The following is a 144,179-nucleotide window of genomic DNA, read 5'->3' on the forward strand; positions in this document are numbered from 1 at the left end:
ACAACTCCACTCCTTGTAGTTATGGCTTGACATTCCTCTTTAGGATTGATTACTGTATTGCTTGGAAATCTTCCTTCATCCCTACTGGATAGTTGTTCAGCTAATCGTCCAATCTGTGTCTCTAGTTTCTTCATGGAAGCTTCTTGGTTTTTGAAGCTTGTTTGAGTCACCTTCATGAATTACAGCATAGTTTCTTCCATCTCAGTCAACCTTTCATTCATAGGTCTGGAAAATTTCTGATTTCCTTGAGGTTGAGTGGATGAATTCCTCTGAAAATAAGGTTGTTGTGTTGTTGGACCTGCATTAGAAAAAGGCAAATTTGAGTTAGAATTCTTTGCAGCAGAATATTCATTATTCCAATTAGAATACTGCTGAGTTCTATTATTTGAAAATTGAAATCCAGGGGGATATGATGGCTGTTGTCTCTGAAAATTATTCATATAATTCACTTGCTCTTGTGGTTCACTTGTGGATGCCTCACATGAACCATTTGCATGGTTTCCTCCAAAAAAATGACAACTTAGCTGACTGGTAGGCATACTCCCTGTTTACATATTGTTGATTTGTTGTGTTAAGGCAGCTAATTGTTCTGAAAACATTTGATTTTGTAGCTGATTTTGTGCAAGAAAAGTTTCCAGAACCTTAGCTTCATGACCAGAGTTTCTTCCTTGATTCCTTGAGTTTGAATTCTGATACATTGAAGATGCCATCATGTCAATAACCCTCTGAGCTTCTTCCAAGGACTTTGTATTTAATGAACCTCCAGCAGCAGCATCAACCATTGTTCTTGTTACTGCATTCATCCTATTATAAAAAGTCTCCAATTACATCCAATCTGGAATACAATGATGTGGACACCTTCTTAGTAATTCTTTGTATCTTTCCCTAACTTCATACAATGATTCTCCATCTTGCTGAACAAAGGATGTAATTTCTCCTCTCAGCTTAGCAGCTTTGGATGGAGGGAAGTACTTGGTTAGAAACCTATTCACAAGTTCTGTCCAAGTTGTAATGCTTCCTTGTGGTTGAGCTTGTAACCAGCATTTTGCTCTATCTCTCAAGGAAAAAAGGAAATAGTCTCAAGTCTGATGGCTTCTTCACTAACCCCATTTATTCTTATGGTGTCACATAGCTGTAGAAAATTTGAAATATGTAGGTTAGGATCATCAGAATTTCCACCAGAAAACTGATCTTGTTGGACTAAGTGTAATAAGGCAGGTTTAATCTCAAAATGGTTGGCTTGAATAGTTGGCCTGATTATAGAAGAGTTAAAACCTTGCATGTTAGGAATTGCATAGTCCTCTAATGTTCTAATTCTATTTTGTTCTGCCATCTCTATTTCTGAATTTAGTTGTCTCAAAGATGTAGGTGTTCTTTTCACTCTAGGATTGTTCTGAAATTCTGGAGAATGGACAGCTTCTAATTCACTATCACTCCCTATGACTTTTTCTGCTCTAGACTCTTTTCTCAATCTCCTTAAGGTTATGTCTATGTCAGGATCAAAGACTAGAGTTTATTTGTTTTTGTTTTTGCCACACATACAAATCAAAATGAAGCAAAAGTAAACTACAAGTTAGTATTCAGAACTGCACCACGAAAATTATGCAGCAAATATCAGTAAAAGTAATTGAAACACAAGTTTAAAAACTACAGAATTATGCAGAATGGACAAAATGTCTAACTATAGACTAATACTACAGAAATTCAGAGAAACAAAATACTCAATCTAGCTATTCTTATGTTACTAATGATATTGAAACTCAAATTCCCCGGCAACGGCGCCAAAACCTTGTTGTTTGCAATCTAAACACTAGCAAGTGCACTAGGATTGCAGCAAGTAATGAGTAAATTTAAGATCTGATTATCGTCTCCACAGGGAATTAGGAACTCAATTATCACTTCACAGAAAAATAACCATTTGAGCCATACGAATTTGGGAAGAGAGTTGTATCATATAAAAGCAATAATCAGAGCAATCAAAAGTAAAGAACTTGCAGAAAAACAGAGTATAAGATTTATGATGAAATGAAACAGCAATGAAGGATAGTTAGGAATTTACTTCACAACAATATCAATATCAATCCAATTAAATCCTCTGAACATTCAAGCAATTGAATAATTGACAATCAGTTTCACATATACCTAGCCAAAGGTTAATTCCTTAACTCATTGACCCTAACAATCCACTAAACCTCCCTAATCCCTTAGGTGAGATTCAATTTCAGGTTGCATTAAGAATTAGAACTATAAGATTGCAGAATTAGGTCTCATTATCCCTAAGAAATCCCTAAACTCTGGTTGCCAATTCAGATCGGAGCAAACAATCCAATTCCCATTGGTAAAGATTCCTCTTGATTAATCAAATGAATTTCCATTCAAAGATTGCATGAAAAGCAGAATTAACAACTCAATTAATCCAAGAACTTAAAGTTCAGAAGATAAAGTCGAATCAATACATCAATTCGAGTTCCATAAACCCCTAACTATGGGAAATTAAGCACACATTGCAACAAAAACAGAGAAAGAAGAAGAAGAAGATGAAGAAGAATGCAGAGCAGCCATGGCCACGAGCTCCAATCCGATCCCTCTTCTTGGAGCTTCAAGCTTCAACCCCAATCTTCTCTCCACTCTCTCTCAACGAGAATCTAACTAACAAAATAGAAAATGAGCAAAAGACCCCAGTTTTCGCGCTTCAATCATGTATATATAGAAACCCCAGTTCTGCGCGTTGTCACTTTTCTTCACAAGAGTAACCACGCAGAAGCTTTATGTAGTGCGCGTGTTCACTTCCAAGAGCAAGAGTAACCACGCGCAACTTGTAGAGTTGAAGGCTTCTCTGGAACATTCACTTTTATTCATAAGAGTGGCAACGCAGGAGGTTAAGGGCTGCGCGTGATCACTTTTGTGAGTAATAGTAACCACGCGCAAGCTGTCCTGATACAAGTGCCTCTGGAACGCTCACTTTCGTTGGCGAAAGTGAAAACGCACACTGGCAACGCTCACTCTTGTAAATAAAAGTGATTACGCACAGGCTCCTCTTCTCATTTAGGCTCTGGAATGATCACTTTCACTAACAATAGTGATCACGCCCAGCCTGGATCCCATAATTCTTGTATTTTGGAGTCTAACATTGCCATTCTTCCTCTTCCTTTCCATTGATAATCCATTTCCATGACTTTTGCTCAGATTATTCCTTCAAAAACAAGATAAATTCCTTAAGAACTAAGCATAAATTCTACAAATGCGAAAATTACTACAAATTGAAATAAAACTTTCAATGCTAAAATATCAGTAAATATATGGATTCATCATAACCCCAAAAGCAAGGAAAAATATAGTAATTTTGTGTACAAAATGGTGAAAGGCGTGCACGGTTCCAATAGCATGAAAAAGAAAGGGATTTGTTCCAAAAGTGACACAAAAACTCAAGTGAAATAGTAACTTAGGGTCTTAAAATCCTTGAAACTACTCACACGGTTCTTAGCATTCAAAAGCAAGGAGAAATGTGTTGATTTTGTGTACAACATAGTAAAAATCATGCACGGATTTTGATAGGAAGTAAGTTTGCATGAAATATGATTGGCCGTAATAAATGCGACGAGACTCGGTGCAATTTTTGGAAAAGATAAAATTTATGATGGCGGCTTCTCGAAAAACACCAAAGGAGGTTCAAAATTCAAGGCGTCCTCGAATCGGGAAATGAGGATACTTGCATGAAATGTAATTGGCTGGAACTAGATTTTGGAAGATTAGGGTAATCACGATGTTCTTGCTTTAGGGAACAAAATCGGGTGCATGAATTTTGATTGGTCGGCACTAAATCCGAGGAGGTCTAATGCATTAATTGCGACGGCTAAGTAATGATTAAAGTAAAAAAGTGTAATAATTGCGGCAGCTAAGCAATCATTACTAAATCTAGGAAATGATTAATGAATCTCACGTCTTTTTAGGCAAAAAGTGACTTTTCAGAAAAGTAAAAAGTAAAGATACTTTTTGGCACAGTTTTCGAGGCACTTTTTTGAAATTCACAACGGAACAAGATTAGGGATTTTTGGACGATGTTGGGACCGAGTATCATGCATGCAGTCATTCTAAAATGCAGGGCTCTCTACGAATTGAGACGACCGATTCGAGTCTAATATCTAACTATCTATTCTGACAGTGGCAGGTCGGAACTACGAGAAATTCATGACTCTATTAGATAACAGTTAGGCTACGAAAATCGGGGCGTTACAATACTCCCCTACTTAGAAAAATTTCATCCTCGAAATTTCTAACCTAGTTCGAACAAATGTGGATAAGCTTCTCTCATGTCTATTTCTCTTTCCCACGTAGCATCTCCTTCGTCAGCAGCATTCCAGTGTACTTTCACCAATGGAATCTCTTTATTCCTAAGCTTCTTGATCTTCCGCTCACTAATTTGGTACGGTGCTACCTCGAAAGTCAGGTTCTCTTTCAAAGGAATTTGGTCAGGCACCACCATGTGCGAAGGGTCCGGAATGTACTTGCGTAGTTGTGATACGTGAAACGCATCGTGAAGGTTGGATAGCTCTAAAGGCAGCGCGACTTGATAAGCTGAATTCCCAATCTTCTTCAAGATTTGATAGGGACCAATGAATTTTGGATGAAGTTTACGAGACTTTAGAGCTCTTTGATCAATTTTTAACTTTTGATTCTAATTAGTTATTCTATAAATCAAACCCCCTCTAAAAATTTTATAATCGTATAACGTTATCATCGTTGGGAGACGACTCAGATTGCACCTCTTACTACATAATTTTTATGCAATTTGATTTTATTAATTTGTCCGAAAGCGACACTCGCGATCAAATTGTGGCGCCGTTGCCGGGGATGATGATGTTATTTCATTATGTAATTCTGTGTTAGTGTGATTGTATTGCATATTCTTTGTTGCATTTTACATCTAATTAGGATTATGCATAATTAGCATTTTTCATCAAATTAGGATTCTGCATAATTAGTGTTTTTCATCGAATTAGGATTCTGCATAATTAGTATTTTTCATTTAGCATAAATGTGTCTATGCATTCTATTTTAGTAGCCATTGAATAGCATAGTAGGTAGTCATCTATCCTTGCTTAGTATTATATCATTCAGTTCTCTACATTTTGTGTTGTGTTTCTTCATTTTTGCATTCTGCATTCATCGAAAAAGTACACAACCGTATATCTGAACGTGTAGATCTCTGTCCAAACTTAAAAGTGACATAACTTTTTGCATACAACTCTTATTTCTTGTTGTAATATATGCATTTCATATAGCTCGACGAGATCTACGCAATGGAAATAGGTCAGAGGCTAGTTGGTGGTTTCTGAAAAACACAATTTATTTCTTTTCATTCTTATTTAGATATTATGGCTCAGAGAATTTTTTTATATGGTTGATCATAGAAGACTAGAGAACAAGCTAGATGATTTAGCTTCTTTGATCGAGCAGTTGACATTGTCACAAATGGCTACAATGTTGTGTGAAATTTGTAATTCACTTCAACATCATATTGATTTCTATCCTACATTGTATGAGCCTGCAGGTTGGATGAGTCATCCAAACTTGGGATGGGAGAATTTTACGCAGCAACAATATCAACCCCCATCACAAAATGTTGCACCTTCCAAGAATGAGCCTTCCTTGGAAGAGTTGATAAGGGAGATGACAATTAACGATCTGAATTTCCAATTAAGAACAGAAGCATCCATTCAAAACTTGAAAAATCAGATTGGTCAGTTAGCAACAGTAGTAAACGAGCTGAAGTCTCAAGGTCCTGGTAATCTTTCTGCACAACCAGTTGTTGAACCAGAGAATGTTACTTTAAGTTTAAGAAAGACCATTCAAGACTCACAAGAGTAGCAACCAATAGATGAAGATCTTAATGCTACTGGTCCAGCAATTGATTGCAGCCCAACAAGTGTAGAATTTGCTCCTACTGCTCATGCCACTTCTACCAATGCAGCAGAAAATTTTGAGCAACTTGTTCCTCTTCCATTTCATTTGGTTTTACATGATAATTTGTTGAATGATGTAGTCGATTATAATTTGGCTGAGTTTTCTGAATTTTCAAATTGTATTAATTATCCTAACTTAGGCAATTATCCTAATTCTTTTACTTGCGATGCATGTAATAATTCTGCAAAATGTAGCATCTGTGTTGAGATTGATACATATGTTTATGGTAATTTTGATGCAACTATTGCAGATTCTGAAAAAGTAAATCATGATGCATCCACGGTAGATCCAGCTCTAATATTTACACTGCCTCCTTTTCTAAAACTGCCTCCTGCATCTGAGTTGAAGCCATTTCCTAAGCAGTTGAAGTATGGATACTACATCACTATATGTCCAAGAGTGCAGCAGCCAACATATAGCAAGAGTACACAATATTCTGCACATAAAAGCAATCAAGAACATGGAAAGAAGCTCATTGAGTTTATCAAACAGCTGGAAGGCTATCCACAATTATTTCTTCCATGTTCCCAATTAAATGAAGTGCTGCAAATTTATGAGAAAAAGGAGGAATATCTAGGGATACAATTGAAACTGCTGCCATCAAAAGTATCTCCTAGAATTAAAGATCATAAGGCGTCAAGCTAATGACGTTAAAAGAGCGCTGTGTGCGAGGCAACTCACAGTTATTTTTTTTTTAGAAGTTTTTAATTTATTTTCTGCATTCAATAATGGTCTTGCATTTGAGTTGTGATAATTCATGAAGTTGCTACACATCTTTGATGCATAAACACTTCATGTTGCACATTACCTTATTATTTGACACGCGTTTCTGCATAATTCTAAAATTTTGTAGTGGGAGAATACAAATTTTGGAGACCATTGAGGACATACCCTTGGAGACCATTAAGGAGGTCCGCTTACTAGCGGCCACTTATGCTTAATTAGGGAGTTCCCCTCTTCCTTTCCTTACTATATTTTACTTACATTTCTATTATACATTACATTGAAGACAATGTAAAATTGAAGTGTGGGAGGGAGAATGATAGGTTATTGATAATAAATAAATAAATAAATATTTTTATTTTATTTAGCGTTGTTTTTGTTTTGTTTTGTTTTCCTTTGTTGAATTAGAAGTTGTTGAGTTAAGGCATTAGTTATTAAGGAGGATAGAGTTCCTACATGATTTTATTATTACTTCTTCCTCTTGATATATGTGAATTGGGTGATTGATTTTGATTTGTATGATTAAGTATGTTAGACTTTACCTTTGTGAGCTTTTGAGCCTTATTTTTGGATGGTTGAAGTTCATGCCATTCTTTTCTTTCTTGTGTGCTTTCCCTCTTAGATTTTGTCATTCTAGAACTTGTTTTGATTCTTATTTGAGGCTACAATTTTCATATGCAATTATGAATATGATAGAGGCATTTCTTTCAAATTTTTATCCAATTGGCCATATAGCTTACCTTGCATTTTGCCTTTTGTTTAGCCTCCTTTGAGCCTTATTGACCATTCTTTGGCTTCTAGCACATTATAAGCTTTAAGTGGAAAACCATGTTATACCTAACCTTAGGGAAAAAGGAGTGCATTGGTTTTATTAATGTTATTGCATTTCAAGTGTGGGGGTTCAAAAAGAATGCAAGAAGGAAAAAAAAAAAGGAAAAGAAGGGAAAAAAAAGAAGAAAAAATAATAACAATAATAAAAATTTACAAAGAAAATGGGAATTTTTGATGAAGGGAAAATGAAGTCCAAGGAGAATAAATGTATGTTATGACTTGATTTGTCTAAGGACCAATGTTATTCCTATTCTCTTTGGTTGTATCTTGTCACATATCCTCATATTTCTCTACCCTTACCTTAGCCCCATTACAACAATTGAATAAAGTCCTCTTGATTTGTGTTTGCATATGATTGTAAGTAGTGGAGAAGTAGAAGATTAACAAGCTTATGGTAATGCATTGTCTTTTGAGGTGACTTGAGTGAAACACTTTGAACCATACACTTGAGAGTTGAGTTGTATACACCATCTTGTGAGATCTTTCATGCTTGATCTTTACACTTTGAATGATTTTGCTTGGCTTGCATTTTTGAGAGGTTGGGAGTTGGATGTTTGATTGTTGTAGAACTCTTGATGCTTTATTTGATCTTGTGTCCCTAGTTCAGCACTTCTAAGGATTCATAGGAGAATTTGTTTATTTATTTTGATTATTCTATGATTTTTTAGGTTACATGTTTTTATTTGCTTAATTGTGTCTTACATGAGGACATGCAAGAGCTAAGTGTGGGGGAATTTGATCAATTGGATTTTTGTAACATTAATTCCTCTAATTCCTAGCTCATTAATCCTCTTTTGTGCCTAATTGGTTGAATTGGATCATTTTATGATGTTTGGATTTTTTTTGGGCTTTATTTAATTTTTCCAGTATTTGGCAAATTCTGATACTGTTTTGGTTTCTGGACCATATCTTGAGTTGTAGAACTCCTTTAATTGTGATTCTTGATTTGTAGGAAAGCTAAGAGAAAGGTGCACAATTCCTATGAAGAGGTAAGAAACCAATTCTGATGATAAGAAGCTGAAACTAGGCCTGGAAAAAGTCAGAACGCTGCAGTCGCAGATCCTGAGCAAGGTGCAGTATTTGGGCCATATCTTAGTCCATAGATGTCCGATTAAGCCCATTCCAGTGGCGTTTTGAAGCTAACATCCAAGGCTACAATTGTACTTCAGAACACGAACCAAAAAGAGGCCGTCTTCATAGCCTAAAAAAGGGAACAAAGTGACGAACAGAATTTTGAATTTTGAATTTTGAATTTTAAGTTGTTTTTTTTGGCTCCTCTCCTCTCTTCTTCCTCTCTCTTCTCTCTCGTTTTTTTTTTTCTCCGTTTTTACTTTTCATTTTCCTCCATTAATGGAGGCTTAGACTTTCATCTAGTCCAAGGATTGAAAAAGGATTGAGACACTCTTGAGGATCAGTTTCGCAATTTATTCAACAACAAATTCGGTTTCATCTCTTCCTTCTTTTTCCTTTTGCTAATTATGATTTCGAATTGAAGTTCTTCGTTTGGATTGATAATTGTGCAGTTGTTTGATTATATATTATTCGGTTGATGTATGTAATTAATTCTTGAAGGAGTTTGAATTAGATTTTCAGGTTTGAGATCTAAGATTAATGGCATTGGTGAATTAAATTAACACAAATCGATTAGGTTCTAGAGGTTTCTGAACTTTGAGCGAATTGTGTGTTAATCGAATGCATGAGGGTTCTCATGTGAATGCTTAATTTGAATTGAGGTTTCATTCGAATTTAATGTTAATCACTAATTTGTTGGTTGATGCATCTTCTTGGAATCCGATGATAGAGTGGTCGTAGTTCTTCTAAATTCTTGGATTAGAGTTTTTTTAATTATTTTTAACTTTTGATTCTAATTAGTTATTCTATAAATCAAACCCCCTCTAAAATTTTTTTAATCGTATAACGTTATCATCGTTGGGAGACGACTCAGATTGCACCTCTTACTACATAATTTTTATGCAATTTGATTTTTATTAATTTGTCCGAGAGCGACACTCGCGATCAAATTTTCTTCCAATGCCAGTAGTCGGACTTACTTTCAAAAATACATGGTCTCCTTCTTCAAATACCAGAGGTTTCCTCCTTTTATCATGGTAGCTCTTTTGCTGATCTTGAGCCATCTTCATCCTTTCTTGAATTTCCTTAATTTTCTTGGAGGTTTCTTGAATCATATGGGGTCCAATGAGCAAGTTATCACCAGTTTCATACCAGCACAAGGGCGTTCTACATCGTCGTCCATACAGTGCTTCATATGGTGCCATGCCGATGCTCGAGTGATAACTATTATTGTATGTGAACTCGATCAACGGGAGGTGTTAATCCCACTGTCCGCCTTGTTCAAGCATACAAGCACGCAAAAGGTCTTCCAAAGTCTGGATGGTTCTCTCCGCTTGTCCGTCGGTCTGCGGGTGATAAGCTGAACTAAGCTTCAATTTCGTTCCTAATGCTTGATGAAGACTCTGCCAGAACCTTGAAGTAAAACGAGGATCCCTATCTGATACGATACTTTCTGGCACACCATGGAGTCTCACCACCTCTTTGATGTAGATTTGAGTCAATCGTTCAAGAGAGTACTTCAAATTCACCGGAAGAAAATGAGCTGACTTGGTGAGTCGGTCCACTATTACCCACACAGCGTCGCATCCAGCCTTAGTCTTTGGAAATCTAGAGACAAAATCCATCGCAATGTCGCTCCACTTCCACTCGGGAATGTTCAATGGTTGCAATTGTCCAGCTGGTCGTTGATGTTCTATCTTCACTTTCTGACACGTCAGGCATGCAGCCACAAACTCTGCTACAGCCTTCTTCATTCCAGGCCACCAAAAGCTCTTTTTCAGATCTTGGTACATCTTGGTAGGTCCAGGATGGATACTAAGGGCACTTTTATGAGCCTCTTCTAGGATTACTTTCCTCAAATCGTCCTTTTCAGGAACACAGATCCGCTCCTTGTACTTAATGATTCCAGCTTCATCTTGATAGATGTAAGGTTCTTTTCCTTTCGCCTTCGCTTCGAGCCTTCCTAACAGGTATTCATCATCCTTTTAAGCCAGTTTCACTTGCTCCAAGAACTCATTAGTGATTCTGAGGTTTCCCAACACCACACTTGTAGGCGTAAAGCGAGTTGCTAAGTTGAGATCCCTGAACGATTCTATCATCTCTAACTCCTTGATCATCAACATCGACACATGAAGTAATTTACGACTTAGCGCATCCGCTACAACATTTGCCTTGCCAGGGTGATAGTGTAGCTCAAAATCGTAGTCTTTGAGAATTTCCATCCATCGTCGTTGACGCATATTCAACTCCTTTTGGTCAAAGAGATATTTCAAACTTTTATGGTCACTGAATACCTCGAATCTTGCTCCATAGAGATGATGTCGCCACATCTTGAGTGCAAAGACCACAGCTGCAAGTTCAAGATCATGAGTTGGGTAGTTCCTTTCATGTTGACGCAACTGACGAGATGCATAAGCCACCACTTTTCTATTTTGCATCAGTACACATCTAAGTCCATTGTGTGAAGCGTCACAATATACCTGAAACTTCTCATGAGGGTCAGGAAGAATCAGGATTGGCGCAGAGGTCAATCGCGTCTTCAGATTCTGAAAAGCATCTTCACACTTCTGGCTCCACTCAAAAGGTTGATCCTTACGAGTCAAACGGGTTAAAGGCGTGGCTATCTTTGAGAAACCTTCAATGAAACGTCGATAATAGCCAGCAAGTCCTAAGAAACTCTTAACTTCAGTAACAGTTTTAGGCGGTTCCCATTTTAAAACAGCTTCAACCTTAGAAGGATCTACAGCAATACCCTCCTTAGAGATCACATGTCCCAAAAATTGTACTTCCTCCAACCAAAATTCACACTTCGAGAGTTTGGCGTACAATTGCTTCTCACGCAAGATCCCCAAAACAATCCTCAAATGCTCAGAGTGCTCCTCTAAATTACGAGAATAAATAAGAATATCGTCAATAAAAACCACAACAAATTGATCCAAGTAGGGGTGAAACACACGGTTCATATAATCCATAAACACCGCAGGTGCATTCGTTACCCCAAAAGGCATAACTTGGTACTCATAGTGTCCATACTGAGTCCTAAAAGCAGTCTTTGGTATGTCTTCCTCTTTAACTCTGATTTGGTGATAGCCTGATCTCAAATCTATCTTGGAAAATACAGTTGCTCCTCTCAATTGATCCATCAAATAATCAATCCTTGGTAGTGGGTACTTGTTCTTGATGGTAACTTTGTTCAATTGCCGGTAATCAACACACAGTCTCATGCTTCCATCTTTCTTTTTAACCAACAGAACGGGGGCTCCCCAGGGTGAAACACTAGGTCTCACTAACTGCTTAGCCAGAAGCTCCTCTAACTGCACTTTCAACTCAGATAACTCTACAGGTGCCATCCTATAGGGCACTATAGAGATCGGACCTGCTCCAGGCACTAGATCTATAGAAAACTCAATCTCCCTAGGTGGAGGTAAACCAAGAATATCATTTGGAAACACTTTAGGGAATTCGCAAACAACAGGAAGGTCATCTAGCCTAACGTTCTCTTCAGCATCTAATGAGGCCAAAAGGACAAAAGCTTGCACCTCAGTAGAGGACAGACCACTAGCTAGAGAGGTTGAGACAATCAATTTCTCAACTCCACTACCACTTGAGCTAATCAAATCAGGGCAATTGAAAGACAAGGTCTTACTCTGACAGTCTAGCAAGACATAGTTGGCCGAAAGCCAATCCATTCCAAGAATGACATCTAACTCAGATAAAGGCAGGCAGATCAGATTAACAAAAAAATTTCTGCCTTCAATTTGAAATGAGCAATTTAAACAAATATGAGATGCTATCACAGGATTATTTGCAGGCGTAGAAACAGTCACATCACATTTCATCACAAGAGTAGGCAATTTCAATCGCATCACACAGGATTCAGAAATAAACGAGTGTGTGGCGCCAGAATCAAATAACACATTTAGCGAAGTCCCATTTAGAAAGCATGTACCTTGGATTAGGTTCTCAGCTTTAGAAGCTTCAGCACCACTCATAGTAAATACTCTCCCTCTAGTATTAGGTCTCCCAATGGAAGCTCGGGAAACACCACTAGAATTCTGGTTTCTCACTCCACTCTGACTACTCCCATTACGGGGTCCTTGATTCTGGTTCAGATTGGGACAATTATCCCTAACAAAATTCCTGTTGGGTTGCTTGCAGAAGCGACCAAGACGTCCCATCTTGTGACACTTAGGACACTGGACAGGAGGTTGAGGACAAGTTGACCTAAAGTGAGGACTTCTACAGTTGTAGCACACCAGAGGAGGTCGACTTACACTTCCACTACTAGACCTCTGACTTCTAGTAGGTTCGCTCCGTAGCTACGTGCTGGATTAAAATAAGGCTTGTGCCTCTCTTGGATTCCCTTTCCCTTAGAACCCAAACTGCTTGCAGGACGCTGAGGACCAGAACTTTTCCAAAGCGCTTGGCGATTCTTCGTATCATCCTCATAGATACGACACCTATCCACCAGAGTTGGAAAGTGTTGTACATGCTGACAGCTGATGGCCTGCTTAATGTCGAGACGCAGTCCACTTTCAAACTTAGAGCAATGAGCTCTGTCATCAGCTTGTGCGAAGTAAGGGCAATACTTTGACAACTCTTCAAACTTTGCCGCATATTCATCGATACTCATCTGTCGCTGTTTCAGAGTAAGGAACTCCTGCTCTCTCCTTCTCCTTATGACTTCAGGGAAGTACTTCTCAAGGAAACGGCGACAAAACGTCGGCCAATCAACCATTCATCCTTCATTATCCAACTGTTGGCGAGCCATCCGCCACCAATGTTCAGCTTCTCCCACTAGCATAAAGGCAGCATAGGTGACCTTTTCTTCTTCAGTACAGTTCATTGCCTCGTAGATATTTTCCAGCTCATCTATCCACACCTGAGCACCGTCAGGATCAAACTCACCACGAAACTGGGAAGGTTTGTTCTTGCGGAACTCAGACAGACCACGACTAGGAGTTGGTTCATTCTGTCTCTCCAGAATGTCCACAACTCTCCCTAACAAATGCTCCATAGCATCATCCCTATTTCTTCTAGTCATAGCAGCTCTGAAATACAGGCAAGCACATCAATTAAAAAAAAAATCACAATAAGATACCATAAATCACAACAGTCTACTACACAAGCCTTAAGGGCATCCAAACAATTCAGAGATAACACAGAAGTAGGGCAGTAACGCCATGCCCAAGGCCAATTAGACCGAACTGCTCTGATACCAACTTTGTAACGACCCAAATCCACACATTGCAGAAACATATCTCTAATATCGCACATACAGAAAACACCAAAATCTGAGACCATTTTTTTTTTTTTTTACATGGTAAAAGTTCTTTTGCAAGGTGAGAGAGTTAACGTGCACAACGTCATTTCAACCAACACATTCTTTCCTCATTAGAGGTTCGCTACTTTAGATCATAGTAATTGAGTTAAAGAGAAATCATGCCAACATATCTCTAGTATTAAGCTACTTCCCCAGTAAATAGAAGCGAAATGATTCAACAAAGTTAGTCATAGAACTTAAAGCATAGCAGGAAGTAAATAGCAGAATCTGAAATTTCAAAACATAACATAGTCGACTCCCTAAGAGCAGTTCCTTAACAATAACAGATAAACTATCCCAAATCAATCGAGAGGGGAATAATCCTCTATAGGATCACACTCCTCGGACGAGGTAGGTGAAGCAGACACAGCAGCAGCAATAGCAGGTTCTCCATCACTCTTCTCAATCCAACCGGCAGTGCTAGGAGGCGAGCGAGAGAAAACAAAAGGGGAATGGGGCGATCAGTAGGTGGGTGACATGTAAGATGGTCTAGCTCCACACCTCACTGAGGATTCCACCACATGGACATCCTTCTCAGCAGGTTCAGGTGGGGAGTCAGTGTGGAAAGGAGGGAATGGTACAGGCTGGGGAGTAGGTCCAGGGGTAGGAGAATGGTCGACAGACATAGGTGAGGGGGTAGTATTCAAAGCGGGATAGGGTAACTGTGTATCACCAGAGGGTATAGAGAAAACAATCTCAATAGGAGTATCGGCTACAAGATGGGTCAACCAAGAGCCTTCACTTTCTTGTCCATAGCTGAGGCGAGCGAAGCCACGAAATATACTCTACTGGGCCGTGGCGTCATACACCCACATGTCTTCCTCAGAGGGAATGATCAGCATCTGTGCACTGTTCCTGGCCATCTAAACATATAGAAAGAAGACAGACAACAACGAACCAAGGGGTGAGTTCTCCAAATACAAACAACAAGTAATTGCCATGCCCCAAGGAAGGCGGCATCTCAGACATAATCAATTTCAGTCACCACAGCAAGTACTATTTCTAGGATATTCAAGACATGACCACATACGATGTGCATGAAACAACATAGATTTATTTCGAAGTCTCAATCACGATCATTCACAATCAATTCATTTTCTAAAGGTAATGTAAATGATGCATGATGCAAGTTTCAGCCTCACAGAGGTTGCCTCTTATGTTTCAATCATATGCACATGGAATGCATGGGGATCCCATCCTCTATGACTGGCGACTCTCCCAGTTGTACCATAAAGTTAGACAATTCAAGTCGAAAAGGCGATCGGAGGACTCCATTCCCTGCATCGTTCTGCACAACAGTATAAAATTTATACATATATCGGATGCGCTCAGCATCAAAGAACACCAATGGTGTTTGGCCCCTCAGTGGGTCTCTTCGGGAATGGACCTCGACGACCATAGAATGCGCGGTCCTTGTCGGGTTTGGCTAAGGTCTGCAGGTGGATCATGACTCGGCTGCAGGCGCGCCTCTTACGTGTTACCACTTGAGTCTCTAGATCCCCTTTCACCACTCCTAGTAGGTCAACCATGGGACCGAACCTACCACACCTTCAAGTTGTGCGTTTGTAATTGCCTTCGAGTCGTTTCACACAATGACATGATGCATGAAGTGACATCCTCAATTTTATTCAATAGTTTTCTCATTTCAAAAGAATTAAGCACAACAACCCAGCATCGTATGGAAAGAATATAACGATGCAAGTTTCCAGTCAAACGACTTAGAGACATGGATAGATTCCATGGTTTCAAACATCCTTGTGGATAGGTTCCACTTCTCACAATTCTTAGGGTAGGGCATTATTAAGTATATCAAGACTCAGTGGCTTATTACATTCACCATTCCTTTGTTAAATCCACATCCTCTCTCTCTCTTCTATATTTTAGTTCAAGTGTTCTTGTTGCCCGCTACTTTTCCCATCTTGACTTTCTCATTAAGTTAACCTCTAATTTCTTTTTAAATTATTAACTCACTTTTATTGAATCACACTTTCACTTAGGTTTCTCTTCTTGGTTTTGCTCTCTTTAGTTAGGGAACCTCTATTTTATTTTATTTTTTTTTCTTTTTGCCTAGCTCCCACCTAATCTTTTGTTTTAAGTATGTTTCCTCACATGAATACAAACTACCTATTCTCTCGGCTTCCCATTTTAATTTTGAAGTTTGGACATAACTTAGTTACTTCTAATCCTTCACACGTTCTAAACCTTCTTACCACACACTCCTAGTATTCTCTCTTGGTTTTCTTTCTTTTCTTACAAGTTATTCACACCATTTACCTCCTTACACTCTCGGTTCCTTACTTGCCACAAGCCATCCATTTACTAAGCCACAAGTTCATTTTGGATTACAAAATCCCAAGAGTAACTTAACTTATCAACATCATAAATCTAGAGTCAAAGGTTGCACCATATTTATTTCATCAGATTCTTGTCTTATTAGAAAACCATGATGCATGAACACTCCAAATTGATTAACACATCACCAATCCATCACAAGGGCATATCATTCATCAATTTCCAGCCACATATATTTTCATGTTTTGGGTCTTTCATGCGTTCATGCTTCACGTTTGTCCATTCAAAATCACACACACAAGTAGTGACGCACATTACACACCATTCACACCTTTTTTAGCACCTAGATCATAGGCAATTCAACATTTTCACACACCTATTCACGGCTAAACTCATGAGCATATAACCAACATTCACATGGGGCTACCCTTAGAGTTATAAGCACTTCCACATATTCATTCACACATTCCAGCGCCATTTTTCTTAAGGTAAAAATAAATTGAAACCTTTTCTTTTTAACAAAAAGTCTTAATTTGAACTAAGGCGTATCAAGGCAATTTTACCAAACCTTAGGGGTTACTTTAACAAGTTTTTAAAGGTAAAACTAATGCTGTCCAAATAATTTTCAGCAAGGAATTTCACCACATTTTTACTCTTTGTTTAAAACGATTTTTCCTACCATTTCTTTTTTATGGAACTTTGTTCTTGAACACTTTTCCAATTCTGTCCAGCGCCTTATCTCAATGATTTCCAAAGTTCTCAACACATGTACTTTTGAAAACAACAAGCAACACTTTCCCTTAAACTCACATAATATTTCCCCAATGTCACCACATCAAATTTCACAAAGGGAACACTCTTTTTATGTCAAAGTCCCAAACTGTCCAGCCCCTAAACTCATCTAATTTCCTTTAATTTTCTACCCTTACGGCCTCTTAAAATGTACATGCAATCGCTTCCTAACATCGTCCAAGTGTCAAGGGTCACACAAGCTGAAATTCTTAGAGAAACCACAAACATTCAACACGTTAAGGTAGAAATGCCTTTGTACAAGATTTTGGACTTTTAACTAGCAAAAACCGAGGCCAAACACAAGGAAATTTCACATGCAATGGTCAAAATAAGTACTTTCAAGGAGGTCGATGCATGCAAGGCCAAAGATCAAAGCTTTTAGACTAACAAATCAACATGCAAGAGTGGATTTTTTTGTACACACACTCACGGCTCAACATTTCAAGAAAAAAGGAATTTAAATACATTTTTCAGCAAAAGGTTGAACAAAACTGAGGCAGCATACAAGTTAAAATTGACATGCAAGCTTAAAAATGGAAACTTTTAAGATGGTTGACGTATACAAAGTTAAAGATTGAAATTTTAAAACCATAAACAACATGCAAGGGATAAATCTTGGTGCACACACTCACGGTCCATCACTTTAACACAAGAGGAACAATTTAAATAGAAGTCCAGCAAGGGACAATTGAAAACCAAGGCAAGTGATAAGGCCAAATAAACATGTAATGCTTAAAAATGAGAACTTTGAAGGGGTAACACACATGCAAGAACAGAAGTTAAGGTTTCAAGCAAGAAAGGTCTCAAAATCAACATGCATGGAACTCATTCACAATACAAAGAGATTTTCAAGGAGCAAAACATTTATTTTTCATAGAGAAATCACGAAAACAGCCAAGGGTGAGCAAATAGACAAGAAAAGAGTGAGAACTCCCCCTTGCCTTAAGTGTAGCACAAAAATGAAGAGAGGAAGGTAGCTTGAGCTTGAACTCTCCAAACGCAAGGTTGGATTCGAGAAGGAGTTGTTCCAAGAGCTTCAAAATCTTCCACTAAAATATTGATGAATGCATATTTTTACTGATATTTTAGCATAATTCTAGCTCATTTAATAAGGAAAATATATGAAGAAAGCAGAAAAACTCAGAAAAAGAGAATGATTGAAAGTTTTAATTCAAGAGTGAGCGTTATCACTTTCGCCAGCGAAAGTGAACGTTCCAGAGAAGACTCTATTCCTGAGGAGCTGCGCGTTGTCACTCTCGCCAGCGAAAGTGAGCGTTCCAGAGGCACTTGTATCAGGACAGCTTGCGCGTGGTTACTATTACTCACGAAAGTGATCACGCGCAGCCCTTGACCTCCTGCGTTGCCACTATTCTGAATAAAAGTGAATGTTCCAGAGAAGCCTTCAACTCTGCAAGTTGCGCGTGGTTACTCTTGCTCTTGAAAGTGAACACGCGCACTACATAAAGCTTCTGCGTGGTTACTCTTGTGAAGAAAAGTGACAACACGCAAAAGTGGGGTTTCTATATATACATGATTGAAGCGCGAAAACCGGGATCGGTTGCTCATTTTCTGTTTTGTTAGTTAGAGTCTCGTTGAGAGAGAGTGGAGAGAAGACTGGGGTCGAAGCTTGAAGCTCCAAGAAGAAGGATCGGATTGGAGCTCGTGGCCATGGCTGCTTTGCATTCTTCTTCATCTTCTTCTTCTTCTTTCTCTGTTTTTGTTGCAATGTGTGCTTAATTTCCCATAGTTAGGGGTTTATGGAACTCGAATTGATGTATTGATTCGACTTTATCTTCTGAACTTTAAGTTCTTGGATTAATTGAGTTGTTAATTCTGCTTTTCATGCAATCTCTGAATGGAAATTCATTTGATTAATCAAGAGGAATCTTTACTAATGAGAATTGGATTGTTTGCTTCGATCTGAATTGGCAACCAGAGTTTAGGGATTTCTTAGGGATAAGGAGACCTAATTCTGCAATCTTATAGTTCTAATTCTTAATGCAACCTGAAATTGAATCTCACCTAAGGGATTAGGGAGGTTTAGTGGATTGTTAGGGCAATGAGTTAAGGAATTAACCTTTGGCTAGATATATGTGAAACTGATTGTCAATTATTCAATTGCTTGAATGTTCAGAGGATTTAATTGGATTGATATTGATATTCTTGTGAAGTAAATTCCTAACTATCCTTCATTGCTATTTCATTTCATCACAAATCTTATACTCTGTTTCTCTGCAAGTTCTTTGCTTTAATTGCTTTGGTTTATTGCTGTTATATGTTACAAATCTCCTTCAAAAATTTGTATGGCTCAAATGGTTATAATTCTGTGAAGTGGTACTTGAAACCTAAATTCCCTGTGGAGACGATATTCTGATCTTAAATTTACTCACCACTTGCTGCAATCCTAGTGCACTTGCTAGTGTTAGATTGCGAACAACAAGTTTTTGGCGCCGTTGCCGGGGAAATTAGAGTTTCAATATCATTAGTAACATAAGAATAGCTAGATTGAGTATTTTGTTCTCTGAATTTCTATAGTAGTAGTCTGTAGTTAGACATTTTGTCTATTCTGCATAATTTTGCAACTTTTTAACTTGTGTTTCAATTACTTTTACTGATAATTACTGCATAATTTTCGTGGTGCAGTTCTGAATACTAACTTGTAGTTTACTTTTGCTTCATTTTGAATTGTATATGCGTGGCAAAAACAAAAACAAATCAACTCTAGTCTTTGATCCTGACATAGACATAACCTTAAGAAGATTGAGAAAAGAGTCTAGAGCAGAAAAAGCCATAGGGAGTGATAGTGAGTTAGAAGCTGTACATTCTCCAGAATTTCAGAGTAATCCTAGAGTGAAAAGAACACCTACATCTTTGAGACAACTAAATTCAGAAATAGAGATGGCAGAATAGAACAGATTTAGAACATTAAGGGACTATGCTATTCCTAACATGCAAGGTTTTAACTCTTCTATAATCAGGCCAACTATTCAAGCCAACCATTTTGAGATTAAACCTGCTTTATTACACTTAGTCCAACAAGATCAGTTTTCTGGTGGAAATTCTGATGATCCTAACTTACATATTTCAAATTTTCTACAGCTATGTGACACCATAAGAATAAATGGGGTTAGTGAAGAAGCAATCAGACTGAGACTATTTCCTTTTTCCTTGAGAGATAGAGCAAAATGCTGGTTACAAGCTCAACCACAAGGAAGCATCACAACCTGGACAGAACTTGTGAATAAGTTTTTAACCAAGTACTTCCCTCCATCCAAAGCTGCTAAGTTGAGAGGAGAAATTACATCCTTTGTGCAGCAAGAAGGAGAATCATTATATGAAGCTTGGGAAAGATACAAAGAACTGCTTAGAAGGTGTCCACATCATTGTATTCCAGATTGGATGCAATTGGAAACTTTTTATAATGGGATGAATGCAGTAACAAGAACAATGGTTGATGCTGCTGCTGGAGGTTCATTAAATACAAAGTCCTTGGAAGAAGCTCAAAGGATTATTGACATGATGGCATCTTCAATGTATCAGAATTCAAACTCAAGGAATCAAGGAAGAAACTCTGGTCATGAAGCTAAAGTTCTGGAAACTTTTCTTGCACAAAATCAGCTACAAAATCAAATGTTTTCAGAACAATTAGCTGCCTTAACACAACAAATCAACAATCTGCAAACAGGGAGTATGCCTACCAGTCAGCTAAGTTGTGATTTTTGTGGAGGAAACCATGCAAATGGTGCATGTGAGGCATCCACAAGTGAACCACAAGAACAAGTGAATTATATGAATAATTTTCAGAGACAACAACCATCATATCCCCCTGGATTTCAATTTTCGAATAATAGAACTCAGCAGTATTCTAATTGGAATAATCAATATTCTGCTGTAAAGAATTCTAATTCAAATTTGCCTTTTTCTAATGCAGGTCCAACAACACAACAGCCTTATTTTCAGAGGAATTCATCCACTCAACCTCAAGGAAATCAGAAATTTTCCAGACCTATGAATGAGAGGTTGACTGAGATGGAAGAAACTATGCTGCAATTCATGAAGGTAACTCAAACAAGCTTCAAAAACCAAGAAGCTTCCATGAAGAAACTAGAGACACAGATTGGACAATTAGCTGAACAATTATCCAGCAGGGATGAAGGAAGATTTCCAAGCAATACAGTAATCAATCCTAAAGAGCAATGTCAAGCCATAACTACAAGGAGTGGAGCTGTAGTTGCAAGCCCTAAACCAGCAGAAAAGAAAGTGAATGATGTAGTAGAAAGAAACATTGAACAAGATCTGCAACAAGGAAATTTTAAACTATTGAAGAAAGACCATTCAGAAGAAAAAGAAAAAGTTCCCATGAATTCTGAAAGGAAAACCAAAAAGCAACTCTTTGAGGAAGCTTGTAAGCCAATAGACCCAGAAAAATACAAGAGGCTACCCTATCCTCAAAGAGTCCAAAATCCTAAACAAGAGGAACAATTTGAAAGGTTTATGAATGTCTTTAAGAAATTACAAATTAACATTCCTTTTGCAGAAGCTTTGGAGCAAATGCCTTCATATGCAAAGTTCATGAAAGAACTACTTTCCAGAAAAAGGAAGCTAGAGCATGACAAAACAGTACCTTTGACAGAGGAGTGCAGTGCCATTCTCAAGAGAAAGCTTCCTCAAAAGTTGAAAGATCCTGGATCATTTAGCATTCCTTGTGAAATAGGAAACTGCACTGTGGGAAGAGCATTGTGTGACTTGGGAGCAAGCATAAATCTGATGCCATTAGCTGTTCTGCAGAAACTTGGAATAGAGGAAGTGAAGCCTACCAACATTACACTGCAGCTAGCTGATAGATCATACACTTATCCATATGGAGTTGTTGAAGATTTATTAGTTAAAGTTGATAAGTTCATTTTTCCTGCAGATTTTGTAATTCTGGACATGGAGGTGGATTCTAACATTCCTTTGATCCTAGGGAGGCCATTTCTTGCAACTGGAAGAGCTTTAATAGATGTGCAAAAAGGTGAACTTATGCTTCGAGTTCAAGATGAGAAGGTAATATTTAATGTGTTTGAAGCTTTAAAATATCCAGTTGAAGATAATACATGTATGAAGATAGATATACAGGATACTTTCATTACACAACATTATATGAAAGAATTTGATGAAATTGCTGTGTTAGAAGAGATAATATCTGCAGGGAATGACAAATCTGAAACTCTGAATGAAGAAGATATCATGGAAGTGCAGCAGCAACTAGAAGCTCTGCCAATTCAAAAACCTGCAGAAAATATAGTGAAAGAAGAGCTGAAAAAGGATGCTAAAAAAGAAGAAAAGCAAAGGCTAGAACTGAAACAACTCCCTTCACACTTGCGGTATGCATTTTTGGATAAGAATCATGAAAATCCAGTCATCATCAATAATGAACTTAAGGAAGAACAAGAGGAAAAATTGCTCAGAATTTTGAGAGAACACAAATCTGCAATTGGCTGGAGTATTGCAGACCTGAAAGGTATAAATCCTTCATTTTGTAAGCACAGAATTTTATTTGAAGAGAATTTCAAACCTGTTGTGCAGCCACAAAGGAGGTTAAACCCAGCCATGAAAGAGGTAGTTAAAAAAGAGGTCATAAAGCTGTTAGATGCAGGAATAATATACTCAATTTCTGACAACAATTGGGTAAGTCCAGTCCAAGTTGTTCCAAAGAAAGGTGGTATGACAGTGGTACCTAATGAAAAGAATGAACTTGTCCCTACTAGGACTATGACTGGATGGAGAATGTGCATAGACTATAGAAAATTAAATGATGCAACTAGAAAAGACCATTTTCCACTACCATTTGCAGATCAAATGTTAGAAAGACTTGCTGGACATTCATTTTATTGTTTTCTTGATGGGTATTCAGGATATAATCAAATAGCTGTAGATCCTTTAGATCAAGAGAAAACTGCATTTACATGTCCATTTGGAGTCTTTGCATATAGGAGAATGCCATTTGGTTTGTGTAATGCCCCTGCCACTTTCCAAAGATGCATGCTTTCTATTTTTTCTGATATGGTAGAAAACATCATAGAAGTGTTCATGGACGATTTCTCTGTTTTTGGTGATTCTTTTGATGATTGTTTAGCTAATCTATCCACTGTTTTGCAGGGATGTCAAGATACTAACCTTGTGTTAAATTGGGAGAAGTGTCATTTCATGGTACAAGAAGGCATTGTCCTTGGTCATAAAATTTCAGAGAAAGGAATGGAGGTGGACCAAGCTAAAATAGAAGTCATTAGTAAATTGCCTCCACCTGTCAATGTTAAGGGAGTTAGAAGTTTTTTAGGACATGCTAGTTTTTATAGAAGATTCATAAAAGATTTTTCCAAGATTGCTAAACCCTTGAGTAATTTACTTGCAAAAGATGCAGATTTCATATTTGATGATAATTGTTTGCATGCATTTTCTGTTTTAAAAGAGAAACTGATTTCTGCACCTATTCTTGCAAAACCAGATTGGAAATTACCTTTTGAACTCATGTGTGATGCAAGTGATAGTGCAGTGGGTGCTGTTTTAGGACAGAGGAAAGATAGGAAATTACATGCTATCTATTATTCAAGCAAAGTGTTAAATCCTGCACAAGTGAATTACACAACAACAGAAAAAGAACTTTTAGCTGTTGTACATGCTTTTGATAAGTTCAGATCATATTTAATGGGTTCAAAAGTGATTGTATACACTGATCATGCTGCTCTTAAATATCTTTTGACAAAACAGGATGCAAAGCCCAGATTATTAAGATGGATTCTACTCCTCCAAGAATTTGAGCTAGAAATCAAAGACAAGAAAGGGAAAGAAAACAGTGTTGCTGACCACTTGTCCAGACTTCCTTTGGAGAGTTTAACCACTGAATCATTGGAAATAAATGAAGAATTTCCAGATGAAAAGCTGTTTGCAGTGGAAAACATGCCTTGGTTTGCTGACATTGTAAATTTTAAAGCCACTCAATTCATTCCAAAGAGGTTTACTTGGCAGCAAAAGAAGAAGTTCTTACATGACAGCAAATTCTATGTGTGGGAAGACCCATACCTGTTCAAAATTGGAATAGATGGGTTAATTAGAAGATGCATTCCACAAAGTGAGCAAGCTGAGATACTATGGCATTGTCACAATTCAGAATATGGAGGCCACCATGCAAGTTCAAGGACTGCTGCAAAAGTTTTGCAAGCAGGTTTCTTTTGGCCTACACTCTTCAAAGATGCCAAGAAGTATGTGGAAAACTGTGATAAATGCCAAAGAAATGGAAATATTTCAAGAAGATATGAGCTGCCATTAACCAACATCCTAGAAGTGGAACCATTTGATGTATGGGGGATTGATTTCATGGGACCATTTCCCCCATCATTCTCACACGAATACATTCTAGTTGCAGTGGATTATGTATCTAAATGGGTAGAAGCAATTCCCACCAGATCAAATGATGCAAAGGTAGTGATTTCTTTTATAAGAAAGAACATTTTTTCAAGATTTGGTGTGCCTAGAGTGCTGATAAGTGATGGAGGTACTCACTTCTGCAATAAGTATCTTGAAGCTGTATTAATGAAATATGGTGTGAAGCATAAGGTTGCTACTCCATACCATCCACAAACAAGTGGACAAGTGGAGGTTTCAAATAGAGAGATCAAGCAAATTCTAGAGAAAGTAGTGAACAGTTCAAGGAAGGATTGGTCAAAGAAACTGGATGACTCACTGTGGGCATATAGAACTGCTTTTAAAACTCCAATTGGTATGTCTCCATATCAGCTAGTATTTGGAAAGGCCTGTCACTTACCTCTAGAGCTGGAGCATAGAGCATATTGGACTACCAAGTGGCTTAACTTTGATTTATCAAGTGCTGGAAAGAAGAGAGTTTTACAGTTGCATGAATTGGAAGAATTTAGACAACAAGCTTATGAAAATGCAAAGTTGTACAAAGAAAGAACCAAGAGGATCCATGACAAATTTATTCTGCAAAAAGATTTCAGACCTGGCCAGCAAGTACTATTATTCAATTCAAGATTAAAATTGTTTCCAGGGAAACTGAAATCTAGATGGTCTGGACCATTTTTAATCAAGGAAACTTCTCCCTTTGGAGCAATTCTTATAGAAGATCTAAAAACAGGGAGAGAATTCAAGGTCAATGGCCAAAGATTGAAGATCTATCATGGAGAGGAGTTTACAAGGAACATGTCATGCATGAAACTGGTTTCTCTTGAGTGAGAAACATTTAATGTCAAGCTAGTGACATTAAAGAAGCGCTTTGTGAGAGGCAACTCACATTTCTAACCCAATTTAACTTTTCTGCATTAATTTTGAATTAATAGTATTCATAAAAGTCAAAATCTGAACTTTTCATCTTAGTTACCTTGCTGAATTTGATGTTTGGAATAAATCTAGTGGCTGAAACAAGAATGCAGATTGGAATTAATTAGAATGCTTAAAGTTCTTGTACAATCTGAATAATAGTTATCAAATTCTGCAAATTCTCTGAAAAATACAAAGTTCTGCATCATACTCATCATATTCTGTAAATTTGATGCAAAAGGTAAATTTTGAAGCATGTTAAATCTATCATTTGTAGTGAATCTGATAAATGTAATTGGACTTCATGCTATAATGTGTTATGGAAAAGTTAGAATTGCATTGTGAATATGTTAAACAGAAATTCTACAGAATTCAGCCTTGGATGAATGTTGCATATGTAATTAAAGGTGAACATGATGAGAGAAATAGGTATTTTATATGGTGAGTGTGTATTGGAATGATTATGATTTGTTAAGTGAGCCAATTAAAGTTTGGAGAACTTGGATTGATGAAAGGAATCACTCTTTTGCAGAAACTGACTGGGAAACACAGCTCTCTGGAACAATCACTCTCGCAGATGAGAGTGATAACGCAGAGGCAGATGAGAAAAACACACTCTCTGGATCACTTCCTTTCCTTGTCAAGAGTGATCACGCGCAGGTAAGTATAGAATATTTCATAGCACGTTACTCCTTTTACTGATAAAAGTACCTACGCTCAAGCAAAAAGCTTGCCCGTTATCACTTTGCCCAGCAATAGTGATAACGCGCATTGCATTCAAAATTTTCAAGTTCTCTGGAACACTCACTCTGTTCGACAAGAGTGACAACGCAGAATTTTATTCACAAGGGAACGTTCACTTCTCACTTAAAAAGTGGGCACGTGCACACGCGTGACCCCAAATTCCATATAAAGGAACCACGCTCACATCCATTTAAACCTAAATCCCATTTCCCTCTGAATTTCTCTGACTTTCAATCTTTCGTGAAGCAACCAGCAAGCAATTTCTTCCTCTTTTTCATTGTCATTCACATTTTTGAAGCTCCAGGTACGCTCTCTGCATTCTCTGAAATTGTATTTAGGGTTTTTCTTTGCTGCAACTCTGGAAAAATGTCAAAAATGGCAAATGGAGAAATATCTTGAGCGTAATTGATATAAGTAACTTTAAATACTGTGAATAGGGTTTCAAAGTCATTCAATCTCCTCTATTAACATATGCACATCTGCATTATGCGAAAAAATCTGAAAATGACTTTGAAAGAAATAGAAATATTCCAGTTGCCATCAGCGAAAATACTCCTTGCATGCAATATTTGAATGTTGATGTCTGAACTGAGTTGTATGGAATGAGTTACTGTTGTATATTGCACTGCATGATTGTACAGATACCATACTGATAGTCCTGCATTAAACTAATCTTTAGTCTTTGATGATAATGAATGAGTGCACTGTCCTAATTGTATGTGATTCAAAGAAACAATAGGCAATATTCTGGATGAATTTTACTGACAGAAGAAAATTTCTTTTAGGAACCATTAGTAGTTGAAATTTGGTTGAAAATTGTGATTCTTTTTCTGCATTCTTGGTGAAATTGTGAACTTTGAGTTTACAAATTATGAAGGCCAGTTTAAAATCCCCTGAATATGGTTTGATTAATTTTGTACCTAAGTTCTGGTATATCTGAAAAGTTAAGAGAGCATGTAAAAAAAAATATGTTGATGACCTATAATAGCATCTCTGTGTTAACCTGATGTGCTTTGAGAGTGTGCACTCTAAACTACAAATTTAAAGGTTTAACCAATTTTGACTGTGATTGCTTAGTAATTTGCAATAGTGCTTATGTGTTGATATGAGTTACTATTGCTTAGTAATTTGCCTGGGCGTTACCACAAGTAACTCTTCCTATTAGTCCTAGTAGTCACTTACAAGGTGTTTCGGTGGCCCGAGATAAGTTTTGTTGCGCGTTCCTTAGGGACTAAGCAAAAGAGGACCCAAGCGATACCTAAATTGGAATTGGGGACTAGAGGCGCTAGGAGGCGAGAGAGAGATAGGGAACTCTTCCTATTAGTCCTAGCAGTCATTTCCAAGGTGTTTCAATGGCCCGAGATGAGTTTTGCACGCGTTCCTTAGCGACTAAGCAAAAAAGGACCCAGGCGAGACCCAAATTGGAATTTGGGCCAAGAGGTGCCAGGAGGCGAGAGAGAGATAGGTAACTCTTCCTATTAGTCCTAGCAGTCACTTCCAAGGTGTTTTAGTGCCCTGAGATGAGTTTTGTGCGCATTCCTTAGAGACTAAGCAAAAGAGGACCGGGCGACACACAAATTGGAATATGGGCCCAGAGGCGCTAGGAGGCGAGAGAGAGACAGGGAACCCTTCCCATTAGTCCTAACAGTCACTTTCAAAGTGTTTCAGTGCCGCGAGATGAGTTTTGTGCGCATTCCTTAGGGACTAAGCAAAAGACGACCCAGGGGACACCCAAATTTGAATTAGGGACCATAGGCGCCAAGAGGCGAGAGAGAGAAAGGGAACTCTTCCTACTACTCCTAGCAGTCACTTCCAAGGTGTTTCAGTGGCCCGAGATGAGTTTTGCACGCGTTCCTTACCGACTAAGCAAAAGAGGACGCAGACGAGACACAATTGGAATTAGGGACCAGAGGAGCCAGGAGGCGAGAAAGAGACAGGGAACTCTTCCTGTTAGTCCTAGCAGTCACTTCTAAGGTGTTTCAGTGGCCCGAGATGATTTTTGCACACGTTCCATAGCGAGTTAGCAAAAGAGGACCCAGGCGAGACCCAGAATAGAATTTGGGCCCAAAGGCGCCAGGAGGTGAGAGAGAGATAGGGAACTCATCCTATTAGCCGTAGCAGTCACTTACAAGGTGTTTCAGTGCCCTTAGATGAGTTTCGCACGCGTTTCTTAGCGACTAAGAAAAAGAGGACCCAGGTGAGACCCAAATAGGAATTTTGGGTCAAAGGCGCCAAGAGGCGAGAGAGAGACAGGGAACTCTAAGCACAAGAGGACCCAGGTGAGACCCAAATTGGAATTTGGGCCCAAAGGGGCAAGGAGGCGAGAGAGAGATAGCGAACTCTTCCTATTTGTCCTAGTAGTCACTTGAAAGGTGCTTCAGTGGCCCGAGATGAGTTTTCGATGTGTTCCTTAGCGACTAAGCAAAGGAGGACCCAGGCGACACCCAAATTGGAATTTGGGCCCAAAGGCGCCAGGAGGCGAGAGAGAGACCGGGAACTCTTCCGATTAGTCCTAGCAGTCACTTCTAAGGTGTTTCAGTAGCCCGAGATGAATTTTGCACGCATTCCTTAGCACCTAAGCAATAGAGGACCGAGGTGAGACCCAAATTGGAATTTTGGCCCAAAGGCGCCAAGAGGAGAGAGAGAGAGACAGGGAACTCTAAGCAAAAGAGGACACAGGCGACTGAAATTGGAATTTGAAGGCGCCCGGAGGCGAGAGAGAGATAGGGAACTCTTCCCACTAGTCCTAGAAGTCACTTCCAAGGTGTTTCAGTGCCTTGAAATGAGTTTTTGCGCATTCAATAGCGACTAAGAAAAAGAGGACTTAGGCAAGACTGAAATTGGAATTTGGGCCCAGAGGCGCCAGGAGGAAAGAGAGAGAGAGGGAACTCTTCCTATTAGTCCTAGTAGTCACTTCCAAGGTGTTTCAGTGGCCCGAGATGAGTTTTGTTGCGCGTTCCCTAGGGACTAAGCAAAAGAGGACCCAAGCAAGACCTAAATTGGAATTGGGGACTAGAGGCGCTAGTAGGTGAGAGAGAGATAGGGAACTCTTCCTATTAATCCTAGCAGTCATTTCCAAGGTGTTTCAATGGCCCGAGATAAGTTTTGCCCGTGTTCCTTAGCGACTAAGCAAAAGAGGACCCAGGCGAGACCCAAATTGGAATTTGGGCCCAGAGGTGCCAGGAGGCAAGAGAGAGATAGGTAACTCTTCCTATTAGTCCTAGCAGTCACTTCCAAGGTGTTTTAGTGCCCCGAGATGAGTTTTCTACGCATTCCTTAGGGACTAAGCAAAAGAGGACCCAGGCGACACCCAAATTGGAACATGAGCCCAAAGGCGCTAGGAGGCGAGAGAGAGACAGGGAACTCTTCCCATTAGTCCTAGCAGTCATTTCCAAGGTGTTTTAGTGCCCCGAGATGACTTTTGTGAGCATTCCTTAGGGACTAAGCAAAAGACGACCCAAGCGATACCCAAATTGGAATGGGGGACCAAAGGCGCTTGGAGGCGATAGAGAGACAGGGAACTCTTTCTATTAGTCCTAGCAGTTACTTCCAAGGTCTATCAGTGCCCCGAGATGAGTTTTGTGCGCATTCCTTAGGGACTAAGCAAAAGAGGACCCAGGCGAGACCCAAATTGGAATTAGGGCCCAAAGGCGCCAGGAGGAGAGAGAGAGACAGGGAACTCTTCCTATTAATCCTAGCAGTCATTTGCAACGTGTTTGAGAGGCCCGAGATGGGTTTTATGTGCGTTCCTTAGCGACTGAGCAAAAAAGGACCAAGGCAAGACCGAAATTGGAATTTGGGCCCAGAGGCGCCAGAAGGCGATAGGGAGACCGGTTCCTATTAGTCCTAGCAGTTACTTCCAAGGTGTTTCAGTGCCCCGAGATTAGTTTTGTGTGCATTCCTTAGGCACTAAGCAAAAGAGGACCCAGGGAAGAGCGATATTGGAATTTGGGCCCAGAGGCGCCAGGAGCCAAGAAAGAGACCGGGAACTCTTCCTATTAGTCGTAGTAGTCACTTCCAAGCTGTTTTAGTGGCCCGAGATTAGTTTTGTTGCGCGTTCCTTAGCGACTAAGCAAAAGAGGACCCAGGAGAGACCCAAATTGGAATTGGGGACTTGGGGCGCCAGGAGGCGAGAGAGAGACAGGGAACTCTTCCTATTAGTCCTAGCACTGATTTCCATGGTTATTCAATAGCCCGAGATGAGTTTTGCAGGCGTTCCTTAGCGACTAAGCAAAAGAGGACCCAGACGAGACCCAAATTGGAATTTAGGGCCAGAGGCACCAGGAGGCGAGAGCACAGAACTCTTCCTATTAGTCCTAGCAGTCACTTCCAAGGTGTTTCAGTGCCTTGAAATGATTTTTGTACGCGTTCCTTAGCCACTAACCAAAAGAGGACCCAGACAAGACCCAAATTGGAATTTGGGCAAAAAGGCGCCAGGAGGCGTGAGAGAGACAGGGAACTCTTCCTATTAGTCCTGGCAGTTTCTTCCAAGGTGTTTCAGTGGCTCGAGATGAGTTTTGCACGCATTCCTTAGCGACTAAGCAAAAGAGGACCCAGGCGAGAATGAAATTGGAATTTGGGCCAAAAGGCGCCAGGAGGCGAGAGAGAAACAGGGAACTCTTCCTATTAGTCCTAGAAGTCACTTCCAAGGTGTGTCAGTGCCCCAAGATGATTTTTGCACGCGTTCCTTGGCAACTAAGCAAAAGAGGACCCAGACGAGACCCAAATTGGAATTTAGGGCCAGAGGCACCAGGAGGCGAGAGCACAGAACTCTTCCTATTAGTCCTAGCAGTCACTTCCAAGGTGTTTCAGTGCCTTGAAATGATTTTTGTACGCGTTCCTTAGCCACTAGGAGGCATGAGAGAGATAGAGAACTCTTCCTATTAGTCCTAGCAGTCATTTCCAATGTATTTCAATGGCCCGAGATGAGTTTTGTGTACGTTCCTTAGTGACTAAGCAAAAGAGGACCCAAGCGAGACCCAAATTGGAATTTGGGCCCAAATGGGGCAGGAGGCAAGAGAGAGACAGGGAACTCTTCCAATTGGTCTTAGCAGTCACTTTTAAGGTGTTTCGGTGCCCCGAGATGAGTTTTGTGCGCATTCTTTAGGGGCTAAGCAAAAGAGGACCCAGGCGACATCCAAATTGGAATTTGGGCCCAGAGACGCCGAAAGGCAAGAGAGAGACAGGGAACTCTTCCTATTAGTCCTTGCAGTCACTTCCAAGGTGTGTCAGTGCCCCAAGATGATTTTTGCACGCGTTCGTTAGCAACTAAGCAAAAGAGGACCCAGACGAGACCCAAATTGGTATTTAGGCCCAAAGGCGCTAGGAGGCGAGAGAGACATAGAAAACTCTTCCGATTAGTCCTAGTAGTCATTTCCAATGTGTTTCAGTGGCCCGAGATGAGTTTTGTGTGCGTTCCTTAGTGACTAAGCAAGAAACTACACAGGCAAGACCCAAATTTGAAGTTGGGCCCAAAGGCACCAAGAGGCGAGAGAGAGATAGGGAACTCTTCCTATTAGTCCTACCAGTCACTTCCAAGGTGTTTCAGTGGCCCGAGATGAGTTTTGCACGCGTTCCTTAGCGACTAAGCAAAAGAGGACCCAAGCAAGACCCAAATTGGAATTTGTGCCCAGAGGCGCCAGGAGGCGAGAGAGAGACAGGGAACTCTTCCTATTAGTCCTAGCAGTCACTTCCAAGGTGTTTCATTGCCCCGAGAAGAGTTTTGTGCGTATTCTTTAGAGAATAAGGAAAAGAGGACCCAGGCGACACCCAAATTGGAATTTGGGCCCAGAGGCACCAGGAGGCGAGAGAGAGACAGGTAAGTCTTCCTATTATTCCTAGCAGTCACTTCCAAGGTGTTTCAGTGCCTTAAAATGAGTTTTGTGCGCGTTCCTTAGCCACTAACCAAAAGAGGACCCAGGCAAGACACAAATTGGAATTTGGACCCAAAGGCGCTAGGAGGCGAGAGAGAGATAAAGAACTCTTCCTATTAGTCCTATTATTCCTAGTAGTCATTTCCAAGGTGTTTTAGTGGCCCGAGATGAGTTTTGTGTGCGTTGCTTAGCGACTAAGCAAAAGAGGACCCAGGCGAAACCCAAATTGGAATTTGGCCCCAACGGAGCCAGGAGGTGAGAGAAAGATAGGGAACTCTTCCTATTAGTCTAAGTAGTCACTTTGAAGGAGGTAAAGTGGCCCGAGATGAGTTTTGTTGCGCGTTCCTTAGTGACTAAGCAAAAGAGGACCCAGGCGAGACCTAAATTGGAATTGGGGACCAGAGGCGCCAGGAGGCGAGAGAGAGATAGGGAACTCTTCCTATTAGTCCTAGTAGTCAATTTCAAGGTGTTTCAATGGCCCGAGAGGAGTTTTGCATGCGTTCCTTAGCGACTAAGCAAAAGAGGACCCAGGCGAAACCCAAATTGGAATTTGGGCCCAAAGGCACCAGGAGGCGAGAGACAGACAGGGAACTCATCCTATTAGTCCTTCATAGTCATATTTTAATACATCTTTCTCTCTATGTTTCCGATTTAATTGAGTCTTTTTAGTATATTATTTTGATGTGTTAGTTTAGATTTGTGTTGGTAAGTCATTTAGGATTTAAATTTAAATCTTTCTTAATTCCCGTCATAAATTCTTGTTTTGACACAGTTTCTTGAAAAGACCATATCTGGAGCTATACTACTTGGAATTGGACAAAATTGGTGTCCCTGGAAAGATAAGAGAGAGATCTACAACTTCTCTGTTGCGAGAAAAGCCCAGTTTGAACATCTTTAGGCCCAAAACGGCGTCACAATGTTGCGGTCCTGCAATGAATTTTTCAGAATTTGGTTTTATTGTTGACATTACTTAATTAGGGTTTTAGGAACCTCGTTAGGAAGCTGGGCCTTAATTAAGCCCAATTATTTTGTCTTTAAATAGGGTTTATGATTTCACGTGGGGATCTTCTTCCCTCTTTTTTTCCTTAATTTTCAGAATTTTAAATAAAAGCTTTCGTAAGGATTCCTCTCGTCTCCCTCTCTTTTATTTTCAGAAACTTCATCCCCTTCTCTAATTGGTCGAGCAACATGATTATGAAGCAAGGCTAATTCATCAACCGGTTCAAGGTTTCAAAAACTACATTGCATTCGAGTTTCAAAATAGGTTTTATCAAATTCCTCCTTTCCTTCCTCTTTTCTAATTAGGTTAATTACGTTTTTCATGATATGGAATTTTCGTTGCATCCTAAATAGAAAGAATAGGTTAATTTCAGATTTGAATTAATTGGATTCACCTAATTTAATCAATCAATTGTTCTAAATTTTGTTAAAGCATTGGGTTTGCGATTGCGGTTCTTGTTTTGATGGAATTCATAATCTAGATTTAAGGGTTGTTGATGCGCATTGAATTAGTGTGATTGGAAATTCATTGGGATTATATTTGTGTGAACGACGAGAATTGCATTGTAGGGATTGAGATCTTGAATTGGTTGAATTTCATAATCCTTAATTTTCGTTTTTGTTATTTTGTCGTTTAAATTCAAAACAAATCCTCCCCCAATCTAATTTGAAATTGCATGATGGAACTAAAAATAAAATGCATTTTATGTCCTTGAGAGATGACCTAGGTTTGCTTCTTGTATTGCACAAATTTTTGATAAAATCTAGCTTGTTTGATACCATTGCGACGTGGTTATCAAAATGGCGCCGTTGCCGGGGACATAAGTCATTTTGTTTTTATTTCATCATTCTGTGATTGTGTGTTTTTGTGATTCACTCTTCTGCGTTTGCGTTTCGTGTGCATTTTTGTTTGTGTTTTCGTGTGCATTTTCTTGGGCGTTTTCGTTTTCGTCGTAGGGATTCTATTTGTCTATTTTTTTTTTTTGTTTATTACATTTAGTTTTGCAGATTTAATTCGTGTTTTTAGTGTTTAGTTGTGTGATTGGTGCCATTGTGGTCAATTGTGTGTGGCTGGATGCGAAAAAAAGAGGACTAGTAGGAATAGAAAACATAGATGCTGCATAATTGCTATCAGATTTCACTGTTCATCGTGCACTGTTCACGTACTGTTCACACATTATTCATGCACTATTCATCCGATTTTGAAAAATTCCAAAAAAAAATAGCTAGAGATTGAATTTTGATCTGAATTTTTGTGTCCACATTTCTTTTAGTGGCCGAGAAAATTTTTGCGAAACTTCAAAGTGGCATAACTTTTGCTAGAAAACTCAGAATTGAGCTTATTGCATATGCATTTGGGGTAGAAAAAATTTTCCTATTCAATGCAACCACTCCGCCGGTTGAGGCTGCCTAGAATTTCAAAAATTGCTTGTTTTCTAAAAGTTTTTTATTTTTCAGTATTTATTGACCTATTTTTCTTGACTTTAGGCTTCTAGTTCCCATAGCAATTCAATTCAAAAAAAAATCTGAAAATTTTTGTGGTGTTTTCCCATACCAAAAAGAGATTTATCATGGTCCCCCTTCATTCATATCTTGCATTTTGATGGTACTTGCTTTGTAAACTGACTTTGTGCATTCATTGAGTATTTTCTGTTCTTGTTGGTTCTAACCTTGAATGACCAGGGCCAACCCTGTTATATTGCATGAACCTGACCCTGAAATAGAAAGAACACTTCGAAGGATAAGATCTAGCAAAAATAGTGGTAGTGGTAGTGGTAGCTTACTTGGTGATTCTGAAACTATTACTGTTATTCCTGTTGTTAGGGAGAACATGGCTGATAATCCTGAGCTAACTTTGAAGGAATTGGCCACACCTAATGTTGTGTATCAATCATGGTGTGTCCAATATCCAGAGGATGAAACAACCTCTTATGAGCTTAAATCTGGACTTATCCATTTGTTGCCAAAGTTTCATGGACTTGCAGGTGAAGATCCTCACAAGCATTTAAAAGAGTTCCATGTGGTGTGTTCCACCATGAGACCACAAGGAGTGCCTGAAGACCATGTCAAGATGAAGGCATTCCCCTTCTCCCTGGATGGTGTTGCGAAGGATTGGCTCTACTTCCTACCTTCAACAATCACCACATGGAATCAAATGAAGAGGTTATTTCTGGAGAAATTCTTCCCTGCCTCCAGAACCGCTGCAATAAGAAAAGAGATTTGTGGTATAAGGCAGCTGAATGGAGAGACCTTGTATGACTACTGGGAGAGATTCAACAAGCTGTGTGCTACCTGCCCTCACCATCAGATAAGTGAGCAATTACTAATTCAATATTTTTATGAAGGGCTAACTTTGATGGACAGGAGCATGATAGATGCAGCAAGTGGAGGAGCATTGATGGACAAGACACCACAGACTGCGAGACAGCTTATTACAAACATGGCAGCCAACACTCAACAATTCGGATTCAGAGGAGCCACTAAGGGAGTGAATGAGATAGCACTTGGTGCTGGTACTGGTGCTGTTCATGGTGTGGAAAATCAAAGGCTGGAAAACAAAATCAATGAGCTGACCACCATGGTGAGGCATTTGGCAATTGGCCAACAACAAGTGAATCCAGTAAGTGAGCAGCTAGCAAGAGTCTGTGGGATATGTACTTCCACTGAGCATCCTACAGATTCATGCCCTACCCTGCAAGAGACGGATGCGAATGTTTCTGGAATCTACATCAACCAACAGCAGCATTATAGATCTCCACACCAACAGCAGAATTATAACCTCTACTCCCAGACATATAACTCGGGCTGGAGAGATCATCCAAACCTGAAATGGGGGCAGCAGCAACAAGGTCAACAATCTTCATTTCAACTTGCTGCAAGCAAATATCAGCCTCCATTCAGGCAACAGCCACCTCCACCTTCAACACCTCCTCCTGCACAAAGGAGCAAGCCATCATTCCAAGAGATGATGCAACAGATGGCTGCAAACAACCTGCAGTTTCAACAGAAAATGCAAGCAACCGTCCAGGATTTGAAGATTCAGGTTGGACAGCTAGCCACTCAAGTGAGTCAGATTCAGTCTCAAGGCTCCAGTAATTTGCCTTCTCAAACAGTTATGAATCCAAAGGGCAATGTGAGTGCTATTACCCTGCGAAGTGGAAAAGAGTTACCAGCAGTTGTAGCTGCAGCACCAGATTCTGAAAATGAGAGTAGTGCCACTGAAAAACATGTTCTATTGCCTTTCTCGAGCAGACCAGCAGCAGCAAAAAAAAACCAGAGTCAGACAATGAGTTGCTGGACATGTTCAGCAGAATAGAAGTAAATATTCCCCTCCTTGACGCCATCCGACAAGTTCCAAAATATGCAAAGTTCCTAAAGGAATTGTGTACCAACAAGAGGAAGCTAAAGGGAAATGAGAGAGTGAGCATGGAAAGAAATGGCTCTGCACTCCTCCAGAATAAAAATGTGTCTGCAATCATTCCACAAAACTTGCTCCCTGAGTTGCCACAGAAGTGCAAGGATCCAGGAACTTTCACCATCCCTTGCACTATTGGAGAGGAAGTTTTTACAAAAGCTATGCTGGATTTAGGTGCTTCAATTAATGTTATCCCTGCATCTGTTTTTAGATCCTTGCAGATTGGAGATTTGATTCCTACAGGAATTGTAGTCCAGCTAGCAAACAAGAGCACTGTGCAGCCACTTGGTGTCGTAGAAGATGTTCTTGTCAAAGTTGAGGACCTCCTTTTCCCTGCTGATTTTTATATTCTAGAGATGGAGGATGACCTACCCAGCCATACTACATTGATCCTTGGGAGACCATTCTTGAGGACGGCGCGAACAAAGATAGATGTGCATGCAGGGACCCTTTCTATGGAGTTTGGTGACAATTTGGTGCAGTTCAACATTTTTGAGGCAATGAGATACCCAACAGAAAACCATTCTATTTTCAGTTTGGATGTTATTGATTTACTTGTTGATGATTGTACAAATTTAGATGATTTGTTTGCTGATTCCTCAGACCTTGCTGACCCATCATGTGCTTGTGATGATTCTTCTATGTGTGCTGTTTGTAGTGTTGATGTTGCAGGTGCAGTAGATATGGTTACACCAGTAGATGATTCACTACCAGCAGTTGATCTAGCTCCATCTCCATCAATAGAGCTTAAGCCTTTACCTGCACATCTGAAGTATGCTTACCCAGAGGACAACTAGCGACTTCCTGTCATTATAGCTCGGGATCTCAAATCTGATCAAGAGGAGAGATTACTGCAGGTCTTGAGAGATCATAGGAAGGCCATTGGTTGGACCCTTGCTGATCTTCCTGGAATTAGTCCTGCCATTTGTATGCACCGAATTTTATTGGAGGATGAGTTTCGACCTGTGAGACAGCCACAGAGGTGACTCAACCCTACTATTCTAGATGTTGTGAAGAAGGAGGTCACAAAGCTACTGGCAGCAGGTATTATTTATCCTATTTCTGACAGTAAGTGGGTTAGTCCTGTGCAGGTGGTCCCAAAGAAGACTGGGATGACTGTGGTGAAGAACCAGGATGATGAGTTGGTTCCAACTAGAGTTCAAAATAGTTGGCGAGTTTGCGTAGATTACAGGAGACTTAACCAGGCAACTCGCAAGGATCATTTCCCTCTTCCATTCATCGATTAGGTGTTGGAAAGGCTAGCAGGTAAATCCCATTACTGCTTTTTAGATGGATTTTCTGGGTACATGCAGGTTCATATTGCACCGGAGGACCAGCACAAGACCACATTCACCTGCCCATTTGGCACATTTGCTTACACTAGGATGCCATTTGGCTTGTGCAACGCTCCGGGCACCTTTCAGAGGTGTATGGTTAGTATATTTTCTGACCTTTTGGAGAGTTGCATGGAGGTGTTTATGGATGATTTTACTGTCTATGGTTCTTCATTTGATGCATACCTAGAGAATTTATCTAAGGTGTTACATAGGTGCATCCAAACTAACCTTGTGTTAAATTTTGAAAAGTGTCATTTTTTGGTCACACAGGGTATAGTCTTGGGTCACTTAGTCTCCAGTCAGGGTATTCAGGTTGATAAGCCTAAAATTGATATCATTGCTTCTCTACCTTACCCCACTTCTGTGAGAGAAGTGCGTTCCTTTCTTGGACATGCAGGTTTTTACAGGAGGTTTATACAGGACTTCAGCAAGATTGCAATACCATTGTCCAAGCTGCTACAGAAGGAAGTAGAGTTTGTTTTTGATGAGCCCTGTCAGCTAGCTTTTCAGGAGCTGAAGAGGCGGCTGACCACCACACCCATTGTTCAGCCACCTGATTGGGAGCTTCCTTTTGAGCTCATGTGCGACGCATCTAACTTTGCACTTGGAGCTGTTTTAGCTCAGCGGGTTGGGAGACTTTCTCATGTTATAGCCTATGCTTCTCGCACATTGGATGCAGCTCAAGTTAATTACACCACTACTGAGAAAGAGCTTCTAGCTATTGTATTTGCCTTAGATAAATTTCGTTCATATTTGCTAGGCTCTAGGATTATTGTGTTTTCTGACCATGCAGCTTTGAAATTCTTGTTGAAGAAGCCCAATGCTAAACCTAGATTGATCAGGTGGATGCTTCTCCTTCAGGAGTTTGATGTTGAGATCAGAGATAGGAGTGGTGCAGAGAACTTGGTAGCAAACCACTTGAGTAGGATTGAGGGAGGGAATGTTGATCCCTTTCCTATTAGAGAAGATTTTCCTAAGGAGCAGTTGATGCAGTTGCATGATATTACTCCTTGGTTTACTGATATTGTGAATTACTTGGTTGCAGGTGTCTTTCCTTCAGATGCATCTAGAGCACAGATAGCCAAACTGAAAAGTGAGGCTAAATATTATGTTTGGGATGACCCTTATTTGTGGAGATTTTGCAGTGACCAGGTAATCCGCAGGTGCATTCCAGATCAGGAGATCCATTCTGTGCTTCAGTTTTGTCATAGTTCACCTGTGGGAAGGCATTATGGATCATACAGGACAGCTAGGAAGGTGTTGGAGAGTGGGTTTTACTGGCCTACCATTTTCAGAGATGCACATAAGATCTCTAGCACCTGTGAGCAGTGTGAAAGAGCAGGGACGGCCATTACACACAGGCATGAGATGCCCCAGCAACCGATCATTTTCTGTGAGGTTTTTGATGTTTGGGGTATTGATTTTATGGGTCCATTCCCTGCATCTTTTGGTTACACATTCATTTTACTAGCTGTTGATTATGTTTCTAAATGGGTGGAGGCTAAGGCCACCAAAACTAATGATTCCAAAGTTGTTGTGGATTTTGTTAGATCAAACATTTTTTGCAGATTCGGTGTGCCTAAAGCCATTATCAGTGACAGGGGAAGCCACTTCTGCAATAGGAGCATGCAGGCTTTGCTTCATAAGTATGGGGTTGTGCATAGAGTGTCTACAGCTTATCATCCCCAAACTAATGGGTAGGCTGAGGTTTTTAACAGGGAAATCAAGCAGATTTTGCAGAAGATAGTCCACCCCAATAGAAAGGATTGGAGCAAATTTTTGGAGGATGCTCTTTGGGCCCATAGGACGGCTTACCGGACACCGATTGGGATGTCCCCTTACAGGATTGTGTTTGGTAAAGCATGTCATCTGCCCGTTGAGATCGAGCATAGAGCATATTGAGCGGTTAGACATTGTAACTTAGAGTTTGAACAAGCAGGTATGGAAAGGAAGCTTCAATTACACTAACTTGAGGAGCTTCGCTTGGAGGCCTATGAGAGCTCGAAGATCTATAAAGAAAAAGTCAAACGTTTTCATGATAGAAATATTTTGAGAAAGGAGTTCAAAGTGGGCCAACAAGTGCTTTTGTTCAATTCCCGCCTAAAACTTATAGCCGGTAAACTTAGATCTAGATGAGATGGTCCTTTTGTTATTACTAATGTGTTTTCCCATGGTGCAGTTGAAATTAAGAATGAAGTTACCGGTAGCATTTTCAAGGTCAATGGACATCAACTCAAGGAATTTCATCAAAGTCCAAAGTTGGAGGAGAAAAATGTAGAAAGCATAGCCTTGGAAGCACCAACCCTTGGACCTTGAGGGAGTTCTTTCCCCATTCTGTATTCTTTGAAATTGTCTTTGTTGTGTTGCTGCATTGAGGGCAATGTGATTTTTAGTGTGGGGGGAGTTGCATGCATATTGTGTTGCTATTTTCTGTTTTCGTTTTTCTGGTTTGCTGTTTTTGTTTCTGTTCTACTGTTTCTGTTTTCATTTTTCATTTTCTGCTGTTTCTGTTTTGCTGTTTTCTATTTTCATTTTTCTGCTGTGCTGATTTCTACAGATTCCGTTTTCTGTTCTGCAGTTTTCTGCTGCAGTTTTCATTTTCTGTTGCAGATTTCATTTTTCTGCTGCTATTTATAATTCTATTTTCTGTTTTTCTGCTGTTTTGGAGTACGAATTCTGCATGTTTTTGTGCCTCTACTTTTCTGTTTTGATGATGTTTTGTTGGAGTAGTTACACAAATTTTCATTCTTTCCTTTTAATTTCTAGATGTAGGAATTGTGAAAGTTGTTACACCATTTTTAGTTGATAGGTTGCAATACTTGATATGAGTCATTTTTACATTTTTAGTTGAGCAAGTTACTTGAAAAAGGATGAGTTTGATTCATTAATGATAGAATATGAACCTTGTGAGAATTTTGAGCATATTTTACTTCTTTCTTGTGTGATTTCACTCATGTTGCTAGATTACCTTTGGTTTTGCCTTGTATCTTTTTGAAGCTTCTTGTCACATGCATTATTGATATGATTTAGGCCTTCTTTCAAAATGTAGCCACTTTGCCAAATTGACTTACCTCGCATTAATTCCACTTGTTTACCCCCTTTGAGCCTTTATAACCCTTCCTTGACTTTAGCTCATTATGAACTATAAAAAAAAATAATAAAAAAAAAAAAATTAAATAACCATGATGTTCCATAACCTTAGGGATTAAAGGAGCTTTGGAATTGTTTTGGGAATGGGTCTTTAATAAGTGTGGGGGTACTTCTAGGGAATGCTTATTCTAAATTGTGGATATTGATGTTGAGTTGTTTGGTATTAAGTAAAAAAAAATTAAAAAAAAAAAAAAATAAAAAAAAAAAATAAATGTGTTGCAAGACATAAGATTTAGGAGATGTTTCAAGGGGTAATCCTTTGCTTATTTGAACTTATTCCCCATTGCTCCTCTTTTCTCTTTGGTTGTTTAGCCTTAATATCTTTCTCACCTAACCTTTACCTTGGCCACATTACAAGCTAAATAAAAGTCCTTTTGATCTTTAATTGCATGTGTTTCAAGTTGTGGAAATTAGAAGCTTGTCAAAACTTAAGTGTGCTAGTTTTCATGTTGTGATTGAGTGTAAACACTAGCCGAAATTTTTTTTTAGAGTTAAGAGCTATATACTACCTTGTGAGGTTCTATCATTGTTGAATCTTTCTTTATTTTGACTTGTCTTCTTGCTTACTCTTAATGTCATTTGTGTCTCATAGATTGTTTGTTGCCTTGATTTAGAAGTGTTTGTTCTCTTTCTTTATTCTTTGCATTGGAAATTCATTAGAAAGTTTTGAGAATTTTTGTAAGTTTTGCCCCGGAGTGCAAAGGATTAAGTGTGGGGGTATTTGATAGTCATATTTTAATACATCTTTCTCTCTATGTTTTCGATTTAATTGAGTCTTTTTAGTATATTATTTTGATGTGTTAGTTTAGATTTGTGTTGGTAAGTCATTTAGGATTTAAATTTAAATCTTTCTTAATTCCCGCCATAAATTCTTGTTTTGACACAGTTTCTTGAAAAGACCATATCTGGAGCTACACTACTCAAAATTGGACAAAATTGGTGTCCCTGGAAAGATAAGAGAGAGATCTACAACTTCTCTGTTGTGAGAAAAGCCCAGTTCGAACATCTTCAGGCCCAAAACTGCGTCACAATGTTGCGGTCCTGCAATGAATTTTTCAGAATTTGGTTTTATTGTTGACATTACTTAATTAGGGTTTTAGGAACCTCGTTAGGAAGCTGGGCCTTAATTAAGCCCAATTATTTTGTCTTTAAATAGGGTTTATGATTTTGCGTGGGGATCTTCTTCCCTCTTTTTTAGCCTTAATTTTCAGAATTTTAAATAAAAGCTTTCGTAAGGATTCCTCTCGTCTCCCTCTCTTTTATTTTCGGAAACTTCATCCCCTTCTCTAATTGGTCGAGCAACATGATTATGAAGCAAGGCTAATTCATCAACCGGTTCAAGGTTTCAAAAACTACATTGTATTCGAGTTTCAAAATAGGTTTTGTCGAATTCCTCCTTTCCTTCCTCTTTTCTAATTAGGTTAATTATGTTTTTCATGATATGGAATTTTCGTTGCATCCTAAATAGAAAGAATAGGTTAATTTCAGATTTGAATTAATTGGACTCACCTAATTTAATCAATCAATTGTTCTAAATTTTGTTAAAGCATTGGGTTTGCGATTGCAGTTCTTGTTTTGATGGAATTCATAATCTAGATTTAGATTTTAGGGTTGTTGATGCGCATTGAATTAGTGTGATTAGAAATTCGTTGGGATTATATTTGTGTGAACGACGAGAATTGCATTGTAGGGATTGAGATCTTGAATTGGTTGAATTTCATAATCCTTAATTTTTGTTTTTGTTATTTTTTCGTTTAAATTCAAAACAAATCCTCCCCCAATCTAATTTGAAATTGCATGATGGAACTAAAAATAAAATGCATTTTATGTCCTTGAGAGATGACCTAGGTTTGCTTCTTGTATTGCACAAATTTTTGAGAAAATCTAGCTTGTTTGATACCATTGCGACGTGGTTATCAGCTAACCAACGACTATTTACCTAATTGAGTACGACCTCAAGAAATGTTGGAAGCACCGATATCTGTGATCACAGTTCACTGAGAGTGCGTATTGAAATAAGAGGATGAATAGTAGATAATAAATTATGAATGATGTGTGTTTGAATATGTTTGCTATGTGAAATTAGTGTAAATATGGATATGTTGCATTTATTCTATAAATTATAATTTTGTAATATAATGTTTAAAAAAGGATAGAATAGACGCTCATCTTTACTAATATTTTCAGGAAACTAGGATGACGGAACCTCAGGAAAGAATTAGACTAGTAGATAGTTCAGTACACTATAGATTAAATATGTATTTAATGAATATTAGAGAGTATGTTATTTTAAATTTGTTGTACTTGTAGAAGATAAACCTGGAGTTTTTGTTATGATAGAAATAAATTTTTCTTGTAGTATTCTATTTGATTTTCCTAGGAATAAAATACACCAGACTTTATGTGTATATATGTATAGAGGTACGGTTAGAACTCCAACAGCCCTCACTTATCTTTTCACTTATCACAACCACCTCGATGGACCTTCGAGCACTTTATTGGCATAGAGGTCAGAGCAGATTCAGAAGATCGTTATTTGGGTTCAGATGATGATCTTGATTTAGAAGATTTGGTTGAGATAGAGAGCTGGCACAGAGTGGATGAATAGGATCAGTCTTCAATATATGGTTATGGGAAAGACTACTCTAGGAATTGTATTCATTTATGTGATGTAAATATTTTGGTGATGTAATTATTTTTTTAAGTCCCATATATTTTGACAAATAATTTGTAAATTATTATACTTGATATATGGAATGCATGTATAGTCTCTTAACTTAAAAATTTTGATTATATTTAATACAGCATTTAAAATTTTTGTCGTACCATTTATATTAAACTGAATGGAAATATTTGTACAAACTACTATATCGAGAAGAAGATTTTAGTAATTAGTTATAATAAAGTACTTTATACACAAACTTCGTATTTTACATCAAATTCTAAAGGATAAAATATATATTGTGCGAATTTTGAGATTAGGATGTTACATTTGACACATCATTTTCACAATCTTACTCTTGGTCTTTGACACATTCTTAGCAAAACTTAGAGATTTAAACGATCATACTTAAATACCAGACACTCTTCTCATCCTCAATTCTTGAAAATAATCTAGTTTGCTATTTCTTTTTAACTATGATTTTGTTTATGATTGTTTTAGTTCTTTTATCTAGAGTAAGTAACTAAGTTCATAGTTAGAGTTATGAGAACTCTTGTTCATAAATTTATGTGATTTTGATGTTTAAATCTAAGTTTGATTTCTATCCGTGATTAGTATTTGTCCTATTGCACATAATTGTATGTTGTGAATTGGTCATCCGTAACATAACTCTAATTAAATACATCGTAGGCGACCATACCATGATTAGTTAATAGATCTTTAATATAAAACAAGGCAAAAGATTATGTGGACTAAACCAATTTTTCTCTTCCAATATTAAATTAACAAGTTCATAGATGATTTACGCTTTCTTTGATTGATATCTTGCATGACTATTGTAGATATTAATTTAGAGAAAAGAATATTAATATTATATGACCAGTGAGTATTGATAGTATTTGTATGAACTATTGGTAACCACGAGAAAATCGAATTTAGAGTTAAACAAAATAATAACATAAAAGATTGAATGAATAAACTCACATGCCCTAGGTTCATTTCCAATAAGTTCAGCCAAGAAGTATGTTGTGTTACTTGCTTTAAATTTTATTAATAATTTATTTATTTTTAACACACTAAATATTGATTTTGTTATTCAAACAATTAAATTAAGAAATTCCTAATAATTGAAAATAATTCTTGTGAAACAATATTTCAAAAACTTATTATTGAATCCTTTATTATTTTTCAATGGTACACTTGCCTACAAACAATTTGTCAATATAAAGATAGAGTAATCAAAAAGATGAAGTTATTTCCTAGTATAATAAAATTAGATATTATGACGTAATATGATTTTTTTGAGAGAAAAGGCACATTCATTAGATAGAGTTAACCCTAAGGAAGCTATGAGAAGAATATTTCCAACAAGGTGGTGTTAGCTTATACCTTTATTTTTTTCATGTATGATCACAATAGAATTAAAATTCTTTTATTTATAATTTTTTGATAAATTGTTATTATCTTTCTTAACTATACATAATTTATTATGATAATTTTGAATTTAAGAAAAACAAATATTGTAAAACTACATAACTTTCTTTATTTTTTAGTTATGATCTTTCTCTTTAAAATATAATTAGATAAATTCATACATATTAAATAACATGGCATTTTCATGTTTTATAGTTGCAAATCATTAGTGTATTAATTATTTCTCTTTCTTATTCATTATGATTAGTATGTCTTTACAAAGTAGTTTGCATCTAGTATAAGGAGTTATTGTTATCCTAGTATACTGCATTCTAAATTTATCTCAGTTTACCCTAGTAATAAGAAGCAAATAATAATATTATTACTACATAATTATGATAATATAATGCAATTAAGAAAGAATGATTAGTAATTGAGTAAGAAATAATTCACAATAAATAACTTATTAACTTTTGATTAGTTTTAATATAATTATAGATTCAATAGATCAAATGCCTGATGAAATATTTTTTTTTTTGAGACATTACTAAGAATTTAAATACTTTAATTTTACTACTATTGACAAATATAATTGCTCAAAGATAAAAATTTATAATAATACACTTTACACTCTCACACCAATATTAAGATACATTCTTATTTAGTATAATAAGCTTTTTACAATGACTTACTAAGGTTTTATTGTGTAGGTCTAAGCTAACACAACATACTTTCTAACATGCCTTTTAATCATTTAAAAAACAAGCTACAACTTTTAGTATTTTTTTTTTAATATGTAAGAAAAAACTATGTATTCTTATGCTTTTTTTTCTTCAAATATTACTAATAACTTTATAATGTGAACTTTAAGATTATCTTTTTTTACCAACTTTTGATGCTTAATTTCTTGAATCACTTCTTTCATAACTTGAAATCCATCAAAACATAATATAATTTTTTAAATGAATTTAATGTATATTTTATTTGTAAATATTTTAACTTTGAAAGGTAATTATTTAGTTTTGTCAAACTTTTTTTCAATAATAGCTTGAGATAAAATCTTTATAATCATTACCTTCTGACTTCATATTATATCCAAATTTTAAAATTGGTTAAAACATGTAAATTATGAGTTGTAGAAATGTTCAAGAAAGTGTATATGTTTTTTGAGAAAAGAATTGTTATCCTTTATAACATGAACCAAGGTAAGCACATCTTTTGACTTGGGCATAAAGAAACATATGAAAAGTCATTTCTTTTTGTCCCTCTACTTTTACTATATATGCTAGTAAAAGAAGAAAAGTCCATACTCATTGTGAAAACCAATTTTTGTCTCCTACAAATTGCCTCCAAATTTTTTAAAAATATATATAAAATAAAATAATAAAATTGTTTTATAGAAAAATGGAAAACTTTGAAAAAAGGTTTATTGGTTTTTGGAAACGAAAATCGTGCACTATGCAAGTTTATATCCAATACCAAAAAGTAACTTTATACATGAAAAGAGAAAACTCGGATTTGACATTTTGTTAAACTCTAACAGCAAAAAAAAAAGACGACTAGTCTACATAAATGAGGAATATGAGAGAAAATATTTGGAGGGCAGGAAAATTTTAAAAAAAAATTGAGAGATCTAAAAAAAGAAGAACACGTTTTTTTTTAGAGCAAGAAAGAGGCAACAAGTTTTTAAAGGGGGAGGTTTTCTAGACAGAGCAAAATATTTTTAGAAGTAGATATGAGATTAAGAAAGGGAAAGCAAAAATCATAGAAAAAAAAGAACAAAACATTTAGCCGAGATGAAGGAGAAAGAAAAAGCTGTCATCCTTAGCAACAATTGAAACATCAATAAGATAGCACTTTTGAAACCAAAAAAGCTACCCACTGCGACTCCATTCCGTTATCTCCCTTAAATTCTTTCGCAGCAATAAACTCTTTTAGGTAAATAAGTATTTTTTTTACTCTTAGCTCTGTTGAACATTGGTGGTATATAAACTTGAATTAATATAATTTTTTTTTTGTTTCTGTCAAAAAACTCACTGAGGGCACGTGAATGAAATTGCATATATTAATGTTTACGGCTATGTCTAATCATTTCTTTTTAAAAAAAATATAAAAGGTGAAAAAATTGGTACGTAATTTGATATTTTATCTGAACATTCCCATCTTCACACACTTTTTATTTCTACTTGTACATGTTTTACATTTATTCATTTATGTTAATGCCTTTGGTTACCTTTTTACTTTTCAATATTCAATCTGAGCATTTCTTTACTTTGTTATCCTGTTTATGCGATTTGGTGTTTCAAGTGTTTCATTTTTTGAAAATATAAATTTATTATTTATTTACGTATTTAAGTATGATGGTTAAAATAGATTTTTTTTGTTGTTGTTAACTTTATATCTAAGTTTGTTTTATTTATTCTAGTGTTTTATTTGAACATTTATTTTATTTTATTATAAATTTAGATATTTTTTATTATGTATATAATAATAAAATAATAAACTTTTTAATGTATCATCTCATATTTTTTTTTATCTAGTAATTAAATTTTAATGTTTAATTCTTTGAGTTGTTATTATTATTATTATATGAGATAGATATAAATGAATTTAAGAACCAATTTATATATATATATATATATGGGCATAATTTTTTTATACTGGTGTAAGTCTAAAAACTATTACATCAAATCTAAATCTTTCATTTAACTTACATCTAACAGATTATAATTTATTACTTCATTGATCATTAGATATAAGTTAAATAAAAAGTTTAGATTAGGTGTAAGAGTTTATAGACTTACACTGGTATAATAAGATCCTTTTATATATATCATCATTAATATTATTATCTTCATTTATTTTATATGTATATCGATATAATTTCTTGTAAATTTATGTGTTATTATTTTCTATTATCATTCTAAATTATAAAATAAAATAATCTAAAATCAAGCAAGTAAGTAATATAATATTTGCATTGATTTATAACATTAACATGTAGCTACTCTATTGCTATTCTACCGTCAAGTTAAAATAATTTTCAAAATATTTTTTTCTTTTTAAGATACCAATTGAAATTTTAATAAATAATTTGTCTTCTTTTAAAATAAAAATAACAATAATTATTGTTTAGGGATTAAATAAATAATTTTAAAATTAAAACAAATTTGCACAATTAATTAAAGATAACTGTTTTTTAAACTGACGTTATAAGATACTAATACATTTTCTACATGTAAAAGACTCATGAACTCATTTTTTGTTTCAAATATTATTTTTCAAAAAATTTTCAAAATTTTCTTTAATAAACTTTAGTAGCAATTCATCTAATTTTTTAAAAAATATTTTTTTTAATATTAAAGATATTTTTCTTAATATTTTTTTGTCATACCGTTACGCATCTTTTGACTTAAGCATAGAAGCATATGAAAATGTCATTTCTTTTCATTTTTCAATTTTACTATGCTAATAAAAGAAGAAAAGTTCATACTCACTAAGGCACATAAGATAAAAAGTTAAAATAGAACAAAGTTAAAATTTGTTAAACAAAATATATTTATAAAATTAAAAAGGGATGAAGTTCTTATGAGCACTAGAACATTAGATGTAGTAGCTATAAGGGTTTCTTGACTAACAAAATGTGTTCCTCTTTTGCTTATAATAAACTTTCTCAACTATTTTATAAATTACACATCATTGGATGACAATGTTTCTTTAAGAGATAAGTAATATTTTTTAATAAAGAAGTGGTGTTCAATTATTAAGATAAAAAAAATTAAATAACTATTGTCAATTAAATGGTATTTGAATTTATCTTCTTTAGATCATTTATAGAGTATAAATAGATACAAGTAGGAGGAATTTTAGGATTCTATTGTAGCTTATACTATGATACATTGATATGTGTTGCTAAAAATGAGGTTATTCCTTGATTTAAGGGATTTGACGACTAGTATTTGCAATTAACATTTTTGTTTTCTCGTAATTTTAATGCTTTATACCAATACTTCCCATTAAGTTGGAGCATAAATGTCTTTAATGCCCAACTTGTTAAGAGAGTCATAGAAATTTTTATTAGAAATTGCCTTTGTAACAATATCTATCTCCACATGCTTTGCTTCGTCATGTTGGACATGATTTTTGAGATATCAATTGCAGCTTTATTGTCACAAAATAAGTTCACCTCCATGCTGTCCAAAGCCAGTCTTCATTAATAATCTTCTAAGCCATAATAGTTCATGCAGGCCTTTTTTGTTATGATCCTAAACTCAACTTCAATATTACACAAAGTCACTATGTTTTGCTTTTTACTTTTCTATGTAACTAAATTTCCTCCCACAAAAGTGAAATAGCTAGATGTAGATTTTCTGTCTAAAACATTCCCTTCCTTATGATTTTTTGAACCTTAATTTAGTATACATTTTTTAGGAATAGCTAGTTAAATCTAACGGTCAATAATATCATAGAAATTGACAACTTATATTTGATAGCCCCTTCATAAATAGAATAGTTTTCATGCATTAACATGTCATAAAATCTCTAGTATTTTGAATTAAGCGACTCTCTCATTTTGAGTATCATTTTTTATTTTTATAGTGACAATGACATATTAACTAGTAGCATTTTGATAAAATTAATTTAGATCAATATTAATTAGGAATAACTTAGGTGCAATGCTAAAGGTATTTTTTGTAATATTTTTCAACTTAGATTAGAATTTTAGCTCAATAATATGCAATAACATTAAACTTTTGTCTTCATGCTGAATCTAGGTACAATACCAATTTGTACAAATATGTTTAACTTCGCTTGGAGTTAGCAATTTCATACACTGATACTTTAGACAATGACATTTATTTCTTGAACAAAAAGAAAAGGTGTTTCATATCACTTTAACAAACTCGTCTTTCAACTTTTCTCTATTATCGTTAATTAAACCTATCATACATCTAACGTATAATTCATTTTATGTATTTTAACATCTATCTATATATACAAAATACTATGAGTACAATACAAGTTTAGAGCAACTTTAGTAACATAACTTAAAAATTATAAATATTGAAAAAAATATATGTATAATATGCACTTTATTCAACTTTGATCTTCACTAACAATTAACAAAATAAATATTTAAAACACATGAATAATTGGAAAAGAAATTATAACATACCACAAACATCTTGCATCTCATATAAAATCGTATCCTATTAACTTTATTCTCCGCTTATAATTAACACATTAATTTGTAGAAGACATGCATAATTTGTGAAAAACTTACAGCACACAATCAATATTAACCATCTCAAATTGAATCAAATTTTATAAAGCTCTCCACTAACAAAGCATGCATAACATTATAAATACTTTTTTATCACACATTCAATCATCTTGCATTTTAAACGGGACTACACACTTATTTTGCTCTCTACTAATAATTAAGACATTAATGTAAAACACATGCAATTAAAAGCTCTTACCATTAAAAAAAACATAAAAACAATTAAAACATTATGTACGCACTTTTAAGTTCAACTTCTATTATAAGCTTCAATTACAAAGATTAAGAATCATTAAGTTTTTTACTTTCTAAAATATTTAAATTACTTTTAATTAATTTTTTTCTAAATTTCTATTTAATTTAGTTCAAAATTAAGCATTCAAAGTTTTATATAAAAAATAATTACTTTTATTTAAATTGACTGTAAAAATCCAAAAATTAAGATATTCAACTAAAATAATATTATTAAATAAAAAAATAATTATAGTAAAATATCAAAAAATCATTAATATCTAAATTTAAATTTTATTCAATCCCAATTTTTACTCATATTTACTGTTGAATCCTAAATCTAAATTAATTTTGAATGTTCAATATATCATATATTCTATCATAGTCTCCAATACGACGAGATCACGAGTACTTTAAAAATATTATTTAAAATATTTTCTAAAATTATAGGAGTTGTTACCAAAATTTATAAATATATATATATATTTTTTTAAAATAATTTCATTTTTTTAAAACTAAATATGAGTTTGAGAATCATTTAAGTATAAGATGATATTAGTACTATAAAATATTCATTTGAATAATAATCACTTTAAATTATAAAGTGAGAGTACAAATTTATTATAATTTTAAAATAATTTATTTAATTTTAAAATAATTTTTATTATTTTATTTCTGAAAAAGGAGAATTTACTTCTAAAAAATATGTTAATATTTTTTTAAAAATATTTTAAAAAATATTTTAATTTAATAAGTCCAATTATCTCAATAATTGTCAGATGAAATAGAAAAAACAAAATTTCATAATTATATCATAAAGATAATTTAAATTTTATAAAATTTTAAAAGGAGAAATTTTCTTTAAGGTAAATTTTATTTTAAAAATATATTTGTAATGCATAGAATACAATATACATAAATTGTACATATTATCTTACAATAAATAATATTAAATGGCATAAAAAATTATACATCCATATGATAAATTATTGCAAAGTTTAAAAGAAAATAATAATTAAAGTAATTTGATTTATAAGAAATATTTAAATAAATATTTTAATAAAAATCTTTACACCCTATAAAATTTAAGATAACGTAAGTTATACACAAATTTATACGACTTATACATCAATAAAAGACAAAATAAATTTCAACACATTAGTATCATAAAATATTGCATCAATAAAAATTGATTAGTTTATTAATTAAATAACAAACATAATTTCAATCAATAACTTTATATCGCCTAAAACAAAGCTACACATATTTTGCTAATTTATAATGTATAAAATTATAAAAACTATATTTATATAGGTCTTTTCATACTAATTTAAGTCTAAAAATTTTTATACTTAATTTAACCCTTTTATTTAACTTACATCTAACGGGTTATAATTTATTACTTCATTGATCATTAGATGTAAATTAAATAAAAAATTCAGATTGAATGTAAAAAATTTTAAAGTTACACTAGTGTGAGAATATTCTGCTCCTATTTATATTATAAATTATTTTGTTAATAATTTTAACTTAATTAATAAATTGATTATTTGATAATTAAAAAATATAATTAATTAATAAATTAATTATTCAAATTAATAACGTGGGTGTTCAGGTCTTAGTGGTGGAAGTGTGTGGTTGTTTGGGCAAGCTTACTCGCTATGGGTGGGAGAAAGTACAGTGGTTTTGGGGTTTGGTCAAGCTGGGACATGTGTCAAAGTCGAGAATGGAGATTGATGTTTCAATGGGAGTATAGTGATTGGGATAAATGGTGTTTGACTGTAAAAGGATGAGATTCTCTTTTTCTTCTTTGTTCTTTTCTTATCTTCCTCTTTCTTTTTCTTCAATTTTTATTCCTCCCTCTTGCAATTTGTTTTCTTAATTTATAGGTCCAAAAATTTGAAGCTTCTTCTAACCTCCGGTTATCTTTTCATTTTCGTGTAGAAATATTTCATACTTGCTGCAAGAGTAGTGTTATTTTTCCATTTTCTGAAGCAAAATTTGACTTTTTGCTTGTTATGATGTTTCTGTCAAGACTAGTGTTTGCTCTCTTTCTTTCAAAATTATTTCCATTCCTTCTTTGCAAAACATAATAGATTTGGACTAGGACATGACATTCTTCTTCTAACCAAAGGTTGATCACTTTTCTGATGTTCATAGAAAATTAAAGCTAAGGTTAGCATCGGTCAAACTGATGCTAACAACTGGCAAATCAATCAATCACTATATGTTTTTGTGTTATGTGTAACAATGTTAACGGTGCTACTTTATTTTTGCTAAATACATTATTTCTTGTAGCAGAACAAACTATGATTTAAAAGAAAAGTATATTTAAAGAAGCATAATTCTATTTTATATATTTCCTTTGTAATCACAACGAAAATCAGGATATTTTTTTTGTTTAGAAAAACGAAAAGTGAATTTTAGAATTTTTTTTAATTAGCATGGGAAATAATGTTCATTTGAATATCATGGTATAATAACAACGATGTAGACGAGTCAAAAGTCTCAAACCTGTGCAAAAGGTTTGAGCAGATGTTAGGGAATTTCCAGGCTTGACATTCTCCAATCTCTATTCTCTACCACATCTTATAATTACATCTTTGGAACCTCGTCAAATTCAAGCCAGTATAAGAAAGTTGTACATGCGTATGTGTAAAGGGAAAATAAAAATGAGGAGTCTAAGCTGGTTGAGGATAGCAAATCAGGTATTGCACTCAAGAACAGATGAACTACTATGACCCTATGCGTGTAGCCTCAACAATATTACCCGAGGACAAAGGAAATGTTCCTTGCTTGCTTTTTTCATCCAACAATTTTAACTCTTATAAATTGATGATGGGGTCCTATATTAATGATTTTGTTTGTGTAGGCCTAGTCTATGACTATAATCGAAGGTGGCAGAAGCATGGGCATACTCCAAAAATGAAAATAATGAAGTGGAGGGTACATGGTAAATTAAACTAAATTTCACCCAGGTGAGTACAAAATAAAATTTAATTATTTCAAGTCTCTAGATTGTTATGTAGTATTCATACTAAGATTTAATGTTTTGCTAACCTTGAATACATTATAAGAGTGTAATAAATATTTAATTTTTAATTAAATCTTATTATTTTTAATAATTTCAGATATAAAAATATTAGCCATTCATGCTCACTTAGAATAAAGGGTGCTTGTAAGTGTGAAAATGCTTTATACGTACAAACTTTTGCTATAGTTTTGAATAATATTCCCCCCTCCCACTTATCAAGAACATGTTATGGTTCCACCATCCACTACTGCATTAAGATATAAAGAACTAAACATTGAGTTCAAAGACCTTCGTTGTATGGTTAAGGTGATGATAATTTATAGAAAAAGAAATAGATTAACTATGTGTACACGTCTGGTTCTGCTATTATATTAACGATTTACACAAATATTAATCGCTAGCTAGATGACTTTTTAGAATGATAAGGGATTAATTAATTTATACGTTTATTTAATAATCTTTTAAAATAATAATTTGTGACATAAATTTAATAATAAAATTGTTGAAATAAATTAATTTATAGCATGTGCATATAAAATGCAGAGTGTATAAATATGGATTGGAGAGATAGAGCTGGATTTTGTGATGAAGAGGATGAATTTAAGTCTTTTATTAAGAGGTGGTATGGAATAAATTTTATTAAAATATTAAGAGTAAAAAGAGGGGAAAATATCATTTGAAAAAAATATAAATTAGTGAGATAGATTTATTTTTAAATATATTTTTGATAAATATAAATTAAAATTTTAATTGAAGTGACTAGTAATTGAAGGTGTGTTTTTATATACATGTTGGGATTTATAAATAAGTATCCTTTCAATGATGTGTACTCTTCACCAATAATAATAATAGTAATAATAAGGTTAAAATAATTTGTAGGTTCATGAACCACGTCATTTTTTAACTAATTTTTTATATTTTAAAAGTTTTTAAGTAGTTATCTAAACTTTTAAATTATTTTTATATGATCTTCTAACCACATTTTTTATAACATTTCATTAAATGTAGAGATATAATTTAAGAATTTATTGAATAATTAAATCAGTGCTCTAGTACTTGAATAATTTGAAAAAAAATTAATTAAATACCGATATTTAACAAAGCTTTAATAAAAATGTGATAAAAAAATCAATTAAAAATGTTTTAAATATTCAGGAACCTATAAATTAATTTAGCATCATCATAAATGGACGCATTATCTTATTTTATAAGATTGCTCTTCTCTACAGCATAAGAAGCTTCTTAGACGAGTATAATTCAACGGTTAATCAAACTTTTTTTTTTCTCTTTTGTATATAAAAGAACAAATGTATGTTTGTTATTAATTTTTGAATCGTGAATGAGTAACCAATTTCTATGGATTAGGATAAATTAATTTATTTCGATTAATCAAATGAGATTTGGTCTAAATTATGAACTCCCAAATATTCAATTATGACCTTCAACCTTGTGATTGTAAATAGGACCTATAAGGTGCTATCAATTTTGTTTGAAGATATTATTTAAAATAATGTATTTCTTAAAAATTCTCTTAAGTTGTTAAAAACTTTTTCTTTAATTAAAAAAATTAATTTATATATATTTATGTGGGTAGGAATAATTTACTGGAAAATAACTTTTATTAATATTACTCTATTTAATAACTCTTTATAAACATTAATTTTTATAAATTTAAACATCAAATTAAAAACTCTTATTGAGTATATTAAATTTATAAAAATTTATATAAGTAAAAAATCAATTTACACCTCTTGTATAATATATATTTTAAAATTATAAATAAACATTAAATTTTAATATTTATTTATAACTTTGATTTCTCTAAAACTTGATCTCAATGATTAATAGGTTAATATTAAATGTTGAAATTATAAAATTTAGTGTTTATAAAGAGCTATTAAATATAATTAGAAATTTTCAATATTAAATGAGGTGATTTTACAACTATATCATGTGAGTGTATTTTAAAAATTATTTTTAAAAAAGTATCTTTAAGAATTTTTTTATTATGATGTGTCTATTTTTTCATTAAACATTTAATTTTTATTTTAAATTTAAATTTTTATAATTTATTTCTTGATTTTAAAATTACATTTTTTTTAATTCAGTCTTATTTGTATATAAAAATTTATTATTGATAATAAAATATTTACTTTTTAAATTTTAAAAATTAATTATACAATCAATATCTATATAATAAATTAGAGAAATTTATATTGGAAGTGAAATAGAGTTGCTTTTTTTTTCAATTTGTTACGTATATTTTTTTAAAATAAAATTGTTTAAGAATGATGTTGAATTGTATTTTCTTTAGTTGTAATGATTTTATTATTTTTATTTTTTATTAATTTTATTTTAATTTGTAAAAAAAAAAGTTGTTACTTAACTTCATTGTTTTATTTTATATAAATTTTTAAATTCTAAGTGAATACCTATTTTTTTTTTTTAGAGGAAAGCAAAGAAACAAACAAAAGAGGAAAAAAAGAAATTAAAATTTTGAATAAAGGACTTTTCTTGTATCAGCTTAAAAAAGTAATCTTAAATATATAGGAAGTGAGATTTAATATTCAAAACCACATGAAAAAACTCTCAATTTAACTAAAAAATCTGCACAGTATCGTTTTTACGCATAGTATGTTTTATAGTGATTTGTCACTTTTTTCTTTATCACTCCTTTATATCCTAGATAAGATTAGCATACTTGTGAAAATGTAAAATAATTTTCATTACAAGGTTTATGACCTCCATTGCGTCATAGTAACATAAGAGATATTTGATATTTTGATTTCACGTCATTTTCAACTTCTGAAGCATAGTTATAAGTTCAGCATAAATATTGTAAAAAATGTCAATGAACGCAAAAGTTTCTTTAAGTCAATTTTCATTCTTATTTCTAATAAGAGCACAAAAACCAGCTCTTCTTGGATTCTCCTAAGTACTCCATCAATATTAAGAACGAATTCAAAATTTTAATCAGCCTCCCAATGTACCTAACGCTCTAGGCAAACTTAAGATTGATACAACAAAACTTACTCATTACCAAATCAAAAAGTAAATCTATCACTCATAATATTTTTAGCCTTTTTGATTGCTTGCCAAGAGTGAAACCCTTCATCTTTATTATGATCTAACAAATTATCTTTCTTTACATATTTTTCTACAAGCAATTGGATTCAAAATTTATCTTTTTTGTTCATCATATCTCAAACTCTTTTACCCAATAAAACCACATTAGCTTCCCTAATTATTCTCAAACCAAGCCCACCATCTTGGGTTCTACGAGTGACTGTGTCCCTGTTCACCAAGTTAATTTTCTTTCCCTCATTATTCTTGCAAAGGAAATCACGCACACACTTATCAATTGAGTGATAAATAAATTTAGATAACTAATACAATTATAGGTAATATGTTGAGATTGTTGTAATAGTTGACTTAACTAAAGTTAAACGCATTGTTTTATTGAGGAAACTAGACTTGCAATTAGTAAGCCTATGCTAAATTTTCTCTACAATAAAGTCAAAGTGTCTCCTTTTCACTCTATCTTAGATAATTGGAAAGTTCATATACTTATCAAGGAAAAAAGTAAAACGAATACTTGAGATAGAGGTTAACTTGATTTGATTCTAACCATTGATATGAGTTGAACCATAAGCCCAAAATATTATCAAGTTAACATTTAGATCACATTCAACATTAAACTGATCAAGAATTTCTTTTATAATTCTGATTTGGGAGCTTTTAATTTTGGTAACTTTAATTGATTGCCACTTATTATTCCTTACAAATCTTTTATAATAAGAGCCAACATTTTCATATACAGAAGTAAGAGATATAAAGAAGGTATATTACTTTGGTAGAAACTACAATTTGAAAAATGAAGAAAAATTATTCTCATTTCATAAAATGCTTATGAATGTGATAGTAAGATAGTGCATAATAAGAGTCACTATTTTGTTTGATAATCAAAAGTTTACGAGAATACACCTTAAAAATCTCCAATCAATGTCATGAGCATTTTTTAGGTCTAACTTAAAGGCAACATTCCTTCTTTTTTTTCTTTTTAAATTTATGCATCATATAAATGATTTCATGCAAAATAACTACGTTGTTCATAAATACCTTTGTTTATATTTATAAATTTTTTTATTACTTTGTATACATTTTTTACAACTATTTTTGTTTATATAAAATTGATAATACATAATATATTATTTTAAAATGAGTTTGTTAAATTAATTCCAAAAGTTTGTTAAATTATCTCTAATAAGGACATTATCTAATAATAAAAGAAGAGATTCTAAAATTTTAAAGCTGAATTCAATCTTAAACTCATCTTAGTGGTTTACAATAATATTGACAAATTTATAAATATGTTTTAAGTTAACTACTCTGCACCTTTAAATAAAGTCTTAATTTTTTGTCCAATTTTTATATATTAAAAAATTTGCAAAACAAAAAATTTTAAATTTAACAACTGAACTATGTCAAGTAAGTTATATTTATAAAAAAGAAAAAAAAATTATCAACACATGTATTTTTATCCAACATAATTTTATTTGTGTCGAGTAAAATTACTTTAGATGACAAAACTTTTCTTTAAAATTTTAATACAACTGCATTCACCAAAATTTCAACTTGAATTCTTAAGTTAAATTGAAACAACTCCTATTAAATTTAAACTTATTTAAAACTATTGTTTAAAATTATTTTCTTAAAAATAGTTTTTACATTAATTTTTCTTGTTTAGATTTTAAATATCTTTTTATCATAGATAATTTAGCAAATTAAATTCACAAAACAAAACTTATTTAAATTTATTATTTTAATTTAATAAATAAATAATTTTTATATTATTTTTTAAATTTCAAATATCTTTTGTTAAATATAATCTTGAAAATATTTACAATTCAAGTAGAATTAACTGTCTGAACAGAGATTTTACATTCACAGAAACAATTAGATTAGCTCATGAATCAACCACTTGAAACAAGTATATATTACTTGAATCAACAATCTATTAATATATCAGTGAGCTTATTTAGATTATTTTAAATAAAGAATTTTGTTAACTTATATCCTTAGTTAAAAAAATAATAAATAACATTTTTATTATAAATTACGTTAAAATATATTAGAGTACGAATATTATTATATTATTTTTATTACAAATTTTTATTTTTAAAAGAATACTTATTAACATTTATCTTAAACAAGGATACTCTAAAATAACTGCAAATATCTTTAGAGAGAAACATTTTAGCTAAAGAAACAAAGCTTTGAAAACATCAAAATGGATACATGATCCGGCCCATATGATACCCGCACCAAATCCCTTTTCCCTCCATCGCTTTCTCGGAAAAGAGAGCGCTGCAAATTTTTACAACCAAGTGGAAAATTGCAGTTAAACTTAAAACCTCACCACAAACTTTATTCTTTTTATTTTCTTCTATTTTTTCCATAATATTTTTCCCCCATTTTTGAATCCCGCGCAATACCAATTGGCTCCTTCTTCTCGTTCCGCTTCTTCATTATTCTTCTTAGGGCTTATCACTTCGTTTCCGCCATGTTTCTCGCACCCTAATTCTCATTGAAATCTCGCACCGACGCCGAGATACTCGCCAATCGATAAGCGTTCCGATGGCGGAGGAGCTGGCTCCTCCCGGCGCCGGCGATTCGTCGTCGTCGGCGAGAGCTCCGTCGTCGTTCGTGAAGAAAGGCGACCGCCAAATGTTCACGGTGGAGCTCCGGCCGGGAGAGACCACTATAGTGTCGTGGAAGAAGCTGATGAAGGACGCCAACAAAGTTAACAATGGATCCGCTTCCGCACCCGAGCACCGTCCCAATGCGCACCCTTCGCTCGAGTTGGTTTGTGTATTGCTGAGATTCCTGCATAGTACATTGTGTTACTGTGGAATATGTATATATATATATATATATTCATTTAATATGTCAGAGCTTAATGAGCTGTGACTGCATTTTTTTTGGCGTAGAATTTTGAGTCAGGAAAATGGCAATTGTTAAGAAGACCTATTGCGACTGACCTGGCATGATTTTTGCCTAACAATTTAGTTTTCTATCTTACAATAAAAACAACATTTGTTAACTCAAAGGTGCCACATTGTTTTGTATCGGTGAAAACCTTTCAGTGCTGCTTGTTCAGAAAATCATTTGAGTGCTTTTGGTGGCAAACTCTCAAATTGCTCCTCCAAGCACTCACATATGGCTTCCAATTTATTAAGTTGAATGGTTGTGCTTATTTGACTTATTGCGTGTTTTTATATTCGGTGAACTGATGGAACTTCATGCCATTTGCTTTCATTTGAAGTGATATGAGTAACAGGAGCTAATGTTATGCTAACTAGTTTCATATTTGATGCCCTAAACTTTTCTCATTAGTTTAAGGCAATTACAAAAAGGGTGACCATTGCACTGTGGCTCCCACCAAGTGGAGTCTGGGGAGGGTAGATTTACTAGCTTTACTGCCCCATCATTAGAGAGGCATTTTTTCAAGATTTTAATCTGTGACCTAAGGCACCTTACTGTTGGGCCAAGCCTCATCCCCTAGTTTAAGGCAATTATACAACTATAACAACAAAGTCATTTCTCGTTAGGTGAGGTTGGGGAAGTATAAGCTATAAGGCAATATCTTTTCATAAAAGTCAATCAGTGTTATTTGCAGGAATTTTTATTTGTTTCATACTTTAGTTATTGTTTTTTACTTCTGCCTGCAATATGTTGAGATTTTTATTAGCTGTATTTTCTTTTGAAATTAGTAGATATATCTGATTAAGGCTTGATTATTTAAGAGAAAAATAAGTGTGGTATGTATGCCACAGTTCACCACTATCTGGCAACCACTTTTTGTTTTAATAGGATAAGTGCTGTTGTTTAGAATTTATTCTCATAATTCATAACTAAATAGTACATATAGTAAGCCTATTTATTTGTAGCATGAAATTATATTCTATGAAATATATGGAGTCAGAGTTATCAAGCCTTGTATTGAATCTAGCTTGGTTTATGCCACAGTGTAATTATTTGTCATCTGGATACATGTATTATATACCAGCAGATCAGCATATTGTCTTTCGAAATTGTATATAGTTTTGTGCTTCACTATTTTTATGACACTGTCATTTTTAGGGATACCATAAGGAGATTGAAGAACAAGGTGCTCCTCTGACAAACCGTTTCAATGCTGTAATAGAGAAGATTGAACGCCTTTACATGGTATGCGTGTGCTGCTTCCTGAGATTGTTATTCAATGCTTTATACAAGCATGAATTGGTTTCACTATAAGCGTGCATTTGGTTTAGCTTATTTTGAGGAAATAATTGCTTACAACTTTTTGAGTGTGCTTTTGAAAAATAAATTACTCCCTCTGGTCCTTTTTATGAGAAACAAAATGCTAAATCATCAAGACCAAGGAAAGCAATTAAATTTGTTATGTTTTTCATAAATATAAATTTTATTCCAAAAATACTTATGATATTAAATGGTGTAGTTAGTAATTTGTATATTTAATGATATTAATAAAGGAAGAGTATAAAAGAAATTTAGTAATTAATGCATCTTGAATCTATCATTTGTTTCTTATAATAAGGACTAAGAGTGCTTCATTTTGTTTCTTATAAAAAGGACCGGATGGAGTATTTGTCAAAATTTAATCATTCCCAAACAAGCACTAAATTTATATAACAGATGCATATGTAAGTATTTTATTAAATTTTACTATTTATATTCCATGTCGGGAATAATGAAACACTGAATCATTTTTAGGGTAAGGATAGTAGTGATGAGGAGGATCTACTTGATGTTCCTGATGATCAGTATGATACGGAAGACTCTTTCATTGATGATGCCGAGTTGGTTGGTATCATTTTATTCTGTTTTGGTTTGTTATGGCATTATAAGTCTTTTGACCTTTGATTGATGACGTGAATATTGTTGTTCTATATTGTGGACTTTTCCCCTTGCATATTAATTATTTTTATCTTGTTCGATTGTCCTTTCTGCAGGATGAGTATTTTGAGGTTGATACTTCTGCTATCAAACATGATGGATTCTTTGTAAATAGGGGGAAATTGGAACGCATGTAAGCGTTTTTAGTTTGACTTTTAGCTTTGAGTATGTTATTTCTTTTCTATACAATGACAAGCCAAATTTATACACAGCCTTGTGACCCAGAGGTCACTGGTTCAAATCCTGGAAAGAGTCTCTTTGCTTGTGGGGCTAAGGCTGTGTACATCTTCCCTCTTCAAATCCCACTGGTGGGAGCCTCATGTACTGGATTGCCCTTTTTATGTCTACTACCTTTTTAGCAAGCCTTTGGATATTTTTTATTTTTTTAAAGTTGATGGGTGAAGTATTGAAGTTAATGAAAGTATGAAACTATGTTGCCACAATGACCAATTCTCTTAAGAGTCATTTATGTTTGCTTTTGGCATTACCTGAACATGAAATGAGGTCATTTTTCGCTCATGATCATTGTTTGAATTTCTTGTGTGAAACATGTTAGTTTTATGCTAGGAATGTTGAGGATTTATTTTTGTTGAGTGCAATGTAACAGCCATGTAAAAGAAGGTAGTACTCCAACTCTCTTCCTTATTTGCAGATGCTAAGACAAAAGATTGATTAATTTTTTTCACATCATAAAAGTTCAAATAAATTCTAGAAGGGTTTTGAAGTTCTACCCATCAAGGCATTAGGGTGGAGTTGATCGATGGCTATTAGCCAAATCCATGACTAAAACATGATATTTGATTCTTTAGTTGTGGCAGCTTGAATGAACTTTAAATTTTGATGAGTGGTTCTTTCACACTGTTTATCAATTTCCACATAATGTTTGGTGCAGACTTTTGTTGTAATATTAAATTTAGGGTCGAAATTCCTAAATGAGCTTTGTCCCTTCTCATTTGTTTTAATTATTTTCTTTCAATATTTATGCAGTAACCATTTACTAATTTTGTTTGATCTCCTGGCTGAAAGGGAAATAATATCTCCATTTTTTAGGCAGCTCATTAACTTGTAGATATCAAACAGAAATAAAAACATTCATATTTGAATTCATCAAAAGACTAGCATCATGCAAAAGTAAGACCACACAAACATAAAATTTGTTGTTAGAAATTCATATAGACTTTTTGAGTAGCATATTTATTTTATGTTTTTCCTTTTTTGTATTCAATCTATCTCATTAATCAAAATTCTTCTTTTATAACCAATGCAACATAGTTGTGAATTGTGTACTATCATAGTGGAGCGTCACTTTGTGGCCCTAGGCAATTACCATATTCAGTGTGACTCCTATTAGGATTCCTCCCCCCCACCTCTTTCATTTTGAAACAAAGGGTTTGAAATTGGAAGCTTGTTCTGAAACAATTGAGTGTAACTTTGTCTCTAAACATTACCTGCTGTTGTCTGGTGCCATTTCTAATATTTTTCTGTCTTCCTGGTGTTTCTAGGCCTGCTCTGTTCTCTAGCACTATCTGGTGAATTGTTCTTCTGTTTTTGTTCTTTTATCTCTTCCACTGTTCTGTCCTCTATGACTTTTTATTATTAATTATGAATGTCTTTAATAAACAATTTGGTCCAACCTGCCAGATTTGAACTAGTGACCTAACGATTACTTTGAGATTTTATCCCACTAGGACAGTCTCCTCCATGGTAGTCAAATCGCATGCCGGAACGTAAACTCGCACGATTTTACAATCTCCAACTCCCTCTCGGTGCCAAGATCGGGTGGGATCGCCATGCCAAAACGTAAAACCGGTAAGCTTGGACGATCCCCCCGTGTTTTCAAACCCAATGACCCGCAACCCATTTTGCTTGAAACCCTAAAATTGATTTCGTTCTGTGATCCCTAAACCTTTCCTCTGATCTGCTACTTCGTTCCTCTGCTTTGCGATCCCTATAACTTTCACACCGGTGACTGTATATGCTTTGGCCACCTTGTCTGTGCCGGTGACCTTGTCATAGCTGAGCGTTTTGCTGTGGCAACCATCGCAGCTGTATTTGCAGCTATTGTCGTAGCCTAATTCGCAGCGCAACAGTGCTGCTGGAGCAAAAGTTGTTGACTTTCCTTTTCTATCCCCAGAATGAGGAAGATTTTAGGGTTTTTTAAGGGTAAAAAAGGCTTCTTATATTTTAAAAATAATTTGACTTTCCCTTTTTGCCCTTAAAATGATTGTGCTACAAGTTCTTTTAAGGGTAAAAGAGTCATACATTACCTAATCCATCTTTTCTGTCTCTGTTTTTAATGGACATGTCCCTGTTTCTGTTGAGTTAAGGGTGGTTCCTTTCCCTCATTTGTCTTTGTTTAGCCTTTTTCATTTTTATATTTATACTATTTTATATGTATTCATACAAGTTTGTAGGATCTTATGATCCGTGTTACGATCTTACAATACGTGTTACGATCTTACGAGTTGTAATATTTCACCCCTTCTCTGATCCCACGTAAAATCTCAATTTTGACTACTATGGTCTGCTCTACCAACTGAGCTAAGTCCAACAATTATTGGACTCAAGAAATAAATGCACTGAATTCTGAATAAAGATAGAAATAATCTGGTTTTAGGCTATATTTGATTACACAGGGTTTCTCTTGAACAAGGAGTTTCCTCTTCAAAATACAAGGAATAACAGTCTGACACCTTAATTGCCTTTTACAAGTAACACAAATTATATATCACTATAACCGTCACATTCAAACCTTTAACTTCCTAATCTGAAATTAATATACTAATATTATAACTTCATAAATTATATTTTGGCCCATTATATGTGGAGTCCTTTCTTCATATTCCTGACAATATATTTAGCATTGTTTTTCTGGCTTATAGTTGAATATTCTTTCCTGTGACACTTGTCTACATATGTTGCACCAAACTTTTTTTAGTCAATTAAGTTGTAGGTTGGAGTATATGAATGATTCATACAGATTCTTCATTGTTATTGATTTTCTGTTTCTTTATATATTTCAAGACATGAGCCTCCAATATTACCTAACCAGCAAGCAAAGAAAAGGCGCCGAAAAGATATTTTGAAGAATCCTGTTGAGAATGTTGATGGTTATGTATCAAATAAACATGTAAAATTAAGCAAGACAGCTTCTGGAAAGGCTGCGTCATTGTCTGCGAAGAATATGAGTAATTCCTCAGATAATTTGGCTGTACCTGGTGAACTTTATGAAGACTTGAAGATACAGAATCAATTGGATGTCTCTGGAATTAGTTCTAAAAAGAAAAGTGCTGATAATAGGCCAATATTGGATCCTTCTGTCTGCTCGAAAGTATCAAATGATGATGCTCCTGCTGCAGAAGCAAAAGATGCTGACAAGAAGAAGACAGGAGTATTTCAATCTAAGAACACAAATGATAATTATAAAGATGCAAGTGGATTGCTTGATACTTCTCATCAGAAATATCATGAAAAAAGTGCATGTGCACATTCCAAATCTCAACCTGGAAGAACCCCAAGTGGTGTTGACAATTTAGAAAATATTGGCCAGCCTAAAGATAAAAATGGCATCCGTGAACTACCAGATCTTAACATGTCTGAGGGGAAATCTGCTATGCAAGTACTAGTAAGTTTTCTTCATGTGCTTTTCTGTTGTCTTCATTTTGATTCCAGTATGAAGCATGATGGAACATGCCACCAAATAATACTCCTTTGTAGCATCAACTTCCATTGCAATTAACAGGTCAAATCTTACATTGAAGCATGGCATGCTGTGTGCCAGGAAAAGCGTGTGAACATTTCACAACAATGTGCCAATTAATAAGGAGAAGAAATGCTTTGCTGACTCTCTTCTTTACTGCATGAAGTGCACACTTTCTTGTTTTCTTAGTTGTATATTATCATTGCTCCAATCAATCTACTCCCTTGATTTGTTACTTTGATTGTTGGGATGTATCCTTTCTCATTCAAAATAATTGTTACTTAATTTAAGAGATATTGGTATGTATGGGTTGATTTATTTTTAAAGAGAAATTAAAGTGGGACTTTGGCAAACTATACTATCCTTCTAACATGCACTTGATAGATAACATGTTATTAAAATGACTTTTGAAAATGGAAATTGTGAAAGTGGAATGTTATGTGTGTATCATATAACGTGTTAGTCATAACTTAAGCTTGGTTGAATCTTATGCAGAAATCTGAAAATGTGGTAAAGAGAGATGGTTCTATTGTTAGGCCAAAAACTACAATGCTTGAGAAAGCTATTCGAGAGTTGGAGAAGATGGTTGCAGAATGTAAGTTCGGAAATTGTTTGAAGTTATGTTTTCTCATAGATTGACAATGTGGGAAATTTTGTTGCTAATGCTATTATTTTTAAAATATGACTACAGCAAGGCCACCAACTGTGGAAAACCAGGAGGCTGATACCACATCTCAAGCTGTCAAACGGAGATTGCCTAGAGAAATAAAGCTAAAACTTGCTAAAGTTGCTAGATTAGCGGTATTGGCAAATTTTGTTTCTCTTATGTTTTTTTTACTAAATATATATTATGCAAAATTTTATTATTTTTTTCTTGAAGAAAATTGTATAGTTTTGTATTATAATACAGAGAGAGAGAGAGAGAGAGAGAGAGAAAGAGAGGATGGATGTGAATTATCTGAAATGATTTCAATCTCATTGAATCGGATCTAGATTGTCTCCAGTTCGCACGGGAACTGGACGTCCAGTCCTTTTTTCACTTAAGCGAATCTAATTCGCTTAAGCGAAAATCAGCTATTTTCGCTTAATTACATAAAAAAATGGCTTAAGCGAATTTTTCTATTCCCTATTAGTTTAAGCTAAAAAAAATGGCTTAAGCGAAAATAATCGGCTTAAGCGAAAAATGTAAAAAAAAGATAACTTTGAGAACACCAAAGGAGTAGATGTCTAGTTCCCACGCAAATGAAGACAATCCGGATCCCATTGAATCTAATAGTTTCAGAGGTATATTACAAGAGCCTAAGCATGTGATGCAAGTGCAACCTACTTATAACAGAAGCAGTTAGTCTGTTAACAGGCTACTGAAGATTCTAGAACAGCTAACTCTAGGACAGCTGACTCATTAGCTAATATTGAGATTCTCTATCACATTGTGAGTATTGACTCAGCTTTTGTTGCAGCAGGCAAGCCAAGGGAAAGTATCGAAGGAGTTAATTAACCGTCTTATGAGTATTCTTGGGCACCTGATTCAGCTCAGAACACTAAAGGTATTTCAGCTTGTTAAACATAACAGATAATCCTTTTATATCTATTGTTTCAGTCCCTCCTTGTTGTCTCACCCTGCCCGACGTTAGCTGACATGTATAGTTTGGGCTGGTATTGGTTGCATGAATGTTCTTTTCATTATTGGTGTTCTTAGTTCTAAAGAATACTTGATGATTGATGCTTTATATTCTGTCACAATCACTATTGATTGTGCATAGGATGATCGGTGTACTTATTTTCACCTCCTGCTATTTGTCCCTATTACCATATGTAAGGCTGCCTAGTGCCTACTATAAACCTCCATAGTGGGTCTGAACTTTCCTTGGATCCAATGCATAGCAGTAACTTTTAGTACTAGGCTGCCTTCTTTTGTACTATTAGTTGTTGAACAAATTTGAAACTAAAGATTGTCTCTCTGAAATCATCTATCGTGCTGTCCACTATCCTAGACTTGGTACAATTGTAGTTTGTTCAATGATTAGGATTAGGATATGATTTAATAAATCCATATTTATGCTTTGAATACATTCCTGAGCTGAGTCCCATTGTGGTTTCATTGACTTTTGTGACCTAAAATATGGATTCTTGTTTTTTTTCCTTTTTCATTTCACTTTTCCCTTTTAATGTTGTACTTCATGCAGTCTCTGAAATTCTTATTTCTAATTGATAGTTTGTCAACATTCATTTTAATAAAAATTGTTCTCCCCTAAGAGGACCTGTTTGTTTTAGATTTTGGAGACTCCAGAGTGACTGATGGTCTCCCATAATTGATTCTAATAAAAATGTTATATAATTTTTCAAGCTCACAATTTTTTTATGCCAAAGAAATAATTGTAGAAGTAATATTTTGTTGCATACAGTGAATGTCATTAATTCTAGCTGTAGGAGCTGGTGTTTTCCCAAAAATCTCTGCTCGTCACTACAAAATTAATTGTAGCAAGTAGACTATAATTTTCATCAAATTTATTCTTCAATCTCATTATAAATATCGAATAAGCTTCAATGTTGAAATCTATTCTTTTACAGTCCAATCCCAAAAAGCATTTTCCACTTATAACTGTTCTTCTCTTTGTTTTTATTCATCACATCATTGTATAAATCTATTTAGTTACCCTTAATGCTTGAATTGAAACTTACCTTCTCATGCAATGTCTTCCTGCCACAGAGAAACTTAAAAATTATGATCAGTATGGGTTTGTCTGCAAAGCAGGAGAAAGATGATAGGTTTCAACAGATAAAGAAAGAAGTTGTTGAGATGATTAAGATTCAGGCCCCATATATGGAATCCAAGGTTTATTATAGTTCCCCTTGCTATTTCATTTCATATCAAATATTGGTAAACTGGCTCCAATGTGTTCTATTTTGACTTGTTCAGTACTCCATCTTGCTTGTTTTAGCTGGTTCATTGTTGCTCTTCTCCGGTTCCCAACATTAGATTATTATAATCCATACTAAATTTCATTTCTTATGTGTGCTTCTCTCTATTGATTTGGTGCAATTTTGAGTTTTCTGTGCAAATCCTATTTCTGGCATGTTTACTCATCAATCATTTTTACCTGGAAAGGGATTTCATTAGTTGTAATTAACTAATTATGAAAAAAAATCTAGTCTTCTTGCTATATCTTCTGATGTTTGCACTTTATCTTTATTATTAATATTCAGGAAACAATCATACTCTTAATTAACTAATATTTTGGTTATTTACTATGGGACCTTTTTTTTTTTTTTTTTTTTTTTTTGTTTTCTTGGCATTTCAGCAACAGCAGCAAGCTGGAGCATCTGGGGAACAAGAATTAGGTCCTGATGGAAGGGTAATAACTAAAAGGAATTTCAGTATGGACATTGCATTGGAAGACAAGATCTGTGATCTCTATGACCTTTTTGTTGATGTACAGAAGTTTGCGCCTTAAATACTCATTTTGAAGATCCTGTTTGGTTTGAAAAAACTTGTTATTAATGAATGAATCTTGTTCGCAATTGATTCAGGGATTAGATGAAAATTCAGGTCCGCAAATCAGAAAGTTGTATGCTCAGGTGGTTCAAATTTTCTAACTCTTTCTCTCAATATTGATCTAGCAGAGTTATTGGATAGCATGTGTTATGTTTATCCGGAGTAGGATAATGAATTTATGCTTCAGAGGATCACAAACTCAAGTTGGTTTTTCATTTCATTACCTGCTTCTTCTAAGTTGATTTGGTTTATTTTATTTTCTATGTCTACTTGTTTAAGTTAAAATTAGTGCTGTTTAAAGTATCTTCTATCGTTTCTTTTAAAGACATTGAGAAGAAGAGGGTTCTCAATTGTTTTTTCATGAATGAAAGTATTTGTGATACCCATTTTTAGTTCTTTTTCCTTCTTCCAAGTCCTCAAAAACAGTTCTTTCAGAAGCTTGTTTTACTTTGCATTTATGTATTTAATATGCATTTCCAGTGCCCAAATGAATATATTTGCTTTTTGAAACATAATCTTTTTCTCACTTTCAAGTCCCATGTCTTCTTCAGCTTGCGGAATTATGGCCAAATGGTTACATGGACAACCATGGGGTCAAACGTGCAATTTGCAGGGCAAAAGAGAGGCGCAGAGCTCTGTACAGCAGAGATAAGGTGTGCCTTGCAATGAATAATAGCTTTTAACTTTGGTGAAGTAGTATTCTAAAATCTCTATTAAAATGAGAAACAGCCTTTCCTTGTTCTGAGTTTTTTGAAAATTTAAGAGTTTCATGATCATAGTTTGGGGTCTAGCCTGCAAATACCTATGTGGTATGATCACAATGGAAACTAAACATGGTATAGTTTTTTTCTCCACATCCTTACCGAAATTTGGAACAGGAAAGCTGTATTCGGATATGTTAATTGGGGTGTTAAATAGATAACTATGATATAAACTGCAGAAAATATTGTTAAGATATTGAAGTTATTGAACTATTGCATACTGGATGTGTCAAATCTTCTTTGCCCATAGCTATAAATGGAAGTTCAGATTTTGCAATTTTTGGATTCTTAGTCAGATACTGTTGTGTTTTCTACAATAGTCTTTAGCTGGGAGGGAGACTCTTACTATTTTCTACATTGGCTTTTGGCATTTTCTCTGCTCTGTTCTCCTCTCTCTCTCTCTCCCCCCCTCTTCCTCTTCCTGTCCCCCTCCCAACCCCTATCGTTGACCACTCTTATTAATCTTTTTATTGTTTTTGTGAACAAAGAAAACGCACCTTATAGGATATATCATAAACTGATCAACGATCTCCCATTTCAAAGAATAGTATTTATTTCTGGATTTAACCTTTCTCTTTTCCAGTCTTCATTTATTCATGTCTCACTCCCTATTTAACTATTGGCTATGCCATCTATTTCCATGCAATTCTGGTGATGGCTGCAGATTTCTTTCGAAGGGTCTCTGTATTATTGCATGAATTTTTGGATTTTTTATTTATATTTATTTATTTATTTATTGTATTTAAGTGTTAGTAATGATAATAAATTTTTTAGTCATTTTATTTAATTTTTACTAGTATGTTATTACAAACCCTTAAGAGAAAGAACTGGGAAATCTAGAGAAGAGAGAAAAAGAGAACAAACCTGCAAAGATTTATTGAATCTCAACAGAAAAAGGATAGGATTCTCTTTCCAAGGCTTTTCTCCTTTTACAACAGAGTCATTGCTCTGTTTCCAAAACCTACAGATCTGTATGATCCTCTTCCACTTCTCTCCTACTGTTTAAGCTTAGTGTCTACTCTTTACAACTTGAACTACCCAACCACTTAACTATTCTAACTACTCCCTGGGCCCTAACAATTCCATCCCTTTGAAGTTCAACCTCATCCACAAGGTTGAAATATGGGAACCTAGATCTTAGATTGGCCCCTTGGGGTTCCATCTTAACAATCTCATCTTCCTCATCCATTTGTTAATCTTTCACCAAAATTCCCCATATATTCTAGGCACCTGTGCACATGGTTATTAATATTGTGGAATAATATTGCTACAGAAATCATGTTGTGAAGCATCTTGTTGTTACCATAACTCTTGAGTCTGAACAGGGATAAAAACCCGTCTATGCCTTCCATTTTGTGTTGTTGACCTGTTTTTTTGGGGTTATTTTGCCACTTCTCTTTAATTTGGGCGTTTATTTAAGTGTTGTATAAATTATTTAACTAAAACCCTTCAGTATAGCAGTCATGTGGTTATCATGCTATCTTCAGTTCCCCTTTAAAGAGGTTTTGCAATCAGCCACTTCATGTTGTTATCCAGGATTCATGACCACTATGCCTGCACATGACCAATGATTGGCCACACTTGAAGCATATACTATCTTCCCTTCTCCATTCCTGGTATGGGAGCTGCTATGCTCCCCTGTTTCAATGTGGTTACGTACTACTGCTATTGGGCTTAGAAGTGGAGTTTGCCAATACTTCTATGTCAATCCTTTTTGAATCATTGTTTGGGCTGGTGTTATTCTTGAATGAGCCTGACAACAATGTTCCCTGCATCAAACTGGGTAAATACCCATTGTAGTTTCCCCTCCACCTCCATGTGGATGATGTCTTAAGGGCATCTCCTAAGGGGAGTTTGGTGCATGCAGCTCCTCTTCAATATCTTGGGCTAGATTTATGGCCTTGTAATATCATTAGGGTCATGTGTCCAAACTCTGCATTTCACTTTGTGTACTGGATTCACCCAAGAAATACCATGTAATTGCTCAAAATCTCCGCTGCTTGTGCCACCAAGATTTTCAAATCTTATAGTTGTATATACTCATCAACCAATCCCATTTGCCACAAGGTAGCCATTCTTTCTTACACATTGCTCATGTTTCTTCTTGCAAACCTTTGCATCAATGCTGTCATCAACCCTTCCTAGATCAAACCTGGTGTCTTACCAAAACATCTGAACTACTGTGCCACTGTGCCTTCCATGCTGACAAATGTAGGTTTTACAGTTGTAGTCAGCTCTGTCTGATCTCTACAACAATAACATCTAAGCCTTATCTCACTAGGTGAGTTCAGCTACATGGATCACACGATGACATTGAGTTCGGTCAAAAACTAAATCTTTAGAAATTTGGTTAATCAAAAGATCTCTTTGAATAACTTCGTCTAAGGTTCTCTTGGGTATCCCTTGACCCCTCTTAATTGGACTAAGAGTCATGTAGTCCACTTTACTTACTAGCACCTCTAAAGATTTTCTCTGCACATGACTAAACTACCTTATACAATTTTCAGTCATCTTTTCTATTATAAGTGTTACTCTAATATTTGCTCGTATACTATTATTTTGTATTCTATCTTTTCTTGTGTGTCTACTCATCCACGTTAGCATTCTTATTTCTGTTACTCTCACTTTTTTACTTTTTCCTCTTTTAAAGCTCAACATTTACTAGCATATATTATAGTAGGTCGTATTGTAGTATGGTGTACAACTTTTGTTCTAACTTGATAGGTACATTACAATCACAAATAATTCCTGATGTCTTTCTCCATTTTAACCACAGCTTGTATTTTGTGAGTAACATCATTAATTTTCCCATCATTTTGTATAATCAATCCCAAGTGCCTGAAACTGGAAACTTGTGGTATAATATCCTTGTCAAGCTTAACTTTCAATATATGATCCTCAAAATTAGGCATATGATCTCTAATGCACCGAAACAACTTCAAAGCAATCCACCCCACTGAGTTGTTGCCATCAAAATTAGGCAATTCAACTTTTCTTGCCCTTGTCAAAAACTCATTGAAGATGAACTGAGAGATACCATAATATTGTGTCTCAGTTTCCCCTTTGTTGGCCTTGAACTTGACATATCATTGAGGTTTGTACATTGTCTTCCTCCCCCATCAAGGCTAATACCCTTCCTTTGTCCATATTGTTCTGAATCTCTGCCACATGAGCATCTAGAGAACACTTTCACACCCCATGCTTATTGATCATTTTCAAAAACTCCACTGGATTCTCCAGTGCTTCTATTCTCAGTATCATCTTGTCCCTGGAAAAAAAGGATCTGACAACCCAAACCAAATTGTTACAAACTCACATGAGAAACAATTGAGAATTCTAGAGAAGCGAGAAAGGGAACAAATCTGCAAAATTTTATTGAATCTCAAAAGAAAAAGGATTTTCCCTTTTACAACTGAGCCAATGCTCTGTTTCCAAAACTAAAAAAAGAGCTGATTCCTTACTAAAAGCTTTAACTGCCAAACCACTCTACTATTCTACCTAACCACTCTTAGGGCCCTATCATAATGTGGTGTTTGATATAGTTAGGTTGTTAAGGGCCTGATCCCTATGCAAGCATGAATACTACTATTAATTCTGACAACTGAAGCTGTCTCAGGTCTTCCAAAATGAAGATGCTCCAATTATCATGTCCCTTCCTGTTCCCATTAAGGCTATTTTTATGAGCTTTGCTTTCTTAATTTGTGTCTATACTCTATTATTCAAACTCTAAGCAGCATAGCTTGACAAAGGTTTATCTTGGCATGTTTAATAGATATTTATTTGTTAAAAAACCATTTCTGTATGGCCATTAAGTGGGGGAAATTTTAAATGACATGGTGAATTTAATTTTTCATGATTTAAATGCTGTGGGATTGTCATGGCCATTGATGTCATCAGAAGAATTGGAGAATTGCTTTTTGTTCTTTGAATGTGCAGAGATGACATGCAGGATTGGATATTTGTGAGGATGATGGTTTTAGTTTATTTCAATCTCATTGGTTTGCTCATATATTGTTAGGATCAGGAAAAAATTAAGAGGAAAAAGTTATTGGCACCTCAGCAAGAGGAGAATGTTCAGTTTGATGCTACTTCAGTTACTTCACAACAGCACATGCGAGAGAGAATAGCTATGGACGCTAGTAGTCACGCCTATGCTTCAGTGAACAAGGCAGTTTCTAATACAGTTACGGTTCCTCGGGTTCTCAACTCTTCTGCGAATGGTCTGAAACAAGTAAAGGGAAGCTCAAGTGGTTCCTTGGATGATGTCAGGGTTGCAGATGCTGTTTTAATAAAGAAGAAAGCAAGGAGAAAGCCTGAAATGGAGTTGGAAGGAACTCATTGTCGCCCTGAAAAGATGGCTTCTTTGCATGGAGAAGAAAGGTCTAGGTCCCTAAAGCAGTCTGCAGGTGTTCCCCCCAAATCAAACTTTCAGCCAGCTTCACTCCCTGGTCTTCAACAGTCAAGCTAACATGAAGTCAGCTAGGATGTTCACACTACAGGATGTCTGTGTATTAGTTTTTTTTTCCTCCTAATTTTTTGGCTCAATCCTCCCCTCCCAAAATCATTTTGTATCCTTCTTATTACCATTTTTGTAATTAATGTCCTTGCACGGTTCCTTGAAATATAGATAAATTTTGTTGGTTCAGTCATTCTGGTAACTCGTTCAGGCCTCGTATGCTCCTCGCTGGTAGTGGTGCTTCAGCAGTGGGCCTGCAAATTTTGATAAGACAAACGCAAATAATCCTGAATCGGTGGTTCATAGACGAGCACTAGTCATAATAGGCTTAAGATCCTTGAAATAAATAATCAAGTGAATAAGCCTATATCGTTCTTAGTTTAATTTAAAGTGCGTCACATCTTTAACCCATAATAACGTTGGACTTGTCATGATTTTGTACAAGATTGAGTCCCAACCTCAATTCTATAGTTCAAATGCCAATACTGAACTTTTGTTCAGTTGGGGTGCTTAATACTACAGGTCAAAAGTACTCGATAAGTCAATGCTGAAAAAAGTAGGAATCTATTTGCTGCTATAAGCTACCTAATCAAATGAAGTATTTGGTAAATTAACTTTTTTTAACTAGTTTAATGTAAAACGTCATAAAATGATATCTTCAATTACAAATAATTGTGTTCTTATTTTAATTTTATTTTTAAAAAATTATCCAAAATGTTAAGTTTTTTATTCTTTTTTTAAACTATTTTTATTAAATAAGATGAGATAATATAAAAAGATTTATATTATATTTTCAATTACTCTACATTATATATATAAAATCTGAGTGTGTATCAAAATAAATGTGTTTTAGATATTTTTAATGATATTGTCAATTGTGACAGTTTATAATGCTATAAATTGTGACTTCCAGTTCATTGTGGCGGTATTTTTACTGTAATAATTAATTAATAGGAACAACTTGAAATCAAATAAAATAAATAAGATAATTTGTGTCTTTCACATGGAGCATAATTATTACAGTTGATTTTATATTACAGTCAATTTAGATTTTTTTAAGTTTATAAATACTTTTTAATATTTAAAATTTTAAAAAATCATAATCGTCCAACTAGAGAGAGAGATATATATAATATTCTCTCACTTTACAGGTATTGTAACAAGTATTAATAATAAAGGATCAAAATAAAATAAAAAGTTAGTAATTAAAGTGAAAAAAAATAAAGGACCAAAATAGTGATTTGATTATAGAAGATTAAATTGAAAATTCTCTTTATCTATTGATCTAATTGTCACTAATTCAATTGTAAGTTAATTATAAATCCTTTATTAAATTGATAATTAATTTACTTATAAAGAACATCAATTTTGGCCATATACCAAGTTTATCAATCTAACAAGATATCACGTTATATTTAAATTAGTTTTTGAAAGATGGTAATAAATTATAAAATTTCTTAACATAAATTTATACTATAATTATAATTTTTGTATTGACATATATATCAGAAAGTTTAAGTTAAATAAGTGTTGTATCGCGGTAATCACCTTGCTCTTGAAAGTAAATTTTAGTGGACTTTCAATATAACTTGATATATGTTTTGCTTCTCATAGTCATAGTTGCGTGTGTGGACTGCACTTAAAGCCTACTGTAACATCCTCGTTTTTACTAAACGATTAATTTATTAATATAGTTCTAAGTTAAAGTATGGTATTTGATTTTTTGAGAAAAATTGGGATAGAATTAGCATGAGATGCTTTAGACAAAATTGTTAGGTATATTTTTAAGAAGTTTTTAGTAATTTTTAATTTTAAAATTTTTAAGTTTCAATAAGTGTCAATTTGTGTTAGTTAAAATTGTTGTATAAAGTTAAAAATAACATTTTATTTTAATAATAATAATAGTAAAATTATAAAAAAATTATATTTTATTTATAAATATTATTTGGAATATAAAAATAATTTGTTTTGTAATTAATGAACATTTTTAGATTTTCTGGTTAATTTTACGTAAATTAGTTATATGTTCAAGCAGAAATTGCGTGTAAAAATTTTGGACACCAACTAAAGAATCAATAGTGTCAAAAATTATTTTATAATTATGTTTAATATATTTCATGATTATTTTTCAATTTTGGAATTTTTATCTAATTATTTCAATTAATTACTAAAGAATTAGTGAAAATTCTAATATTATATTATTATTTTCACTATTTAAGATAAGGATTAGTCTCTAAAGCTTCTCACTTCTTCCTTTCACTTCCGTAAGCCCCATTTTCTTTCTTCCAAGGAGCTTTGATCATCTTTGGTCTTAATCTCTTAAATTTCTAAGTAAGTTCATTAAATTTTTTTAATATTCTACCTATTTTCATCATTTTGAACACTTTGAACCGATTAATTTTTTTATTTTCTCTCTCTTTTTGGGTGCTGGAATAGTGGCATGAGGGTGAGATTTTGTCCAAAAATTTTATTTCTAAATTTTGTTTTAATTAGCTTAATCCTTCTATGTTGTATAATAAATAATTTTGGTGTTTTTTGTTTTGTTAAAAATGCATTTGAGAGTTCAAAACCCTTGGTCTAGAAGTGCTGTCCCAAGAGTGTTATCAAGAGAAAATAATTATTTTTAATCACCTTTAAGCTTATAGTATTCCATTTACATCATAGAAAATAATTGTAAGACCCGTAAGCCATTTTTGCGAAGATTAAAAAATGATAGTTTCAACTCACTAGTAGAGGGTTGGGTGATTAATGCCTTTTAACATTGATCATGATTATATGTGATTATTTGGTTAGGATCGTGATTTGAGAAGTGGTGGAAAGAGTACGTTGGTGAGAAAAATTGGTATACACTTAAAGGTAAGGGGGAACATATCTTTTTTCAAGAGTATAGTAGAAAAACGTTGGGAGATGAGATGTTTTATTCCTTGCTATGTATGTATAAATTATTTGAAGGAATTTATAATTATTTCCATACTTAGTGTACAATTGTTTGATATTCCTTTTTGAGATTGATTTTATGTGAGGTGATACTTCTATAATACTTGTTTGTTGAATTTAGTATAAATAATTGATTGCCTAAAATACTTGAGGAATGAACTATCATTCATGTGGAGTGATCATATAGAAGGTATGTTGAAAGTTGAAAAGAATTGGAGAATTGTGAAATAAAGATGTTTAAAAAAAAATGGGAAGATTTGAGATAAAATTTGATGGGTTTTGAATAGTGTTTTAGAAATTGAAAAATGCAATTGTGGTTAATTTTCTTCTTAAGGAAATGATTTTTTTATAAAAAAAAATCTTCTTTAATTTCAAGTGGTTTGGTCAAAATTTATTTAATAGTTTTTATTCATTTTAAAATATACCTATATACATATTTAAACAATTTAAAGTATTATAATTCATTTTAAAGTATTATTTCAAATGAGTATTTTGAAATGTAGTGATAATTGGGAAAAAAAAAAGTATTTGAGAGTTATTGAAATGCCTGAAAAGTTATGAAATGTGGTGGTGGTGAGTCTCTGCTTAAAATTATAAGTGTATTGGAATTTTCTAGCTGTTTTGCAGAGAGAAGAAAATTTAGAAATATCTGAATTATAGAGGAAACTCTGCCGGATTGTCGGTAGAATTTTGAAACATATGTTGTTCATTAAAAAGAAAAGTTTAATACCTAATTAAAAGACTGAAATTAGGTTCATGCAACATAAGCATGTAATGATGATGGTGTTGGATGGGAAGTATACGAAATCTAGGGGTGACTCCAGGTTAGTTTTGGGGATAGTTGGGTGTGATTGAGCCGGGCAAAGGTCAGGGCTCGCAACCCTGTGATGTCGATTCTCACTGCAAAACTGGACTATCCTGACAGAACCCGATGGATTATCAGAATCAGTTGAGCTATACCTTTGAAACTATCTAATGAGATGGTTATGACCAAGAATGGTTGGTGATAGTGAACTCCTGATCCTTCCCAGAAAGAAAGAAAGAGAAAAAGAAAAAGAAAAAGAAAATAGTTTGGGCCCACATGCATGTGTCAGTATAAAAATTAACTAGGTGATGCATAGAATCATACATGGCATGTACATTGTGTGTTGAGTTGTTGCTATTTGCTATAATGATTGTAAATATCTTGACGTGTTTTCTATTATACTTTGGTTGAAATGAGTTTGTCTCACCCTTTTAGTTGCTATGTGTGTTGTATGTGAATATGTTTAGTAGGTGAGGACACAAATGGCCCGACCACCGTACCAGTTCAGCGTCACGGTCAGATATGATCCTGAAGGAAGATGGACGCACGATTGGGAGCGACAATAGTTCACCCATACTGGCACTATTACCTTTTATTAGATAAAAACGGGTCAGGCCCACGGGCATACCCCATCCCTATCAGGATACCCATGAGACTCACTTTTCCATTTCCTCCTAGAATACTGTTAACTTTTGGAGGAAATGGTATTTTTGATAATCATGGGTCTAGGGGGAAAGCTTGTGAGGTCATTTTTGTTGTTGTTGTCTCTTATATCGTGACCCCACTTTATTTTGTATGCGAATCAGCTATATGCATATGTTTATATGACTATATGACTGTATATTTTGACAGATGATATGTATATATGTATTTGGATAGCTGGTGAAAATGGTGTATTTAGTTTCTATTAATGTAAACAGATGTAAACTCATACATATGGCTTTCTTACTGCTTGGATTATTTTAATATTATATTTATATTAATGGCGTAATAAGTAGTAAGAGTGTCACACCTACAGCATAATATAGCCTCACTAACTATTGTCTAGCAAAAAAACAAAAAAGTGAAGGAGAAAATTTGTAAATAAAAGGAATGATAATTTTTTTTTACTACATCTAATGTCTTAAGCAACCATCCTTTTTACGGTAGTGAAGAAAAGTTCCATTGCAAGAAAAACAACCCAACAATTTTCTAATGTATAATGTATTGTCATAAAAACAAAAAAAGTAATAAAATATTAAAAATTAACTCTTTCAAAATAAAAGAAATGAGTAAAGTGTGAAAAGTATTATTAATTTAATTAAATATTGTATAATCGTAATTAACTTTAAATTAATGGTGAATAAATCATTGCCTTTTCACGTTACACTTCTCACTTTAGAAGAAATAAATTCAAAGTATTGTAATATATTTCATTACAACCATGAATAAAATAGTAAATTAACGTACTTTTAATGTATTCATTTTTAGTAATAAATATAATAAAAATATTAAAAAAGATAAATAAATATAAAAAATAAATAATACTTAAGTATCATTATTCATAACATGTTTCAACAACATGACTATCAACATTAACTTGTTTTACAAAAAAAAAAAAAATGTACAATTTGTTAAACTTAAAGTTGGTTTGGTCATTTGTTGTTATAGTTAAGTTGAATTTAGGTACAAAATTTAAAAGTTATATTTACTTTATATTAAATTAAACTAAATTATATAATTCTTGTTTGCGCAATAGTGTATAATTTTATTTCATTTATTTGTGTATAGTCAACTGTTTAGTAAGAATTTCTAGATATATATATTCTCTCCAGTCACGGTGATAGAACTAAACGCGTTGAATTCCATTTTTTTTAACTAAAAATGAAAAAAATAACAAATTTTTTTATGCAAAATTCACTTAAGTGAATTTTAGAGTTGCTTAAGGGAATTTTGCATCTCCTTCCCTAACTTTATGTTTTTCCTCTTCCAAAACTCCATTTCCAACCTCTATATCCAATCCTCCTTTTCCTCTTCTCTTGTCCAACTTCTCTCTTCCTCTTCCCACCTTCTCATCTTATTCTCATACTCAACTTTTCCACTCCACTTCTAGACTACTCACTCTCCACATCTCCACCCAACCCTAACCCCCTTTTCTCCTCACGTTTAGCCCCCTCTCATGAAAAACAACCAAAATTCGCTTAAACAAATTTTACATAAATTTTTTTATCATTTTTTTATTTTCCTTTAACCAAGTTCATTTTTGTTTAAATTGGACGTTCAATTTCTGCCATAACGAGAGGTGATTCAGATCCAAGAATTCCTCTTTTCAAACCTCATTGTATGCAAAATTCTCTCTGTCTTATGATAATTACAAATTGCAAGAAAAATAGTGTTTGAACCCTTTGCACTTGCGACATCGTTTGCTCTTATCTTGAAAAAAAATATATTTATATTGAAATTTAAAAATAGAGTAGGAGTAATATTGTAAATATGCAAAACTATTTTATGAATAACTATGATGGATAAAAAAAATATCAACATTAAAATGTGAAAATATTAATGTTTGATATAGTAAATTGATAAAATGATGGTTTCAATGTTTTACTAATAATTATGAGTTGTTTTTTTATCTATTCCTATTTTTCCACATATTTGAGTTGTTAGCTTTTTTATTGTATGCATATACATATATTTGCTAATACAAATTATTATTATAATTACACGATCAATATATAGAAATTTATAACAATAAATTCATCATTATCAAAATGCATTTCTATTCTACATTCATAATAACTATGTACAAAGTCAAGTATTACAACAAATCATCTTATTTCAATACTTTTCTTACCTTAATTCTCTCAAAATAATGTTATTAAACTTTCATACTCAATTTTTAATAATTATTTATTTTATTATATACAAATTATATTTTTTTCTTCCTTAAATAAATTAATTCACACTCACTGTTTATTCAAATACAATCAAATTATATTAGTCACAGTCATGTGCTTTTTTAAGCTTAAGTTTAGTATTTCTACTAATTGTCTATTATTTTATAATTAAATGCTTAAAGAAAGTTATTCAAATACATGATTTCTAACTTTTTTAAAATACAAAACGTACTTGGAAATATTATCTAACTTTTTCATTCACGTTTATTAAATTATAATTTTTTTAATGTTGTGCTGTGATTCTGATACATCATATAATTAGGAGGTTGTGCTGTGATTTTCTTGCAAATTATTGTCTTTATAAGAATATTTTAGTTAAACTACACATGTTAACAAAAATTGTTAAAAGCAGTTTATGTATTAATGTTTCAACGATTAAAAGTATTCTGAGTTTATATTTAATTGAAGTTAACTTTTATTATTATATTAATTATTAAAAATTAAAATATTCAATAACAAAAATATAAATAAGTAAAAAAAACCAATAAACTCTCTTAATTTTATAAATATCCTGTATTAATCACCAAAAGAAAGTTTATGGAAAAAAGACCAAAAGCAGTGCCGAAATGTCAATTTTCAATTCAAGTTTTGGTTCCCTCATTTATTCTGCTCAAAACTTGACTGCATCATAAGCACAGCATCAAAATATCAATCCACTGATGCGACATCCAGAGTCTGAATTTAGTTTCGCGCGTTTTTTGTGAGAGCACGCACTCGCCACTCATTTCCCTCTCTTCTCCAAACTCATTCCACGAAACACAAATCACTCTGAATTAGAGTCTCATTCTTCAAAAGTCTTCGAAGAAAAAGAAAAAGATGCTGAAGGCGAAGGCATTCCAAGGCGCAAACGTGTTCATGTCGCGAAATCTGGTGCCACCCGAAGTCTTCGATGCGCTCCATGACGCCGTCAAAGATAACGGCGCCCAACTCCACCTCTGCTGCGACCCTTCCCGTAACGGCCCCAACGATTACCACATCATTTCTTCCAGTAAACACGTAATTCCTCATTCCCAATCTCTTTCTCTCTCTCTCCCTCCCCATTTTGTGATTCCTTTCTCCGTTTCGCAGGAGAAGTTCGATGATCTCAAATCCAAGGGCTGTAAATTGCTCGGTAATTTTCCGTTGTCACTTGCAACAGAATATGTGATTGAAATTGTTTTCTGTTGTTGATTGAAGTTGTCGCTGTTGTTTGTGTTGCATGATTTGATCTTCTAGGTTTCAGTGATAGTACACACACTCTATGCACGTGCTTTTGTGTTGGTTTCTGTAGTTGAATTTGAAATTGGTGTTGTTCATGATTTTGTTGCTTCGATGTGATTGAACAGGTCCTAGATGTGTTCTTTCGTGTGCGAAAGAACGAAGGCCTCTGCCTAAACAAGGCTTCACTTGTTGCCTTGCCATGGATGGCGTAAAAGTACTCGCGTCTGGCTTTGATATGGATGAGAAGGTATTGTCGTTGTTGTTTAAGTTTGCGGGTTCCTTTTTCTGTTAATTTTTGTCAAAGGTTGTGGTCAAGTGTTAATTTTTGTCCCGAACTTTTTCTGGCTCACTTTCTCATTCAGCATTGCCATGAAGTGCAATTTGCCTCTCTTTGGAATGGATACTGAACCTTCCCCAACAGAAAGATGAAAAGGAAAAGAATCCAAGTTATAAAATTCCTTGTTTTAAATTGGCAACTTCTGATTTTAAATATTGTTACTAATTGTGGTTTAGTTTTTGTTTGTTTCTCTTCATATTTTCCACCTTATCTATTTTTATCCCCTATCTCATTTAATTTTAACTTTTCCAATTTTGATGGTTTTGTTCTCTATATTGTTTTTGGCTTTTTTTCAATCTTTATTATGTTTTCAGTTGCTTTTTTGTAGTGTCTTTGCGTTCCCTCCTCCCTCAATTTTTTTTATCAATTGGTGATGTTTAATGTATGTGACCCCTGCAGGTTAAGATAGAAGAGTTAGTGCTTGAAATGGGGGGAGCTTTACACACTAAAGCATCATTGGATTTGAACTTTGTCATTGTTAAAAATGTTTTAGCTGCAAAGTACAAGGTCTTGTACACCGTACATGAAGTTTTTTATTCCATATTTCCATTTTAGTCTTGATTATCAGTAATCACATACTTTTTTCTGAGCATTGTTACAAGCACATGGCTCTTAGTTTCCTTTTGTTTCCTTTTTATTCATATTCCTAATTAGCTTATGTTTTATATTCTATCTTGCATCTTATTTCTGCTCCTACAGTGCAGCAGAGTCACACACGCAAAGCACTTGGGGAATTGTATGCAGTCAATGTTGCATGGATACGGGTACTGTACCGGTACCGGGTACGGATACGGGTACGGGATACGGCATTTTTAAAAAAATTAAGATACGGGTACGTCAATTAAAAAAATATAAAAAATTATATATAAAATAAAAGCACACAAATTTTAACATATCATATATTATATAACATAAAAAAGGCATATATTTGTCCACAAAGATAATAAAACATCTTACAATACAAATTACAATACTTAAATTGTTCAACATGACATGACAATACTAAAACATAATTAAGAAAATCAAACTTTAACAGTGTCAATCTCATTATTTCCTTCCTCATCATCAGTAAAAATAACTGCCTCTGGATCTGGTTCATCAAGAGAAAGGGTTGATTTTGGGCCTAAATAAAACCTAACAAACTTTTCTGGTTTTTTGCAAAAAAATTCTCATTTCCCGTACCCCATTAACGTACCCGAGTACCCGTCGACGTACCCATTATTTTTTGTTTGCAAAAGTGTTTGGGTACGTACCGGGTACATACCCAGCCGTATCCTATGCGTACCCGTACCCAGTACGTACCCGGTACCGGTACGTTGCAAAAATTGGAGTACCCATGCTTCAGAGTATGCAGTTCTGCATGTTAAAGTCAATGGGAAAAGATATCCCATTGTTTGACAGTTATTGAAGGGAGTAACACAGCATTTGGTCCAAAAAAAGAAAGCTTTTGGACTTGGATATAGTTGGCATTAATTGGCTCTGTTACTGGTTAATAATTTTAGAATGTAGTATTAATTATTTTCGGGCTCATTGTCATGTCTGTATTTAGGACAGTACAGTTTGGTATGATATCTTAGCAATTACATTCAAAGTCAATGCTTTTCAGTCTGAATAAAAATATTCAAATGATGATGGGTTGCTTTTCACTAGTTGCCTTTTTGTTAAAGTGTTAGGTAACCACATCAATAGTTACAAACTTACAATATGTTATTTGCCCATTAGTAGTTAGTTATAACATGTTAGTTAGCTTGTCTTAGTTAATTTGGCATGCTGTCTATAAATAAGTAGAAGGGATTGAGGAGGGGGATCTTGTCAATTGTGAGAGAGTTAGGGCCTTTGGATTGGGAGGAGCAGTCCCTCGAAGAACTGCAGTGTTCTGTCCTAGTAATTGGTGTTTATTCCTAATTCTTCTTAATAAAATACCTAGTTTCTATCATTGGTATCAAAGCTCCGATCATGGAGCTATGGGTGCATCTTGAAGCTGAGAGGTGCTCAGGTCAACAAGAATGGAGCAACAAGTTCTTGAAGGGTTCAAGAAAGAATATGTGTTGATACTAGAATTTGAAGGAACCCATATTGATGGTTGATTAATGTGGAGCAGCACTTTGAAGGAACAACACAACAATAGGTGAATAAAAGATACAGAAGGCTGGGAAGGGTATGCGGAACATGCTTTTGTTTGGTTGTTTGTGTGGAAAGAAGACAATCCAAGTGCATCATAGTGGAACTTTGTGAAAGCTTTGCTCAAAGAATTCCAACTCGAATATGACCCAAATTTGCTAGTTTGGGTTGATCAAGGTTTGTTAGTGCAAGAAAACAGAAGAGAAGATGAAGTTTTAGAAAGAACAAAACCAACAACTCAAGGGAAAGAAACAAATACAAGAAAGTTTCAAGAATTGGGAGAATTAGAAATAGCAGCAACATACTCTTTAACACACTGTTATTATTGGCTAAACTTTATTGAAAACAACAAAAATCATGTAGATCTTGCTCTTTCTCACTCCTAATTTAATGATTTCCTTTCATAGTTTTGTATTTTTTAATAAATTTTAACCAATAATTGAGAGTGTGTTAAAAAGAGTATTAGAGATTGTTTTCCTAACACTCTTCTTGGGAGAAATCCAACAAAAGCAACCCAACAATATTCTAGACAAAGTGTGGAGTGTGGCAAAGATGACAGAGAGATGGGTGCTTCTTTGGGTTGCAAAGTGGAGGCAAAAATTAAGGGAGGTCCTATGTTTGGCATGAGGGGATATCCAAGGATTGAACAAACAACAACAGTGAAAGTTTTGGGTTTGAGTAGTATGATCAATCCCCCCGCAGAACCAAATCTTTAAGTGGAGGATCTTGATAATCATCTGCTGCTAGTCTATAACCATGTGCAGTAGTGCAATTCACAAGGGAGCTGTGAGATCTTAGTATAATTACAGAGCCTTTGATGCTCTGTTACAAGACAAGAAATAACACAAAAACCAGAACACTAAAGGTGCATAGGGGTATTCACTTATTTGTGTTTGACTAAGGAGTGGAAGCTGTTTTTGGGTTGCAGGGTGGAGTTTATTATGGAAGGAGCCAAACTAAAACTTTGTTTTGAAGCTACTATAGCTATTCACTTTGGGGACAATGGGAATATTTAGGGAGTATTGTGTGGTAATGCATATTGGTAGTTTCAATATGTTAGTTATCCACTAGGAGTTAGTTATAATATTTTAGTTAGTTAGCTTGTCTTAGTTAGGCATGCTGTCTATAAATAAGTAGAAGTGATTGAGGAGCAGGATGTTGTCAATTGTGAGAGAGTTAGGGCCTTTGGCTTAGGAGGAGCAATTTGATAGGAACCGAAACAATGTCATGGTGATCACTGTCAATAATAACAATGTCATTAACATAATCAATTAAATAAATCCATCTTATGGTTGAATGAATGTTGATAAAAAACTGAATTATCAACTTTATTCTGAGATATACGAAACTGTTGGACAACAATGCCAAATCTACCAAATTATGCCCTTGAAGATTATTTTAGGCCACACAAGAATTTTCGTAGACGACAAACTAATCCTATAGACTCTCCTGAGCAACAAATTCAGGAGGTTGTTTCATATAAATTTCTTTATTAAGATCACTGTGAAAAAAAACATTTTTTATGTCAAATTGATGTAGAGGCCAATGGCATATAATAATCATTGATAAAAGATAAACAAACAAAAGCCAGTTTAACCACTAGAAAGAAGGTGTCGCCATAATCTAAATCAAAGAGATATGAGTATAACCCTTGGCCATTAGACAAGTTTTAAGGTGATCAACTTGCCATCAGAGCCAACTTTGACAGTGTAGATCCATTTGAAACCAACAGCAAATTTTTCAAAGGAAGAGTAACAAGATCCCAAGTGTCACTGTTCCAAAGCGCACACATTTTGTCCATCATTGCTTGATGCCACCTAGAGTGTGAGAGGGCTTCATCTGTATTCCTAAAAATAGGAATTGAAACAAAAAAGAAAGATGCATACACTGGAAAGAAGACATAATGATATGTTAAAGTAACATAATGAGGAGATTAGTTACAAGTGGAATGTATACTTTTTCAAAGAGTAAGTGATAGGAACTGAATGTATTATTGTAATAATAGAACAAACTCAGGGAATAACCCTAAATGTACAAGCAAAATAGCTAAGTAATAACAGAAAAAGAGCTATTGATGAATGAAATAAAGCTCCTCACCCTCGAATAACCTCCAAGGTATTTCCTACCTTCTCCCCTCTGTCTATCTTCCATATATCCTTCTCCTTCGCGGCACTCATCCCTCTTCTCTTTCATTCTTGCCACGTACTCTGTTAATCTGTTAGAATCTTGCATAACGGCTTCCTTGCTCACCTTTCCTATTTTACCCCTCCTTCTCTAGTATGTCTTTAGTAGAGGCTCAATTGGTTTGGACCCAACAATACCTTCCACATTGAGAGGAACCTTGTTCTCAAGGTTGAAATGTGGAAATATGGCCTGAAGTAGATCAAATTCCTCCCAAGTACTATCTTAGGTAAATTTTTCCATTTAATCAGAACCTCCCAGCGACCATTCAATAATTTCCATGCAGCCAGTGCCTCTTCAGGCTCAACTTGGAGCTCCAATTATTCTATTAAAAATGGGGGCAATGCTTGACTGGGTTGACTAGAAGGGGGGGCCCTCTTAAGTTGGGACACATGGAAAGTAAGGTGCAATCTGGATGATTCTGGCAGCAATGATTTATAAGCTACAGGTCCTACTTTTTCTTCTATGCAAAAAGGGCCATAAAATCTGAGGCTCAATTTTTCATTTACCTTTTTTGCCAATAACTTTAACTTATAGGGTTGGGCTTTCAGGTACTCCATGTTCCTAATCTGGAATTCTACTTCTCGTCGCCTTTTATCCGCTTGTCCCTTCATTCTCATATATGCTTTAATTAAATGTTGTTTAAGCTTCTCTATGATACTATCTTGAAACAGTCACATTTGTCCACCTCAGCCACAACAATGTTGTCCCGACAATAAGGAATAACCATGGGGGGTCACGGCCATAAAGTGCCTTGAAATGGGTCATCTTGATAGAAGCATTAAATGAAGAGTTAAACTAAAACTCCCTCCATGGTAGCCAGTTCACCCATTGACAAGGGTGGTCACTAACAAAACACCTCAAATATGCTTCAATAGTGCGGGTTAGTCACTTCAGTTTGACCATCTGTTTGAAGATAGTATGCAGAATTGAATTTTGACTTCATGCTCGAGAGGCGAAATAGTCCCTTTCAAAATGAACTGATGAAAATTCTGTCTCAATCTGGAACTATGGAAGTATGGAACCCATGCAAACAGACGATTTTCTTTACAAACACTGTTGCTACCTCCTTAACTGAGTATGGATGAAGTAAAGGAATGAAATGGGCATATTTGCTTAATCTGTCCACCACCACCATGATACTGTCAGCTCCCTTAGCTTTTGGAAGTCTGCCAACAAAGTCCAATGTGATATCTTCCCACACATGCACTGGGATGGGTACGGGCTGAATTAGCCCTGCTGGTTTCAAAGTTTGGTGCTTATTCTGTTGACAAACCTGACAATTAGCCACAAATTTTTCCACATCTTGCTTCATTCCAGTCCAATATAAACCATGACCAACCTTTTGAAAGTCCTTGTAACTCCAAAATGGCTACCCCAAGGTGATGCATGGAATTCCATCAACAATAATGGAAGTCGGACAAACTCTTTAGGTAGGACCAGCCTCTGTTTATACCACAAACAACCCAAAGAGACTGAATAATGTGGATGGGAACTAGGGTGTGCCACCACTTGTTGCATGATTCCCTTTAATAGCTCATCTCCCAGTACCTCTTCAGCCAGTTCTATTAAATCAGCGTTAGTGACCATTGATATAGCATTATAGTTCATTATTCTGGACAACACGTTAGCTGCCTTGTTCTCCATCCCCGGTTTGTACTGGATTTCAAAATCAAATCCCATTAGCTTGATTACCCACTTCAGCTACTCCCCCACCAATACACGTTGCTCTAATAGGAATTTCAAACTCTTTTGATCTGTCCAAATAATAAAATGGTGGCCCAACAAATATTGGCGCCATTTCTAAACAGCAAACACAATTGCCATTAATTCACGTTCGTAAACTGATTTCACCTTGTTTCGGTTCAATAGAGATTGACTAATAAAGGCCAAGGGTTGGCCTTGTTGCATTAAAACTGCCCCTATTCCAAATCCTGAGGTGTCAGTCTCAACCACGAATGGTAAATCAAAGTTGGCCATTGCTAATGTTGGTAGAACCTCCATCTCTTGCTTCAGCTGCTCAAATGTTGTTTGTGCCTCCCCTAACCATTTGAAATTAATTTTCTTCAGTACGTGAGGGGTTTAGCAATAACTCCATAATTCCGTACAAGTGGCTTTAGTATCCCGTCAAACCCAAGAAACCCCTCAAACTTTGAATGTCTTTAGGTGCTGGCCATTGTCTCGTTGCAGAAATCTTTGCAGGGTCAGCAAATATTCCAGCAGTGGAAATGACATGCTCAAGATACACTAATTGTGATTCTCCAAAAGTGCACTTCTTACCATTGATCCATAGCTCCTAGCTTCTCAGTAGCTAAAGAACTATACCCAAATGGTCAATGTGTGATTACACACTAAAATATTGTCAAAAAATACTAATATAAATTTACATAAATAAGGTTTAAAAATCTGATTCATCAAGGCTTGAAAGGTTGAGGGAGCATTGGTTAACCCAAATGGCATTACCACATACTCGTAGTGCTCTTTGTGTGTCCTGAAGGTAATTTTAGGGATGTCCTCTGGCCTCATACATATTTGGTGGTAGTCTGATTTCAGGTCAAGTTAAGAAAAGATTGTGGCCCCTCCTAACTCATCTAACAATTCTTCGACGACTTGAATGGGGAATTTGTTTGGAATGGTGATACTATAAAGAGCGCGATAATCCACATAGAAATGCTAGCTCCCATCTGTTTACTTAACTAGAATCAACGGGCTAGAATAGGGACCGGTACTTGGTCTGATCATTCCTGCTGCCAGCATATCCCTTATGAATTTTGCAATCTCTTCCTTGTGGTGATGAGGGTGTTGATAAAGGCGAATGTTAGGAATTGTTGCTCCCTCTTTCAAAACAATGGCATGGTTACATTCTTGTTTTGGTGGAAGGGCTGTTCCCTCCTTAAACACTTCGCTGAACTCCCCTAATAGAGTCTTCATGGTCGTTGGAGCTGTTGCTGACACTTGAGTGGGTAATTCTGTGCAGCCCATAGTAATCATGCCCAACACCACATAATATGCCTTAGCTTCCCCTTTTAGCTCCTTCTTTATGGCTTTTAATGAAGCCACTGCCCGGGATTAACCTACGTCCCCTTATATCTCAATAATCCTTCCATCTTTGTGCACTTCAATCAAGTGTTGTCAAAGGTCAGCATTGAATTTACTTTAGCTTTTGAGCCATTTGTATTCCAATGCTGAATGATGATGATAAAGGATGAGTGCCTTCTAAAGGAGGTGGTTGCCAACAGTGATACATCTTTAAAGGGTGCGGAGGGGATCATTTGGAGGTGATACCTTTGGTGGGTGAAAAACAGTTGGAACTGAGGAAAGAGGCATAATAGACCCTGAAGTAGAAGATGTAGATGAAGAAACAAAAAATGAAATAGACTCAAAGAAAGTGACATTAAGAAAGATAACACTTAAGAGTTGGAAAATAACATTTATATTATAACCCTTCTGAGAGCGAACAACCGAGAAAGACACATTTGTAAGCACGAGCAGAAAACTTGTCATTCCCTAGACTAAGTATGGACAAAACAGGTAGACCCAAACACATGCTTAAATAACAAAAGGATGGATGGAGAGACTTGTGAGGAAACAAGATGGAGTGTGGTACCTCATTGAGAATAAAAGAGGACAACTGATTGATAATGTAACATGCTTAAAGAACAATATCACCCCCAAAACAACGAGGGACATTACTATGTAGAAATAGAGTGTGAGTAGTTTCAATAAGATGCCAGTGTTCTATCCTTGAAATTGGGATTCATTACTAATTCTTCTTAATAAGATACCCAATTTCTATCATATAGCTTCATATTATGCTTTTTCTTTCAAAATTTAATCATGAATTTCAACATTTTCTTTGTTGTTACTATGATTTTTTTTATTTGTGTTTCCACACCATATCAAGGCCATAAGAGTTTACTAATTTAATGAATGGTATTACTGCTCAAACCAATAGCAATATATGTGCCCTGCAGAAGAGAGGAAGTTATACTGAACATTTGTTAGGTGGCTTAGCTATTGTAGATGGAAGTGATAAGCAAAGGAATTTAATTCCAGATATATCATGGAATCTAACAAATATACTGAAAACAATACCATTGGGCTTTGTGGGTGTGTGGTTGTGTTTAAAAACCTAAAAGGACTCATTTTTGTGTACTAACCTGTATTTTTAATACGGGAATGGCAGCAATTCTTTGGAGGGGCATTATTGGAGGGTTTCAAAGTTTGTACATATTAAAGTTGATGCTTAGTTTGGTTTGCTTTCATAATTTCATTGATTATCTTTTCCTTAGTCAATGCTCAGTATTCAATGAAATTTGATCTATCTATTTGGAAGGTAATAGAATATAGTTTGGCTCTCATTTTTTTATACGCTTTGAATGGTTTAGCTCCCAAATTGTTTGTGGTTAATTTGCCTCTTAGTAGAGCTCATGTTCTGTTTCTTGGTCAGTTTGGCTGTCTTTCACTGCATCTGGATGACCACTAATTATGTGAATACTTAAAACTCATCCGCCTAATCTAAATATTCATTTTGTTAGTTCTGCTTATTTGATAATTCAGCAAACCAGTTTCTCATTTATTTAGTATCTGTGGAGGTTTTAATTTTAATTGAACTTATGCTCATGCGATACAATCTAATATACCAATTACATCTGACAGTGGGCTTTGAATGTATTGAAGAAACCAATAGTCACTTATGAATGGTTAAAACAATGCTCAGATGAGCATCGTGTTGTTCCTCAAGAGTCATACAAGGTCCTTCCTTTCTCTGGGTTAAAGATTTGTGTTACTGGAATCCCAGCAGGTTGTAACTTAGGTATCTGTTAGTATTGGTCATAATGGAATGCTTCTTTCTTGGGTGCTAATGGGCTTGAGTTTTTTTTTTTCAGATAAGCGTAAAGAGATGGAGAAGCATATTTTACAAAATGGTGGAAAATACTCTGCAGAACTGACAAAGAAGTGCACACATTTGATTTCTGAGATATCCTTCTTATAGTTTTTATAAATGATGGTGTTTCTTTTGGACATGCAAATGTTCATCTATTATTTGAGAACACATCTTTGCTTTTTAGTAAAATTCTTTTGTCAAAGCTTCAATGTGTTGGCTTAAATGTGTTTCCTAAGTTTGCTATAAGGTCATTTTTATAGTTGGATCATTAGCTTCTTGGCACAGAACCTCAAGTCTTCATTAATATTTTCTTTGTTTCACAGTAATTACCCTATTTGCCTTTTGTTACTGTAATGCTACATGCCTGCACATATTATGCCTATTGATAATCAGTTTACAGAAAGATTGAGCTAGTGCTTATTGAAGATCATGTATTGTTCCTATCATTTGTTCCAATCCATTGATCATATTTGACCACACTTCCCCTTTTATTAACAATTTCTGTAGACATTTTGATTTTAGAAAGATTAGAACTGAGATTCATTTAGACAAGAATTCATATTAATCTGCACTGGTGAATTGTTACTTGATAGTATTTTGCTATTTCTCTTTTGTGATTCGTAATCTGTTTGAATTAATACGTTTATTTATTTGTTATTTTCTAACAATCTGCAATGAATCTTCAGATTGCTTTTATCTACACTGGCTGGCTAGTTGATTTTATCAGTGATTCTTTTTAAGAAACACATTCCAGTATATGATATTATGATCTTTTTATGTGAGGTGTTATTCTGTATTTTGCTTGTCTCAATGTCTCCTATTCATTACCTTAGGGGCATAGATGCCCTACTTTATTTGCAATTTGTGTACAAGTTTGAAAGATTGTTCTTTTGTGGGATCCTCTATGACCAAATGATTCACTATTTGAGTTCAAAGATCCGTTATTATAGTTTAAGCATGGTGGATATTTGTGTTCTTGACTGTTCTTACGCTCCTGAAGGTGACAAATATAAGGTGGCAAAACGTTGGGGCCACATTCATATTGTGACAAAGAAATGGTTTGATCAATCTATTGCTCGAAGAGGTAACTTCCACATTTTAATGCTGTATATTGAAAAACCATTCAGGTTTGGAATTAAATAGTAGGACATCACTTATTGACTATTATGTTTGTGAATATGTATTACATACTGTTAGTATTATTGTTCTGTTACTTTAACAGGTTAGAGATATGATTAGATTAGAGATATGGTTAATTAGCCAGTTAGGTTAGTATAAGGGTTAACATATTGTAATCCTTATGCATAGGTCTCATTAATTAATATAAAACACATTCAGATTGAAGTTGGTATCCAGAGCCTTTAGGTTCGAATTAGTTGAAGTTGTTCATTTCATTAAAGAAGATTACCTCCATCATTATTAAAATTTCATTTGTTTGTTCCAAGGATCAACTTGCTGACATTTTCACTAAATCTTTACAAGGTCCAATTTAAGGGGGGAGTGTTAAGATGTATTGCATAATGTTAGTATCATTATTCTGTTACTTTAACAGGTGAGAAATATGGTTAGTTAATCTGTTAGATTGTTAGCATGAGGACTAACATTGTTAACCATTAATTCTTGTGTATATAAACATTGTATAGCTCTCATGTTATTATGATTTTAAGAGTCTTATCACATTTCTCCAGAGTTTTTAGGTTTGTCTTGTACTAGTTGTATAACAAGTGTACTTGAGCCAGATTTCATGTGATGTCAAAACAATACTCTGTTAATTAGCAATCTATAATTGGTTTTTCAATGATAATTAATGCCATTGGTTTTGTCTTTAAAGAAATAATTTTTATGTCATTTTAAAGATAGTTTTGATGTTGTGCATATCATTGGAGGACCAAAGTGATGTCACCAATATCTTTGGAGGACTAAATGATATATACTCTATATAGGAGACTAGGAGTTTAAAGTGTATCAGTACACAATTATTTGGAGCCATATTACGTAAATATATACTCTTCTTTCTCCTTTCCATCTCATCTTCAAACTTTCAATGTCACCCAGTACTTGACCTTCAGTTTTTATTTATTTCTATTTCTTTTTAATGGATAGCATGTTTGAGTGAGGAGTTCTTCCCTGTTCAGAATGGATGTGTATCTTCACATAAAGTAACCAGGGACTCAACAATGCAGCAAAGCCAAGAAAACGATATTGGAAAATTGCAATCTGCACCATCCTCAGGTGCTACAGTTTCAAATATGCCAGTTTTTCCCTGTGCTGAGTTTATGGATAGAGATCTAGAAGCTACAGTGTCAGATGACGTGTCCTCTGTTCGAAATGCTCCTTTATTTGTTAAAGAGGCAGATGCTGAAGTGTCTCCATTGCAGACCACCAATGAATTGAACTTTGATGGTGCTCTTGCCAATGATTCTGAATCTGATGATAATGACCTTTACTTATCAGAGTGCAGAATATTACTAGTTGGCTTTGAAGCTTGTGAGATGCGGAAATTAGTTAGTATGGTGCGTAGAGGTGGAGGTTCCCGGTATATGTTTTTCAATGACAAGTTGACACACATCGTAATTGGGAATCCTACTGAAATGTAAGTCAAGAAGAAGAATCTTTATGGATGCATATCATGTTTATGTTTCTCAATAGTTTCCTCAATTTGTTTTTGACCACTGCCAGTATCAATCTTAAATGTTTTGGCAAACATTTTTTCTTTTGGATTTATCTTGGCATGCCTGTGTTTTTCTAGGGAAAAGAAGGATGTAAGGAGTCTTGCTGCTTTAGGTGTAATTTATGTTGTTAAAACTTCTTGGCTTGAAGATTGCGACCGTGAAAAGAAAGAAGTCCCTGTTCTTAGGAGACATGTTGCACTTGATCTATTTCATCCCAAAGGTCTGCTGTTATGATTTTCAAATTTGTGGTCTGTGTCAATAATTTCTTAGTCATGTTCAAGTTGGAGAATGCTTTTAAGTTAATCTATTTTATTTTTCATAAATAATAATGAATGTTATTTTTGAATTCATGCTTTTTTTGTTCTCTGATTTCTTCAATTCAGCAAGCTTGGTAAAAGGAGCAGTGACCAGCAGTATGTCCATGGATCATGGTAAAAGCTCCAGCTTTCATCAAAGCTCGCAGATTGATCGGGTGGACTTTGGAGTTGTAATGCTGGAATGTTTGGAGAAACAAAATGAAGACAAAACTGATATGGGGTTCAGTAAAACAATGGGCAGAACTATGCTGCAAAATCAACATCCTGATAATAAATTGGGCACACAAAAGATGACACAACATGACTCCAGTCTTCAATATGCAAAGTCAACAAATGTTTTTATGGGGAAAATATTTTGTTTCTCAAACTTATTTCCTGAAGAAAGGGTAAGTCACTAGGATCTTAGTATATAGAGGGATATAAAGAATTGTGATTAGAAATGTAGGGGATTGACGCACAGAAAGTTTGAAAGATTGAAGTTGGATAACTGATAAGAGGAATCTTGAATGTTCTGCTTTGAGGAATACATGTGGAAATATACACTTTAACTACTGAGTTGGTGAACTTTAGGATTGATATAGTCTTCATCTTGAAATTATTTTAAAAGAGAAAAATCTTTGACATACTTCTTGGACAAGTTTTTAGAGAGTGATATGCCACAAACATATTCTAGCAGAGCCTTGAAATTAATTAGTATTAGCAATGTAATATAAAAACCATTCATGTGTCTTCACCTCACAATCTAAGCTTTTGGTGGAGTTGGTTGATGACATGATATCAGAGTATCTATGACCAAAATAGTTTGGAGTTCAATATGTGCTATCCCCCTTACAATAAAAAGTTGAGGTACAAGGTAAGTGACCCTGTGTATTGGCTGTGCTTTAAGCCCAAAGGGTTCTTGTGTAAGGGGACATGTCAGAGATGTAATAAAAAACTATTTGTGTGCCGTCACTTCATAACTTAAGCTTTTGGGATAGGTGATTCATGGCAATTAGACAAACAAATCCAAGATTTCAATTAACCAAATAAACTCAGTTCTTGATATTCATCATTCTGATGGAGGTTTGTATTTCTGCAAACTTCAAGCATTGGTTTAAGTTACTTGATGTTATGTCAAGTAATTAGTTAGCATTTGTTAAGATGTTCCACATTGACTAGGAATAGAGTAAGAATACTCCTTATAAGGGCTTGTGTAGTCTTCTTCCTATGAGCTAGCTATTGATAGTAAGTTAAGACCAAGTTTCTTAACATGGTATCAGAGCCTATCCTCTATTGGGCCACCTGCAAATGTCCAGCCCTTGGCGTGATTGAGGTATGTTAAGATGTCTCACATTGGCTAAGAATAGAGTCAAAATACTCCTTGTAAGGGCCTTGTAAGGGCTTGTGTAGTCCTCCTATGAGCTATTGCTTTTAAGAGTGAGTTAGGATCAAGTTTTTTAACAGCATCATAGAGTGACATGAATCAATCACCCAAAAAACATAAGTTGTATGATGAAGGCACTTAAATGGTTTTATATCAAACATAGAGAGGTTTTTTCCTTTGAGCTTGTAAATGTGGATAATTAGAAGAAAGGGAGCAACAAGGATCAAACTCTAATTACATGATCAGGGGCTGTTGTGCATTGATCAACTTTGGAAATTATACCAAAAGCTTAAGTTGTTAGGTGAAAGAACATAGAGGTTTTTTCCTAATGTAGGTGATTTGTTAGAAGTTTTGTAGACAATTTTAAAATAATTACTAAGATGGTTGATACCATCATAACTATTTCAATCACAATCATTTGGTGGTTGGACTTCATTTTATCAAATGCATGCTAATTTCCTTTTCCAGTTTCTAAAATTAATAGTTGCTATATGTCAACATATATGTTCTGTTGCACAAAGAATGTCCACATATATGTTCATCAATGCTTAATTTTAGTTTTGATCTCTTTTTTCAGAGAGCTGAGATTGTTCAATGGATAAGTCAAGGGGGAGGAGAGATAATAAGTGGACAAACAAAACATAGCGTCCACTATACTATTGAGTGTCATGGTGTAACACCCATGCGAACAGGTGATTCCAAATGCTCATATATTTCCAGTCATTGGATACGATCTTGTTTGGAGGTAAGTCTTATCAGTCTCAAATGCATATTTCCTTTCTTAGGTTTATTTTCAATGTTTTTATCTTCTACTTTTTTCAGGTGCTCATTTGGTGATAGATCTTGTTTGTTTTTAATATTGAATAGCTGGGATAGGTTGATGGGGAAAGGCAAAACTTGTCTTGGCCCTAATGTTCCGGGCTATTATCTCAGAAGTGAAATTAATGGGAATAAAATGATGATTGAAGTGATGAAAGTCAGGATTCATTTATACATGGCTGCAAGACCTTAATACTTGGATCATATGTAATCCATGTATTCTATTCTGTATACTTATTTAAATGTAAAAGCTGAAATTCTGGTTGCACCTTTTTTTGTTTACTATCTAATATCATTTATTGCCACAGACCAAAGTAACATTTCTTAAATGTTTTCAATTCTATTTTACCCCCTATCTAGGGAAAGAATGGATGGAAATTTGAGAATGTGATGAAAAATGGGAGGTTTTGTTTCTTGGCATCTCTTCAATGAAAATATGATCCTCTGTCAAATTCCCTGTTTTTTGTTTTTCATCTCTTGAAAAATTTAAGGTGCATAAGTTGATTTTAACTTATGGGAGAAGTTTGATTCATTTTATTTTCTTAATTTATTTTACCTATACCTTTAGGCTTATTAACAATGGTTATAGCATTTTCACTTTAATCTTATTAGGGGGGTCTAGTGATTAAGAAAAGTACAGTGAAACTATAAGGGAATAAAGTATAATTTACCTTAATAATGATGATGATGATGCCATGATGATTCCATTTCTGCTGTAAACTGGGTTCTTTGAGAATTTATGTTGGTTTACATACTTAAACTGTAATTATGGTGTTTTTGTTCAGGCTGGATCCTTGCTGGATGTTGACAGTCACATTCTATATTCTCCACTTCCCTGCCATATTCCCTTGCCTGGATTTGAAAGCTTCCGGTTTTGTGTTTCACAGTATGAGGAGAAAGAAAGAATTCTACTGAGGAACTTGTGTTTTGTTCTGGGAGCTAAATTTGCAGAGAAAAAGTTTAGTAAGAAGGTTACCCATTTGTTGTGTAAATTCACTAATGGGCCCAAGTATGAGGCTGCTTGTAAATGGGGGATCCAAACAGTTACGTCTGAGTGGATATTTGAATGTGTCAAACAGGTAATATATTTATGGTGACTTGTGCAGGGCAGTGAGAGCTTCAATGCATGCTTGAGCATGTCTACATGCATTTTCACTGCTACATATTTTTTACTGGAAAATGACCTTTTCAATATGCAACTTCTTTTTCCAGAATGGAGTTGTTGCCATTGATCAATTTTTACCAAAAGAAGTCACTGCTCAAGACCAGGAGGCAGGAATTTGCACTGTTAGTCAATTTCCTACCCAGGCTGTTCAAATGATAAGTGATATGTCCTCCCAGTCCTCACAAAATTTGAGAAACACAGCAAATAAAAATGTAGGTAGTGGAGTTAATAATCATGGGCCTGATTTTAGGATACCAAATATTTATAGCAAAAAGGCAAGGCTTGTGGAAGAACCTTGCGTATCCAATAAGATGCCTTCTGCAGTAAGTTCAAGTATTCCTGCCTATGACAATTTTTCTGAAGACAATATGCTTAAAGATGCTGGGCAGGTTTGTCATGCTATTCCTGATGTTGCTGCCGCAATTGAGGACTTGTTAGAGCAAACAAACAAGGTAAAAGTGATGATTTTTTGTTGATGGTATGGGATATGTATATATTTTTTCTTAAAATTTGTTTTGCTCCACTATGTCAAAGTATTTCTGCTCAACTCTCTTTCTCTTCCTTCAAAGATGCATGATCACAGACTGACAGGGTGTGAGACAGATGTATCCTTTAAGTGTGATCAATTTCATGGAGGTTATGTTTTGTTTTATAATTTTCTAAAATTATTTTTGAGTAGTAGTGATCCTTGATGGTCGAATAGATTTATCCATCTGCTGATAGTTCAGTCCTTCCTGAAGATAATTCAAATCCTCGTACTGTCTTTGGATTGTCTAAACACTGGTTAAACAGGTTAGTTCTTTATAGGTCCCTGTTTACAATTATCATACTGTCATTCACCATATAATCTCTTCTTTTGTCAAAATTAGTGTTTTATGTCAATGGCCTTTAAAAGACATACCTGATCAGTTTATTTTTGAGATAGTTCAGCATTTATGAATTTTAAGTGTGCTGACTGCATAACTTTTTGTCAAAATCAGTGCTTGCATGTCATAACATATGTCAGCTTCTTGCTGAGCTTGACCTTAATGCATTTTGGAACCAGTTGAATTTGGTCCTGTTAAATTCATCTGATCTGATTCTTAGCTAGCCTGAAAAGAAATTTGTTATTTTATCTATCCATTTACTTATTTTTATGTATTTGTTTGTAAATTTTAATAAAGAACAGCTTGAAAATTTATTTCCCTTACAATTTTTTCTTGCGGTCTACGTCACTGTGCAATTTACTCCTTGATAAAAAACTTGAATTTAACTCACTCCCAAAAGCTAGCTCATAGGAGGAGGACTATCCTAACCCTTATAAGGAGAATTTTGGCTTTATTCCTAACCAATGTGGGACATCTTAACACACTCCTCTTACGCCCAGGATGGTGCATGAAATTTGCAGGATTGGACATCTGCATGGGTGGACCCAATAGGACTGGACATTTGTGGGCAGCCTAACGTTCAAACTAAATAGGTTTTGATACTATGTTAAAATACTTGGACTTAACTCACTCTTAAAAGCTAATTCATCGAAAGAGGACTACCCTAGCCCTTATAAGGAGTATTCTGACTTTATTGCTAATTAATGTAGGACATTTTAACACTCCTTAAGCCATTAATCATAATGTTGAGAAAAGTGAATAAGAAACATAGGAAGAATTTGTGTGTCTTGACTACACATTGGAACATATATTTATAATAGGAACTATTGATACAAAATAAGAAGTTACTCTAATGAAGTGACAGTTTATCTTAATATGTTTAGTCCTTTCATGGAAAATTGGATTTGATGCAATATGTAAAGCTGCCTGATTATCACAAATAAGTGTCATCTCTTTAACTTCTCCAAATCTCAATTCTTTGAGTAGTTGTTTAAGTCATATAAGTTCATAAGTGGGTAAAGTCATGGCTCGATACTCTGTTTCTGCACTAGACTTTACAACTACACTTTGCTTCTTGTTTTTTCAGGAAACTAGATGTAGTTGTAGACCTCCTATCACTAGGTGATCTTGCCTAATCTGCATCTGAATACCCCATAAACTGAGTATTTCTTTTGTCTTAATATAAGAGACTTTTTCCTGAAGCTCCTTTAATATATTTCAAAATGCAGATTACTACATCTGAACGTCCATAACAAGGAGAGTTAGGGATCTGACTCATTATAGTGATTGCAAAAAAGATGTCTAGGCGAGTAACTGTTAGATAGTTTAATTTTCCAACAAGTCTCCTATATCTTTCTAGATCTGAAAGTGGCTCCTCTTGACTTGACAGAAGTTTGGTATTAGGATTTATAGGAGTATCAACAGGTTTGTCCCCCATCAATCCTGTTTCCTCTATGATATCCATTACATACTTCCTTTGGAAAATCACAACACTATTCTTGGATTATACCACCTCAATTTCTAAAAAGTATTAGAGTCTACCAAGATCTTTTGTTTGAAAGTGTTGATAAAAGTGTTGCTTTATCTTTTAATGCCATGATGATCACTTCCTGTAATGATAATATTATCTACATACACAATTAAGTAAATACAACTTGAGGTTGAATGACAATAAAAAAAAAAGGTGATTTGCTTCACTTTGAATCATGCCAGACTGTTGAACCACCATGTTGAATCTGCCAAACCTTGCTCTTAGAGATTGTTTGAGACCATAAAGGGATTTCCGTAGATGACAAATAAATCTTGAAGACTCCCCATGAGCAACAAATCCAAGAAGTTACTCCATACAAACTTTTTCAAGATCACCATGAAGGAAAACATTCTTGATATCAAGCAAAAATGCCAGTGACATATAGCAGCTATAGATATGAGTAGTCGAACAAATGTCATTTTGGCTATTAAGGAGAAAGTGTCACTGTAGTGCAAACCAAATATCTATGTATAACCCTTGGTCACCAAACGAGCCTTAAGGCAATCAATCTTATCATTAGGACCAACCTTGACTATATATATTCACCTGTAACCAACAAGAAACTTCCCAGGAGGAAGAGGAACAAGGTCCCAAGTACTATATTTTGAAGAGCACACATCTCATCAATCATCGCTTGTTTCCAACTAGGATGTGAGAGAGCATCACTTATGAACTGAGAATAAAAACTGAGGACAAGGAAGACAAACAAGTATAATGGAAAGAGGACAACCAAGGATAACTCAAAGAAACAGAATGAAGAGATGAATTACGAGTAGAGTGTATACTTTTACAAAGAGTAATGGAAAGTTCAGTCTTAGGAAGCAAGCCCAAAGGAGAGATGGTGAGTGGGACCGGAAGCGTGTTGAGAGTTTATCAACCCCGTGACTAAGGTCATGAACAAAGCAAGTGGACCCAAAGACACAAGGGGGTAAAGGGTGAAGGGATTGGTGAGGGTACAAAATAGAGTGAGGGACTTGGTTTTCAAGAATTGAGGATGACATTCTATTAATAAGGTAACACGCAGTAAGAACATCACTCCAAAAATGATGAGGAACCTGACTATGACACAATAGAGTACAAGTAGTTTCAGTAAGATATCTATTTTTTTGTTCAACAACTCCATTTTGTTGTAGAGTATGGGCACAAGAGATCTAATGAAGGATACCGTTAAAAGCCATAAAATTTTGAAATTGATTAGATAAGTATTCACGAGTATTATCATTTTGTAAAGTACGAATTGGAACACCAAATTGAGTTTTCATTTCGAAAAAGAAAGTTTTAAAAACATGAAATAATTCAGAACGATATTTCATTAAAAATAACTAAGTATATTTCGAATAATCATCAATAAAAGTAACAAAATATTTTGAACCTAAAGTAGATACAATGCAACTTGGACTCCACACATCAGTGTGAACTAAAGAAAAGAGAGAAGTAGAACAAAGATGAACACGACTAGTAAAAGAACGACAAGTATGTTTTCCTAATTGACACGACTCACAGGACCAAGTAGATAACTTGGTACTAAGTGTTATAACTTGGTTAAACTATGATGTCTTAACTGGGCATAAATAAAAAGAGGTGAACCAATTACCGAACCAGCATGAGCAGAAGCTTTTCAATAGAGACCATGAGACTCACATCTGGTGCCAATCATGCAGGTCAGTATAATCTTTTGTGGAAGAGATAATACAATCCAGGGAATGAGTGAGACGACTAATGGGAAGTAAGTTAAGAGGGGATCCAGGAACATAAAGAACATTATCAATAGAAAGAGAGGGAAAAGGGTGGACAGTACCAATACCCTGAGATTGTGTTTGGCACCCATTAGCCATTGTAACAGAGGGTAAATAATCAAATGTAAAAATAGTGAGAAAAAGAAATTTATTACCAATGATGTGGTCAGTGGCTCCAAAATCAAGGACCCATGGTTCGAGGGAGAAAGAAAGAGAGACACTAGCAAAAGAATTACTTGTGTGCACAACAAAAGTAGTGGGACCAGAGGCCTGATGCTTCTCAAACCATCGAAGAAAGTCACTGTATGTGGGTGAAGGAGCATGTGATGGCGGTTGCTGAATTTTGATGTAAGAAGGGGTAAAGGAGGTCATGGTGCAGCGTGAAAAGTACCAAACAGGGCAAGGAATACAAAAATTCAGGGACCCTTAACTTGGATCGAATAATAAAGGATAGATCAGAGAGGACAGCAACCTGCGGCGACTCCGACAAAACAACCAGCAGCCGGAGACAATGCTAGAGAATGAGAGAGAGCCTGTAAAAAAGCATGCTCGAAACAGCAGTGTGAACACTAGTTGCCAGAAAAGTCACCAACGGTATGGATAGTGTGGTCGGAAAAGTCACCGGCAGTATGAACAGTGGTTGTCGGAAAAAAATCAGAAACCGGAGACACGGTTTTTGAAAAAAAAAATTACCTGTGAGCAGTAGGCTCATAGGGAAAGGATGGATTAGGGTTTCTTCCTTGTTAGACTTTTGATATCATGTTAAGAAATTTAAGCCTAATTCACTCCTAAAAGCTAGCTCATGGGAAGAAGACTATCTTAGCCCTTATAAGGAGCATATTAGCTCTATTCTTAACCAATGTAGAATATCTTAACACATAATTATATTAAAATTGACAATAGAATTTAGGGTGTGTTTGGATAATTTGAATAAGCATTTATGCAATAAGTTCTTGTCTCATGAAGGCATATGGCATAAATTTGAACATGAAACTTATTGGAGAAAACTAGAAAAAAAGAGCTTATTTTGAGAAGTTAAACCAAGAAGCTTACTGAAATAAATAAAAAAAAAGCATATGGGACAAATAAATTATTTTCATATGCTCCCCATAGGATTTTTGAAATGAGCCCTTTATAGATGATGGGGATAAATTTCACTAATAGGAAAGTAGATGGTGTATTTCTATATTTTTATCACCAATTTGAATAGTATGGTGACCTATGTCTATGGGGACGAATTCCATTAACCAAAAGACTTGGGCTTGATTGAACCATCACCAATTACATGTTACATTGTAGTTGTGTAAGGCTCTGTCCCTTGATTTACATGGGTGGTGCCTGCAAAGAATTGGCTCATCGTCTGTTCTTACATTGTCCTGTGGCTTAGAATTTTTTATTCTGCCTTTTGAGATAAGTTGGATTTGCCCTAGGTCTACGACCCTTTTTTTATTGTTGATTTTGATGGATTTGATTGAAGTAGAAAGATTGAACGTGAACATAAGTGGTACTGTGCAATACTTTTTGCTGTATTTTGTTGGATCATAACTCTTAAAACAATTGTTTCCTTCCAAACAATTACTGATTTTGGATAAACTGCTAAAGAAGTCCTTATAGGAGAAGAAAATCAATATGAAAAATGAATAAGGCCCTGTTTTTGTGAAGTCCATATAAGAGAAGAAAAACGATATAAAAATGATAAAACTCCTCCCATAAATTAAAATTAAATTATACTACTCTATTTTTTAGAAGCACTCTCATTTAACTTTTCTAAAACTTGAAGAAACAAGTTATTTTTAACTTATGGGAGAAGTTTTATTCATTTTTTATATTGTTTTTCTTCTCTTACAAGGACTTATCCATAAGTTTACCTAAATAAAGCTTAAAACTTCTTTCATAAGTAACTTATACACCTCAAATTTTAGAGAAGTTAAATGAGAGAGCTTATGAAAAAATCAAGTAAAAGTTTATTTTGACTTATGGGAGGAGTTTCATTCATTTTATTACTTAATTTCTTACTCCTATAAGTACTTATTTGAGAAGTTAATCCAAACTTGGTCAAGATCTGACTTCTGTCTTTTATTTGGTGTATAAAGTGATCTTTTACCTTAGAGGATCTCTCCATCTTAATGTAATTACGACAAAAAAATGCGATGCCTGAGGTCCTATCTTTAACCAGCCTACCTTCCCCCTTTCCTACCCAATTGCTTTGTTATGGACAAGCAGCAGCAGCAATCTTCTGTCCTCATCACTTGCAAGAGGTGCAACAAATAGAATTGGAAATTTATTATGTATTAATTAGTTATTTTCAGTTATAGTTGTATCAGTTATAGGTTTGAATTAGTATTACAGTGTATGCTATTAGTAAGAAGACAGTTCTTAAGCAGTTATTTTTCTTTCTGATGTAAGTTTCAATATTTAAAGGATTGAGAAAATGAAGAAGACAGTCCGTTTTCTTCACAAGAATTAAGTGCATCAGATCAAAGGGTTCTCTGTAACGAGCCCTTAAAACATTTTTCCCAATAGGTAAACAAGCAAGGAAACCCAGAAAATCAATTTTAACAACAAACTCCGACACCAATCCTTCTACGAATAGACCCATTACTAGATCCTTAAGCGGAGCCTATAACATGCTTGCTCCTTAAAATTACTCAAATAAATAGAAGGGAGGGATGTGAAATTCTCCCTAATTTTCCTTTTTTTCCAGCTAACCATACCAGAAGCATCACACATATCATTTTTCACCTTTGTCTTAATCAATACTGAGCTATTATTTTTTCAGAAGTGGCAGAAAAGATGATAATGGGGAGACTTCTCAAGACTTAAGAGCAGGAATATATGGTGGTTTTAGTGAAACACAGACAGAATCTCAGGTTTTATTGGCATCTCCTTTTACCTTTTATGTTTTCCAAGTAATTTGTCCTGTTTTCACTGGAACAAGAATTAATTACCTTTCGCACAGGCTGTTGACTAGTGACTATATATAAATTATAAGCATACTGGGTGAATGTCGTTCACTTTTTTCATAATGCAGGTTGTTAGTTATGAAGAAGATTTATCTGGGAGGCAAATGCTTATAGATAGAGTCCGAACTCGAAGTAGCATGCACTGAACTAAGACAACACCATTGAAGGAAGATTTCAGTGGACAATTATCCTCATTTGATGGTATATCTAAGCTTACAATCTAGTGCACAAGAATCTGTCTTTTCCTGAATTAAAAAAAAAAAAAAGCCTCAACCTTGGTCCACCAATCAAGGAAACATCAGCAGCAGGTTAGTATAGAATGCCAATATCAATTATATTCGCATACCTACATGTTTCAACATGTTGAGTTTGGTTTTGGGAAATATCACCCTAATTCCTTAGAATTAGGTTGGAAAAATGTAAAGAAAATGACTGGTGTTCTAATCAATTTTCTTGTACCTAAAAAATCAAAATAAGAGATCAGCCAAGTAAAAAGGAATAAGTAGTTACTGAATCATGGCCACCTTGTACAAGTTTACCAGCTTGTCAAGTAAAGTAAGAGTCTATTGTTATGTTAATGGGAAGGGGCAGAAAAAAGGGGATAACCATGTAGAAAGTTGTATAAACGAGTGCTTTTTGTTGGCATGTGTGCTTTGATTGGATAAGCAGGATGCTTTTAAAAATTCTCAAATTCACCACATTTCTGGTGAAACATTTAATAGCTTCTCATCTGGTGTCAGTTTTTCTGTAGTATTGATTGTGGCAGCTTTCATTTCTACTTTTGTTGACATTGTGGTTGCCAAGAAACACTTAATGTTAAGAATGTAAAACTTCAATGTAGTAGCTCACATTGGGAAATTTTACTTAGAGTGGTGATGGCAAAGATCAAACTCCATGCACTGTTAAGTTTTATTCATCTGGAATGCTTCAGTGTTTGGGTGAACCCAAAAATAGTGTCTCAGAGGATGTTAAGATTTGTTAAAAATAGTGTTTGGTATACGGCGTTCTCACTTGTCAGGTCCAATAAATATTTCAGTGAATGAAGGCAAATATCACATTCTACAGAAAAATGCAACTGATAAATTGAACCCACCCTGTCTCGCATCATGTTAAAGATGGCAGCACTGTCTATAGTGTATATATTTAGTATATGTTGGGTCCAAGCCAATTGGGCCTCTACTAAAAACATACCAGAGAAGAAGGGATAAAAAGGGGGATTATGAACAAGGAGGCTGTTAGGGAAGATTCTAACGGAATAACAAACTGAATGACGTGGAGGAGGGAGGAAGCGGCTGAGGGAGGGATATAGGGTAGTTGATCAGAGTGAAGAGGTAGGAAATATCTGGGAATTGATTGGGAGGGGGCTGTTGCCTTAGGAGAAGTTCCATTTAATCATTATAACCTTTTTGCTATTTCTTTTTTCTGCTGTACTACCAGGGTATTTCCTGAGGTTTTGGTGTTAATTCCATAAATACATTCAGTTCCTATCAGTATACTATTATTGCTAATAAGTATCTTCGACATATTATCATTATAGTTGGCATTACAAGAGTTATCACTATCATTTTGTAAGAGGGTTCATTAAATGGTGTCCAATTTCACTGCTGTTCGTGTACATACTCAACTGTTTTTTTTTAATCACTGATTCATACAGAGAAAACATGTACGTGTATTTAGATTTATATCATGATCATGACAGATATTCCACGAAATGCATATCGAAATGCAATAATTAACGTTAGGGAGTATCAAACAGGTTGTTATTATTTTTGAAAAATAGCATGTCCTATAGATTCTTTAGCTTTCGATTGTTACTTTTCTTTTGAGGTGATGCATGGACCATTTTGTGGGTGATTCTTACGTGTCCAACTTGCTAGAACTATACATTCAGGAAAGAAATTCATGCTGTACAGATATTGGAGAACTAGGGCGGTTGGTGCATGAGAAATGCAATTTGTGGTTGTTATCCCCCTTCTCTCGGCCTACATATATATGTGTTCGTGCACACGTGTGTTGCTCTTGGATAGAGAATATTTTAGAGTTTGCGAGTGAAAGGTTTTAGTGGAATGAACACTTGGAAAAGTAATATTAACACATCGGCCGATGACAGATTATAATTACAACGAACAATTTTACCGGAGAAAAATCATGGGCTAATAATTCTCATCCTATTGCTATTATTTCAATGATTTTAGGCTACTTGGTAAATGAGGTAATAATTTAAATATGCAATTTCAAACACTTCCTCTCAAGTTAGAACACAGTCAAAAGCATCCAACTTGTTGCAAATATAAGATATTCTTCGTCAATGAATGGAAATGAATGACAGCTTTTTTTTTTTTTTTTATAAATGAAATGAAAGATTTTGAGTACTGTGTATGGCAAACTGATTGTCAAAATAGAGAAGCATAGATGAAGATGAGTGTGTTAATGCCTAAGGTAATTGAGCTATTGAACTATACAAACATTAGCTGTTAAAGCTTTGTATTTAGCGTCAAAGAACGATCTAATGGAGGTAGTTTGCTTCTTTGATTTCTAGGAGATGAGAGTTTGGCTAAGTACACGCAATACCCAAAATTGACTTTTTGGTATCATAACATGCCGAATCACTGTTACTAAAGGCTTTCAATTGAAGGTTGGATTGAGAAGGATGAAGGAGTCCTCACTCAAGAGAAGGCTTAATGCATTTAAGAATTCAAATAGCACCTTGATGATTTATGTCCACTAGCGAAATTATCAATAGCTTGTTTGGTAGTATGAAAAAGGAATTTCATTTTCTTCATAAAATAAAACATTTTGGCATATAAAAACTTAAATGTATTTTTATATACATGATATGTTCATTAAACCTAAGATGGATTATCATGGTGATAGAATGAAATATTGAATTGACATTAATCGAGATGGATCATGATGTAATGATATGTTCATAAAACCTACATAAATACATAAAAAACCAACTCTTATTTATGCTAATTTTGATCCTAACTAAAGGGGGAAAAAATCGTGATATGATATAAAAAATGATGACCAATCTTTAAAAATAATGAGAAAATAGGATAATTAATTTTAGAAGATGATCTAAGATGTAATAAGATGTTTTTAGAATTTCTAACTATAGCAATTCTAGGTTTTTATTGACTAACTTTAATCCTAAGAAAGTATCTCAGTTAGCCTAGGTCCACTATATTTTGCATCTATCAATAGCAACGCAAAATTAAAGTATTAATTTGATCCATTATAATATGAATAATTAGTATTTTAAGTCTAGGATCGTGTGTAAGACTAGGAACAAGAAAATCGATTCAATTAGCAACAAATTAAAACTTTATTTAACTGGCAATATCAACATCTTTACAACTTACTCTTACATTTTGAAGGAACCTCGTAGTGTGACAAAACCATAATACAACAGCGTGTAAGTCTTGTGGAGTAAGATAGAATTGTCAATTCGGGCTATCTAACTCGGCCTAAATTTGGTAACAGGCTAATGCAAGTAAAGCCTAAAAGCTTGAAATAATTTGAGCCTTTAACATACATAATGGCCTAAGTTTGGCCCTTTGCGTAGTAGGCTTATGCAAGAAGCTCACTTTATGTTTTTTTTTCAAAAAACTTTTAATATGTATTAGAGAAAAAATGCATTAACAAATTTTTAAGCAAATTAGAACTTAAAATATTGAATCTCTTTCTAATAAATTTTAAACAAAAATATCATCAAAACACTTCATTTAACAAAATTAAAATAAGAAATTCAATTAATCTCAAATATTTAAAGCAAATATTTTATCTACTGTTTCAATTATTTAAACCTCTTTAAGAAACTTAAATATCTTTAATTTCAATAGTCCTACTTTCACCACTATCATAATTTAGAATCAAATATTATGTTAATAAATTCTAGTATAGGATAAATAATAATTTTAATTTCATAAATGATAATTTTAATTTAAAATAAATATTGCATAAAAAATTATATCCACTTAAAATAATGCAGACTGTCGATTGTTTGTGTGCCAGTGACCCTTGAACTTGCATGGATAAAAGGGTTTGTATTTATTTGGTCATTCATATTGTTTTTTGGGTTTAATGATCAAAGCCCCTTTTTTTTTTTTCTGGATAATTTTGTGTCAACCCACTAGTTAGGCCCCATTTTTCTTGCTATAGGGAGAAAGAGAGTGAGATAAGGACACTGAAATCCATTATAAATAGTAATGGTGAAATTAAGCTGGTTAAATGAGTCAATAAAACTGAGAAACGGATGCTAAAATTGTATGTTTCTTTAAAAAAAAACATAAATTAGAAAATAGTTTTTTGAATGCATAAGTAACTCCTTAATCACACAATTTATTTAAATCAATAAATATGAGATATGGAAATAAAAAATATACAAGTATTCATATTAGTTTATCTTCCTTAAGACACTATACTTTTTTGTGCTATAATATAAAAAAAAAATTGATTGAATTAAAATTATTTTGTAAAATTAATCAAGATATATTAAATGAATATGTAATATTAAAATTAAATTAAATGAGCTTATAGAAAATATTAAAATTAAATGAAGAAAGAGGTTTAATATAATGTATCTATGTATAATTTATTTAAAAGAATAAAAATAAGAATAAAAAAAACATTGACAAATATAAATTATAAGTTAAATGACATTTTAACGGATCTTTCAAAAGTTAGCTTTTAAAAATTTTCTTTTATTTTTGGTTAACAAGCAAATTTAATAATATATTTAAAAAAATTAAATTATAAACTTTTAAATAAGCTATGAATTTATGTTATTAAACATAATCTTTATAATTATCAAACAATAACATGTTCAACACATACTTTTATTACTACGGTAGCGCTTATTAAAAAGTTTGGCACGTTACAGTATGTTAATTAACAATACACCTTTCAATATACTTTAAATTATTGAATAAATTTTATTAAAATTTTAGAAAGTATAAAAAAAAATATTAGTTTAAAAGTAAAAAAAGAAGAAGTAAAATTCATATAATTTTAGTGTTTACTATTATACTCATATATTTGAAAGGGTATTATGTATCTTTTTTACATCAGTAACTCTACTATTTATTAACATAAAATTAAATATGATAATTATTTCACATGGGAGATATAAAATGTTATCTTAATTTATAATGATAGATAAAAATTATTTATAAATTTTAATAAATAATAAAAAATGTGTTAAAAAAGTGTATCAAAGAATTATATTTCTAATGTTACTTGATATATAACGCATTTTATTTTTGTTTAACACGTTAAGCTGTATAACTGAATTAATTAATTAATTATTCTTTAGAGTTCATTAATTAAATGAAAATTTAATTATTAAGATAGTCAAAATAACAGGGAGAGTGGAGAGATGGAAGACAGATAAAAGGGGAAAGAAAATGGAAAACGGATAAAGAGAAAGAAAAATAGATTTTGGCAGTGATAAGCATCACATCAAGAATAAGCATAACGGAAAATGTCTACAAGCAACCAAGACCACCAAAATTATTTATTTTTATCCTTCACAATCACATGCATCGACCACAATATTTTCATTTTCATTTTATTTTTGGGAGATCGTTGGTCCCAACTCCGATGGTATCGACATGGCATTCTCGGCGGACATGACCGCAGCTCTGTCACCTTCGTATCAGTGTTTCTTCAAGCCTCCTCAGTCATTTTTGGGCTTGGGCTTGGGCTTCGAATTTCAGAAGAAAGGCAGAAGGCTCCGTAGACACCTCAACTTGGTCATCAACGCCCAACTTTCCAACTCGTTTTCCTTCAGCTTCGGACTCGACTCTTCGGTCCGTATCTGTTACTTCTGCTAACTTCGTCTTTCTTCACTTCCTCACGTGTTAGGAAAGAAATATCATTTCACTGTAACCAAATGGGTATCAATTGGGTGGACGGAAAATATTGTTAAGAAAAACAGAATAGAGTGAGAGAGAGTAAAATTTATGATGAATGATGCGATGGAAAGAAAGGGACGATGGAAATATGATACATTAAAATGCCCAGCTTAAATTTTATTAAGATAAATTATTTTTTCTTGTGAAAGTGTATAATAGTTGTCAAGACACACACACACATATATGACATACAATAAAAATTAAGAAATAACTTTTTTTATTAAAAATTATAGTATTTAATGTCATGAATGTGATTTCTAATAAAAGCTTACCACATAGATGTTCTTGTTATATATATCCTTGGATACATGTTATAAAATTTGTGTCTCCATGTTATCCACGCATGCGCGCGCGCAGTCACTTTTTCTTAAAAATAAACGGGTTGACGTTGGTAATTGGAGTATAAATAACAAGCTATATTTTTTATGTATTTTAAGAAAACATAGTTATAAGTTGTTAAAATATTCTTTCTAAGAAACAAGTGGGTATATAACTATGTATTAGCAATCCCAATTCCCAATGGGCTATAATCAGTTATCATGTAATTGCATTCCTGAGGCAAACTCTTTCACTGAGTGGTATGGTTTCTTAAGGAAGCATGTCATGTATTGCACATAAGGAAATCATTTGTCCTCTCTGAATTTTGCACAAGCCTAAAATGTTTCATCTTTGTGCATTTTGGTTGCTTTCGCCATTCTTTGATTTCCTTATTTTTTGAATTCACACTTGATCAATCCCAATCCATGCTACTGAGGAACTATTTACTTCATTTCTTAAGTTATTTTGTGTTGTGAACAAATGGGCATTGCTGAGTAAATCTAAAGCCCGGATTATCAAGTGAATTTCTTTTGTTAATTTATGTGTGCTTTAACACACAGTTGTCTGTGTTTTTGTTTTTTTTATTGTTTAATTTTTACTTTGGTTTATATACATACATTAATGAGTTACTCATTCATTTCATGGACTGACATTGATCTTTCAAATGTTTGTTTTATACTTTTCTTTAGAACTTGAATTCCTTCCAATCCAATGATCCATCACAGTTGCCTTGGATGGGTCCAGTTCCAGGTGATATTGCTGAAGTGGAGGCATACTGTAGAATCTTTAGGAATTCAGAAAAGCTTCATTCTGCATTGATGGACGCACTATGTAATCCGTTGACTGGTGAATGTAGTGTCTCATATGAGGTTCCGTCAGATGAGAAACCTCAACTAGAGGACAAAATAGTTTCTGTCCTTGGATGCATGATATCCCTTGTGAACAAAGGCAGGGAGGATGTTCTTTCTGGAAGATCCTCAATTATGAACTCCTTTCGTGCTGCAGAAGTTAGCACCACAGAAGATAAACTTCCCCCGCTTGCCATTTTTAGGAGTGAGATGAAAAGGTGTTCTGAAAGCTTGCATGTTGCTCTTGAGAACTATTTAATACCTGATGATGATCGAAGCTTAAATGTATGGAGGAAACTTCAAAGACTGAAGAATGTCTGCTATGATTCTGGATTTCCTCGTGGGGATGGTTATCCTTGTCATGCACTTTTTGCCAATTGGAGTCCTGTACATTTATCAACTTCTAAAGAGGACACACAATCCAAAGGCACAGAGGCAGCCTTTTGGACTGGTGGTCAGGTAACAGAAGAAGGTCTAAAGTGGTTACTAGATAAAGGATATACAACAATTATCGATCTAAGAGCGGAGACTGTAAAAGATAACTTCTATGAAATGGCTCTGCATGATGCTATTTCGTCTGGGAGAATTGATTTGGTAAAAATCCCTGTTGAAGTTATGACTGCACCTACAATGGAACAGGTTGTGAGATTTGCATCTTATGTTTCAGATTGCAGCAAAAGGCCTATCTATGTTCACAGCAAGGAAGGAGTTTTGAGAACATCTGCCATGGTCTCCCGATGGAGGCAATACATGACTCGTTCTACATCACCGATTGTTTCTAACCCACCTCTTATGCCCAATGACATGTTATCACATTATAAAAATGGATCTGGGAGACATTCTTCAGTGACTGCAGAGAGATCCTCCCTGGAAAAGGATATCGTTTCATTGCAAGAGAGTTTGGATGCAACACATAGTTCTGTTGGAACATTTGCGAGAAGTACCTCTCAAAAGAAGTATGGAAAAACAGAAGGTATTGCAGCCTTAACTGAAATTACTCCTGATAATAGGATATTATCAGAAGCCACTGCTGCTAATGAGGAAGGATCTTTTCCTAGTGTCTTCAGCAAAATTAACCCTTTAAAAGCTCAAGTTCCTCCTTGTGATATATTTTCCAAAAGAGAGATGTCCAAATTTTTGGGAAACAGGAAGATCTCACCACCCTCTTATGTCAATTATTGGAGAAGATGGTTGGAATGCTCTCCACAACTGAGGAACATGGATATCACGAGACTACCAGGGGGTTTTATTGTCAGCAGTAGTGATAATCTTGTACCCAAAGTTGTTGGTCCAGAAATTTCAAATGGGTCAGCCCATTTGGATCATCCATCTAGAGAGCCCCAGATTACAGTTGGTGGCAACTGGAAGTTGGTGAATGGGAGCACTTCTAGTTCGGTTAGGACAACAGTAAATGGATTAAGTGAGGGGGAAATGCATTACATGACTAATGCCAATGCCAACAACATTGTAAAGGATGGCTTTGACAATGTAACAACTAACTCCCAAAGGGTTGAAGATAATATAGTTAGGGCTGGTTTGGCCTTACAAGATGATGACTTGGGATCCATTGAGGGAGATATGTGTGCTTCTTCAACAGGAGTTGTGAGGGTGCAATCGAGAAAGAAAGCAGAGATGTTCCTAGTTCGAACAGATGGATTTTCTTGTACCAGAGAAAAAGTGACTGAATCTTCTTTGGCTTTCACTCATCCTAGCACCCAGCAGCAGATGCTAATGTGGAAGTCTATGCCAAAGAACGTGTTATTGTTGAAGAAGTTGGGGGAAGAACTAATGGAAGAAGCAAAACTGGTAATGATTTTCTTAGACTATAAGAAGCATAAATGTGGTTCAAAGAAATGGTCCTCTTTGGTATTTCAATGGTTAGGTACAATTTATTTGCAAAAAGATTTATCATTGAATATGACAGGCATTGACATTGTTTTCCATCTTCTGAACTTATAGTTGTATCTTTGATCAACCTTTTGTACTCATCCTCCATTAATCTGAAGAACCATAGGTGTTGGATAGTAGTTAGCTGAGCTTTTAGTGAGAGGCTTGGGCTTGGCTTGTCTGATATTTTAATGAACAAGCCTATCTTGAGAATTACTCCTTACCTTGACTATTTAATAGTTCAAATAATAAAAATGATTAAAATATTTTATAATTATATATGTTATATAATGTTATTATTTTGTATATAATTTTTTTTTCTATTTTCTATATTATTTATAATCATATAATTGTGCAACAGCCAACAGATATGTTTAGGAGTTTTGCACTGGTTCTCATTAAAAGCTTGTATTATGTAGGATTTCATTAACGTTTGGAGTTGTTGAAGGATGAGTTTGTTTATATTTGCTTCATTATGATTAAAATTATTTATGATTGATAACGATTTATTATTTATTTTTATCACTCAAGCTTCAGATATGTTGAATTTCTTAATGAAAGAACGATTAAAGGTGACCCAAAAGCTACAACTTTTTGTTTGCCCCTTTCTTGGTTTCAGTTTCTAAGGAATTTTCAGATACAAAACTTAGGGCGCTGAATAATATTGTTTAAGGAAAAGTGTTCTATTCACAACATTTAGATGTAAAATATAGAAAGTAGGTTGCAGAAATTTTCTGCACATGTTTTGGGGATGCTTGGATCTAGATTTTCAGAAATAAGAATGGACCAAAAAAGAGTTTAAATCTACTTCCTTGTGTGATAAAAACATGGAGGAATTTTGGAATCACAAATCTGTTAGGGAACATGAAATTGGAATAATTTTGAGCTTTGAATGGTATTCAATGGTATTTGATCAGTTTTTAATTCATATGATAATTATGAGTATTTATTATGAACTTTTGTAAATAATTTCACTACATCCAGCCTCAATACAGTGTATATATCTAATCTGCAGGTTGCTTCTTTTCTTTATCACCAAGAGAAAATGAATATTATTGTGGAACCTGATGTGCATGATATATTTGCGAGAATTCCAGGCTTTGGGTTTGTTCAGACCTTTTATAGCCAAGATACCAGGTACTGGAGCTTGTAAATTTGTGTGAATGCCCTTCAGAGCAGTTTTTGTGGGTTCCTTATAAAGTGTGTTATGAAGTGTGCTTTCATTCAATGTTTGCCTAACATATCAAATGCCTTTGATTTAGTGATCTACATGAGAAAGTAGATTTTGTGGCATGCTTGGGCGGGGATGGTGTTATACTGCATGCGTCAAATCTATTCAGAGGTGCTGTTCCCCCTATTGTGTCATTCAACCTTGGCTCCCTTGGTTTTCTGACATCTCATTATGTAAGCTTTCCAAATTTCATAATTTATTTTAAATAAAATAATTGGGTAACTTGCTTCATTTGTTTGATTTTCATTCTGTTCTGTTTGTAGTTTGAAGATTACAAGCAAGACTTACGGCAAGTCATTGGTGGAAATAATACACGAGATGGTGTGTATATTACTCTTAGAATGCGTCTCCGATGTGAAATTTTTCGTAATGGTAAAGCAATGCCAGGGAAAGTATTTGATATCCTCAATGAGGTGGTTGTTGATCGTGGTTCTAATCCATACCTTTCAAAGATTGAATGTTATGAGCATGACCGACTTATAACCAAGGTGAGTTTTATTTTGTCTATATTATTTGTGATGAGAAATCTATGCATATTTTATATTATATGATGAGGAAAGTTAATATTTGAAATTTTATATCTCAGAACGTGTTTAGGAAAACCGTGGCATACCTTCTGTATGATGAGTGTCATGTCTTTCAGGTACAAGGTGATGGAGTCATTGTTGCCACCCCTACAGGAAGTACTGCCTATTCTACAGCTGCTGGAGGTTCCATGGTAAGCTTGTGCTAGAGTGTTGCTCCTTATGGAATTACTTAAATGTATGAAACTGATAATGTTGCTGTTGACCTAAGCCTCCTTATCATGCTTTCTCTGCACAAGAGTGCTAGAGATTAAATATTGTGTTCAGGTGTCTTCTATCATTCCATGTTTTAAGGCATTGCACTGTAGGTGGGAAACATAAGATAACTGGATGAAATTCTTTATAATTTTCTGATAGGGGTAGATTCATTAAGGTCTATGAGAGGAGGCATAGAGCAACTGCAAGGGATCACAACCTTAAGGATCCTTTCAATTTAAAACTATCTAAGCAATCAACAGAGAGTTAGTTAGATAGTAGTAGTAGAAGTTAGTTAGTCTCTAGAAGAATAAATAGAGGAGAGGGACTGTGAAAGGGTATCAGGTTGTAATTTTTGGAATTTGTGGAGTGGGCTGGAAGCAACATATTGTAACTATTCAAGCTCTGTTCCACATTGGGTCAAATTTGGGAATTTGAGTTTGCTGCTGTAAATCATTTTTTCTTCCAATTTTGGTACCAGTTCTATCACGTTCCAAGGAGCTAGTGATAGTAATGATATTAAGTTGTAATCCTCGTTTTCCTATTTTGCAAATGTTAGTAGAAAATGCTGAATGACTTGCAACTCACAATATCTAAACGTAGTTGTTATTTTCTTTTGAGTAAAATGTCCAATTTGTGCTCTAAAGATTAAAGTGTCACCAAGTAGTCCTTGAAAGATAGTTGTCACCATGTAAATCCCCCAATGATGGCAATTATCTTGCAAGAACCTACTTGGTGACACTTTAATCTTTAGATGATGAAATTGATGTTTTCCTCATTTTCTTTTCTTATGTTCCTGTTCTCCTCTTGTGAAATAATACTTAAGTTCTACCCTCATTCTTTACTTTCTCCAAAATAGGCCCCATGTCATTGGTACTTACATTTACGTAATCCTCAAAGGATATTCATGTCTATGCTTCCAGTTCCAATTGAAGCTTAGCTTCTTTTATACAACAACATCAACCAAGTCTTATCTTATTAAGTGAGGTTTGACTACATGGATTACACAATGTTATTGTGATCGGTAAAAAACTAAATTCTTAGAAATATTATTAATTAATAGATTTCCTTTATTAATTTATTCTAAGGTTCTTTTGGGTCTTCCTGTCGTTTTATTGGACTAAAACTCATACCATTCTCTCTCCTCACTAATGCATTAAGTGATTTTTTTTTGCACGTGATCAAATTACCTTAGATAATTTTTAATAATATTTTTTATTATAGGTGTTACTCTAATATTTTGACGTATACAATCATTTCTTATCTTGTGACGACTCATTCACTTTAATATTTTCATTTCTACCATTCTCAACTTTTTCTCGTGTTGTTCCTTTGAAGCCCAACATTCATTACTATTTAGGATAGTTGGTATAAAAATTTCTTTTCAGTTTGATAGGTACTTTAAGATCATAAATAACTCCTGACCTTGCCTTTCTCTACTTTAACCACCCTATTTGTATTTTATGAATAACATATTTGTTAGTTTTTTTAGCATTTTGTAGAATCGATTTCAAGTACTTGAACTTAAGACTTGTGATATAATATCATCTCAAATTTTAACTTCTAACGCATGATCCTCATCTTGTTTTTTTGCTAAAATTATAATGCATATACTATGTCTTATGCTCAAACAAAAATCCTTAGATTCCAAAGTGTTTTTTCATAATTCAAGTTTAGCATTCATCTTTTCATATTGAACTTAAACTAGTGAATAAGTATTTACTCTCTTTGGATGTCATAAAGAAGCTCTTATTCAACTTGAAGATAGTGGACGCAAGACAGTATCCAAAGAATTGTTGTCAAAGTTTGAATTAGTATAGAAACCTCATAGAAGGTAGTTTTGTATAATTTTCCGTAATAAAACTTCCCAAATATATAATATATGTTCTTCCAAGTTCCAACGACATGGTATTGGTACAATATATAATTGATATTGCTTTATAGTGGAATTCATCATTGCTTTCATTGATGTTTTTATCTAATGACAAAGAAAACTGCAGGTCCATCCAAATGTTCCCTGCATACTCTTTACCCCAATCTGTCCACATTCCCTCTCATTTAGGCCAGTTATACTTCCAGATTCTGCTCAACTAGAATTAAAGGTGAAGTTAATTGTTCTCTCTGGGGTAAATAAGAGAATCATATCGGATGTTCTTGTTGCCAGAATTTAATGTTATTATTTCATGGCACACGATTGATGTGTCTCCTATGCCAGATGTTTTCCTTTTAAGGTTATGCTGTCTATCTGACATGATAGAAAAAGGCTACATGATGAATTATGATTGGGATTTAGATGTTCTTTTGTGATTAATAGCTAGGATTTGTTTAGTAAAGGATGTGAGTTACATAGGGTTTATTAATAACAGATTCCGGAAGATGCAAGGAGTAATGCCTGGGTTTCGTTTGATGGGAAGAGAAGGCAGCAACTCTCAAGAGGAGATTCTGTCAGAATATCTATGAGTCAGCATCCCCTTCCAACCGTTAACAAGTTTGACCAAACGGGTGATTGGTTCCGTAGCTTGATTCGCTGCCTAAATTGGAATGAGAGGCTTGATCAAAAGGCTCTATAATGCATGTGAAATTGAAGAACAGCCCTAATGTGAAGATGGGGCTTGTATAATTACTGTATAGATTGTACATTGAGATTACAAAACTTAGGTATAGTAGATACCACCAGGTTATTACATTGGCTGCCATTGTGAAGATAGGGTTTGCCAATGGTTTTTCAACATTTTATAATGGCAAGATGCTGTTGTACATACAGACACTTACAAAAAGCAGCTAATTTTTTTTGTATCTAAGCAGCAGCCTTTTGTTCCACCTAAAAGTTTATTACTGTTTGCTAGACTTCCTTTTTTCCTTAGGCAGATATGAATTCTCTGTGACCTAAAATCTACAAGTATATTTTCATGCAACAATGTGAGCAGCAGAAACTGCAATTCTTTCACTTCTTTGTCAAGTGACTGATACAAAATCTAGCTATGTAATTGCCATGTCCTTGTCAGGATTTTAAGATTTATTAGTGATTGTTTTTTTTGGTGACATACAAGATATGTTTGTCTACTTAAAATGCATGACAGTATATCTTGGACCAATCATAGACTTAATAGAGTGACTACAAGGCTTTACCAAAAGATAAGGAAACTATATGCACCAAAAAAAAAAAAAAAAACGCGAAAGGAAAGGACAGTGCTATAATTTAATTTCATCATGTTATAACAGATATTTTAGATGTAGGAAAAAGTTTATATTTGCTTAGTATAAGTTGTAATGTATTTTCCTGAAGTTTCTTGTAATAATGTTATGAAGAGATGGTATTTGACTTTTAGTGGTTTTTCTCAGAAAATACAACAATTAGTTGAGTATAAACTTGGGCAGGGATTTATAGCATACAAATTTAAAGTAGAAATTGCGTGAAGTTGCACAGTGCAAGCTCCGATGGGGTTCATATTAGCACCCACCAAACTATTTAAAACTCAAGAAAATATTGTGAAATCCTAAATGAAAAGCAGTAGCACAACCGAGTATGGTTTTCCATTCTCTAGAAATACTGTCATGTGTGAATAGAATGGCAATCGAGTGATATCCTTCGCTGCCAAGCTTGTCCTATATTACAACAAGAAAGGAAAACGATGGAAAAGCAAACGTATTAATTTTTTAATTGGAACGCAGTGCAGCTTTGGAAAGAACTTCTGCTCAGCATTGACTGACATGCAGTGACAAAAAAATAAGGTAAAGATTATAGCTATTCTGTTTTAAGTTTAATAAAATTCAACTGTTCTCTTCTCTCTCTTTTCTAATCTTACACAAATTTCTTTGAATTTATATAACAACATAATGCCGTCTACTTTTCTTAATTTCACAACTCGCTCTTGATTAATGTCAAAATAATGTAAAAAAATGCTCAAGATATCGGGTGAACCTTTTATTAAACTTCAAGAATGTAAACGTAATTTGTCCTAATCAAAAAAATATCAGAGCAACCAATTTAGTTAGAACATTAGTGTACCTTTTAGGTCAGCAGACTCTAAACTATCCACGAAGTTTGTGTTTTGAAAATAACTATCCACAAAGTTCATAAAACAAAAAATTGATTAAAAAAAATCATATTGGTCAAAGTAAATTGACGAATTTCACTGATTAAAAACAAAGTTGATGTAATTTTTAATTTTAATTTTTTATGTACATTTTATTTAGTTACAATTATTAAAAAACGTGATTTTTAAAATTAATTGTGATTACCATTTAAAAAAAACAGCTCATAATAATTTTTTATAAAAATTTAAAATTAATTTTTATCTGCTTTTTATCTTCTAATTTTAATTTTTATGTCAGTTTGGTCTTTTACTTTGATCCTCTAATTTTTAAATATTAATTAAATATGTTATTTTTCGTTAATTACCTTTTTCTTGATCAATCAAATAGAAAGAAAAAGTAAAACAAGATAACAATGACAACATTAATAAAGAGAAAAAATAAAAATGGCCTATTTGATTGACATTTAAAATTTTAAAAAATAAAATAAAATAACTTAAAGAATTAAATAAAAATAAAATATTAAAATAATAAATTGAATAAAAAGCAAAATAAAAATATCAAAGTACTAATCTTAGTTAAAATAAAAGATAAAATGCAGCAAGGAATTGCCCGACATACTTGGCAGCGGGAAGTAAAAAACAAAGGGTTCGTTGGCGGTTCCCAGGTTAGGTTAAAACGACGCCGTGTTGTGGCCTATTTAATTAAAACTGGAAAAACGACGTCACTTTTGGGCGGCTGACTCCGAACCCTGAAGTTCCTTTCAAGTTTGTGTTTGAACGTTGGGTACCCTAAGCCTCCCCCCCAAAGGCCAAAACAACGCTTGTCTCTGTGGCTTTGCGCAGCACACTGACACAAACATAGTGATGTAAGTTCATTCATTCTGATTCTGATTCTCATTCTCATTCTTCTATCTGAAACAAGTGAATGATAAATAATTGTGCAGGTCGCGGATATGCGTCAAGAATCTCCCCAAATACGTTGCTGAAGATCGACTTCGAGAATTCTTTTCTCAGAAAGGAGAAATCACCGACGTCAAGCTTATGCGTACTAAGTACTCTTTCTTTCCTCAATTCTCAGTATCCCTTTCCCCAATTCACATTCAATTTGTCACTCTTCTCTGTTGCTTTATTCAGAGACGGTAATAGTCGCCAATTTGCTTTTATTGGATTTCGTACTCAAAGTGAAGCTCAAGAAGCTATTCGATATTTCAATAGATCTTACCTTGATACATCTAGAATTACTTGTGAGGTTTGTTATATATACTGCTTTTTTTCTTTTTTTTAAAAAAAATTCTATTATCTATATTATTCAAAACTGAAAGCTATGTACTGTGGTTTATCATGTTCTCGTCAACTGAGCAGGAGGCACGAAAACTTGGTGATGCGAATCTTCCTCGTCCGTGGAGTCGACATTCGAAAAAGAAAGTCAATGAAGTGACCACTCCGGATGCGGACGAACGTGGTGGAGCCAAGGTTCGGGGACCAGATGGTTCTAAGGACAGTGTTGATATTGATGATCCACAGCTTCAAGATTTTCTTCAGGTTATGCAGCCTCGGGTTAAGTCTAAATTGTGGGCGAATGATACATCAGTTGTGACCAATGTTGGCAATGACCAAGTTATATTAGAAAAGGACAACAAAGGTACATTGGATGCAATCTGTCAGAGTGGCTCATTAGTAGATGGGGTTTTGAATAATTCTGAACCCAACAAACCATGTGGGCATGAACATGATGAAGTCATTTCTGATATGGATTATTTCAAGAGTAGAGTGACGAAAGAGTGGTCTGACTCTGAAAGTAGTGAAGACGATGATGGTGACAGCGACGACAATGTTGATGATGACACTGATGACAAGGACAATGATAGTCATGCTAGCGAGGATGAAGAAAATCGTGATGGTGCTCAAGAGGTAGACTTAGAGGGCCAAGAAGATACCTGTGGAGAGGATGTTGCCCACGAAAAAACTCAAGTGAATGCAACTGAGCAAGGGGGGCATTTATCAAAACCAGAAGATGAGAAAGGAGCTTTTGAGTCCTGTCGACTGTTTGTTCGTAATCTGCCATATACGACCACGTAATTACATAACATACATATAAATTCTCTTATGGATGATTGTGTGATATTATGTAGCGAGCTTTTCCAATTATATTGTCTTCTGAAGGAAGAACATCTTCAGCAAGTTGAATTATCTGCATTACTAATATCTAGCAGTGGTTCTTGTGGCTTTACTTGACCTTAAATACTAATTTTTATTTCTAGTTGGTTTTAATCATTGTATTACTATTTTGTTACAGTGAGGAGGAACTGGAAGAACATTTCAGTCAGTTTGGTAGTGTATCACAGGTTCATCTAGTTGTTGATAAAGATACAAAACGATCCAAAGGAATAGCATATATTCTTTTTACAGTTCCAGAATTTGCAGCCAGGTAACAGTTTGTTGACAAGTTGTTATCTCACTATTTGGGAGTGTGTGTATTATACTAACTGTTGTTTAGTTGCAAGTCTTATTCTTTTAGTTCATGGTTGATCATTTGATGAGGTATTCTGTTAAAGTGTTAAGTTAGGTCGTTTCTGATAGTTCTGAGAAGGTGAGTGGAGAGAAGATATAGGCCAGGTGCTGGATCAATTAAGCCATGGGCCAACGATATGGACTTTTTATTCTAGAAGGAAAGGGTGGGCACATGGGAACCAACCATGGGAGGAGTGTGTTATGCTAAATGGGAGGGGAATGTGTCTGAAGAGGTTTTTTTACGGAGATATTGTTCAGGTGGAGTGGAGGGGAACAGTCTAATATTTGAGGAATTTTTCAGCTTTATAGGCTTGGGTCTCAGCTCTGGGAACTGCAAAATATTTTCTTTTCTTTGTTTTTTCCATTTTTCCTTCAGCATTCCTCGTATTATATGCGTCTTATTTTCTGATGATTTAAAATTTTCCCTTTTATATATTCTAAATTCAACATGTTTTATCCTATATTCTGTTATTTCATTTTTAGAAGAATCTCTGGGTTGACAATGATCTTTTGATCATTTTAATTCTTAGACTTCCCTGTTGTCAATGCCATCTGGAATTGGTTCTTGGTTGTTTAGTTAATTTTAAGTTTGTATTCTCAATTTGGAAAAAATTCTTCTGTAGAGGATATGGTTGAACTGAGCAGGAAAGAATTTGCTGTGATGTGTGTCTGCTTTTTTCTTGTATTTGGCTTGACTGAAATGTTATTGTCTAAAAGTATTCTTCTCTGTCCTTAGACCTTAAATCTGTGTTTGGAGAGGAACATTTTATTGACCACCTATGAATGTTTGCCCTGTTGTCCATTCAAGGGTTTCTTTTCTATGTTTCTCTTTTGGACTTCTGATTCTTAATTTTTTCAGGTCTTATTATTTCTTTTGAACAATACTACTTATAAGTTATAACTAAAAATAATATATTTTATGCTTAAATTCTCAAAATCTGCATTTTACATTAAGACTATGATATGAAAATAATATATATTGCTTGGTTGATTTAGTTGTCGAGAAGCTCTGAAAGATTCTCAGAATCTCTTGGAATATGAAAACATGGTTTTCTGCAACTGCAGTAAATCAAATGTAGGTTGCAAACATGTAATTCCCTGCCATCTGAAATATTACTAACAACATTAATAAACTTCAGAAAGCTGCTACCTCTTCTAATACTAAGACTACTTCTAAACTTTAGCTGGTACTTGTCATCAGCTGACAGTGTATTAGTAAAGTTGTTTTGCTGAAATTTACATGAAATTATGATTGTTGCTTATAGGGCACTAGACGAATTAGACAATTCAATCTTTCAAGGAAGATTGTTGCATGTTATGCCGGCCTTACAAAGACCTTCAGACAATCACGAGTAAGTAACAAATAAATAGTGCATTATGAACAGTGTTATAATTTTGATGTTATTATTTTGCATTATCATGATAGTTTATGGTTTGCAATTTGCTTGTAGGAGCAATGTTTTGAAGGAACAAAGCTCTAAAACCCTTAAACAACAGAGAGAGGAAAAAAGGAAAGCAGCTGAAGCTAGTGGAGATACCAGAGCATGGAATAGTCTGTTCATGCGCCCGGATACAGTATGTATCTTGAAACATAATAAATTCCAACCATGATTCTATTATTTCAACTTTTGCGGAATAGCTGAGTAGGCAACAGTAAATTAAATTTATGAACGAGGCTTATCATTATCTTTATTTGTCAAAGAAAATAACTTTTTATGGTTAGTTTTAGTTTTTCACCATCATAGTGCTGTCCTTTGTGTCTGTGCTGTGCTGTGCTGCTCTAGATCAGAAACCAATTGTTTGTTTCTACACTGTTAGCAACTATTTTCTCATGAAATAAGTTGTCCGGAGGGTTATTTGTGAACTTAAGTTTTTCCTCTGTACTCTAGAACAGTTTGGCTGGGGAGGTTTTAAGGATTTGACAAAAAGGAGGAAAAAAAACATTGTGGCAGCTTGCAGTCTTCACAATTCACTGGTTCTCTTGTTTTAAGGATTGCCTCTCTACCTTAACTTTGGGATTGGTCGTTGTTATGGCCTCACAATGGTTATTATTTCAATGGATGCATAGATTGGTCATATTAAATGTCTTTTTAAATAACTTTTTGTCAACTGATTTACTTTCTTCAAATCCTCTGTTTTGTTGTTTATGTTTTTTTTTTTTTTTTATTTATTTATAATAATTTCCTTTCTATAAAAAGATCATTTGAGGTTATGTTAGTATCATTTCTTGTTATGGAGGTATGTGTGGCTGGAGATATTCCAATCCTGACATTTCTCATTTTCTGATGCATTCATATGTTTCATTGGCAATATGATCTTTATTCCCATATAAATTTCTTTTTTCTTCCTCTCTTTGATGGGTGCAAAGATCTTGTTTTCTTGTGATGGAAATAACACCACTTTGTCTTTGATTTTGCTGCCTAAAAATGTTTTTGGGTGATGCTTTCTTTTATAGGTTGTGGAAAACATTGCTCGGAAATATGGTGTTAGTAAAAGTGATTTTCTTGACCGAGAAGCTGATGATCTGGCAGTTCGTATTGCTCTGGGAGAAACTCAAGTGATTTCAGAGACAAAAAAGGCATTTAAAAATGCTGGGGTGAATGTAGAGTCTTTGGAGGAACTTGCTAATAATAAAGTTGATGGCTTAAAAAGAAGTAACCATGTGCTTCTAGTGAAGAACTTGCCATATGGTTCAACGGAAAATGAACTTGCAAAGATGTTTGGGAAATTTGGTAATTTGGATAAAATAATTCTCCCTCCAACAAAGACATTGGCATTGGTATATTTTTTTCTCCTTAATTTTTTTAATGTTTGTGATGTGCCTCTGCAACTTTTTTTGGACATTTGATAGCTTGTTATCCTATCTTGTTTACTAGTTTCTATTCTTATTTCTAATATATTTTTTTTTATTAATTCTAGTTTTAATAGTATTTGTTCATTCAGAGTATGTGGTTATGAAACAGTCTTGTATCCTAAAACATCCAAAAGAAAAAAAAAATGACAATGTAGTACACTCTTTACATTTTAAATACAATAGTTTTACTATTATATTTTATCTTGGGGGGGGGGGGGATGGTTTTATAATTATTCATTTTATGGACTGTTGGCATTTTGTTGCTTATTTTTCTTTTTTAATTGGTGAACTTTGTCTTGGGCATTGAGGTATTGAAAAAGCTATTGTACTTACTGGTACGTGTTCATCACTTAAAGATATTTTGCTTAATTATATGGAGATTATTTCAGGTTGTTTTCCTCGAACCAGCTGAAGCACGTGCAGCTTTTAGAGGTTTAGCTTACAAGCGTTACAGGTAAGACTTTAGTTCTCTGTTCATAAATCTCATTCAGTAGTGTTAAATAATATTTTATTATTTAACTTGTATCATTATCAATGGACAATCAACCCATTAAACTAACCCCCACGAATAAATTTATTGTTTCCTTTTCTCTTGAATATGCAGTGGATTTTTTATAAAACAAAACAAGAAAAACTTGATGTTCTTGCAATAAACATTAGGCAGGTCTGTAGTGTATAAGCTGCAGCATTGGTGCTCTGCTTTCTTAATCTTATTTGGCAAATGGAAAGCATTCAGTGAGAATGGTTTTTGTCAGAACTCTGTCTTAAACACAAATGAAGGAGTGTGGGAGAGAAAAAGGGTTGGAAGAATAACCAAAATTAAGCCTACAACTTTTTTGGTTTTTGCTTGTATTGTGGTAGTTACTGCACTAGAACTTGGAATTTGTTAGTTAGGAGGGACAAAAAAATAACTGAGATGCTACATACAACAATGATTTCATTTTTCCCTCTTGAATTGATGAACAATCATGGTTAGAACTACTCCTACCCCATTTCCAAAGAAAAAATCATCTATAAATAAATCTGCTGCCCATGCTTACAATGGGCATTCGAGTACCTCTTCTATCATGAATTCATTTTTCACCCCGGATGAATAATGTTGGTTAAAGTAGTCCCTCTCACTCCATTCATATATAAATTTCTTTCCATGCTAACAATAGTTATTTACTTGCTCCATGTTTGATTCAATATATAGGGATGCTCCATTATACTTGGAGTGGGCTCCTGCCAATATTCTTAGCCTAAGCCCAGCATCAAAAAGTAATGACATGAATGGTGCAATTGGTGAAAATGATGCCAAGCGGCAGATATTGGAGCAACATGTGGAAAGAATATCAGATGTGGATATTGATCCAGACAGAGTAGAGGTTTGACCAATTAAATCATTTTCTTCCATTATTCCATTGCTTTAAATTTGTGTGGTATTATCTGATCTGATGATGCATTTGTCTTTTGGGGTAACTAAAATTGATACATGATAGCATAAGAAAAAGAAAAATGAGGTCTACCCTGGGCATATATCAGATGATTGAAATTATCCTTTTGTTGGACAGTAATTAATGTTATTGAGCATTTTATATTTCAAAACGAATGTGCTCATTTTTTTTATAAAATGGTAGTTGATTAATGTGGGAATTTTGGCTATTAAGTCTTTTTCCTTGCCAATAGTGAAATTATTATGTCATCAATCTGGATTTTTTTGCATCATGATGTCACTAAGGAGAAATATTCTATACTTTTTACATTATTGATTAAGGTGATAGAAAAGATGATAGAAAATTGATTAAAGTAATTTGGACAACATAACTTTCGAGGAAATTATTAAAAGAGATCTAGCTAAAAATAATATATTAGAGAATTTGGTTTTTGATTAAGCTCAACAGCATTACGATACATGTAGTTGACTTCACCTAGTAGGATAAGACTTATTTATTGTTGTTTAACTGTTGCAAACTAATCCATAATGCTTGTTCTTTATTATTAGTTATTAACTAATCTATTATAATTTAGGCACGGTCCCTGTTTGTCAAGAACCTAAATTTCAAGACAACAGATGAATGTTTGCGGAATCATTTTAGTGAACACATGAAAGAGGGAAGAGTTTTGAGTGTCAAGGTATTGGTTTAATTGCTAAACTCTATAACTTCCCTGTGATTCATATTTTTGTTTTGTTGCTTTTTGGGTTTACATATATTTGTTCTGTTGATTTCACAAATAGGTGAAGAAGCATTTGAAAAATGGGAAAAATGTTTCTATGGGGTTTGGATTTGTTGAGTTTGACTCCCCGGAGACTGCTACAAATGTTTGCAGAGATCTACAGGTATTTAAACATGTTATTTGCATTTTAAGATCATAATTCTATTCCTGATTTTTCTTAATTTTTTTAAAATTATTTATTTATTGATTTATTTGTTGTGTTTAGGGGACAGTTTTGGACAGCCATGCTCTTATTTTACAACTTTGCCATGTTAAGAATGATGGGAAAACACAAAAGACGGTTGAGAAGGATAAGAGTTCAACAAAATTGCTTGTAAAAAATGTTGCTTTTGAGGCAACAGAGAAAGATCTGAGACAATTGTTTAGCCCGTTTGGCCAGGTGATTACTTAATTTGCGCTCCATGTTAGTAATAACTGAATTCTTAGAGACTAAACTAGATACAGCCACGAGACCAAAATATTCTCAGTCAGTCCATATACTCTATTACGCAATTATGATAGTAGTGACTCCAGAATAATGAACATGGACCTCCACATGATTTTACAATTACCTTGTATGCAAAATCCAAATGATCTCAGTTACATCTATCATTATAGAAATAAGATTTATGCCAAATTGACACTTGTTATTCCAAGTTAAAATAGTGGACTTGGTGACCCACTTGATTATATTTAAAATCAAGACAACGTTTATATTTGTTTTACTTGTATGAATTATGACTTTATGATCTAATGTAATTCATCTTAATTTTTTATCTTGTTTTAGCTAAACTCAAACTGATATCTAAGAGGGCAGCCTATTGACAAGACTCTCACTTGGAAGATAGATTTCATTCAAATCTGTTGCATTTTATGCAGTGGTTTCTTTTCACTCATGTTTAATGGCTCAAATCTGTGCAGATTAAAAGCTTAAGGTTGCCCATGAAGTTTGGAAGCCATAGAGGCTTTGCTTTTGTGGAGTATGTTACTCAGCAGGAGGCACAAAATGCTCTCAAAGCACTTTCAAGCACCCACCTCTACGGTAGGCATCTGGTAAGTGAAATCAAATTTTGGATTTGAGAAATTTTATTTTGTTAATTCCCTATAATATCTCTCTTCCTTGTTTTTATTGGGTATTGAGAAGATCTGTTAAAATTTTTGATATTTGGGAACTGTCCTAATTATTTTCAGGTGATAGAGAGAGCCAAAGAAGGTGAGAGTTTGGAAGAATTGCGTGCTCGAACAGCTGCTCAATTTAGTGAACATAATGGATTACAAAATGCTACTAAATTATCCAAGAAGAGGAAGCAAATTGACATCTTAGATGAAGGAAGGATGAAGTTTGAAAGAATTGCTGGTTAATACGCCTCCTAAAACCTAAACATTTTTTAGCATATATATCCTGAAAATCCAGGATCACAATTTTGTATGTTTTAAGTTATGCCATGGTGTCCCTTATGATCTCAAGTGTTGTAAATCAGCTTCTGTTAAATCCTTTATTAATTGCTTCTTCCTTTAAAATTTGTTTACATATTTTTCAATAAACTTCTACATTCTATATATTATTCCGTTTCCACATTTGTTTATCTTTAAAGTTGGGAACTAGAATTGAACATTGCTTTAATCAAATACTATACTATGATAAATGCAGGTCTAGTTTTAAATTTAGTGCTTTAGAACTTGTAGAGGCGTCCTTTATCTCTGTCACTGCATTGAGTAGAAGCAGTGTGTTGGACTTGAAGAGCTTAAAGGAAAGTTGGTTTGGCTAGCCCTAAGAACGTTTGGTTAGTCTTGGTCAATGAATCTTTCATTCTTAGTCTGGACTCTCAAATCTAACAGTCAAATCCAAATCCAAGCAGCTAACTAGCCATAGCCATAGATTTTCACCTGCTCCGAACCTAACAGCATTTCACTGAACAAATTTAGATTACACAAACTCCTCTCTCCTCAACTTTCCCTTCTCAATTATGTGACTGGCTGATCCAAAGTTTGGGTTTTAAAAGGATAATCCGAATTTGAGTTACCTTGGTGAGTCATGAAGATTTAAGAACTCTCAAATGTAAGTGCCTCCTTGAAATGAATGTTGCTCAACGGTGGCTTTTCCGAGCACTCAATTCTTCCGCTTGCAAGTTTTCCGGTGAGTCTCCGCCATCCAATTCTTTCAGATATAATGCATGAATTAAATGCTTAGTTTAATTTACGTTGGTGTTTTGTGTTTCCAATTTTCAGCTTTACGTATAGATGTGCTAGTTCTATCTTTGGGTTTGAACTAATTACTATTTATCTTGATCATTATTTGTTTCTCCTGCATAAATGTAACCAAATATGTAAGGTGGATAAAATAATTCCCATCGCTTCGTTATTTTTCAATTTTATGGAGTTAAATTCAGAATTATAATTTTAATTACATTGTCGACACTAAACAATATTTTAAAATCTAAAACCAAAACTTAGTGTCCAATCCATTTTCGTACATCGAACTGTATTTAAGTCTTAAACTGATTTTGGGTTAGGAATGCTGAACGTTCATTTGGACATCCTCTTTTGTTTAATTGCCAAAAACGCACCAATATTTTTAATTTTAAACACGAATAAAATATAAATTTCTGGTGGATAAACAAAGCCGAAACTCAAATTCTTGAGCACCAGTTTTTTTTTTCATTATCTCAAGGCTTCCCGCAAAAGATTAATGAGAGGTGAGAGAAAGACAAAAAAGATTTTTGTACATACATATTTGTCACATTAAGTTAATAAACCATAAATTTTTTAAACATAAACATTTGTGTAGTTTAATAGTCATATAATTATTTAAATGTTCATTAATTAATTTAACACACGTTGACAAGTTGTACTATCCATCCAATTACTGGCATATCAGTGGAGAAAAATATTTTTAATTTATAATTTTTTAATTATTTGTGTAATGAACTAAATTTTTATATTCGATTTTAAAAATACGTATTATCAAATAAAGGAAATATTGTGGATAGTGTGAGGCAGTATTATCAAATATATATTTCATGTAGAAAGAAAATCGTCAGGTACTAAAAAAGTGTACTAAATTCCGACAAATAAAAAGCATATAAATTGTAATATGACTTAAGTCATTTAGTAAATTTTGTATATATAGAGATGAGTTTGTCTTGGATACGAGAAATCGAAAATCACGAAAAGGAATCTAAAGAAATCAATTAAATGGTCAAAACAGTTTGGAGAGTTGAAGTTAGTATGTTAGTGGCAAAGACTGGTAGTTTGAGACTTTGAGTTGAGTTCAAAATCTTTGTTTTGTTAGATAAGGTGTCCCCTCCCATCTATGGAAAATGATCAGATTTTATAACACTTGTGCTATTCCTTTTTATTCTAGTCCCTTCTTTTCTTTTGGGTCCAGCTCGAGCTAGTATCTATGTGTGTGTGTGTGTGTTAAAAAGGATATTACTACAAGTTGTTCTCATTGCTTTTAATAATTTAGTTTTGTGAAGTCACTTTTGAAATTAAATTATCAGAAAGTGAGTCTAAAAATTTAATTTTAGAAGCAATTTATAAATTTATTTCAAAAGCATTTAATATATTTTAAAATTAAAATTTTCAAATTCATATCAGTTAGACCCTTTTTACAATGCCCCTACTTAGTTGTGATCCAGAAAACAAATTGATGGCCTTAATTTTTTTTTTTTGGCTTGGCATCTAGCTACAGTATGATTGTAACTGCTTATAGTGTCATCAATCTTGAAGTGGATTAGCTGGTTGGATTGGTATAGCCAAAAATTGAATCCCTTATCGATCTGGTGGAGCCATCAATTTGTTTCCGGTGTTAAACCAACGTTGGACTAGTAAATTGAAAGAACACCGATCGAACTCAACCCAAGAACTATTAAATCAAGATCAAAAGAGTGACTGAAAGAGAAAGTGAAAACAAAATATAGAACGCTCAAATCTAATCGGCTCACACACTTCACTTTACCGGTGTTGTTTGTCCGTTCGTCGGTGCAAAATCTTCTTTGAAGAGGTTTCAATTAGGAGTGGCAAACGGCACTATTAAAATAATATTAAATAAATATATTAATTATGTTATTTTTTTTAGAATTTATTCTATTTCGTAATTTCTTTTTTTATTTTATTATTATAAAATTATTTTTTTATTAACTTTGAATTCCATGATTTTCATACAATATACAAATTCTCTCAAAGGATTTAAAAAATACTAACCTAAATTCATTATGCTTTAGTGTAATCTTCTACTTATATTTTTGAGTTCTTAGTATTTTTTCTAATTCTCTTTTTCTCTTTTAACTGAAAATATTTCTTTTTGATTACTATAAGACTGTAAAAAATAGAGGAGAAACTGTTCTTTTATTCATTGAAAAAGGAGAGTATTTTTTATAATTGTGTTTACAATTATATTCTATTATTTTATATTTTATATTTAACAACCATTATATTATATAATTAATTAGAATTATTTTATAAGTTACACATGTCACTGTATAAATTATTAAAATAATCTTATAATTTTTTTAAAAATATAAGTATTAATATACTTTAGTCTCATGAATGACGAAAAAATAAAGTAAAAAATAAAAAAAAAAGAGAGAAAGTTTTAGTTCTAAATATGTATTATTGAGTAAGGGATTAGTGCCAAACTCTTTTCTCAATACATGAAAGAAACTCCAACATTTTTATGTCCAACTTTGTATTTGTCAATCAAATTTTTCCCGCTACCAATCTCATCAAACCACTTAGACCTTTGGCCACGATGAGAAAAAAGAACAAAGACGATCGATCTCCTTATCTTAGCTCTCTGTGTAAAGCAAAATCCTCCACAGGGCTATCATTGACCAAGATAGAAGCACTTGCTGTAAAAACACACTTTTTCATCTATCTCCTTCACCTTTTACAAAATTTCAACCTTTTCATCATCATATTGAAAGAATTACAATTTGGAGTTGACTGATTCATAAGCATTTTAGAAGTCTACCTTAAAAACTGAACACTTCTTTTTCCTTCTCATCCAACTATTCATTAACACCAAGGCCACCATCAAGAATCAGTCTATGTTCCATAAAGGTGAATTGAATTTTAGAAATTACCTTATTTATAACTTCATTCTACCCTCCAATGTGTTTGCTAAAATCTTTTAGATGAATTTGTTGAGATAAGCCTAACTTCTCCAATCTCCAATGCATTGTCTTTGTTTGGGACAAGACAAGTGAAGGATGAGTTGTAGTCTTCTGTAATTATTCTATTTTGTTGGAATCCCGGCCTAGATCACATTACAAATATCATCTTTTAGAAGATTCTAAATTTTCTTAAAAAAAATTGAAGTTGGATCCAATTGGGCCTCGACTATTGGTACATTCACAAATATATATCACTTATTTAATTTCTTCTTCATCATTATTTTTTTATTGGTAAATCATTATACTTAAGAGATAATTGCTCAAGGTTGACACAATCTAACCTCAGCTTGACCCTTTGATGTTTTGAATACAGATTGTGAGATACTAGTCAATCCTTTTTTTTTTGTTTTTGTTTTCACTTCCATCACATATTCAGTTCACTCCCTTTTAATTTTAGGCCACGGTTTTTATTTTCTCGTTCTCCTTTTGACAATTTCATTAATAGATTTAATAAGCTTAAGGTCTAGCTTATTAATTATTCACCAGATTAACTATCAAAGATCTCCTTTGAAATGTTGACCCACGTTATTCTATTAATGGGATATATAGATCATGTGAAGATCGAAGAATCATATTTATTAGTCTAAACTTAACTTATTCGTCTAATCTCATAATATAGAGATTTATTATGAATTTTCTCCTTATAATAGCATATAGTTGAGAGCTTGGATAATTATGTGTTAAGAGTGGATTTAAAATTTTATCTTCACAAAAATTGTAAGAAATATAGTTTATTATTTTATCTATCCAAAAATTATAAAATAATTAAACTATATTGAGAGTTTGTAAACATGTAGATGGAGTTTTGAATTTACGTTAAATATGTGTTTATTTTTTTCTTAATTTTTTTCTTTCTTGTTCATGCTTTTAGGAATAGAGAATGGAGATGACTTTTTTTTCCCCCTAATAGTTTCTACTTCAAATTTAGTCTTTTTTACTTTCATAATCTATTGTTATATAGTCCTTTGTTTTGCTATTATTTTGATGAACTTCTCTTCCCACATATGAAGTGTGACCCATAGGGCTTAATCAGACAAATATATGATTTTCCCATTTCATAAAGCTCTTTAAAGTATATGAAGTTTTTCAGCTATTCTTCTCCATATACTTCGATTATATTGTTTTTCCCTTCTACAGTCACCTTTTTCACTGATGTCTTTCTTTGCCTGCACAAATGTTCTTCCATCTCTAAATTTTTCTCAACTTACACCTCCTATCTGTTGGTATCATAGCTTTTTGCCTTTTTACCCTTTGTCTTGTCTCTTTCTATTGACATGATCATACTTCCCCTACTCTCCCCCATTTTAAAAACATACCCCACATATATTTTACTTCAAAGTCTTGAAAAATTTGTGAAATAAAAAGCAGTATATTCATACAAGATGGACTTGATATAGCCTTTAAGATGGCCATTTTGTCCATTTTCTTGGTAGATTTGTCACTTTCGGTTGCTCATGTATCTTCTCTCTCTCTCTCTCTCATCACTCTTTTCGTACTTAATTCTATGTGGATTTACTTATGTAGGTATAAGATATGAAGTAAATGTGAGTCATTTATTAATAAACAAAAGACTTAACTAAGCTCTATAACACTGTATGATAACAGATATACATAAAAGTTAGATAGTAATTAAGTAGAAATATAGAAAAATTCCTTCCATTATTACTATTGGTGGGACAACAGTTATTACTTCACGTCATAACTCAAAGATTGATCGATACCTCCCATTATGCTTAAATGGTTGTCACTACAACATACAAAAAATATGTGCGGTGGGGACAGGCATCTTCAACCGAATGAAATTCGTAAAAGCAGTGACATGCATGAATAATACCAAATAGGTGATCCTCCTCTTTATATATTATATACATCAAACCAGTTTTTGGTTTTCCAAAATTTTATTAACACTATTTTTTCAATGTTACCTATAAATATGCTCATGAAACTACAGGAAAAAAGAGATTTCATTTTAATTCTTAAAAAATGTTAAAATGATAGAATACTTATCCTTATGCAATAGAAAATAAATTATTAATATAGATGTTTTAAATTTTATACTAGTGGTATGATGCATTCTATTAATATTTGTTGTACTAATATTATATATTGTTTTTATATTAATAAATTGTTTGTTGTATGATATATCATACTGTTGATATATATTTCTAATGCCTATTTTAATATATATTTTAATTTTTGTTAGATAAAAGATATATTAATGAAAGCTAATTTACAACTAAATCGATAGTACATATCATATATTTCGTTTTTATAGTATGAAAACTGAACCCCTTGTCTACTTCCATTCACAGTGATTCCACTTTCCTTTACTGAGCCTCAATATCCTCACTTCTACCAAAAACTTTGTGCTATACATAAAATATATAAGAAATAACAATTCTGTCGAGACAATTTAGAATACTAGCCATAAGAAAAGAGTATACTCGATGTTGTCGATGTCATGCTTCTTAAATATTTAAGTTTTCACTAAAACATCTACAATTGTCTTTCTCAAAGCCAATTCGCTTCTTGTGTTTCCAAGAGTACGTAAGAAATTTAGAAGAACTAATATGAAATTTATTTGAACTTATAAAAATAATTTATAATCTTTTAAAGCTTATCCCAAATAAGCTGATATGATTTAAGCTTTATATAATGATTTATAAATAAAGGCTTAATAATCTTTTTATTAAATGTAGCATCAATTTACTCGCGCCATTATTAATCTAAATCCTTCTTTTTACTTACGTCTCACAATGTAAGGAATGATTTGTGCTTCTTTAACTTTGTGCAGCTGTACCCACTGATCTGACTCCTTCATGATGGCAATATAAGGGAATGCAAACTTCAAGAAACTACAGAGAGATATCAACGTTCGCATCCTAGAGTGCTTATGTGTCCTTCAAGAAAGACTAAAAACTAAACACCATTGCATGTGTGCTACCAAATTTATGTGAATTTGAAGGTAAATTAATATTTTCGGTCTAGCTAAATTGTTACCATTTACATCTTGAGATGGAGGAGTTGTGTGGATGCATGCATGCACTTTGTATTTAATTCAAAGAATTCTATAATTTAAGCTATACTGTAGTCATTATAGTTAAAAGCTCAAGCTTTTTATAGCTTTAGTATAAATAGTAGATCTCACATTTGTATAAAATGTGTGACGAAGTATAATAGTCATCTTTGTTAATAAAATCTTTTCTCCCTTCAACACAAAGCCTATATTATAGATGTGATTATCAAATAAATTCACTATGTTTGAATGAATGATGTACAGTTTTACATATTCTCCAGCTTTTATTTTTAGATTCTATATCTTCATGAAAAGCGTTTGCTTTTCATACACCCTAAAAGGTACATCATACATTAGATAATTTTCATAATGTACTATATTACACTATATATTGAGTTTGATATCTTATTTGATGCAAAACTTTTTCACACTAATAATATCAAAATTGAACATCAAGAAAATTATCTTTTAAATGTTGGAGAGGGAAGTTTAAGTGTATGTAGAAGATACATATATTATTAAAACATCTTGATTCCACTTCAGCTTACATAAATCCATTAAAGTAAAACAATATAATTTAAAACTCAAATCGTCATACCTTTATAAAGCTGATTTGTTTTGTATACAGGAAGAGCAACAAGCTAGAGGGCAAACATGCATTATATGAACACCTCATATTCAACAAGTCCACGACTTAAAGCACAAAGCAACAACAACATATAAAGGAAGCATGCATGACAACGACACAAACTACACATACGAAAAATCACAGTACTTTTGAACGCTTGGACGCTATGAATTTGAAGTAGTAGTTAACCATTAAGTGAAATCAACATGCATGCTCTAGAAACTATGGAGAAAACGTCACTAGCTATTCAGGTTGATCAAGAACCCTCTTGGTGTTGGGGTCATTTTGACTGAAAGTAGCAGGCATGAGTGGCGATTCCCACAGAACACCAAGTCCATCATCATATGCTTGTGTTGCAGATGAAGTGGTGATTGAAATCAAAGGATCCTGAATACGATCATCAGAATTAGGCAGTGGAATGCCATGCCCATTGGGTGGTTCTGATTGCATGTGGTGCTGCTGAGATGCAAAAGCATCCTCGTTGATCAAAGAGTTGAGGAAGGAAGAAAAGACATCGTCAGAACAATAATTCACATTGATATCATCCTCGCATTCCTCATTGTTAATGAAACCCATTGCAGAAACATCGTCGGTGCCAGTAGTTGCTGGATTAATATTGTCATCACCATATGCATTATCATTATTTACTATATTCCCAGCTCCTTGAAGTTGTTGATATTGACCCAAAAGATCAATTTCTTGGTTTACATTAATAATAAGATCCTGACGAGTAGAAGGGTTCTGATGATTCCCAATAATTATAGGAACAGATTTAGAAGATGGAACAGTAGAAATAGAAGAAGAAGGAACGGAAGGTGGGTTCAAAGGCTTATGGGTTCTGGGATCAATCCCTTGGCTAATAAGCTTCTTGCTTAGATGGGTGTTCCAATAATTCTTTATCTCATTATCCGTTCGCCCAGGAATTCTCCCAGCAATCAAAGACCACCTGTTACATTAAACACATATAAATAATTATAAAAAAAAATATAAAGCATAAATTGACATGATCAACAAGTAAACCCTAGCAAAAAAATGTCATATTTAATTAAATTAATTACAAACCCTAATAAGCCGTAATCATTTTTAAAAAAAATAAACTCTAAACCACAAAGACACACCTACATACCTATTTCCAAGAAGGCGATGAAGACGAAGGATGAGATCTTCCTCATCTGGAGCGATGTGGCCCCGTTTGACGGAAGGGCGAAGATAGTTCATCCAACGGAGGCGACAACTCTTACCACATCGGTGAAGTCCAGCTCTTTTGGGGAGTGTTCTCCAACGCCCTTCTCCTTCTTTCTTTATGTAATTCGCTAACACCTCATCTTCTTCTGGTGTCCATGGCCCTCTCTTCAACCCAACCTTGCTGCAACATGGAGTAACAGTGCCATTGTTATTGCTGTTACTACCACCACTGTCATTACTCTTCTTGTTCTTGTTTGTTTCTGTTGCTGTTGCTGTTGGGTTTCTCATCTTCGTCGTTAGTTCTCAATCCTTAAAATGATCGACCAAACTAAGAATGGTTATATATGCTGTGGGTGCACAGGGTCTAGCTTTATGACACTGCATATGTTTCTCTCTCTCTCTCTCTCTTTCTCTTTTGTTTCTTTACAATACAAACTTAAATGAATTCAACACGCGCGATGGGTCCGCAGTGAGATCCACGTCTGGTTATCTCACCGCCATGCCAACCCAACTTTTTTTGTCTTTTACTGTTTCGGTGTTTCCTTTAATAATTACGCTTCGCTTTGCTTTTCTTTTTTATTTTTTTGAGAAAAAATTGAATTAAAAAACAAATAACGCAATAATAAGTTGGCCATAATTTCATTTTTCTGCAATTATGATGTTTTATGATTTACTTAATTATTGAATTTCAATTTAAAAAAATGTGTTACTCGTGCACGTTCAGATATCACTCTACGTTATCAGAAGAGTTTTAATTTTTCGTGTTATTTTCACTTTTATCTTTAATATTTGACCAAAGTAAAAATGAAATATAAAAATATGTAAAAAAATTAATTAACAAATAGTCTTGTGTTTTTGCAAGGAAATTACTGTTAAGTTATCGTACATGGAATTAACTCCATGACTAATTCTATGACTGGAGATCATAGTCGAAGATATATATATGAACTAACCAATTGAAACATGAAGTTTCTTAACGAAGAATTCAATTTTAAAAATACAAAATGAATCATAGCATAATTCATTAATTAATAGAATTAATGGATCGTCAGTGTTCAAAATTCAAATATAATATACTCAGCAAGGCCTATTACTTTCCTCAGAATATTCTTAGCATGGAAAAGATCCTATCCCTTTTATTGACACAATTTGTAATAAAATATTATAACAACATTTAATCAAGAGTAAATATACTCTTTTTTCTCCCTAAAACTAATAATTTGTATTTAAATAGTATTCGAAATTAAGTTGCCTGTATAAGATTCAGTTTCTCTATGTTAAATTTATAACTAACTAGTTTAAGTAGTCTTGTAATTCACTGATATTTTATTTTACAATAAATATATAATTTAATAATAAAATTTTACATTTTATAAATAATCAGATATAATAAAATTATTTTAAATAAAATTTTTAAAAATTATTAAGCTTTATAATTAGAAATAATATGCATCAAAATAATGATTTAATAAAAATCAATAATTTAAAATATAATTTATTTTAAAATAATATTTTTATTGTATAGTATAAAAAATTAAAATTAAATATCAATAATCAATATATGTTAAGAATCATAATCAATATAAGATTTTTAAAAACAAACATCAAATTGGAAATAATAAAAAAATTAGATATTGATGAAAAATATAAAATTTTAAATAAACTAATAAAAGAAAATTAAGCAATAATTTTAATCTCCAAAATTTAGAACAAAATTAAGAAATATGTTAATAAAAAATAAAAATATTGTAACAGAAGGTAATGTAATTCAAATATTATTTTTAATTAATTTTAATTTTAAAATATATATGTGACAAATTATAAAAAAGATTAGCTCTACTTAGAGGTGTGCACTGGTCAGTTTTGGATAAAAATAACTCTAAATCAAAGTACACCAATCCTGTATATTAACTTTCGCTTTTATTCAAGATATTTACTAGATTGGGCGAGTCTTGATTAAAATAATGAGCAAGTTTAATAGGTCTTTTTATTTGATTAAGATCTCTGAGATATTAACTCTTTTTCTCTGCTTCGCACCATCATTACATTCACCCTTCTTTACCCAGTCCATCACTAACTCAAATTTTATATCATTTACTTGCTTTAACTACTATGTGGGAGCATCAACTTCGTCTGCAGTGAAAAGAAAAAGGAAGGCAAAAAAAGAAAGGAATAAGAAAATTGCGACCCCTCTTCATGGCAGATACTTAGGAGTCCTGTCTTCGTGAGAGAAATGGGAATAGATAGTTCGGTCAACTTTTTAGAGTGAGTAGAAGAAGAATAGTGCATCAAGCATGATGTTTGTTTACAATAAAGTGCAATATACAATTTTTCAATATTATAGTTTAGTCATTAAACTTTACATTATTTGCAAAAGGGTCTTTTTCTTCAAATTTGGTAAATTTTATTTTGTCCAACATGTCTCCCATGATATTATGATTCTTAGTTCATGTCTCCACAAGGTTCAAATCATCCTTTTAGTCCTACTGCACACATGGTCAAGTGTCTTGCACTTTTAAGGAAAATTTTTGGTCTAAGTCTATAGTATTTTACCATTTTTAAATTCAATCTTTCAAATTTATTTTTAGAATTTTATCCTCATCATGTTTTTCATATAGTCCAAGGGTCCAAATTATCCAAGGTTCCAAAAGTCCTTCTCATGGTCATTTTTATTTTTAGTCCATTTCTTTTTAGAAGTTCCTTATTAAAATTTCAAAATAGCTTAGAATACCTTTTAAATCCAAAAATGATTTCAATCAAAGAGAGGATCATAAATCCACCTTAGACAAGATAAAATCAAGTATTAAAACATAGATTTACATAAATACACAATGATCTCATGAAAATAACACATAGCAAACAAAGTTATCAACCAATATATCACTCTTTGAAGTTCATGTTGAATTTCATGTAGTTACTTATTTCAATCAAAATTATATTCATAGATCTACTAATTTATACAAATTTATCATACCAAAAAGGGTTAAGGTTCCCCTTTGACTAAAAAATCATTTAGGCATAGTATCTCTCTTAATTATGAACAATACTCTCTTAGTTTTTGGATTGATTCTAGCTTGATCTTTCTAGAGTACTCTTTCTCTCCTCCTTTTGCTCTTTCTCTTCTTCCTGGAAGTGATCTCCTTCCTCCCTTGATCTCCTCCTTTCCATGTGACCAAGGTAATCAAGAAGGTTGGTTGCTTTGTGAATTTTGTTGGATAACTTATGTTTTTGATGGGGTTGGATGCTTTGTTTAGGACTTTTATGGTAAGGTGATGTATGATTCAACTTGGTGGGGTTCAAGTGATGTGTTTTGGGTATACTTAGAGTGTTTATAGACTAAAAGAAGTATAACTCAAGAAGGATTCTCCTCTTTGCATGAGAGGTTATGTGAAAAAGCTATTTCACTTTGCATGCATGGCTTTATATAGGATTTCTTTTTGGCTTTGCTCTTCCTTGGCCCTCTCCCATGGATGCTCTCTCTCTCACAAGTGTATGAGTTTTATTTTGGTCCATTTTAGACTTCTCTCATAAGTTTACACATGTGTTACTTTGCAAAAGTAAAAAATTATCTTCCATCATGATTTTTGTACTTTGATTCTTATCCAATTGCATCACAACTCTCCTATTTGATTTCTAACTATTTTAGTTACTTTTTGAAGTTATCCTAGTCCCATTTGGATTGAGTATTGCCATAGTTACATGGCACCATTAAATTAGGACTAATTCAATCATTAGCAAAATTCCTAATTCTTATAGCATTGACTTGACTTAATTGGTTCTCATGAAACATACTTGTCTAGCTAGGATTAGATCATAATTAGCTTGTATTAAGCTTATCTCTTAAGCATGATTAGATGCACATGAACTCTAATGGATTGCATGACTTGTTGCCAAAGTTTCTAACCATTTTCTTACACATTTCACATGATTTTTAGGCTTTTTTGGAGGAATTTTTAGAATTTTTATTCTCACTTTTTGGGCACTGATTTGTCACTTCTAGATAGCTTTCCATATGTTATAACTATCATAAATATTTCAGATTTTATTTTATTCATTTGCTTCTCTGAAATAGACAACCATTTTAGGTTCTTCTAGGAGTATTTTAGTCATTTTAGCCAATTTTGCAATTATATTTATTTTCTATATTTGGTCCTTCCTATACCTCATATAATTCTTATAATTCCATTTTTAATGGTTTAAAATCATTAATAATTTTTTTAAAATATTTAGTTTTACTTATAGTACCTGATTTTTCATTAATTAGTCCTGTTTTGGTTAATTTTGCTAAGGTTATTTTAATCCACAAGTATTTATGCACTTTTTATTGAGATTATTATAATCTAATAAACATTCATAAAGTGGCAAAAATTTGGGTGTTACAATAAACTCTGCTTGCATAATAGAAGAGACAATGAGAGTTTTTTTCTTACTCTTATAGGATATCCCACCTTTAACTGTCATAAAAATATATCCTGAAGTCAATTTAATATCATCAGGGCACTCGTTAAGATCTGAAATTGTGTATCTCATAATCTCAAGGTTGTTAACCATCTTATACACAAGCATATACTCTTTGATCTCCTGTAGATACCTTATTACTTTCTTAGCAACTATCCAGTGATCATTCCCATGATTTGACTGGTATCTACCTAGAACATTGACTATAAAAGCTATATCAGGTCTAATGCATACATGAGCCTTTGCAATACACTCACAAAAGGTCTATCATTCATTTGTGCTCACTCAATCTCATTCTTAGGACATTGATCCTTATTGAACCTATTGCTTTTAACAATTGGAACATCTCTAAGTTTATAGTTTTACATATTGAATCTCTCTTAGACCCTGTTAAGATAAGCTTTTTGAGATGATCCAAGTATATAATGTGATTTATCTCTCTAAATCTCAATTCCTAGCACAAAAGAAGCTTCACTAAGATTCTTCTCAAAAGATCTAGTCAACATATGTTTTGTCTCATGCAATATGTTAAAATCATTAGAAACTAATAATATATCATCCACATAGATTACAAGAAAGATAAATTTGCTCAATACCTTGAGGTACCAATGTCATGATGATCCTAAAAGAATCCTTGGTCAACACAGCTGAAAATGCCTCTTGAAAGCCAATTCCTTGCTTTGTAAGAAACCTTTCATCTCTAGTTATACTTTAAATCTCTCAATTTTACCATTTGAGTCCTTTTTCTTAAAGACTCATTTACAACCAATTGTCTTTCAATTATAAGGCAACTCAATCAGCTCTCATGTACCATTTACTAATATGAACTACATTTCTTCATTCATCGCATGCTTCAACGTTTCAAATTATAGACAAGATACAACTTTTTGATGCCTCTTCGAATCAACAATATCTCCAATGTCATATGCATCATTATTAAGATAGAGTATAAAGTCATCACCAAATAGTAAATCATATTTCTCTAGTAGACCTTTTCAAACGACTCTATTCAATTGACTAAATAGGTGTGAAATATTCACCACAATAGAAAGATCACACATATGATCAACTTGAGGGGCAAATATGTCTTTAATTATACTTCTATTATCAAGTGGAACATTCTGAACCCTAGTCTTATTGGGAACAACTGTTAGAATGACAATAGCAAGAACATGTAGTGGCAAGACAACAATCTTAGATGATAAGACATCATTCTCTTGGAATGATATAACATGATTTACTACATTAAGCTCTAAAAATTTGGCATTTATGAGTTTTACTATTTTGTTCTCCTTACGAGAATAAATAACTTGTATTCTTTAGCACGATTCATATATCAAATGAAAAAGCAATGGCTCGTCTTGAAGTTTATCATTTTTTGCAAGGGATTATAAATTCTACTAGTTGGGCACCTTGATGTGTAAAAATCAATTACTGGACAAGTGCACTCATTGTTAGAGTAATATTGCGAAAATTGGAGTACCAAGTGTTGTATCCACAGGGACTAATACTAAGAATTGCTTCCTTGATTATCCAATTATTAATGAATATTGGTAAGAAATTATGTTGATAAATTTACTGAACTAAGAAAATAACAATTTAAAAGAAACAGATTTCTATGATAATAAAACCTAGAAAAGTATGACTAAGTGTATTCAAGATAAATAAGTGAGTATCTAGATTCTCCTAAATGTCCAAATAATTAGAATTCTCCTTCAACTACTTAGTTCTAGTCCCTTGTTGCTACAGGAATTCCTGAAATAAACTAATACCTTTATCAAGGATAATGGTTCCTAACTTTCGGTTGATTAATCAGAATCTCTTTCTTAATTAGTTCTCCTAGGTAGTATTAAGTTCATTATGAATTTCATAATTAGGGTTATTCCTAATACAAAAAAATCATGTCTTTCTATCTCTAGAAATACATTCAAGTCCTTTTAATTGAGCAATGGTAATTTCATGCAGGATTTTTACTCAGAAGCAAACAAGAAAATAAGATATGAGACAATTAATACTACTCAATTAAACTCAAGAGAAGAGAACATGAAATAGCATTAAGAAGAATTACAGAAGGTTTGGTTAAATAGGATTCATTACGCCTAGATACTTAAAGGAAAATTAAAACCTAAACATGTCGAAACTACAATTACAAAAGAAAGAAATTAAAGATCGTGATTGCATCCTCTTAGTGTCACTAACTCTTTATTTCCCAAAAATGGTGTCCCCTTAGGTTTTTGTGCCAAGTTTTCTTTTATATGAGTGGTCCCAAGGCTCATCTTATCGCAGAAGTTTAATTCTGGCATAAGTTAAAAGTACACGCCCCATGTACATGACCATGTACTTTGACTGTATACATCTCTGGTCTCTAAAATATGCCCTTGAAAGCTTTTCTGAAAAGTACACGCTCATGTACACGACTATGTACCTTGACCGTATACATCTCTGGTTTTGATGACATACTTTAATTGAC

General features: G+C 33.9%; 6 protein-coding genes and 2 non-coding genes across 15 annotated transcripts; 5 read left to right on the forward strand and 3 right to left on the reverse strand.

Moving 5' to 3' along the window:
* Nucleotides 1-840: 840 nt before the first annotated feature.
* On the forward strand, nt 841-947 carry LOC113848585. Its single transcript, XR_003501850.1, has one exon. It is a non-coding gene; the product is annotated as a small nucleolar RNA R71 (small nucleolar RNA).
* Nucleotides 948-12,859: 11,912 nt separating this feature from the next.
* LOC113874292 lies at nt 12,860-13,327 on the reverse strand. Its single transcript, XM_027512525.1, has one exon. The coding sequence runs from the start codon at nt 13,325-13,327 to the stop codon at nt 12,860-12,862; it is 468 nt and encodes a 155-aa protein (XP_027368326.1).
* Nucleotides 13,328-20,278: 6,951 nt separating this feature from the next.
* Nucleotides 20,279-20,385, reverse strand: LOC113848626. Its single transcript, XR_003501891.1, has one exon. It is a non-coding gene; the product is annotated as a small nucleolar RNA R71 (small nucleolar RNA).
* Nucleotides 20,386-58,820: 38,435 nt separating this feature from the next.
* On the forward strand, nt 58,821-74,015 carry LOC113846502 (ubinuclein-1-like). Of its 3 annotated transcripts, XM_027474859.1 has the most exons (13): nt 58,821-59,319; nt 60,598-60,684; nt 61,234-61,323; nt 61,473-61,549; nt 64,441-65,041; nt 65,612-65,711; nt 65,808-65,917; nt 66,577-66,663; nt 67,827-67,952; nt 68,419-68,550; nt 68,648-68,695; nt 69,164-69,265; nt 73,392-74,015. In XM_027474859.1, exons 1-13 carry the CDS (start codon nt 59,092-59,094, stop codon nt 73,839-73,841), a joined length of 2,238 nt encoding a protein of 745 aa, XP_027330660.1. In that variant the 5' UTR covers nt 58,821-59,091; the 3' UTR covers nt 73,842-74,015. The 3 variants fall into 3 exon arrangements, with proteins under 3 accessions (XP_027330660.1, XP_027330662.1, XP_027330661.1); XM_027474861.1 differs by lacking the exon at nt 58,821-59,319 and having other exon boundaries at nt 60,586-60,684; nt 67,872-67,952; nt 73,392-73,967; XM_027474860.1 differs by lacking the exon at nt 58,821-59,319 and having other exon boundaries at nt 60,586-60,684; nt 66,580-66,663; nt 73,392-73,967.
* Nucleotides 74,016-81,215: 7,200 nt separating this feature from the next.
* LOC113846999 (DNA topoisomerase 2-binding protein 1) lies at nt 81,216-105,519 on the forward strand. Its single transcript, XM_027475815.1, has 17 exons — nt 81,216-81,503; nt 81,576-81,618; nt 81,833-81,954; nt 82,444-82,551; nt 91,006-91,150; nt 91,236-91,327; nt 92,225-92,318; nt 93,338-93,827; nt 93,984-94,126; nt 94,290-94,609; nt 96,164-96,331; nt 97,191-97,484; nt 97,618-98,022; nt 98,140-98,175; nt 98,274-98,362; nt 104,483-104,573; nt 104,735-105,519. The coding sequence occupies exons 1-17, from the start codon at nt 81,324-81,326 to the stop codon at nt 104,810-104,812; spliced, it is 2,898 nt and encodes a 965-aa protein (XP_027331616.1). The 5' UTR covers nt 81,216-81,323; the 3' UTR covers nt 104,813-105,519.
* Nucleotides 105,520-110,173: 4,654 nt separating this feature from the next.
* On the forward strand, nt 110,174-118,587 carry LOC113874098 (NAD kinase 2, chloroplastic-like). 5 transcript variants are annotated; one of them, XM_027512308.1, is made up of 9 exons: nt 110,225-110,479; nt 111,592-113,556; nt 114,653-114,774; nt 114,900-115,041; nt 115,132-115,189; nt 115,256-115,356; nt 115,512-115,586; nt 117,648-117,749; nt 118,014-118,587. In XM_027512308.1, exons 1-9 carry the CDS (start codon nt 110,282-110,284, stop codon nt 118,215-118,217), a joined length of 2,967 nt encoding a protein of 988 aa, XP_027368109.1. In that variant the 5' UTR covers nt 110,225-110,281; the 3' UTR covers nt 118,218-118,587. The 5 variants fall into 5 exon arrangements, with proteins under 5 accessions (XP_027368108.1, XP_027368109.1, XP_027368111.1 ...); XM_027512307.1 differs by having other exon boundaries at nt 110,174-110,479; nt 115,132-115,356; nt 118,014-118,562; XM_027512306.1 differs by having other exon boundaries at nt 110,235-110,479; nt 115,132-115,356; nt 115,455-115,586.
* A 1,823-nt stretch (nt 118,588-120,410) lies between these two features.
* LOC113846699 (multiple RNA-binding domain-containing protein 1) lies at nt 120,411-128,834 on the forward strand. Of its 2 annotated transcripts, none has more exons than XM_027475241.1 (15): nt 120,411-120,550; nt 120,629-120,736; nt 120,819-120,933; nt 121,047-121,759; nt 121,981-122,112; nt 123,461-123,547; nt 123,647-123,770; nt 124,651-124,974; nt 125,439-125,503; nt 126,245-126,416; nt 127,060-127,164; nt 127,268-127,369; nt 127,472-127,645; nt 128,167-128,298; nt 128,437-128,834. In XM_027475241.1, coding segments are annotated over exons 1-15 (2,526 nt in total). In that variant the 5' UTR covers nt 120,411-120,548; the 3' UTR covers nt 128,608-128,834. The 2 variants fall into 2 exon arrangements, with proteins under 2 accessions (XP_027331042.1, XP_027331043.1); XM_027475242.1 differs by having other exon boundaries at nt 120,523-120,550; nt 123,650-123,770; nt 128,437-128,739.
* Nucleotides 128,835-136,309: 7,475 nt separating this feature from the next.
* On the reverse strand, nt 136,310-137,539 carry LOC113874293 (transcription repressor MYB5). The gene is made up of 2 exons (XM_027512526.1): nt 137,193-137,539; nt 136,310-137,012 (listed from the first exon to the last, which is right to left on the reverse strand). Exons 1-2 carry the CDS (start codon nt 137,537-137,539, stop codon nt 136,310-136,312), a joined length of 1,050 nt encoding a protein of 349 aa, XP_027368327.1.
* Nucleotides 137,540-144,179: the final 6,640 nt, after the last annotated feature.

This window comes from Abrus precatorius, unplaced genomic scaffold, assembly GCF_003935025.1.
Source record: "Abrus precatorius isolate BTA unplaced genomic scaffold, Abrus_2018 Scaffold8, whole genome shotgun sequence".
In the NCBI taxonomy this organism is placed as follows: Eukaryota; Viridiplantae; Streptophyta; class Magnoliopsida; order Fabales; family Fabaceae; genus Abrus; species Abrus precatorius.

Coding starts and splice junctions, on each gene's coding strand:
- LOC113874292 (XM_027512525.1), bottom strand. CDS start 13,327: ATGGTTGATTGGCCGACGTTTTGTCGCCGTTTCCTTGAGAAGTACTTC.
- LOC113846502 (XM_027474859.1), top strand. CDS start 59,092: ATGGCGGAGGAGCTGGCTCCTCCCGGCGCCGGCGATTCGTCGTCGTCG. Junction 65,918..66,576: donor CTAAAGTTGCTAGATTAGCG/GTATTGGCAAAT, acceptor CTTTTGTTGCAG/CAGGCAAGCCAAGGGAAAGT. Junction 68,696..69,163: donor TCAGAAAGTTGTATGCTCAG/GTGGTTCAAATT, acceptor TGTCTTCTTCAG/CTTGCGGAATTATGGCCAAA.
- LOC113846999 (XM_027475815.1), top strand. CDS start 81,324: ATGCTGAAGGCGAAGGCATTCCAAGGCGCAAACGTGTTCATGTCGCGA. Junction 94,127..94,289: donor TGATCTATTTCATCCCAAAG/GTCTGCTGTTAT, acceptor TCTTCAATTCAG/CAAGCTTGGTAAAAGGAGCA. Junction 97,485..97,617: donor TATTTGAATGTGTCAAACAG/GTAATATATTTA, acceptor TTCTTTTTCCAG/AATGGAGTTGTTGCCATTGA.
- LOC113874098 (XM_027512306.1), top strand. CDS start 110,282: ATGGCATTCTCGGCGGACATGACCGCAGCTCTGTCACCTTCGTATCAG. Junction 114,775..114,899: donor TTTTATAGCCAAGATACCAG/GTACTGGAGCTT, acceptor CCTTTGATTTAG/TGATCTACATGAGAAAGTAG. Junction 115,587..117,647: donor CAGCTGCTGGAGGTTCCATG/GTAAGCTTGTGC, acceptor AGAAAACTGCAG/GTCCATCCAAATGTTCCCTG.
- LOC113846699 (XM_027475241.1), top strand. Junction 125,504..126,244: donor TTAGCTTACAAGCGTTACAG/GTAAGACTTTAG, acceptor TTCAATATATAG/GGATGCTCCATTATACTTGG. Junction 127,165..127,267: donor GAAGAGTTTTGAGTGTCAAG/GTATTGGTTTAA, acceptor TTTCACAAATAG/GTGAAGAAGCATTTGAAAAA.
- LOC113874293 (XM_027512526.1), bottom strand. CDS start 137,539: ATGAGAAACCCAACAGCAACAGCAACAGAAACAAACAAGAACAAGAAG. Junction 137,013..137,192: donor CATCGCCTTCTTGGAAATAG/GTATGTAGGTGT, acceptor TTAATGTAACAG/GTGGTCTTTGATTGCTGGGA.